We start from the raw sequence: 144179 nt of genomic DNA on the forward strand, positions 1-144179 counted from the left end.
AACCCTTTTTCAAAGCTTAATTTTGGCTCTACATCCATTCCTGGGAGTTTCTTTTCAGAATGTATCGACTCTCTGAAGATTGTAAAAAATTATGCTGTTTCTCCTTTGTTAATAATTATATAATTATAACCTAATGTGCCGTTTTTCCACGGCTTTTTTTTATATTTTTCAGGCAGCCGGAACTACTACAGTAGTTCAGACTACTACTAGAACTACTACTACTCCTCTTTCTAGCCACTTCAAAATGCAGGGAAGAGTAAATAAAACCACTATATCTGTCAATAATATAAGCTTAAAATCAGGAAGTATACTTAAGCTGTCTGGGTTTTCACAAACAAACTTGAAAAGCGTTCGTGGTGACTAATTATGTTTAGACTAATTAAACTTTGTGCACATTGGTCAAAGCAACCCTTAAAAACAAAAGAATGTTGATATTATCATTATTTACAAAGGAATTTTAGCTTTAATTCTAAAAAAAATGGAATTGTCCAATCTTCTTTGATGTTTTCTGTCTTTTAAACAGAGCCACCAGACGCTCCTCCAAGTGACACTGGGCTGTTTTATTGCGCCATCTTTGTCATAGGCCCCACTCTTTCCTGCTTCCCCAAGAAAAATTCTTAAACTACATACGACCTTTTGGAGAACCCGTTACTAGGAGCTATGGGATGCATCTGGTATTTTTTATGGGGGGGGGGTCCTGGGTCTTAGATACCGCTTTTTAAGATGTGGATTTTTTTTTCAGAGTGCTCTCTTAATTGTCTGAAGGATTATTAATGTTGTTTGTGTTAGCGCTGCTTATCATTGAGTGTATCTGATCCATAAGTTTAATATTCTCTGTGAAAGCCTTTAGAATTCTATGCTTATCAAATCCTGCGATTTTGATGTTTCAGCGGAAGATGACAGTTTTTGCTATTATTTAAAGAAAGATTTTTGAAATCTATGGATTATCACCGAAAAAGGCAAATTTTCAGTTTGTCTAAACTATTCTTAAAAAAAAGTCCTAATAACATCATGAATTTGGGTCGGTGAATGAATGGATCTGAGATTAATTAATTCAATCAAATAAGTAGATGTCCTTTCGGTGCAAGTTAGAGCTCCAGACTTGTCACAGAATCGTATTCTCAAAGGGAAAGTAAACCTTAAAAAAATGTCTTCTTAAGTTTTGTTATGAAAATGTTTATTTCCATCAGTGGTATTCTTGACTGTTAGCCTAAAACCTACTTAACTAACCCACTCGACTGTTCGTCTGGACGACTTAGCTATGACGGCGTGTCAAAGAACTTCGGCAATGGGGCTCACAGCAAATTTCTGAAATTACATGGTAATCTAATAAAATATAATGCCTGTGAATTAATTCTGTCTTCGTTATAGTAAAGGCAATTAGTATGAGTATTTAGCACTAACTTAGGTGCTGTAGATTTCGCATAAAAAGACAAGTCAGAGGGGGTTCAAGATCTTCCCTGCAAATATGAAAGTAATTTGAGTTTCTTAAAAATATAGTTTCTTACATAAGAGCGAAATGTACGGATATGTGACGTGTGGCAGTCTTTGCGAATTGGGTTTGGTGTTTTCTGGCAAATGTTTGGATTAAAAAACAAATTTCAGGCGTGGAGGATGTTAAGAACTTGGAATATCCCCCTGACGTATTTTATGAACCTGCCCTTCCTTGTGCCTGACAGAATATCATACGTGTTTAATATCTTTGGCAATTGGCCAGTGGAATTAGAAGGGGGCTCGTTTTTAGAAATATTCCACTTATTTTCTTTTTTCTTCGTGAGAGTTATACACAAGCCACACAATAGATTATACCTGTTGATAAGAGAAAAAAACTGAGATTTATCAGTTGAATGTGTTTTTTCTTGATTTTTTACATCGCCCTTGTGCTATAGAAGTAGGAAATTTTAAATGAAAACAAATTGCCCTTACAAATCCATGTCAACCAGGAGCGTAACTTTCTTTGGGGCAGTAGGGGGCAGCTGCCCCTCCCATACCTCAGTTTGCCCCTTCATGACTCCAGTTTGCCCCACCAGCTGAAATTTAGTTTTTCCAAAAATCTTGTAAAAACTAAGATAACCCTGCTTTATTCAAGCATCCACAGAAATGCGTCAGTTTTCTTTAGTATGGTATATTTTTACCTTTATGGTATTATATAGCTATTTATTCAGTTTTCATTGTCATTTTCAAATGATTTGGGAAAATTGCTTTCAACTTCCCCCCCCCCTCTCCCTAGGATTTTGACGAAGCTACACCACTGATGGTCACACCAATTCGTTTCCAAGTATTGCACAATCTTACTGTGTCTTTCACCAGATTTGTCATTTAGAGAAAAAGGCCACTGTTCCAAATTTACATCTTATGTAATTCACAAAAACTTTCAAAGAAGTCTTCACTCCAATTGATGCTTGAAAAGTTGAACATAAGTATATTCATCAAATCAGGTACGAGATACACTTTTGGCCCTTTTGTTCAATAGTGTGGCTAGAAGACAAGGGGGACGGCTGTCCCCTGGCGCAGCTGCTGATGGGATGTCCATGGACGTCTTTTTTCGGCAATACTATGATCTGCTTGTATTGTGGTAGTGATGTTGAGGAGGGCGAAACCTCAGGTGCTATAAACCCTACCTACGCCTTCGCTGTGGTTGTGTTTAAATTGTATCTTATAGCGTCGTTAGTCCAATACAAATTTAGTTGATTTAGATAGATGGGAATTGAGTATTTTGAAACTAAAATCATATCTATAACTTATTCTGTACGAAATGTAGCCTTTTTTATGGGGGAGGGGGTCTTCTTTGAAAACGAATCTGTTAAACCTCAGTATCAGGAATTGTTTCGTTTTTTACTAATTTTGATAGATTTTTTATTTGTGTGAGGTCCTCGGATTGCTGTCTTTCCTGTCAGAATCTGAATTTATGTTACCTTAGTTTATCACATACGAACATAAATTTATCTAAAATGTGGATTATATTTTAATCCGCACTATCTGGAAGACTCATTCTTGTGAATTTTCTGCTATGGTTAATTTAACAAATAGCTATACAGAAAGCTGATTGATTTCAGTTTAACAGGCTATTTTTTTTATTTAAGGTTAAAATTAATCTTTTGGGGAATATGAAAGTCCTTGTAATAGCTGATTGGTCTTCCTATTGGAGGCTGTGTTCCTTATAAATGATTGAATCTTTGTTCGAAGCGGCTGTATGATAAAAGATTCAAGGCCGCCTATACAATTTCAGGAATGAAAGAGATGCATGGTCCTCTTAACACGTGTAAAACTCACTAAAAAACGAATATGCTGATGAATATACAGCTTATGTTGTCAATGTACATAATTCAATTTTAGATCTTTTGAAATTTAAGTATTTGTACATTTGTCCTACCTACTTCACTCCAATACGTTATTTTAATTATAGTCATTTTTTCCGCATGTTAAACAATCAAACTTTCTGTTGTGTTGTTTAGAAATATGAAAGCATTAATATGTGTTGAACAAGTATGTTGGTACAGAAAAGAGCGGTCCCTTCCTAGACTAAGGACCGCCCAAAAAAGTGTCGCTTACAATCTCTCCAGAAAAAGTTCTCTGGTAGCCCCACCTCTTCCTCTGTCTAAGGGGCGAACCTATAACGATGATGGATGGGAGCTTTTTACTTTTGTGAACTAACAATGGTCAAATCTTCTGTAGATGTGTTCTTTCACATGCAATTTTAAAAACAAAATTACTTTTGTGTAAAAATTGAGGGCAGAAATTTCTCCGTATTCATATTTTGTCTCATTTATTGGTATGCAATGTGAGAGATTTGTTATAAGTTTTATGAAATATAGACTGATACTCTGAAATAGATAGAAATTACAAATAAAAAAAAAATCAAAGACGATTCTATTACGCTGTTGCCAAAAATTTCTAAAACGAAAGTGAAGGACGCAGCCAGAATTCCATTTCATAACAGATTTCACCTCATTTTTCCCTAAGGGAGTGCCAACATAAAGGAAAGGTATTTATTTTGCCATTATTTAATCAAAAACTATATATTCATCCATAATTCCACATTTCGGGGAAGAAATCAGCTTCCCAAGATCACTGATATATGTTTGATATATCACTGCTAATTACGATATATTTTATCTTTTGTCAGTGAAGGTTTATAGATCTGAAGAATTTATATTGTACTTGAAGGTTTTATATTTGCTTGTCGACTTTTTACTTTGTTGGAAATGTTTGACCTATTTTAAACGTTTATGTCAGGATTCCTTAGAATATCTATTTACTACAATAACAAATTAACATTTATAACTTCTTAAAAAATCTCTTTAGAGTGTGATAATACCAATTTATAGTTGTGCCTTGCCCCTCGTTTTTTGTTGAACTATTCTTGTTTTGTTGTTAATTAATAAATACAGATAGAAATAATCTTTTTGTTTCATTGTTCTTATGTGTTAGCCTTTGTTGGTGTAATGTCGATGAAGAATGCAAGTTTTACACTTTGTTTCCATGAAAAAGGACTGAATTCAGTTTACAACCATAATTATGCATAAGGTAAATGGGAGTGCTCCCCTTAAGAATCTCTATCTAATAAATATTTAAAAATGTTGAATTCAAGATGGATTTTCAATGTTTTTACCATCCTAGATTAAACTAATCTTCGATTTCATTCCTCTTGTGGTTTAACCTTAAATTCTGGCCTTTTTCTGGCATAACCGTCGATGAGAAATCGAAATTTTACAGTCCGAGTATCCATAAAAAAGAATTGAGTTTACTTTAAAACCATAATTGTGCACAGGGCATATGGGGAATTCTCCCCTTAAGGATTTCTATCAAATGAATGTTTAAAAGTCTTTGGTTCCAGATGAATTTTCAGTGTTTTTTTTTTTTTTTCATCCTAGATAAAACTAATCTTCGATTTCACTCGTCTTGTGGCGTAGCCTTAAATTCTGGCATAACCAGAATTTTATATGAAAACACGGAGGGGCTAGTGATACCTGGAGCTTTGTTTTTACCCCATGTTATTGGGAATATTTCTCGTTTTTCTATAATAGTAGCTAGCATAGTGGTTTAATCGGTATCAAGAAAAATAGCCTAGTGAGTTGTGTGGCAGTGAAGATTCAGATTCATTTATTCAAAAATTCATATTCATCAAAATCTTCAACTTACCCAAATGGAGAGACAAGCTTGACTACTGGGCAAGACATATAAACAAAAATTAACAATCCTCATTGATACAGAACAAACAAAAAATGAGCCACTATTTTATCAATAAAAAAAAATACAAAAAAAAAAAAAAAGTATCTTTAATGAGAGTATTTCAGGTGGAGTAAGTGGAGTGAGGCCAAAATAAAATATAAAATAAAAAAAATTACCAACCGTTCTTGCAAGCAGATTCCATTATATAACTTTTTAATCGTCTCTTGAAAGATCCTTTTGGTAACTCAACAAATTTATTTAATGAATATTTGTTGGCTATTGATGGGATCATATACCGAAGGTTGAAACGGGATCTTTCATTTTTCACCAGAGGTAGTTTATATGGGCTAACACATCTAGTTATCAGTGAATATTGATGTTTGGACAGTAAATTCTGGTCAAAAATGTAAATTCTGTAAAGTAAATATTGTAAAAAATGTAAAGTAAATTCTGGTGACAAAATGTTTTTACTGAAGATTACGAATAGAGTAGGATTAACATAGGAATAAATGTGTCAGTCTGAAGCAAGAATGAGCAGTACCACTAATTCACCACTATTCCTCCGGTTTGAATAATTTCCGACTGATGTCCAATGTTGCCGCCATGGCACAAAAAAAAATGCTAAAAACTGTTTCTCCCGTATATGGAATATCAATAAAGTAGATGCTTCAAACTATAGACAGGATTGGAATTAAAAGATTTGCCTCTCTAGTTTCTTTAGGATGATTTAATTTTTTTCTTTTTTGGACCGGGGGGAGGGCTGTTGCCAACAGTTCTATTAAAATGTTATCTCTAGTGGTAAATGGTGAGTAAAAAAAATTTGTTCAAATTTTTTAAAGCATGTTTTCAATTACTGAAACCATAGGAGGAATGAGTCCCATTTAAGAAAAAGATTGTTTTAAATTGAAATTTATATGTAAAATAGAGAAACAATACTAAAGTAAATAGAACATCTTAAATCTTAAGTTAAAATTCCTTCTGACAGGCAGGGCTATCTTTGGAGTCCCAAGGGTATCTTTAGATTTTCGAGGCATTGACGACTGTTATTACCAGAACGATACAGTTCTCCCGTTTTTAATGCTAATTAGAGGTCCTGGCACAATGTGGAATATTTGGAAAATCTAAAATTTCTGGTTCAGTTTTGTTGTATTCACTAGTCAACTTTTAATCTTTTAGGGATGTAAACGAAAGAAAAGGGGTTTGTGTAAAACACGTGTCTGTTCGAAACAGACATTATGCTACTTATTGAAAAAAAAGTCGGTAAAAATGACCATCAAGTCGGTAAAATCTCTTGCCCCCCCCCCAAACATTTTGCTAGTAATGATACTGCATATAATTACCATTGTCTACTCGGTATGCATTGATGATGCTAAAACATTCCCAAAAATTTTATTGTAGTTCTCAAGAAGCTGTGTTTTCCCCAAATTACACATCGATGTGGCCAGGCACGAAAAGATGATTTCTTTTCTTTTTTTTTAGGGGGGTGGGCGTCAATCTAAAAATATGAAACAGGATTAATTATAAGAAAACTTATACAAAAGCGCATACAAATTTCAATATTCCAGATGGTGTGGATACAAAGTTATTTTAGGGCTTGGAAATATTCCATTTTCTGTACCTGTTCTGTTAAATTTACTGTTTTTAACATAAACTAGGTAGGATGAAACTGAATACAAAGCTTGATGCCTTTATTTAAGTTTTTCATAATATAATAATTGTTTCTGGGGGAAATTACATTTTGATCTCATAGATGTCATAGTAATCAAAAGTTTAAAAATCTGATTCTAAAAAGAAGTGGCTAGTGAGAAAAAATAGTCATTTATAGCTGATTAAGGGATGGTAATCATTGTTTTCATTAGTGTTAATAGTAAAATGTCATTATGAAAAAATATTGTAAAAACAATTAAAGAGCCAATAACCCCTCAAAAATATAATAGTTTTGCAGTGAGTTTTTGCTGTGCTTGGCTCATTTTAGAAATTTCTGCAGATATGTTTTCAAATGACATTTTATTCTTATATGCTAGATTTTCGACAAAGGAAAAGAAAATCTTACGAAAAACAAATTACACATTTCTTCTTTTAAAAGCTTCTCTGAAATATTTGACTTAGTGTTATTTCATTTTCAAAACCCCGGCCCAATTGGAGCATTTAGAATAGCCTGTTATGTGTATATTAAGCTATAATGTCCAACGTTAGAGCTGACATTATTCAAAGCTGTTTGACTCAAGTCCCTCTAGCAGCATGCAATTTAACATACACTAGCACCATCTAAGGTTAAAAATATTCTTATACCGATATATTTTTCAAATATGTTGAAAAATGTTGAATATGTTGAATATTTCGGTATATATGTATATACCGAAAAAGCATCAAACAACAAGCATTAGATTATCGGCGGTTTCACGTGAGAATATAGGGATTAAAAACTGCAATTACTTCCAACTTATTTTTACAATTTTAACTAACGTTTCATATCTTGTCTGTGCCAAATGACATTTTAGTTATAGGTAGATATAAAAATAGCCCTTCAAAATCAGTAAGTTACATAAGAGAAGCATTTGCATGCATTGGCCTGTATCTGAATAATGATAAATGCGAGTTTCTTCAGTTTCCCTCACTCTCACTCCTCTCTACCTCTTTGTAAAAAGTTTTCTGTCAATTATGTGTTATCTTTTCGGTGGCTAAGTATTAACATTACTATTAATTTATGTTCTTTCCATTCACGGTTAGTTTCCGACTCAAGGCAAAAGATAAGGATTGATTTCTCATAGATTGTTGGCAACGGAGAAATCTGTACACAAGGTTTATTCCATTTTTGTGACTATTCTATTTTCTCTGTTCGTATTCATTATTTCTGGTTCTGCAAATTTTTGCTTTCTCTTCCGCCTTGGTACCGTAATTAGATGGTATTACATAGATTTGGAATAAAGGATGTTTTAGAATAAACGCAATTGGTATTCTACTGCCTAAATACCCATAGATTAGCAAAGGCTGTTCAAATTACTATCAAGATCGAGTTTAAGTATCTCATTTTGCTTCCGAAAATTTTAATTTGGAGAAAATATATGGTTTTATTATCGACCATAGATACCCATAGATCAGCAAAGGCTCTTCAAGTTACTATCAAGATCAAATTTAACTACCTAATTTTGCTTTCAAAAATTTTAGTTTGGAAAAAATATATGATTTTATTATCGACCATACATACCCATAGATCAGCAAAGGCTATTCAAGTTGCTATCAAAATCGAATTTAACTATCTCAATTTGCATTCAAAAATTTTAATTTGGAAGCAAAATGTGGTTTTATTACTGAATATCAGTGAGTTGATCGGATTCTGTTCCAGTCGAAATCCTCTTTTAATTTAGCAGAATGGATAGTCTTTGGAAAACCCCTGTCGTTGAAAAACAGGTTATCAGCTTTTACGCCGAATATTGTAGCCCCATCTATCTAAAACGAAAATTAAAAACCCTCGGTTATGGCCAAAGAGCTTATATTAATAAAACTCCAAATGTTAGCAAACCCGAGATGAATTAGATATATCACGGTCATTTGGAATAGTCTTCGAACCATATTTTTGCTTTGTTAATTTGACGTTTTCTTCCAGGAAAAAAAACTCCTTAAATGGCAAAACGCGAATAATAAATGGCCTGCAAGGATTCTTGTACTTGAAAAAAGAATAATATAAATCATAAAATTTGTGTGGGTCTAGCAGCCCTTTTTACAGGTTGGAGCACCAATTCCCATGTTTGTCTACATTTAAATTATTGTTTCAAATAGTGAAACATATAAATCGCATGTTTTATGTTCTAGAGGGCATAGATATGCAATCCATTTGGGTTTCAACTCCAAACGAGGTTTTTTTTTATCTCAGCCATTATTATTTGAAATGAAACTTGGAAGTTTCTTGGCAAGCATGCAGACAAAAATGTTCAGAGGGCTGAATTGACGTTTAATTTGATGTTTTTCGCAAGTTAGAAGAACATCAAAAATTGTCGCAATAGATGGAAATTATACGAAGGGGGAACGGATCAGAAAACTCTTCCCGCTGCACGACTTCCAAGGAGTTCCCTGTCTTCGAATATCAATCTAAAGTATTTCCTAAAACATACTTTTCATCTTGGATCTGCCTCAGCCTTCCTTAATTACTTTCATTATGAAGGGCTATTCAATAACTTCAGTAATTGTTCCGGATAAATACTATTATTGTCAGTATCTATTAATTATTCAATTGTTAGTCAGTAATTCTTCAATTACTTCCATTATGAACAGTTTGTGTACATAGTTTACAACTGATAAGTATTTTTTTGACAAATTCAATTGGTATACAAAAATTAATATAAAATCTGAACAGAATGTTGAAATAATCGTCAAATTTGAAGCCTATATTATATTTGATTCGAGTTTAGTACAGTAACGCTTTTACTAAAATTTATCCGATAGTTCTTAAGATAAATCTCATACAATTAAAAGAAAATTCAAACAGAATATTTAGATACAAAACTGCCGTCATATTCTCTTTCATACCAGTGGCGTAATTTTGTAAAAATCCTAGGGGAGGGACAAAGTTGGAGCCAATTATCAAGTCAAGTGATAATAAGAGTGGAAATAAAAGATCCATATAGTGCCTTAAGTCAAAAATATACTAAATAAAACTGACCCGTTTCTGTGGATGCTTGCATTATGCAGGTTTAATTTTGACAAGATTTTTTGAATAAACTAAATTTTACCTTGGGGAAGGGGGCAAACTGGGGTCCGAGATGGATGCCCCCCTGCACCATAGCATACTACGCCTCGGTGTCACATCTGCCAAAAAGTAAAGCCAGACTTAAGGGCAGGATACATGTAGCTTTTTTCCGCACTGAATTCTGAAGAAAGTGGCCGTGATTCAAGCTTGAATTGTATTCCAGTTTTCGGTGCCGATTTACAAAAACGGCACCGATTTTCGTCGTGATGATAATAAAAAAAGTTTAAAAAATTTTCTTCCTGGAATGTTTCAATCCTCAATTGTTTCCTTCTCTTCAGCAGAAAATCAAAAGAACTAAGTTGAGATCAATTATGCAACTATTGACAAGCTGCAGTTCACCGGGTAAATTTATAGCAAACAGTATAACTGGCTTTTGTATAAAGTGAATATACCACTTGATCCCTTTTTTTATGCTCTTTACGAATATAATAATCGCTTCTACCGGAAATTTTAATTTTACCACTTTTTAACCTAGCCTAACCTAACCCGACATAACCTAACCTTGTTAGAAATAATTTTAGCACTGTGAAAATGTAGCATTATTTTTTCAATGGAAAAGATGGCGCTGAGAAAACGTAGTATTATTTTGCGGAAAATGAACAATAAGTCATACTCTAATTGAAAATTCGTCAGTTTGAAGAGCTCAAAAAGTGCTTAAATTTGAATTTGCGATTGAAGTGATTATTATATTCGTAAAGAACATGAAAAAAGGCATCAAGAGGTATGTTCACTTTATTGGTAGGTCAGTTTTATGAACTATCATAATTTTTTGAAAATTTGTCATTTTTAAGAGCTAAAAAAGTGCTTAGATCTAAATTTCCGGTAGAAGCGATTATTATATTCGTAAAAAGCATAAAAAAAAGGCATCAAGTGGTATATTCACTTTATACGAAAGCCAGTTATACTGTTTGCTATAAATTTACCGTTCACCGTTGCTGTCCATGATGTTTAGTTCTGAAAATCTGGCGCAAACGGCATGATTTTTATGCCGTTATCGTTTGCCCACTAAGATGCTGAAATTAGTGCCGTAAAAAGTTACTTGCATAACTTTTTACACACTATAGTTATGACAAAAAATACCAACTTTTGTTTAATCATCAGCTAACAATAATTTTTCAGGCATAATAGACCTAATTCTCAAAGCTATACGCAATAAAAACTGTATATCCGATTTTTCGTCTTAAAAATTCACGTAAAGTTATATTCTGACAAAAGTAATTTGAGTTTTTCTTACTTCGTATGATTTATTTTTGTTGGTCTTGCTTGTGAATTATCAAGGGCTCAGATACTAAGGAGCATGTTTACAGGGGCATAGCTCCAGCATTTTTATTTGGGGGGGGGGGGGGCAAGAGGGATCCATATCCAGATAGTCAAGGGGCAAGGGCTACATAATAATTTTTTCTCCAAATTATTCGGGGGCAACTGCCCCTCCTGAAACGACGCCCCTGTATGCTTACATATATATATGGTTGTCATATATTCTCGCATGGATGTTGAGCACTTGTGAAATGTGTATGGTTTCTTTGTTTTAGACCAATAGTTATTTATTTTGCAAGCCACCTACAGTTAAGGTTAAAAAAAAAAAAAAAAACTTTTGCAACTTTACTGGCGGCAAAGATTCAGAGCGCCGGTGGTGAGAATTTGCAAAATATGGCGTTCTCAGACTTTGGCGTAAAAATCGTATTTTAGTAGTAAATTTCTGTCTTTTCAGGAATCAAAAATCTAAACAGGAAATCCAGGTTAGATCGTTGCTGCTTTTAAACTCGTTAATGTCTAACTAGATTGTTTGCTAAAGCTTTCTAAAAAGTAACTCCGAAAACGTTCGAAAAGAATGAACTTCATGAAATGCAAGTAAACGGGTTCGAAAGGATTAACTTCTCAGAAACATGAAAATACGAAAGGCATTAAGGGACATTTCCAAAATGCTCAGGAGAAGCAAAAATTATTATGGAAAATATGTCTCCATATCTCTCAAGCTCCAATCATGCTATTTGGACCATGTCATGGTGGAAGTCATAATTCGTCACAGTGGAAGTTGTGCAGTTAACGCTTTTTGCTCTGTAAAATGTCAAAATTTGGCTATAACGCGTTTTGAGTGGATGATTAATTGAGAATATCTCGAGAAAGAAAAGGTATAAGTGTATTCTGGTTAAACTGATCGATAGGGGTGTCTGATTTTAGTAGAACCGATGTATAACTAATTATGACAGATGTGTCCCATAACATCTTTCATATTTCTACAGCCGAAAAGGCATATGATACAGATGTCTACTTGTCCTATCTTACTATGTTTAAAAAGGGTCGAGTATCCGGGATTCTTTAGGCTAATTGTGCTGAGGTCAATGCGTACAAGAAGCCTGAAACCTGAGGACAGGCTAGCAGAAGCATCAAATCTATTGGTACCATAAAGTCATGTCAGTTCGCCGTCCGTATTACACACGTTTTGTCTGTGGTGATAAGGCTCCCAATATGAATCTAGACAACAAATAAACCAAATCCCAACTTTTAAAGACGGGTCAAATTACGTATAGAATTAAGGTTCGACAGAAATTATTCGAACAGGTTTAATATGAAAAGTGTTTTAAATAAGCATGGGTTTCAATATACAAGTTTTCGACATTGTGTAAGCTGATGGCGCAACATTTTTTTTTTCATAGGAACCTTGCTAATTGTAGGCATTCATGGAAAATATGAAAAATAGAATATTTTGTGGTTCAGTATTTAGAATAGCCATTCTTTCAACTTCCCTAGTATCGTCCGAATGCTCATGAGGAAACAACAGTAACTGTGATACGCAAATGCTTGGAAAGAAATGATCAAGTTTTTTTTACAACAAGGTACATTAAGGTTAGTGGATAGACACTATATTTTTCTTTGAAACAGATGGAACCGTAAATATGTATAAAGAAGCATTTCCGTTGTAGCAAAGGACACATCATTTTCATCACCAGTCAAGGTATTGAGTTCCTGCACTTTCCTTAGGATCATAGCACTTATTAAATTACCAGGTCAAACATTGATATCAATATGTTGATGCAATTAAAACTGACTGACTGCCATCATTCTTTTTAGACGTGTGGTGGTTGTTTACCCGAACGGGTATACCAGGGACATGTCTATTCTTTTTGCACGTGGCAAACCTGAACTCGAAAGCTCAACGCAGAGTTGAGCTTTCGAGACACTGTCAGAGACTTTATTTATATCCAGAATTGTCGGTTTCGTCAAATTGTTCTTTTTCCAATAATGCCTCTTAGAATAAACATCCTATCAATGGGGTAGTATTCGTTCTGAAATCCTCCCAATCTTTCATTTATAACATTAAGAGTTTTCAGTCAGTTTTCTAGTCAAGAATCTAGTATGTATTTACCAAATGAACTACATATGGAAAACATTTCAAAACATGTACTATGTAGCACATGGAGGTATTATTTGCTTTTTATTTTATTTCATTTACTTTAAGGGTTACACAAGGGTAAATCAGACAATCTACATATTTATACCCAACAGCCCTCGACATTACGGAACATTTTTTGCTTACCTTTTTGAAACCATAGCAAGATAAGAGCGAAATGTTTGCACATCATCTTCGTTGCCATATAGCTGTGCTTTAGGTAGTGTCCACATTCAGGTTCTAGATATTTACAAATACAAAGGAAGTAGCATTTTGAGGCAACAATTCGTTGAGGGACTTCTGCTTTTCATTAAGAAAAAGTTAATAATGAAAGTGATGTACGTCAGCAGCAAAGAGGGCTGAACTAAAATCATGACGAGGAGACATTTCAATCCGTCAGAAATGTAGGAAAGAGCTGTTGGGTCAATAGGATGTTTTTCGTCGTCTACCTTATGGCGTGGATTTGGCTTCCAGTTATTTTCGTCTCTCAATGCACATGAAAAAGCCATACGGGACAATAACGACGATTTGTCAATGCTAAAAACTTCCGAGACAGGAATTCTTCTGAGCCTGCGACAACCTACAAGAGGTTTTCTAATATCGCGAAACCATAAATGTATCTCACACAAGCCATATCCACAATAGGCATAATTTTAATTGCGTATCTACACGGGTAGGACCCCTAGAGTTGAGATTCAAAATTTTTTTTTTGAGGAGTCAAGGCATACAAAGTGCTTATTTTTGGCCATTCTAAGGGTGGAACCTTATATCTATGCCTAAAACATCCTATTTAAAAAAAAACAACAAAAAAACAAGCAAATAAACACGCACCCGTGATCGGACTTCTGGCAAAAAATACAAAATTCCACATTTTTATAGATAGGCGCTTGAAAACTCTACAGTGGGGTTCTCTGATACGCTGAATGTGATGGTGTGATTTTCGTTAAAATACTGTGACGTTTAAGGGGTATTTCCCCCTATTTTTCAAAATAAGACAAATTTTCTCAGGCTTTTGATGGGTAAGACTAAAATTGATGAAACTCACATATTTAAAATCAGCATAAAAATACGATTCTTTTGATGTATCTATTAGTATTAAAATCCCGTTTTTAGAGTTTTGGCTACTATTGAGCCGGGTCGCTACACTTACTCCAACAAAGAAAACCCAAAACTTAAGTGTTAAAATATGTGATGAAACTTATTATTAACCTGATTTTAATTACTCTACTTCAGAGGAGGCCGTCACATGAATCTTCTGGCTACACTAACTTGTCCATTGCTACTACTAACTACATCATGAACACAGTAACCGACTAGTAGCACTTGCGAAGGAGAAGAGAGAGAAAAAAAATCATTAGGCTTTAGTATAAAGCTCCAATAAGATAAATTGCGAGAATAATTTGAAATCATTTTGTAATTTGAATGGTAACTTCACAAAAATCAAATAAAAGGAAACAACACTCTCCGTATCTGACAAAAGTCGATTATTCGTACCCCGAGTCTCACTTTTTTAGCTTTGGAAGCAAAACTTAACAGATAAACATACAAAGATAGAAAACAAATATACAGTTAGCAAACTCTGCCACAAACTAAAAAGTCTACCTGTGATTTTGTCCCCTGCCAAATGAAGTAAAAGAAAAGAAGAAACTTGAGAAAGTAAAAAAAGTAAATCAATCACTCATACTTTTAGAAAACGTAAGAGCAAAGAAACATGAAAACATAAAGAAAAGATGCATTTCAGTTTTTAAAAAAGTTTCCGAAAAGTCCACCACCTTATTGCACAATTTACTTATCTATGGAGTATCCAAGATCTTGTAACTGATGCCAAAATGCTTGAAACATATTCAAATATTTTTCTAATGCAGGTTTAAGTAGTGAAATCGGTTTGTCCGATAAGCAATAGTTAAAACAGATACAAATACATAGACAGAAACCGTACCTACACCAAGTAAACTCTAAAACTTAGGGTCTTGAAATAATTTCTAAATATAACGTAATTATGTTCCGTGCCCAATGAAGAAAATAAGGAAATAGGCAAATCATTTATAGTCTTTAAATAAAGATTAAAAATAAGGCAACGTCTGCAATCCTAGGTTTTTTATGAAGATTGCTTTACAAAATTATTTCAGAATTTATTCTCTTTAGTATTCATGACTGTGATTCAAGATTTGCTGCGTATGACAAAGGATTGCATGATATTGTATATCACTGATGATTGCATGACAAAAAATCTGACAAAATTCTGTTTAAATCATAATCTATCTTTAAGATACTATTTATAAGGTAAATTCAGCTGCACATTTTATTTTGTCAGCAGGCCATTTTTGTTTTATATAAGATGATTTTCTAGATCTTTAGCTAAATTAAAATTGGGGACGAAAAAAACTTTTCAATTAAAATCAGATGAGGGGTTAAATCAGGTACTGTAATTAGTCCCAGATTGTTTTCTACTGTTGTCTAATTTTGCTTAAGGCTAGTTCATACTAACACTTTGCCAACATCAGAATTCAAGAATTCAGTCTGCTTAAATACCCAATATTAGTCAATACTAACGTACTATGGCTGGTCTCCAAAGTATGGAAACCAGCCAATAATATAATTTTCTATCGTAATTAGAAAGATGCTAGCTAATCAGAAGCTTCTCAACAGAATTCCAATCGGCCAACATCATCTATTGGATGTCAACTAAATTTAGCTTTGGATACAAGCCAAATTTTTATTCTGGATGGTTTTGACATTAAAGAAACAAAAATTAGTGCTAGGTTCAACTGTAAATTTATTGCCTGAATATATTACAGAAGAACTATTGCAATATGCGCGAACGGGTTGACAGCCATTAACTAGAAAGAAGCCATTAACATATTGCAGATAGCATGGAAGGAACGTCACATAAAATCTCGCAAAAACGCATGCTATCTCTCGTCCACTATAAATTAGCAAGTCTAGGTCTGAACCACGGTTTGTACAGATCTTATTGTATGTGAGTCATTATTGGTGTTATTCTGAGGTAATGTACAGAAGGTCTCAGACAGAAGTTCTAGCATCACCTTTAGAAAAATTTGGATGATTTGTAATAACATTTATACCTCCGATAGTACTATTAGTTCCATTTCACCCAAAATATTACTCAGGTTTTAAATATGGATTAATCACTAAGTAAATGTGGAAGTAAATGGGACAAGTCCCGATTAGAATTGATATGTAAATATTAACTTTTAAAGGAAAGGTTAAGGTCACTGTCAGAAAATAGCTCATTCGTGCGAGTTGCGTCTCAACAACAACCGTTACAAACGAGCTACGTAACTCGTCTACACAATAAGCATTCAGAGAATCTATGACATACACTTAAAGTAAGTGATGACAGGGGGGTCGAATTTCCCTTCAACAGCCAGTTTTCACTTTACGAGAAGAAAAGAATGCCTTCGTCAGGCGAATATTAGGTTCGCTTCTGTTTTGGAATAGATTTTAAAAAATCCTTCTTTCAGCAGCAGAATTTTAAAAAAAATAAATACAATCTCTATTTATGGATATGTCAGGATGACTTTTTAGAATTCTTTTTAAAATAGTTATTGAAAGAATTAATTTTCGACGCACTTAGGGTAACTACTGACAAGAGAGAAATTTGCCACCGACAACCAGATTTCCTTTCACGCAAAGAAAAATAGTGTCTTCATGCAGGCAAATATTCGATTGACTTCCGTTTCAGATCAGAGTTAAAATTCGTTTTTCGGATAGGCATATTTTTTTTTTAATAAATGCAATCTTTATTTATGGATAGGTGAAATATGTTTCTGGGATTCATTTTAGATAGATATTCTAGAGGATCAGTCTATTTTCGAAAAGTTTTCTACGAAGATTTGAATTTGGCATCACAGCCATAATCATTTCTTCACCGGCACGGCCAAAGCCACGTGCGACACCGTCACACTTCTCAGATGATTGCCTAAAACCGTTTGCTAATTTCTTCTCAAAGGAATAGTCAGGAGGGTTATTTTTATCCAGTAAAAATTTGATTCTCCTGACCTAGACTGCCCTGCTGATTAAAAAAGAAGGCTTCGCGAATAATTTCGGCAATTATCCAGGAAATGCAAAGCTGTTGGATACGATCTTTAGACGTGACACCGGCAACTTAGCGATATTTCTGTACCGTTTTCGCTTGGCATTAATATAAATTGCTTTTTATAATAAATAGTTTCTAACCTTTGTAGTTTATCAATAAGCATCAATAAAAACCATTCAACTCGCGGCAGTAAAAATTAAGTAACTCTTATATGCAATAAATCATTAAAAAACAACTTTAGCATTAAACAGATTATCCTTCCTGTCCAAAATCTTCAGTAAACTTCTGTAGTTTTTTCAAGTCTTCTTCATTGACGGTAGCTTTCGAAGTTCCTAATGATTTCACCATATCCCTCTGAAACAGTGAAAAATAGAACAAAGTTCAAATAAGTTAAATACATGGCTTCTCAAAACTAATTAGAACAAGCAAACAAAGGAAAGGGAACAAGTCTCTAAAGTTTCAGGTGAAACTATATCATATAATAGAAGAAGGGCGGGCAAGCCATTTGGCACTGATTTAGGGAGATCAAGGGTTGGAGCTTTGAGGAGAGAAAAGTAATTTTTGCGGTGGGTTATGAAGTAAGTACAAGGAGAGGGGGCAATCCATTTGGCAAAGGCAATAACTGTCGTTTTTAAGGACAGTTTGATTTCAAACATTTCTGAATAACAGAGTTTTGATAACTTCTCAGGGGTCTCATCTAGAGCCTGAGACTTTCTCAGTCTCTGAAGGCCCTTTGGACACCAGATACCATCAAGAAATAAAACACGAGCCAACAGTAGGATACAGAAGTTTTAGCTAAGGGAGACTCAGAAATTAAATTAAGCGGTAGGCTAGTACAGTACTGTCACAGGAATTAGGACTTCGATAGGAATTATACCGGGACTAGAAAATGGATGCGCTAAATATTCAGGCGTTTGTGTTGATCAAGACACTCACCCAAAAGCCAAATTCAGAAGTTTCAGATAATGGAGACTCAGATTTTAAATAAAGCGGTTGATTAGGACAGTTTTACCACGAGGACTTTGCTAGGAAGTATACTGAGACTAGAAAATAGATACGCTAAATATTTAGATGTTTATGTTGATGAGAATACACCGTTTAAACATTGTTAAGAAATAATTGATCTGAAAATTCCAAGAAAACTTGGAATGATGAAGAAGCTGGAGCATTTTTTTCGCACAGAAATTCTTCAAAGTTTGTATTTCCGTTTATTCAGTCGGAACACAGTACTGTTCATTAATTTGGATGTCAAATTTAAAAATATAGAGAACTGTTCTTGATTAAACTGAGCAGGAGAGCCTCACATCTGATACAAAAAGTCGATTCATCATTGTCATTTAGCAACCTTCTAGCGCTGTCTTGTTAAATTTTTATTTATTAACTTTGTATTTTTCTTTTTACGGGCATACTGCCTTGCGAAACTATTTTAGCAGGTGGAAACGCACCAAGGAAGATCAGCAGAAAAGTACGAGTTGATTTCACGTTTACTTTTTGTATCGACTATTCGGTCTGATTTCTTGACTGGTGTCGCATGCATCCAGTTGTAGTTTTCACTTCCTGAGGATTTTTGACCGAAGTTAACACTGACCATTTAAAACAGATTTCTATTATTATCTCAGAATATTTATTAGACATTAGAGAGTGCGATGGATCTCGATACCATCTTCTAGTGAATAGGTGAATATTTCGCTAAAGTAAATGTGATTAAGCGATTTTATTTAATGAGGTCAAATGAATCCCACACGGAGGAGGGAGCAGAAGCACTTAGTGTTTTATTATTTTTTTTTCCAACTTTGTATTTTCTCAATAGGATTATGATTAGAGACAAAACGTTGCAATTAATTGGACTCTTCACTCTTTTTTTCAGTTAGTTTTGTTTTCTCGGTTTCTAAAATAATTTTTGATTCATCTAACAAAAAAAAATCAGTTTACTTATTTATTTTTTGACAGGATCATTTTAAGTTGATATGATTCCAATTCTTTATGCCCATTAATTACTCCTTATTTTCTATATTTATGAGGGAATAAAAGTACAATAACAATGAGAGAGCTGTGAATACAATGATTTAGTGTTATAATGATCTGAATTATAACCTCCTGTCTGTGCAGGATTTCGACTCTTGTTCATAGAAGAGCATCACCAAGTGCTGAAAACCATGTTGTGACCAAAATGGACCCAGGATTGCACAAAGCCTCCATTCATACTGGAAGTCCCAGGGACTTCTTGCTGTCCGAATCTAAGCCGGGTTAAGCACTTCGATGTAGACTTGTTCAAACGGACTGTATGAATGTAGACTTCGATGTAGACTATCAAACAACTGTTTGACACCAGTTTGATAGATTATGAGCAAGAGTTCGATTCTGTTTAATACTAGCTTTGGCAAAGGTCTTATCCTTGTATGGTATAGCAGACAAATACATTAAAGTGATTAGTGCTATGTACGAATATAACACTGCTGCGGTTAAGGTAGGAAATGAGGTTAGCAGGTGGTTTTGTATTAAGTCAGGAGTTGAACAGGGTTGAATTCTATCCCCCTTTATAGGAGCATAGGAAAGGCAATGGGAGACCACAGAATCAAATGGGGAGGAAAAACTCTCCTGGAATTAGATTATACTGATGATTTAAGCATCCTAGACGAAAGTGTGAGCGAAATGAATGAACTTTCAGAGATTTTGCGAGTTCAGGGTGCTAAAGTAAGTTTGAAAATTAACGTTAAGAAGACAAAGTCACTAAGGATAGGGATATGTGAAGATGAAAAGGTGACGTTGGGTAACGAAAAGATTGATCAGGTGGGCAGCTTCACTTACCTTGGTAGTATTATTAGTAAAGACGGTGGGAGCAGCGAAAATGTTAAAAGTAGAATAGCCAAGGCTCAGGGTGTTTTTTCACAGTTAAAACAAAGTTTGAAAGAATAAGAAGATAATTCTTCAAACAAAGATTAGAATATTGGAAGCTACAGTGATGACAGTGGTTAAATATGGCTCTGAAGCATGGGCGCTCCGAAAGGCGGACGAAAATTTGCTAGATGTTTTCCAAAGAAATCGCCTACGGATTGTTCAGGGTACCCGGCTGAATGACCGTACTTCAAACAGTAGGCACTACGAAAAACGTGGTTCAATCCTGGTTTCTAGGGCTATACTGAAAGAAAGGTTGAGATGGCTAGGGCACGTTCTGCGGATAAAGAGTGACAGATTGCCAAAGATTGTCCTTTTCAGCCAACCATCTAGGGCTAGGTGGAAAGCAGGTCGTCCTTGTCTGGGGTAGGAGGATGTCATGAAGAAAGATTTAAATGAGATGGGAGCTTCCTGCGAAGGTGTAAAGAGGAAGGCTTTGTATAGATTGGGACGGAGGAGGAGCGTGCGTAGCTGTGTTGGCCTCCGGCGGCTTGGTGCTCCGGTGAGCTGTTAGTAGTGGTAGTACTGAATTGAAGAGGACAAATCACAAAATGTTTAATCCCCACCAGGAGGTAAGCAAGGTTAGGTTCTATCTCTTTGGATCATTTTGATGGACTTTGTCCTAAGGATCACAACAAAGGGAGAGCATGAACTCAAATGGGAGAGCAAGAAATCAAATAGGAAGGTAAAACTCTCCTAGACTTAGATTATGCTTCTGATTCAGATATCCTAGATGAAAATGTTAGCAAAATTAAGGATTTGAGAGTTCGGGATGCAAGAATAGGCCAAGAAGAGAATGTTAAGAATTCACTTAGACTAGGAATAAATCAAGGTGAAGAAGTGATGTTGGGTGATGACAAGATCGATTAAGTGGATAGCTTTACTTACCTAGGTGGTATTATTAGTAAAGGGGGATGGATGCAGTTACGATGTCAAAAACAGAAACACCAAGGCCCAAGGTGTTTTTTTTTTAACGGCTCAAAACAGTTTTGAAGAATGGGAAGATGAGTCTACAAACCAAGATCAGAATATTGGTAGCTACAGTGATGACGATTATCAGGTATGGTTCTGGAAAGAGGGCGCTTCGGGAGACGGAAGAGGATTTGTAAAATGCTTTCCGGAACAATTGTCTACGGCTTTGGCTTTATGTTGCAGTGAGTTGCTAGTGGTAGTAGTAGTAGCGAAAAATAGTAATTCGGTTTTTAGTGATCAAAACCAAAACTGTGGATTGAAAAAAGATTATTCATATCAGATCTTTGTAAAATCTGTAAAACGGAAAAAAAAGGCAAGCTCATTCTTCGACATAAAATAGGATCCTGAAATTCTTATGTAAGATTCATATATTATATATCTATTCCAAGGATCAGAACATTTTTAGAAAGAGCAGATCCGGCATGCACCTGGGTTGAAGGCATTTTGGCTTGTAATCCTCCCAAAATCTCTTTTCTGCAACTTTCAAAAATACTTCAATAGGAGGTATACCAATTGGGGGGGGGGGAGCTAGCGCAATCTTGCACATTATTACTATTGTTTATTCCTCGGTTTTCATTTTATTGTTTCTAGTTTTCAGTTTCTAAGGCGAAATTTTTTTCGCTGACTATTATTATATCCACATATACACACATATATTTAACTAGGCCAATGGGAAGACGACCTCGAAAAACTAGGCATAGACAATTATAAAATAACAAATAACATAAAGTGCAAATAGTCATAGCCTTTAGGGAATATGGCCAATATGTTCTAATTACATCTAATAAACATGACGACTGTCTTACAGAAAAAGTTCCCTATTTTTGCATTATTTTTTCGCTGAAGTTAGAAGTTTCCTCTTTCTCTCTCTTCTCAGGCAGTGCAATAGCGCTGCCTAAGTAAAGAACGATGTCAGTACAATATGTTATTATTTTTTTTGGTTTTAGACCAAGGCACTTCGTATCGAAGGAATTGTCGTAGAAACTCAAAAAAGGGATAATTCGATTGGAAATTGAAGGGGCTAGTGCTCTTTTTAATAGTCAAAAGTGATTGGAAGGCAACTAACTCCCCTCCCACACCTACCATTGCCCCAAACACATCCAATCAAAATTTTGAGATAGTCAATTTGTACAATGTAGTTGAAAGATCCGAAAATTATGTCTTTGAGGATGACAACCCCCCCCTCTCATAGCCCTTAGGGCAAAGGTTGTAAGTTATACCCTGGAGGCATATAAGGTTTTTTTTTATAGAAATTGTTGTCGTAGAAACTTCAAAAAAGCCTCATTCGATTAAAAATTGAGAGGAGGGCGAATTCCCCTTCCCCCTTCCTTTCCCCAAACACTTCCGATCAACATTTTGATATAGCCATTTTGTTCAACGTAGTTGAAGGGTCTGGAAATTATGTCTTTGAGGGTGAGAACCCCCCACAGCCCTCAGGGCTAAAGTTGTGAGTTATGCCCTGGGGCCATATAAAGTTTTCATAGAAAGCGTTGCGTAGAAACTTCAAAAAGAGCTCGTTTGATTGAAAATTGAGAGGGCTAGAGCCCTTTTTAATGGTCGAAAGTGATCGAAGGGAGAATCCCCCCCCAGACCCATCATTTCCCCTAAGACTTCCGATCAACATTTTGATATAGTCATTTTGTTCAACGTAGCTGAAAGGTTTGGAAATTATGTCTTTGAGGATGAGCCCCCCCCACAGCCCTCAGGACAAGGGTCGTAAGTTATGCCCTTGTGGCATTTAAGGTTTTTATTGAAAGCATTGTCTTAGAAACTTCAAAAAGGGCACATTCAATTGGAAATTGACAGGACTAGTGCCCTTTTTATTAGTCGAAAGTGACCGGAGGCAAATGACCCCTCCCCACACGCCCATCATTTCCCCAAACAATTCCCATCAAAATTTTGAGAGAGCCATTCTGTTCGAAGTACTTGAAAGGTCCGGAAATTATGCCTTTGAGGATAAAAAAATCTCCTCAGTCCTCCGGGCAAGAGTTACAGGTTATGCCCTGGGGGCATATAAGGTTTTTATAGAAAGCGTGGTCATATAAACTTCGGAGGAGGTTCACTAGAATGGTAATCAGAAGCTCTACTGCTCTTTTATAGAGTCAAAGTAATCGGAGGGAAGCTACCCCCCCTCACAAACACACACGTCGTATTGTCCCGAAATGCATCTAATAGAAATTTTCAGATAGCCATTTATTCAAAATAGTCTAAATATCATATAACAAGGCTTTGGGTAAAAAAAATCCAGAGCCTAGGACAGGGGCTGAAAGTTATGCTCAGTGGGTATTTAAGGTTTTTATGGAAGGGATAGTTGTATAAACTTTAGAGGAGGCTCACTTGGTTAAAAATTCTAGTTCTAGCTCCCTTTTAATAGTCAAAAGTAATGGATGGCAGCAAGCCCCCCCCCCACATTCGCCTCTTCACCAAATGAATCTGATTAAAATTGTTAGATAGCAATTTTGCTCAAAATAGTCCAAAAACTAAGACAATAGCACAAGGGTTGACCCCCCCAATGCCCTACGGGTAGAGTTGTAAGTCATGGCCTGGGGTCATATCAGGTTTTTATGGAATGGATGGTGGCATATACTTTAGATGGGAATCACTTGATTTGAAATTGAAAGTTACAGTACCTTTTTTAATAGTCAAAAGTGATTCGAAAGCAACCAGCCCCCCGACGTCTATTATTCCCCCAAAGACTTCCAATCAAAATTTGGAGATATCAATTTTGTTCACTGTAGTTGAAGAGTCCGGAAATTGTGTCTTTGAAGAAGACAACTCCACCCCCACAGCTCTACGGGCAAGGGTTGTAAGTCATGCCCCTGAGACACATAAGTTTTTTTTTATAGAAAGGGTGGTTGTATATACTTCCGAGGGGACTCCTGGATTGGTAATCTGAATTTCTAGTTACCTTTTCAAGTGCTAAAGTGATCAGAAGGCAGTTACGGCCCCCCTCAATACGTCGGGTTTTCCAGAAATACATGGTATAAAAAATTTTAAGACAGTCATTTTATTCCAAACATTCCAAAGATCATACAGCAAGGCTTTTGAAGCTGAACGAGTCTAGAGACGAGGGTTTTAAGTTATGCCTCGGGGCATTTAAGTTTTTTATGGAAGGGATGGTGAACATATAATAATGTTTCTAGGGGTGACACAACCCCCCTAGCACCCCGGGGATAGGGTTGTAAGTTATGCCATGAGAGCATACAAAGTTTTTATGGAATGGGCGGTCGCATAAACTTCAGATGGGGCTAATTTGATTTGAAATTGGAAGTTATAATGCCTTTTTTAAGAGTCAAAGTGATTTGGGAGCAGCCAGCCTCCCTCCAGGCTCATCATTTCCCTTAGTACCCACAGTCAAAATTTGGGGCTAACAATTTTATTCATCGTATTTGAAGGTTTCAGAATTTATGTCTGTGAGGAAGACAACCCCGCTACCCTCCCCCTACAGCTCTCAGGGAAAGACTTATTGGATTGGTAATCAGAAGTTCTATTGCCCTTTTTAAGAGTTAAAGTGGTCAGAGCCTAGCTCTCTTGCCTTCCAAGCACTTTTGAATCTTAAGAGGGCACTAGAACTTTTGACTTTTAATCACATTAGCTCCTTTAAAATATCAATGATATTACCAGCTATGATAGAGCAACACTGCCTATATCCTTATATGTTCTAATGAATTCAAGTGAATGTGGATTGTCAGTTTAATGTACATATGCTTATATTTATTCCTTAAGATCTTAATTAATTTTAGATTCCTTAAAGTTATAAAAATGAAAATAATTAAGAGAATTTTTCCGTAAAGTGCAAATTTCATTCTGGCCTCTAGAAAGCATAGGGGTTTTGAACCCTACTCATGTTAATTTCTCCTCGTTTTGAGTTCGACTCGGTTATTTATTGTAATTTCTGTTCATTTTGAGTTTCATTTATTTATTGATGCTGACTTGTGGTAGTTGTATGCTTAGTAGATTATTTAATTTCATTTTCGTTAATCTTTGGTTCAATGGGGTTTTTTACATTTTTTTTGAAAAAAAAAACTTATTCTGTAGAAAGTTTTTTTAACTAATAAAAAAAAAAAAAAAAACACAAAAAAAACTTCAATCAAGCCTGTGTATACATATATAAAAAACAGGTTAGTACCATAGTAACAGGTGGTTCTAGCAGCTTGTCACCTGGAACGTCCATCCATGACATTTCAATGGCTCCTGGATCACCAGGTGAACAAGGTGCCAACATGTCATGATCAATCTGATTGGGATCCTTCCTAGACGGGCCGCTGACCTTTTTGAAATGCGTTGCCGTTTGAACGCGTCGTACAGGCTGCATCAAAGCGTCACGAACCAATTGACTAATATCAGAGCCAGAATACCTGAAAAGAAATATCCATTTTCATAACAAGTAAAAGCTTTGGCCGAAAGTGTACAGAAAAAAAATAGCATTAAAACATCAGACTTCGACATTTAAGACCCGTTATTTCTGTTTTATATATTTTACCATCTTTGTTTATCTCCAATCAAATGCGTAGAAATATTCCTGCTTCTTGGAATTCGTTCCTTTTTTTACCTTAAACAAGCGTTTCTTCGTGCATTATTACTATATTCTATTATTTAACAATAAAAAATTTCTAGGGAACGACTGCCACAAGCCAATACAACCAAATTCTTGTTCTAGGTCTAGCAGTGTCACGCCAATATATGAAGCGGAAGTATAATTAGAGTAAAAGAGAAGCAAGAATATAACAAACGTTGTTCATAAAAAAAAGATTTTCGGGCCCCATTGTCAGTCAAAACAGTGTTTTTTTTTCAATTTTTTTTTCTTACGCACTAGTCTTCTGTTTTTTTTTACGCATTGGGGTCCATTTAACCCAAGGGTCGATGTTTCAAGCCAATCAAAAGTACCCATTTTTGAGTCTTGTTCAGGGGACCGTGCCCCCAGCCTTTTTTTGGAACACTAGGGCCATACAATTTAGGCTTAAAGTTTTTATTCTTCGGATTACCGAACCCTTCCTCTCCATAAAAAAAAAAAAAATATTCCATGAAAGAGGAATATTTCTACGCATTTGATAGGAGATAAAGAAGGATGGATAAATATACAAAACAGAAATAATGGGTCACACATATCAAAATTTGACATTTTAAAAATTATTTTTTATTCTTTTCTTTCGGTTCTTCAAAATTTTGAAATGTTTGGTTTCAATTTATTTTATTTACATAAACTATTTTTTTTTAAGTTCTTGGGTATGATTTTTCCTTTTTTATTTCATTCACCCTTTCCGAAACACCAATCGGTAATTTCGTAGTTTATTCTACAATCATATATCCTTTAGTATCTTCTAATTTTGTTCTTTATCTCATCTTTTTTTGTTCAATAACTTCAACTTTTTTTTACATATATTATTAGTTTACGGTAAAAAAGGAGAAATTTATCCTCCAAACAACTAGGTTACATTCATGACTTTTGTTAATTTACATTTATGACAAGTTACATTCTACTCATATAAATTATTCATATAAAGAACAAACCATGAGGAATCTGGCAGCTGAGTCACTCAAATATGAAATCATATCCCTTTATCAGATTTCTCCCTTTTGGACAAGGCGAAAGCTAGGCCGACTAATATCCAGGGGGAAGGGTTACCGGGTTGGATCCCCTCCATCCCCAAAAATTTTGTCCGACTCGTAAAAGCAAAAATGCATGTAAACAAATTTTGCATGTTTTTTAAAGTTCTTTTTGTAGCTATCAGAAAAGAGAACAATAGAAAAAGAAAAGAAGAAAAAATTACTTAGAAATCAAAAACAAAATTACCAAATGAGTGACATTCACTAGCTGACTCAGTCCGAGTATTCCAGGCAGTCAGGGGATTGAATAAAATATTTCTAATATGAAATAATAATATAGTAAATATTACTAAAAAATAATGTAAATTATCTGGGTAAATTATATCTAATATAAAATAATAGCATAAATATTTGTAGTTTATTAATATAAAATATATGTATAGTTATTTCATAATATTTAATCCTTCTCTTTAAACCACACCAGAAAAATGTTCTCCGTTCATCCTTCCAATTCTCCTCAAAAACACAGAAGACACTCAGTTATGATTGGCAGTACTATCTCAGGGGAAGAAGCATCCAATGTCATAACAGCATCAATAGCATATGCTATTAATTTAACTATCCAGAATTTGAAACGTGAATCTTTTATAAATAATCAAGCTCAAAGTTCAAACTGTTTTTCTTACTAGATTAATTAAAAAAACTTTTTCCATAAAATAAGTTTTTCAAAGCAAAGTAAAGAACTCAATTAAACCAAAAATGAACGAAAATGGAATCGAATAATCTACCCAGCGTATGACTACCACAAATCAGTATCGATAAATAATTGAAACCCAAAATGAACAGAAATTACAATAAATAACCGAATCAAACTCAAAACGAGCAGAAATTAACATGAGTAGGGCTCCAAACCCCTATGTCTTCAAAATGCCAGAACGTAATTTGCACTTTACTGAAATTTTTTTTTAATGTTTCCACTTTTATAACTTCAATAAATCAAATACTATTAATATTTTAAGGAATAATTATATGTATATTAAACTAAAAACTTCAAAAAGAAAATTTACAATTTCATTTGTGTTTTTTTCCGTAAACTGCATATGCTCTGGCCTTATGAAAGCAAAGGGGATTTGACCCGTACTCATGTTAATTTCTGCTCCTTTTGAGTTTCATTCGTTTATTTATTGTAATTTCTGTTCGCTTTGGGTTTCATTTATTCATCAATGCTGATTTATGGTAGTCATCTTAATACTCTTAATCTTACAAGTAGTTGCGATAGAAGTCGTAATTGGAGCGATAGTAATAGTGGTAGTAGAACTAGTAAATGTTGCAGTAGCATTAGTATTAGTAGTAGTGTGCACATATTGCGTAAGGGTCAACTGATCTTCCCCTTTAAGTATTCTCTGGGAGTTCCAATTCAATACAGAAATCAAATAATAAAAACGCTATTTGACATTTTAAATGCACATAGTGTCTTGTTAGTTCGAATTTGCCATTAATATTCTTTAAAATTTTACCTTCATAAATATAGCCTTAATAGTACTATTATCACAGTAGTTCCGGTGGTTGTAGAAGAAGTGGCAGTGTTAGTGTTGCATTAGTAGTAGTAGTAGCAGTAATATTAATAGCGGTAATAGCAAGTGCATATTGCCTTTTGGTCAGTTGAACATCGCTTTCATGATGCCCCGGAAGTTTCACCTTGACACGTTAACCCGTTCCAAAAATATTGTTGATGTGCGCTTTTGACATTCTTTTGACGCCCTCTTCACCCTAATACTCTAAGCCTTACAACTTGTTGCTATTGAAGTAGTAGTTGGAGTAGTTAAGTAGCAGTAGTAGCATAAGTAAAAGTAGCAGTGATATTAGTGTTAGTAGTAACATTCATATATTGCCTTTTTGTCAATTGATCTTCCCCTTTAAGTATTCTCCGAAAGTTTCAACATAATACCCAAATCAATTCTTGAGATGCGCCCTTTTGACAGTCTGTATGCGCATAATGTGTTTAGATTTAATCCAAATTCCCCCATAATATTCTGTCAAATTTTCACCTTCATAGATGTAGCCTTAATTGTACTAGTATCATAGTAGTAGTAGTAATAGTAGTAGAACAGTAGTAGCAGTAATAGTATATAATTATTAGCAGCAACAGTAGTAGCAGCAGTATTTAATAGCAGTAGTAGCAGGTACATTTTACCTTTTGGTCAATTGAACATCCCACTCATGATGCCCCTGAAGTTTCCTCTTGATATGATAAGCCGTCCCAAAAATAATGCCGATACGCTCGTATCAGCAATCTGTATACACATAGTATGTTTTGATTTAATTCAACTTTCACCTCAACGTTTCCTCAGATATTTTTTTTTCAATATCCTTAGCCTTAAAATACTCGCTACAGAAGTAGCAGTTTCAATGATAGTGGTGGTAGTAGTAGCGTGCAAATATTGTCGTTTTGGTCAATTGATCATCTCCCTTGTCATTTCCTGAAAATCCAAAATTAATTGCAAATTCAAGAGAATTTGAGACAAAATATAAAGTATATAGAAAGCATGCAAACTTTAAAATTTTTAGGTTTCGGACCTAACCAAACAGTCTTCCCAAAATATTTCCAACTTATATAAAATAAGGATTTAGACTAATTTTACAAAGTCGTAAAATAGCCAAAGTCCAATTTGCCATGGCTTGATGGCAACTTGATTTTAATTAAAAAATCAAAAATTCAAACATCAATTTAATTGAAAAATTTTGAGCTTCTAAGTTGCTCAGAAATAGACTTTGCTTAGGATTGGTTCCGGTGATTTCATTCCTTGTACGACAGTTGGTGGGGAATCGTGCCTCTAAAATTTCTTTCGGTGATAGCCCCACTTCTAGCGAAAAAAATTTGGAAACGCATGCTAGCTCCGTGTCACCAAGGGCTATGCTAAGGCAAAGAGCCGTCAAAAGCGGTTCATGAGACCCCCATCTTCCCCCGGGGACAGAGGATCTAAATTCTGAGGATTGCTGGTCTAAGGAATTTTATATAGAGTTGTAGTAGATGGCAAGCAAAAAAGATACTTTAAACAATATGAAAGAAAAACTAAGAAAGGGAGGTAAAAACTGTTAAAAATTATTGCAAAGGAAATACTTTTAGGGATACGGATGCCTGTTTCTCCACTCAAGGGTTTTTCGACCCAGATTTGTTTTTTCAAGCAATATGTGATTTTATGTTTATTGTCTCGTAATCTGGGTTTAAGTAATATATATATATATATATATATATATATATATATATATATATATCTATATATATAAAAATAAGTTGTCTGTCTGTGGATGGATGGATGGATGTGTCAGGTGACGTCACCTGAAAAAACTGGATTAGGTGACGTCAAAACTGAAAAAACTAAAAAAAGGCAAAAACTACAAAAAAAAAATAAAAACTAATAAAAAAAATAAAAAAGCTAAAAAACTAAAAAAACTATAAAGGTAAAAACCAATAAAAAACTAAAAAAAAAACTGAAAAAACTAAAAAAAGGCAAAAACTACAAAAAAAAACTAAAAACTAATAAAAAAAGTAAAAAAGCTAAAAAACTAAAAAAACTAAAAAAACTAAAAAAAGGTAAAAAACTAAAAAAAATAAAAAATAAAAAAAAACTAAAAAAAAGGAAAAAACTGAAAAATAAGCTAAAATAAAGGTAAAAACCAATAAAAAACTAAAAAAAAAAGGAAAAAACTAATAAATGACGACACTCAAAGAGAAAGCGACCAGGAAAAAAGGAATGTTCGATTAGCAATCAACAAAGCACCGGGACACAGGGAGTATAAATGACGACCAGGACATAAGTAAAAAAAAAAAACTATCTATATATATAAAAATAAGTTGTCTGTGGATCTGTGGATCGTGGATCAGGTGACGTCACCTGAAAAAACTGGATCAGGTGACGTCAAAACTGAAAAAACTAAAAAAAGGCAAAAACTACAAAAAAAACTAAAAACTAATAAAAAAAATAAAAAAGCTAAAAAACTAAAAAAACTAAAAAAAGGCAAAAACTACAAAAAAAACTAAAAACTAATAAAAAAGCTAAAAAACTAAAAAAACTAAAAAAAAGGCAAAAACTACAAAAAAACTAAAAACTAATAAAAAAAAATAAAAAAGCTAAAAAACTAAAAAAAACTAAAAAAAGGTAAAAAACTAAAAAATAAATAACGACCGGGACACAGGGACACAACTACAACGGGGACACCGGGGGAAACAGGGGGATATAAATGACGACCGGGACAAAAAAACTAAAAAGAAATAAAAACTAAAAACTAATAAAAAAAACTAAAAAATCTAAAAATCTAAATAAGCTAAAAAAGAAAAAAAAAGGAAAAAAATAAAGGAGAAAAACAAAACTAAAAAACGAATGTATATACAGACCGGGACACCGGGATACAAATGATGACCGGGACCCGGGACACAGGGAATATAAATGACGACCGGGACACAGGGACACAACTACAACGGGGACACCGGGGGAAACAGGGGGATAACCTGACAATCTATTTATATGCAAAGACAATGGGACAGCAAAGAATGTTGTATATTCGCAAGTTTTACGTAGTTAAAACCATATATATATATATATATCTATATTCACAGGTGGGACATAGGGACACAACTACAATGGCGCGTAACTATTATGGCGCGTAACGACTTACGCGCGCGGGGGGGCTTGGGGGGGGCGCGAAGCGCCCCCACCAACTAGGTGTTGGGGTGGCGCGAAGCGCCACCCCAACAGCTAGTATATATATATATATATATATTATGATTTATTGTCTTCATTATGATTATTTCCGCTATTAAAAAAAGAAACAGTAATAAAAAAAAATAAAAAAATCTACCCAGAGCTGTTTGAAGGAGAAAAGTTACATTATGATTGGCCCATTGATTCTAGGGGACCCAGAGGTGTTGTTTGCTGCTTACGTATTAAATCGGCAATGAGCAATCAAGTGTCCGTCATTAACAATCTGTTCTACGTACCCTTGACTAGCTTATGCCATACTCCAGTGGCACATGTATCGTCGATGGAGAACAACTGTTTTAGACTAGGCTGTCTTTCTACCAGTTACCAGTTTTAGTTTTTATATGAACCAAATTCACAAATAATTTTTCTTTTTAATATTATGCGATCATATTTATATCTTTACTATCCATTGTTTTGGCTCCCTCCGCTTACTCGTATCTTCGACCATCGGAGATGGCCCAGTTTGCACAACCATTTACACAAACGTAATTTTTTCATGACGCAATGTTTCATTTTTTTAATTTATGTACATAGACTTACACTCTTGGCTTCAGGACTATTTGAAGAATATTTAAACTTTATAGCTCAAATTGTTCGCTACTAGATCACTGAATGCGCATATAGACAGAAACTTAAATTTATATGCACATTATATAAATTCAATTGTCTGTTCGTTGGTTCAGTTTCTTCGCTGACTTGCGGCTAGAAATTTGAAATATTTTGCTAGAAAATCCTGTAATTAGAAGAATGCAAATTTATATATACAATTCAAAAACAAAAATTAGAAGTATAACACATTGACATAAATAGCTTTTTTTAAATATTTTCGCGTATTTTAGAAAGAGAATACAATAATGATTTTATATTTAGAAGTATTTAGTATTTTAGAAAGAGAATATAACAATGAAACAAGTCGAGTGAAGCAAGAGCATCTGCGAAGGCCGAACACCCGAACGAGCTGAGGGAGGTGACACTTAGGATAGTATATATACGAGTATGTAATTAACGTCTTACGTGGGACTTACTTGTCTTAATAAAATAATATAGATTGGAGGAGGCTCTAAAACAAGCTAATAACAGATAATAGCAACAAAATACCCCTCGGATCGTTTGCCAAGCTCTCTAAAGTCCTCCTGAGTCAAAGTATTCGGAGTGTTTCCCAAATGTATTTTAAAAATTCGAGTTCGGGCATTTTCCTCTGGCAACGGAATGTAGATTCTTTTCTCAAATCTTCGTCGTATTGCAGAGTCTAGTACCCAGGGAATGTTTGTGGCTCCAAGAAGTAGAACTCCCTCCATATCGGTACCAACACCTATAAAAATAGAAAAGATACATAAGTATGTGTCTGATCATAGTATGTGTCCTAAGTGTCTGATCATAAGATCAGACACTTAGGAGTTTCCAACTTGAAGCTTTTCCTCCTCCCGGCCTCCCCCCCAGAAAAAAAATATTCTGTAAGACAACTTCTTGAAATAAATTCTGCACTGTTCACAAAGAAGGGGCAAAAAAATTAGTTGAAGATTTTAAAAATCATCAGGTAAACTAAAACAAATTTAAACGTTTAACAAGTAAAAAAAGAATAATAAAAAATAAAATAAATCCAAGCATTAACAAGGATCCTCTGAATAGTTCGATTTTCAAATCGATTAGCTTTATGAACGAGCAACGGTGAAATATGAAATTAAATATTTTTACTTAGCTATTTGATCACAGAAAACCTGTTTGAAGACGTCTTAGTGTGGAGTAACTCAAATTGTCAATTATTTGTGTTTGTTCACATACCATTTAGTCTGTTAACTTTTGGGGTACTAATCCGTAATCTTAACATATAGAATTGAGTCAATCAAAGCTTTTATTAAAAAAAGTATTTAATCAATTTGGTTTCAGAGTGGTTGTTGTAAGACAAGAAGACTTTACCCTCAGAGAAGCTTCCATTCACTAGATTTTTCATCCCCGAACAATCAAAAGTGAAGTTATCGGGTGCAAGCTACGAGATTATTAACCAGACTTTCCAGAGGCGTCGCTGGATTCTTCAGCCCCCAGGCACAAAGCAGGTTTTTCCTTACCATCTAACCCCCTAGACCTATGTAAATGTCATTAAAAAAAATGTTCCTTAAATTGTCTAAACTGAAACACAGTACACCCCTTTAAGAGGGTTGCCAGCTCCTCGCTCGGTTTCGACTGATCTTCAGCACTAATTACGAAAAAACACTTGTTTCTAGACTGTGTGATTTAAAGAATGTGTATTTTAGAATTATAGAATTTATAGTATTATATTGAAATTATTATAGAAATATGAAATCAAATATTTTTACTCAAATATTTTACTCAAATTTAATAAAAATACTATTATAGAGAATTATAGTATTATAGAATTTAAATAACCATTTATCATACTGTTTTATACCAATTTGCCTGTGCCTCATCCGGTGTTGACCGAAACTATAAATAGAACCTTTAAATGTGTAGTTACTCAAGTCACAAGAACAAACACTCCTTATACCATATATACGTTATATACTATATACATATATACTATATCATATAAACCATATATACATTACTCTTAGAATAATGCGTAGAGTATAAATCCTTTCTGATTTACAAAACTACGTAAAACGTTCGTAGTTAATTTCAACTCTAACGATTTCAATTTAATTAACTTAAAAAATATTTTAAAATAAAAGTTTTCCACAGAAATTTAAAACAGCAGAGATTACGGTGAATGAATAAAGAAACCTGAAACTAACAAATTAGAATAGATAATCGCATCAAACAAAACAGTGGCGGTTCTGACATTTCTTGTGCGAGGGGCAAAATCTTAATTAGCACCCCCCTTCCTGTCTCCCACTGAATTTTCAGGCGAAGTTTTAACAAAATTCTCATTTATTAACAAAATTATTTTCATTTTATCAACTAATTAATAAGTTATTTTTTAATTTATTATTTAAATTATTTTGTTATTATTAATTATTTTGATTATTACTATTTAATTAATATGAATTTTTTTCTTACTTTATTAATTAGTTAATTATTTATTAATTATTCTGGCTTATTAATTGCATCTTCTACTTTATTTTAATAAAAATAAAATTCCTAAAATTACAAAATGATTTTAACGGTTAGATTTTTCATTTGAAATTTTGTGCCCCTAAAATTTCTGCACCCAGGGCAAGTGCCCCCTCTGTCCAACCTCCTAAAACCACTAGACACAAAAATATCAGATACTCCTATGGACGACCAGCTCAAATCTAAAAAGTACAGAAATCAACTGAAACTTAAAACAAACATAAATTAGAAACAACTAGAGTGGAGCCCCCCCCCCCCCTAAACACTCTAAAGGCCAGAGCCGCATTTTCGCTTACCAAATACGACATGCATTTCAAACAGAATAGTCTTGTTTTTTAGAACACCAACAACAACAAAGGACAGAAATTACGATACTAATAAAAACTATAGGAAAGAAAAATCAAATTCTTAGAATACTTACAACTGAAACTTTAGATTTAATTTATTATTTCAAAAGGCCACTTTCTTTGTCAAAAATTTCCTTTTGATTTTATCTCATTCAAACAGATGAACAATTGCTGCCTAAAGGAAATTTTCAAGTGAATTTAAACACATTTGAAATGAACGTGTTTAAAAGGAAGAAAGTATGGATAGAACGTGCTCCATATCAGAGTAATTAAACTAAGCTGTTTGTTTAAGGTATAATAATATTAATTCCTGGAGATCGCACCAATTTTCGATTTGCCAATGTTAAGAAAATGTGTCTTTGGCAGACCAGGTAACTGTCTACCAGGCATTGTCTTATTAGTATTCTACAAGCTTAAGCATCTTTTTGACATTTTTTTCCTCAGACACCATATTCTGATAACCTGGGTGCACACAGTGTCTTTTGATTTACTTCGTTACTTCCTCCTCAATAGATTTTGAGTTCCATAGGGGCTTATAGTACAAAAACTTTTAGGTGGATCGAGAAGACAATCTTTGGTCTCCTCATCCTTCCCTAAAAAAATATGACTTTCTTTTGCCCACTCCCGACACTCTCAAAGATTCACCTCGATACCCCGAGCCGTCCCCAAAGATATTACAAATACTATTTGACACCCTAGATATAGATATAGACATGTATCTTCTTCCGCAAATCAAAATTGGAGACTCACTGGGTTCCCCAATAATTCCTGGAAGTCTTAAATGGATCTCCCGAGACGTTCCCGATATTACTAATGCACTTTTTTAATAAGCCAGACGTTCATAGTCTTTCGATTTAAATAGCTACTTCACTATTAATATATTCTAGTCTCACAGTGGTTTACAGTGCCAAAACTTTTAAGCGGATTTGAGATAACTTTTCTATCCTCTTTCTCCTCCTATACCTCCTCCACCAGTCAAAAATTTAGGTCAACGTACGTACCCTTCCAACACTCTCTGAAAGCTTCAATTTGATCCCAAAAGTCGTCCCCGAAATATTATAGAAAACGCTGTTTTGATAACTGAGCTGTACAGAGAAACTTTGGATTTATCTCTCTACATAACAGTGAAGAGATTCTAAGTCCCGTAAGGAGTTACAGTGCACATATGTTCATGCAGATCGGCGAAAAATCAATTTTTCGCCGATCTGCATGATCTGCAGATCCTGCAACCCTTGTCTAGTTATACCAATGAGACAGCCCCAGACGAAAGTTCACCGCTCAAAACAAATTTTTAAGCAAGAGATTTTAGGACGAAAGGTCACCAGGTAATATAATAATAAATTTGCGAGTGCGCAACCCTGTCTCAATTGGATGTACATCCACTAGGCAAGTACGTAAATAGGTAGGAGAGGGTGGGTGGTCATGTCCCCTTATAAATTTCATATTTTTGATGTGTTTTTAGGGCGTTTCGAAACGTATTTTAAGACAGAGACTTAAAAACTAGGTTATTTTAGGAGGAACAAACAACAGATAATATAGATAATAAATTTTAGAGTTTTATTATAATTTTATTTGAGTTTTGTTTTCTTTTTTCATAAGGGGAAGGAATTTCGGTACTTGCGTATTATACGCCACTCAATCAAGTTTACGCTGTGAACAAATCGAGTATACATCAGTTCTCGAGAACAAATCGGTTTCTTACAGCTTAGCGTGAGACAAGACAAAGACAAGGGACATAATAGATGGGAAATATATAACGTGGGCTATATATTTGCGCAAGACTGGGGGGGGGGTAAAATATTTGGACAGTTTGAAGACAGAAAACAATTCTTACTTCATAATATGCAGAATACCAAGCACATTTTGCATGCAGACCTAATATACTTTACCCCCTCCCCCCTAATATGCAAATATATAGCCCAACTTTGTTTCTAAAGTAACGAAGAAACTAACAAAGAAACCGGTTTGTTCTCGAGTTTTACACAGCGTAAACTTGAGTGAGAGGCGTATAATGCACAGGTACAGGAATTTTTCATGAAGAGAGAGCCGGATTTCCGGTATTATGTACAAACGATCAGAAATAATAATAAAAAAAAACAAGTGTTTTTTCAACTGAAAGTAAGGAGCAGCATCAAAATTTAAAACGAACAGAAATTATTACGTATATGAAAGGAGTTGTCCCCTCCACAAGACCCTGCTCTTTACGCTTAAGTCTTGACCTTTTCTCCTAATTCTTTAAAACGATTTCTGAAACACAACGGCCGCTTGATTAGAATAATTAGCTTTTTTTAAATTCTATAAAAAAACAAATTTAGCGTAAAGACTGAAGTCTTGAGGAGGAGACAAAGTCTTTTATATGCGTAAAAATTTCTATTCGTTTTAAGCTTTGATGGTGCTCCTCACTTTCAGTTGAAAAACTTATTTTTTTTTCTTAATTATTTACAGATAGTATTTGTTAATGGGAAAATACGGAAGAATTCTTTCAAAGAAAAGTAAAGAGTCTCATTAAGCCAAAAATGAGCAGAAATAAAGTCAAATAATCTTCTAAGTAAAAACTATAGAGTCTAATAGAAAAAAAAAACGCAACAAAAAGATATAAAATATTTTTTCTATGAAAAAGACTATGTCAATAAAAAACAAACAGAAATTAATTTAAAAAACTTTTCCAACAAAACAACTTTGTCGAAGAATAGTAAAGAGCTCCATTAAGCCAAAAATGAGTAGAAACAAATTGAAATGACTTTCCAAACCTAAAACTACCACAAATCACCATCAACAAATGAATGCTCCGCCAAAACTGAAACGAAAGTTTCAGGAGGTTTGCTAAGTTTCAGAGCCTTGTCTATTGACTTATGATGCTCAATAAACCGTTCAACAAACTGTTGGTGGGTTCAGCCAATGTAAAAATGTGCATAGGAAAAAGGAATACTGTACACATTACTCGGCAATACCTCGCTTTTTACGCTAAAGTTCAAATTTTGTTCCAATTCTCTAAGAATGACCCCTGGATCACGAAGGCCGTTCAATTAGAATAAATAGCTCTTTTGAAAGTATTAAAAAACTTTAGCGTAAAGAGCGAGGTATTGACGAGGGGGCGCACCCCCTCATATACGTAATAATTTCTAATCGTTTTATGTTTTAATGTTGCTCCTTGCTTTCAGTTGATAAAACCTGTTTTTTTTATTTAATTTCTGATCGTTTTTTGAATAATGCTGGGGAATTCGGTGCCCCCATGATTGAAAATTCTCTTCTATGGAAAATTCCTCCATGTAAAGATGTTTGCGCAACCCTCTCCACCAACCCCCCTCCCGCCAGAAACCCCCCCTGAAAAAGTCTATATGCTTCCCAATAAACAATACTTTCAAATAACCAATAAAAAAGGGGTAAAATTCATAACTTGCAGCCCTCCCCCCATGGACTGTGGGGGATTAAGTCGTCCTCAAAGACATAGTTACAAGATTTTTCGACTATGCTGAACATAATGGCTGTCCTGGCCGAGTGGGTTGGTGCGGTGGATTCGGGATCCCTTGTCTGAGAGGACGCGGGTTCGAATCCCAGTGTACCCAATTCTTCAGTTTGGGACGGGGGTAAGTGGCGTGACTCTGTAAGCTTAGCCAGAGTTGACCCAGCTCTAAATGGGTACCTGGAGAAATCTGGGGAAGGTAAACAGGAAGGGTGTGCGAAAGCACATGATGGCTGGCCCCCAACCCCCCATTGCACTTCCTGGCTGAAGGGCCAAGAAACGGAGATCAGCACCGCCGGTACGGACTGTAAAGTCTAATGCCGTATCCTTTACCTTTTTTAAATGGCTATCTCAAAATTTTGATCCGGTGGCTTTGAAAAAATAGGCACTGGAGGGGGCCTAGTTACTCTCCAATTTCTTGGTCACTTATAAAAGGCAATCTGATGGTGTGATTTTCATTAAGATTTTATAACTTTTAGAGGGTGTTCCCATTTTTTTGAAAATAAGGCAAATTTTCTCAGGCTCATAACTTTTGATGAGTAGGACTATACTTGATGAAACATATATATTTTAAAATCAGCATAAAAATCCGATTCTTTAGATGTATATATTGGTGTCAAAATTCCGTTTTTTAGAGTTTTGGTCACTTTTTAGCCGGGTCACTCCTTAATTACAGTTCATTACCACGAACTGTTTGATTATCATTTATTGTGTATTTTAAACATTCAGTTTTTCAAGTATCCCACTACATTCAAATTTCAGAGTCACGTGGATTATCGCAAGAGCCCGAATAAGTCCAAAGCTACTTGCCTTGCATCTGGACCAGAAATTCAGTTTTTATTCGTCTAGCTGATTCAGATTCCGTTTCTGATCTTGAAGAACAAAGTGAATCAATCTCATCAATAAAAATTATCGCCGGTTTATGCTGTCGTGCCAAGTCAAATAAATTCCGAACTAACTTCTCCGATTCTCCCAGCCATTTGGATACCAAATCAGATGAGCTGACAGAGAAAAACGTAGAGTTGTTTGCTTCCGTAGCTACGGCTTTGGCTAGATACGATTTACCAGTACCTGGAGGCTAAAGAAAAAAAAATAATGATATAAGTGGGCTTACTATAAACCACTTCCGCCTTAAATCGCAATGAAGCTTTTAAGATCAAATAGCATCAAGCCAATCTCGGGCGAAGGGGAGGTGAGTTAGCACCATATCTGAGCGTGGATCTATTTAGTTAGGATTTATATATTTTACAATTTTTTAATTAGCATTCATATAATTGATGTGAAATCTTTTTTTTTCTTTTCCTCGATAACCTTCTGATTATAATTTTTATAAATTTTTCCTTGAAACATTCGTAGGGCTAGAATATTCAGTTTTTTTTTCTGGCGTGTCAAAAAATTTATTATTTCTTATTTTAATTGTCAAATACTAATTTGTATATTTTCCTAACTGACATTTGAAGTTGAAAGAATTAACTTTTTAACGTTTATTAAGTAAACTTAACTGCCATTTCTCAGATTTAAACAATCTAAGCTCTATGAAAAAAAAAAAAAAAAAAAAACAAGAGCTAAGCGCTCACGACGAGGCTCATGTGCTAAGCACTTGTGACGAGGTCGGAAAAGCCAAGAGCCAAGAGCTCATATGGCATGAGCTCTAGCAAAATTCTAGGAATCAACAAATTGATTTAAAAGGAAAATCAGAGGCTTTATGCCGGTCGGGATTTAAAGTAAGAGCTCTGACACACAAGGTCCTTTTAAATATCAAAGTCATTAAGATCCGATCCCCCACACGTAAGTTAAAAATACATCATTTTTTCTAATTTTTCCTCTCCCTTCAGCCCCCCAGATGGTCGAATCGGGGAAAACGACTTTATCAAGTCCATTTGTGCAGGTCCCTGACACGCCTACCAATTTTCATCGTCCTAGCACCTCCAGAAGCACCAAACTCGCCAAAGCACTGGGCCTCCCTAACTCCCCCAAAGATAGCGGATCCAGTCCGGTTACGGTAATCACGTATCTACGACATTTGCTTAATCTACCCACCAAGTTTCATCCCGATCCCTCTAATCTAAGCGTTTTCAAGATTTCTGGTTTCCCCCTCCAACTCCCCCCAATGTCACAAGATCTGGTCAGGATTTAAAGTGAGAGCTTTGAGATATGAGTTACTTCTAAATATCAAATTTCATTAAGATCCGGTCACCTGTTCTTAAGTTAAAAATACCTCAATTTTTCTAATTTTTCCGAATTAACATACCCCCCCCCAACTCCCCCAAAGAGAGCGGATCCGTTCCAATTATGTCAATGACGTATCTAGAACTCGTGCTTATTCTTCCCATCAAGTTTCATCCCGATCTCTCCGCTTTAAGTGATTTCCAAGATTTCCTCTTTCCAAGATTTGTTTCCCCCTCCAGCCCCCTATCCCCTGGATCCGATTCAAAATGAAAATTGAGCGCCTGAGACATAAGATATTTCTATATATCAAGTTTCATCAAGATCCGATCACCCATTCGTAAGATAAAGAAACCTAAATTTTCACGTTTTCCAAGATTTCCAGTTCCCCCTCCAACTCCCCTCAATGTCACCAGATCTGGTCGTAATTTGAAGTAAGCACTATGAAGCACAAGATCCTTGTAAATATCCAATTTCATTGAGATCTGATCATCCGTTTGCAAGTTACAAATGCCTCATATTTTCTAATTTTTCTCAATTAACCCCCCCCCCCCAACTCCCCAAAGAGAGCGGATCCGGTTGTGTCAGTCAAGTATCTTGAACTTTCGTTTATTATTCCCACCAAATTTCATCCTGATCTCTCCTCTCTAAGCGTTTTCCAAGATTTCCGGTTCCCACAATGACACTGGATCCGGTCAAGAATTAAAATAAGAGATCTGAGTTACGAGGTCCTTCTAAATATGAAATTTCATTAAGATCCGATCACTCTTTCGTAAGTTAAAAATACTTCATTTTTTCTAATTTTTCCGAATTAACAGTCCCCCCGCTCCCTCCCAGATGGCCGAATCCGGGAGACGACTATTTTTAATTTAATTTGGTCTGGTACCTAATACGCCTGCCGAATTTCATCGTCTTAGCTTATCGGGAAGTGCCTAAACTAGACAAACCAGGACAGACAGACCGACTGACAGAATTCGTCATCGCTTCATGTCGCTTGGTTAATACCAAGTGCCATTAAAAAAAACGAAAAAAAAAGATAAAAAACAAATCGTTTATCGAAGTTGTTATCCACTGGTTAATTTTCAGAACAGCTCAAAAACAAATGGTCAGACTTGTTGGGTCTTAGGCAGATAAGCAGAATGGATAGCTATTCCGAATGCTTTTTCATTTCCTCAAAATGTACACGTATGATTTAAAGCATATCAATGTTGCACATTTGGGCCGCATAAAATTGCACCACCTAAAACTATTTTTATATAATTAAAAATATTTTGGAATAAGAAGTAACAAAGATGCCCATTTCTAAAAAAAAAAACATAAAAACTAAATCAGAGCAATAAAACACAAAGTATACGGTAACTCACAGACAAAGTTTCTTGCCCCAGGGGGACATATCACCTTTCCTCCATCTGATTTCTCAATACAAAATCCATAATTATGATATAAGCCATCAACTTCTTCTATTTTCAAAGACTTACTTCAGAAGGTTGTTTCTGCTTACGTACCTGCCTAAACATCGATATTATTCCCTAATGGAACAAGAAGTAGACAAACACAAGAAAAGCTAAAGAAGCTGATATGTCCGCCATCTGTTTCTGTTATTATCTTTCACGGTTCCCTCAGTGAGAAGCTTGAATCTACACTTTTTTTTTGCTGTGTAGGCGATATAAACTGGAAAGATAAGAGGCAATATTGTAATTTGCAGGCAGTTCCCCCGCTAATGATCCCTGATATACACTTATCTTTCCAGTAGTAGATAAGACTTAAACGCTAATTTAGATAAAAGAAAAATACAAGCTTTCGTATTATAAGAAAGAAAGAAAAAAGAAACCAAAATGTCCTGTGTATTCGTTGTCTTGACAGATACTAAAATACCTCAATGTAATAGTAGTAGTATTATCGGATCAACGACGCTTCTTGACTGGTAAGGACCTTACGTCGGCCCTGAAACGTGTTTCTACAACTGGGTTCAAACTCTAGGGTCCCATATTACCAAGCTGAGATCAATCCTCTGCTCCACCATAGGATAAATACCTCAATATGAATAACTCTAAGCATTATTTTAACTATTTCTATATGGAAAACGTAATCAAGTTTGTATGCAAAAAGGAAAAATTATAAAAAACAGCATTCAAATACCCGAAAAAAGACAGCCTTTCCATATGTAAAAATCCCAAATTCAATCAACAATCCCCTCCAACAATCGTGAAACTCAATAAGGGTTAGCAAACTCAATAAGGTAAAGTCAAAAATACAGTGAAAAATGGGGGAAACAAGGGAAACGAAAAAAGGGTACAGGTATATAAATCGATCTGTTTATACAATTTTTTTTTGGGGGGGGTGAGTGGGCGAGGGGTGAATTAAAAAAAACAACTTTGAATTTAAAACTACGTGAATTATATACGAATATGTTGGAAAAAATAAGCAGAAATCTTTCCATTTTTACCATTAGTTTTAGTTGACCAAAATATTTATTATATGACACAATATCTATATCCATTTCTTCAGTGTTAAATAATAGGCCTAGAAATAGTGATTAAACGCTACAAGAATTCCCGTTGATGACGTAAAATATTTGAAAACCTGATTTGTAGAAGCATTAGCTTGTGACGCGACTTAAATAACAAAAACAAACTGAAGTTCCGCTTTACAGTCTTTATCTTCAGCAAATAAGCCAGAGATAAGAGAATCCATGAGTAAAGCTAATTTAAAGTTTATCGCGGTTACAAAAATTTACCCATTTTTCTGTTAATTTAAACACAATGAAGAGCTACAAAAGAAACTGCTTCCATTATTGCCCCGTAAATCCCATCCCGTTTGGTGCAAACTAAATGTAAATTTTTTTTCTATATTCATATATTCATGTACATAGAAGTAACAGACATAACCAATTACGTACACAAGATTTTCTTCCAGAGAGGGAAAAAAATATTTTACTTGACAACTTGAAATGTGGTATCAAGAGATTAAGTAAAATCTAAGATTTCAGAGGGTGGTGAGACTCCCTCCCTCTCTACGCATGTCCCTGTACATAAGGATAATTTACATAAATAGAAGATAGATAGCTTTCTCAATTTTGACACAAAAGTTGCCTATTTTTGACCCTTACAGTTCAATTAATTTATTTAATAAAATAAAATCTAACTTTAATTCAACAATATACATCAAAAACGAAAGAGTAATACACAAAAAAAAAAAAAAAGGACGGATATTATAGCCCCAAAAGATGAGCTTTTGGCCAAAAATGGATGATCAAACATGGACAGAGAAAGGCTTGTCAGCTTTAATTACTTAATGGTTCACTATGATATTTATTTTAGTGTTAAGAGTTAATAGGCTAAATCTGCTATACAAGCTTATCATTCCATCCTAGTGTTACTATCTTTCCTAAGAAACTAGTTGGCAGTGTGAATTTCTAAAAGGAAACCCGTTCCAGCTGCGGGTCTTGTCGTTCGTCTAGTGGTGTTTTTTCCCCATAAATAACTCTAATAACATGAGGTTTACATAATGAGGGTAACATAATAACATGAAGTTTATCCCCAATAATAACTATATGGAAAACTATGAATAGACAAATAAAAACCCAGATGCGATAAATTACTTCGTCTCAGTGCCTCCACTATCGCCGGATTTTTCAGGATTCATCTCCCCCCAAGACAAGAAAATTGTATTTTCTGAAATCTCCCCGAAAATTAACGTTTGCGATGGCACGAAGGTTAACAGGGAAAATAATTTGTTAGTTTCAATTAACGCTAATTTTCAAAATTTCGGCGAACCCATTGTTTCCTGAAAAATCCAGACAAACCTCTGAAATCTCCCCAAAAATCGACTTTCGTAAATGTATGAGCGTTAACAGGGAGAATGATTCATTGGTTTTTGTAAACGCTAATTTTCCAGGCGATTTCGGTGAGCCCAATTTTTCAGGGACAATTCAGAGGAACATCTGCAATCTCTGCAACAATAAAACGTTCGTACATACACAAATATTAACAGGGAAACTAATTTGTTAATTTTTGTAAACACTAATTTTCGAAATTTCGGTGAACCCAATGTCTCCGAGAGAATTCGGAGGAACCTCAAAAAGTTTTGGGATAGTGGAAGCACGGCCATGTGTAGAGGATCAAAGAGGTTTTTTGGGGTACTGCAGATGACCTTTCGATAGTTCAAGAGACTCAATTCGCTTTATCACTTATACTGATTTTGTTTCCCTCAAAATGTTGATTTGCATGGAAATCAAGAGAAAAGCACAAGTTATCCTGTGCTTGCCGAGCCGAGAAATATCCAACGAAATTCAACAGAACCGTCACATCATACACAATTTTTAGGAAAAAGTCTTTAAAGAATTCAATTTGAATAGAACCTTTCAGTTCCAACAGATAGCTTCGGTTTCGACAGAACGATCGCTATCATTCACAATTCTTTACGAGAGAACCGTTCAGTTCTAACACAGTGCTTCGGTTTTATCAGAGCCGTCACTATCATGCCCAATTCTTGGAAGAAAATCTTCAAAAAGTCCATTTCCAGCAGAACTGTCATTATCATACAGATAGAATCTCCAAAGAACTCAGTTTCAACAGATCCTTTCAGTTTTAACAAAACCGATCAGTTCCAACAGAACTGTCACCATCATGCATAATTCTTTGAAGAAAATCTTCAAGGGATTCAGTTCCAACAGAACTGTCACTATTATTCACAATCCTTTGATGAAAATCTTCGAAGAATTCACTTTCAATAGAACTGTCACCATCATGCACAGTTGTTTGAAGAAAATCTTCAAGGAATTCAGTTCCAGCAGAACTGTCACTATCATCCACAGTTCTCTGAAGAAAATCTTCAAAGAATTCAGTTCCAACAGAACCGTCACTATCATTCACAATTCTTTGAAGAAAATCTTCGAAAAATTCATTTCCAGCAGACCCGTTCAGTTCCAGAAGACCCGTTCAGTTCCAACAGAGAGCTTCAGTTCTAGAAGAGCCGTCACTATAATGCACATTTCTTTGACAAACATACAGTAAATATCTTAAGACGAATTAACACGAAAAACATCCAATAACTTGCATTCTTATTTGACTGTTATTATCTCCCTTTTCAATTAGATAGATCTCGAGAGCGTGTAAGCAAATTTTCTTAGAGCATTTGAAGACATACATATGACCTCTTCCTTGGGAGGGGACTCATATTCATCAACAGAGAAGAAAAAAAGACGATTTCGAGAGGATTACAAGAAAATCTGGAGAAACCTTTGATAATTTGAGAGCTCTGGATCAAGAAGCCTTCTCTGCATTCGTGTTAGAGGTATATTATACAGCCCTCTTCCTCTTATTGCACTTGTATTTGATTTATTCTATGGAATTATTGTTCCGCCTTGTAAGATATTATATTCCGGTCTAATTGTTACTTAAGGGATATACACAGAAATTCAGAATGTGAAAAGGTTGAACATCCTAACCTTGAAATTATGACGTTACATGGGGGTTACCGTCTTTGGAGTTGTTAAAGCATGGCCAAACTCACTTCAGTTACGAAGACAAAGTGCAGCAATTTAATACAGAGGGAAGTAAAAATAAACACAAATATATACAAAATGTATATAATTGTATTTTTTGTGCTCTGTCTTTCTCTGTTTATTATCAGACAGGTTATTAATATTAAAATTCATTCATAAATTGAAACCCAGGACTGCATATCTAACACACACAATAGAGCCCCGAATACACGGAATGCGCAATGTACCCGACTCCAACCTGGAATGCTCAATCTACCCAGAGAATTTAGGTTTGACTCCAACCGATAGCAGAGTTTCATGCTATGTCCATTATCTATACTGGTCACAAATAACCAAAAACAAAACAATTGATAAAATAAATAAATTTTAACCTCAATCATTAAAAACTTCCCAGGCGGTAGTGTTTCAACCTACTCTCGCTCTTGAATCTATTCCTTGTTGAAACCAGTTAGAAACAATTTCCTATTGACTTGTTCAAAACTAAGCACATTGTTAGCTTGAATTATTTTGCATTTATTGTGCTGGTTGCTAAAAAATCTCTTGAAACTTCCCCCTCCGCTATTATTTAGCTAAGGGAGTTCCCTTTCTTCAATCCTAGGAAGTCATTGTAGCGTTTTTATTAAAGGAGCCATCAACGCCCTGGCTGACCCCAACTTTACTATAAGCTAAAAAAAGCTAAAAAAAAGCCTGACTTAGCCAATCAAAATTCAAGTGATGATCGATACCTTCACTACATTGCAGAAGGCCAAACTATTTCACAAGGTTCTTACTCAATCTAGTACGAGAATAAGAAGAAGAAAAAAGAGGATTGTGGAAGAACGGTCATGGGTTTTCTATCTAGACAATACACCGACTCATTTGTTTTTTTTTCTGTCAGCATTCAGTCTTTTTTCTCATGAACTTGCACGATACGAATTTATCTGTTTCCAGGGATAAGATCTGTCTGAAAAAAACAAACATGATTTTCAAAGATGGAAAAGAGAAAATAATAATTATTTATGTTTTACCCAGTCACAAACAAACAAAAAAGTGGAGTACAAATAAAAAAAAACATTTAACACAAAACACAAGGCAAATAAACAAACACAAACAATTGAACATAAAACAATTCTGCAAAAGAAATATTTCGTGGAAACACAAACGATTAAACACAAAAATGCAAGCATTGTGATAGAGCTCATAGAAGAAGATCTTCAACACTGTTTTCTAAGTGGAAGATTCACAACGAGAGGTATATATTGAAGGTGTTAATAATCTCTATTCTAGTAAGGCTTTTAAGCATAAAGATATAACAGCAAAAGAAAATGAATCCTTTACTTTTCTCTCTCTTTTTCTGCATCCTTTATTTATTTTTTTAACTCCCAACAGCGTGATGAAATCGGCGGATTTATCTTCCAACTGAAAGCACCCGAGAAGTGAGAAGCAGTCATTTTTACGCTTTGGATGAAAGAAAGTTTTTTACTCACACCAAACAAGAGGATTCCTTTCCAAGGTGTTCGTTTCCCAGTAAAAAGATGAGGAAATTTAATAGGCAAAATGACAGCTTCCTTTAAAGCTTCTTTGGCCATTTCTAGGCCAGCAACATCGTCCCATTTGACATTAGGTTTTTCCATTACTATGGCACCTTCAAGCTTCGCCAGCATCTTCTTTTTCTCTGGGTCGTCGGAGTCGCTCTCATCATCTTCCTCATCTTTGGATGACTTCCTATTGCAAATAATTTATTTTGGTTTTTTTCTAAAATAGCTTTAAAGTTTATTGTCTCTTTAAAGGATAAATAAACTTGATAAATAAAAAAGGAGAAAGTTCAGTAAGAAAATTTAAATCGATTCAAAAAAAAACTACGAAAAGCAAAATACAAAAGTTTGTTGAACAGTATCAAATATACAAAAGCATGTAACGAATGGATTAAATTCGTGCATTTACATGGTTTTCAATGATTACAAGAATAAACTAAAAATAAAAGTGCATATGGAGTCAAAAAAAGTTAAAAGAGGTGTTAAATATTAACAATACAAACAAAAGACGTATAGGGGGGAGGGCAATGGGGACCTCTTGACGTTTCTATATTGGAAGGTGGCACCTTAATGGATTTACCTGTATGCAGGAAACAAGCTCTTTCGCACAAAGCAGACGAAAAGAAATCGTCAGCCACCCCTTTTCGAATTGCTTTGTTTTGTGTTTATTTTCCTCAGCTAGAAAAAAAAAGAAAAAAAGGGAAGCGTCAGGATATCTGTTCCTTGCGCTACACAGAGCATTGCTCAGCATGCGATTTTTCTTCATTTACTTGAAAGAATCTTAAGTAGAGTAAGAGATATGTCACTCTGATTTGTAATGATGCCAATATAGATATCGCATTCAGATTGACAAGGTAATACCAGGAACTTCAGCGTGTGAAGAAGCCAGGAGAGAGGGCCATGGCGAAGAGATATTCAAGAAACATAAAGAGAGAATAACACCAAGAAAATCAAATACTACCAAACTTGCCACAAACAACTTACTGCAACACCCAGCCACCTTAGATCAACACACATGCAAAAGGCTCCTCCCTCACTTAGGACATCTCAATTAAGATTAGATGATAAAGTAATAACGTAGAGTTTAAGAGAGACCTAGTCCAAGTGAGGGCAAAGGGGTTTGAAAAGATAGAGAACTATTCAAAAAATTAAAAGTGAGAACTGGGGATTTTATTTTGATTACCTTTCTTGTTGAAGGAAACTTCACAGGAAATCTCATTAAGAATTTTGATTATGGATCAATATCTGACTAAATTTCTTTAGACCGTGGGCGGAGGAGGACCTAAAACTGCAAAGAAGTATATTTTCAGACCCGAGGTTTCCTAAAATCCTTCGGATCAGTTTTTGGATTCTTTTATTTTCGTTTTTTTTTCTTTAGAAAGAGTTTTGTCTTTTTTTTCTTTGTTTAAAAAAAAGAAATATCTTATCGTCTATGAAATTATCAAATGTAAAAATAATGTTCAATTCTTTTAAGCGATAAAGCTTAAAGAATAGATTATAAAAGAAACAAAAGCAAGTATTTGTGTTGTGTATGTCATACATAGAAAAACTTGGACAGAAATATGCAATGGCTGGTCAAGGGGCGGTTGTAGTCACTTACATTTTCGCTAATCTATAACGAAAAAAGGCCTTTAAAATCAACTTTTGCCTAGGAATCTGTAAAACTATAAAAAAAAATCTTACCACGAACCCAGGCCCAAATGGTACCTCTTGGCAGCCCGAAATATATTCAAATGAGTTGAAAGCAACATGAAGAAAGTGCAGTATGACAAATGAATTTTCACAACAAACGTAAGTCATAAATCCCGCCCCAGAGAAACAGAACTTTTCGGTTGAGCCCAATTCACTGAGGACTCCCCAAAAAGCCTTAAGGCTCTGATGTTGGAACTCACCATTTTGGAACCGCTGAACTAGAGACTATACATATTATAAAGAATGGGTTATATAGCCTCCCCCCCCCAGCTATATGAAGAGTCCCCTTCTGTTTTATTATGCCTACCCAAAATAATCCGTTCTAGCGGAGTGGTTAGCACTAAAGACTTGAAATTTTGAGGTGAGGGGTTCGAATCCTGGTGTCCCTGGTTATTTGGTTTAAAACGGGGTTAATTACGAAACCCTGCCCAGCGTTGCTAGAGTCGACCCAGCTCTAAATGGGTAACTGGAACCATTGAATCAGGAAATTGGCATCTGCGCAACGCCGGTCATTGTTGAGCAAGTGAAAAAGTTACCCAAAATAGCACATGCAGAATGTCTCAAACTGCAAATAAGTCTAGTATTAGGTCGTAAAAGCTGAAGTTAGCTAAGAGAATGCATTTACTTTCCATTACTGGTTGCCTCGCCAGCTTTTACAGGTTGTTTCTTTTTCTTCTTCAGAAATTCTTTAAGCTTTTCAGCTCGTTCTAGGTAAGTTTTTACTTTGGCCCTTATAGTGTCTTTGGCCTTGTCACTTTGAGCTTCATCTGAAAATAGAAAATGAAGTTTAGAAACAAATATACATCAATATACACAGCAAATATTCGAGGGGGAGGCTATTTGTGGGATGGGGTCTGATTCGTACAAATTGCGTTGTTAGGATATAATATCCGAATTTTCATGATTTTATCAGGTTCCACTAATGGGAATAGGCCTTGAGATAGTTCTTTTGAGGATCACCTATCTCCAATCATGGAGGTCTGAACATCAGTGGGAACAAAGCATTACAAGTATTTTTATTTTCTCATAAGTAGGAACTTGACGACCTCTATGGGAGCATATCGAAATGAATATGTAAAAAGAAGTAAAAAGGATGCTCGGAATTTTTTCCTGGGGGAAGAACACTGTTTCCTTTCGCTTTTTAAAAGCCTTGGGCCCGCAGAGATTAGAACCCGGGTCCCCAGACACAGTCAAGTACTTCTTTGTTTTTCATGAGAGACGGGACAGGCAACGGAGACCAATGAATACTACTTAGTATTTTCTCAACAAAACACATTTCAAAATTTTAGAAAAAATACAAAATGCAATATTTTAGAAGCAGGAAATTTCTATTTTCCTATAGAAATTGAAGCATGTACTATGTTCTGATGCCCTTTGCTCAAGTTTGCACCATCCGTCTGAGCGAAGGACCTAAAAAGATTACAGGCACAAGCAGATGATACAACTAGTGGATAATGGTGAATCCAGCCATTTGATTTAATGCATGCAGAGGCCTCTACGAACTTACCCCTTTCTACAGGAAAAATACCATGTGACAATGTTTCTTCCTAATTTTGAGCAGTAAATAACCTACTAGCTATTAGGAAATTAAAACATACAAAAATAAGATGAAATTGGTGAACGCATTATGTTTACCCCCAAAATAAAGGAGTTAACCCCTCGATCCTCACTCTTCACGTTGAATTTTAACTTGCACACTCATTAAAAACCTAACAGATCCCTATAAATATACGTAAATGATTGTTAGTTTGTAATTATTTTTATTTACCTACCGCATTACCTTTGAAATAGCATTACGGTGAAATAAAAATTTAAACCTTTTCAGAATTATTTACAAGGCTATTTATCAGAAGAAATATGTCAAGTTAAAAATTGCTTACAGGTCTATTTATCAGAGGAATCATGGCAAATTAGGATATGTAAAAATTACATGTGAAAGTTTTCGCTACAGCGTAAATAAAAATTTAATTCAACAAGCGTGGCACGGAGGTGGGGTGAGATGGCAGCAGTTAACTTCATCAATGCGATCGTTTATGTTTGTTATACTATTACTCTTAAATTTTATACGGATTCTTGTTTTTATCTGTAATATCATAAGTCTTCTATAAGGTATGCAAATTAGACACGCGCGTAGCAACTTGGTTTTGGTTGGGTGCCAATTTGGCGGTGACAGAGATTTGAGAAAACACAAAAATAGAAGGATTTCACATAAAATAAAATGAATTAGAAAAATTTCAAATATCCTGGATTTTTGGGGGGCACTAGCCTACCACCTCCCCTCTCCCACTGCATACATGGTTAGTGTAAATACTAAAACGAAAACACAGATTATAATCGGATAAAAAACAGTTTTTTGAAATGAAAGTAAAAAGCGACGTTCAAACTTGAAACGAACAGATATGATTCTACATGTGAGGAGAGAGAGAGCTCCTTAAATCACACACTCCTTACATAAAAGTTTAGCTTATGTTTCCCTGCTTACAATCAATATATGTAACCTGCTGAAACATAGCATAAAAACAAGATGGTGTAAGGGGATTTGGCAAATAATAATTTCTGTTAGTTTTAGAATTCTACCATTGCTCTTTACCTTCATTAGAAAAGATTTTTTACTTAATTTATGCTAGTAGCACACTTAATTTTTCATATTATACTCGGACATAAGCAAGTCACAGAGGTGAGTCACCACCTTCACCACTGTTCATTATTAAATAAAAAAACAAGTTTTTTTTAACTGAAAGTAAGGAGCAAAATTAAAACTTAAAACGAACAGAAATTACTTCGTATATGAAAGGGGCTGCTTCCTCACCAACGCCCCGCTCTTTACGCTAAAGTTTTTTACTGTTTTAAAAAGAAGAGTTGAGAGAAAGAGTCAAACTTTAGCGTAAAGAGCGGGGCGTTGGTGAGGAAGCAGCCCCTTTCATATACGAAGTAATTTCTGTTCGTTTTAAGTTTTATTTTTGCTTCTTACTTTCAGTTAAAAAAACTTGTTTTTTTATTACATTTCTGAACGTTTTTCAATCAATTCATGTTTTGATTTTGGCTCTCCGTAGAGGAATAATTAAAACGAAATTTGCATATTTTTTTTTTGCTAAATGGCTTTCTCATAATTTTGATCGAGTGATTTTGAGCAAAAAGAGTGGGGGATGAAGCCTAGTTGCCCTCCGATTTTTCGGTTAATTAAGATAAAGGCAACTAGAACTTTTAATTTTTTACGAATCTTTTTTTTAGTAGAAGATATACGTAACTTATAAATTAGCTTACGTAAAGAAGTTTTGTATTCTCATGTTTTTATTATATATATGAGGGGGTTCGCCCCCTCGTCAGTACCTCGCTCTTTACACTAAAGCTTAAATTCATTAAGAATGACCCCTGAATCACAAAAGCCGTAGAATAAATAGTTGAAATTACTAAAAATACTTTAGCGTAAAGAGCGGGGTATTAGGAGGAGGTGAGCCCCTCATATGCGTAATAATTTCTGTTCGTTTTAAGTTTTAATGCTGCTTTTTACTTCCAGCTGAAAAAAAACTTTTTCAAATTTATTTTTTCATTGTTTTTTTTTTAAATAATGCTAGTAAATCCTGCGCTCCCTTCATGGAAATTTTCTTCCACCATGACAAATTCCTCGATGGAAAGTTCCCCCAGCCTATCCCCCTATTCTCAACCCCTCCCCCTAACCAAAAAATCCTACTGAAAACGCCTGCACACTTCCCAATAACCATTACTATATGTAAGCACTGGTCAAAGTTTGTAACTTGTAGCCCCTCCCACGGGGACTGTGGGGGAGTAAGTCGTCCCAAAAGACATAGTTATAAGGTTTTTCGACTATGCTGAATAAAATGGCTATCTCAGAATTTTGATCCGTTGACTTTGGGAAAATAATTAGCGTGGGAGGGGGCCTAGGTGCCCTCCAATTTTTTTGGTCACTTAAAAAGGGCACTAGAACTGTTCATTTCCGTTAGAATGAGCCCTCTCGCAACATTCTAGGATAACTGGGTCGATACGATCACCCCTTAAAAAAACAAACAAAAAAAAAACAAAAAAAAAAAACAGGCATCCATGATCTGCCTTCTGGCAAAAAATACAAAATTCCACATTTTTGTAGATAGGAGCTTGAAACTTCTACAGTAGGGTTCTCTGACACGCTGAATCTGATGGTGTGATTTTCGTTAAGATTCTATGACTTTTAGGGGGTGTTTCCCCCTATTTTCTAAAATAACGCAAACTTTCTCAGGCTCGTAACTTTTGATGGGTAAGACTAAACTTTATGAAACTTATATATTCAAAATCAGCATTAAAATGCAATTCTTTTGATGTAGCTATTGGTATCAAAATTCCATTTTTTAGAGTTTTGATTACTATTGAGCCGGGTCGCTCCTTACTACAGTTCGTTACCACGAACTGTTTGATGCTAAAGTTCAACTATTGCATAAACCTTATTCAAGAATGATAGTCAATGCTCAAAAAGAATATTCCTTCAAAATATCTCTTTTTGAAAGGCCGAAACAAATTTTCAACTACTAGTTTTTAATTATCTGAAAGGAAGAGTCTCCAGATCAATCTTTTTCTTAGATGGAGCCCCTCACATTTTCACCTCTGTGCATTTGAGCACAGAACGTAATATCTTATGTCAACACTCTAAATATTTCCTCAATAAGATGGAAACTGTTTCGCAAAAGCACCCGTATTGCATGCTGGTCCCAAACAGATTCTCAAATAAAGGGAGGCTAGAGTGTAAGCCTACACTCCAAGTTCAAAGAGCCTATATAAAATTTAGATAGTACAGGACTAAAACTTGAGGTTTCACCACCCATGAAAAGATCCACCAGCATCCCCCCTAATGTTACGAGTCAACTCGTGAACATGCTTGCATCTTTTCAATGCTTTGAAATCGATTGACTACCACAAAATTGTTGGTCGGTAGGATTTTACCTCTATTTACGCCAAAATGGTTGTTTTGGAGCGCAAACAACAACAACTATAGGACAAGATCATTGTTGTCACCCAAAAACTATTCTGTTCCATTCAACTAAAAAAAGAAGAAGGTTTCGTGCGGAAGTAAAGAACTGACTTTTGACATTTTCTAATATTCGCTAAATTCTAAAAACTAGTGCTTTGCTGAAATAAAAACCGGCCCCCCACCCGCCAAAAAAAAAGAAGTTCTCCTAGGTGCAGAAAATTCCATAAGTAACCTGCTGAAAATAAAAGATTAATTTATAAGCTTCTCAACAGTCTTTCACCTAGTACGATACCATTAAATTTTAGTATACAGTTATAATTCCGAAAATATTAGAAACATGGCAGTTGATATGTTTATGTTGAAAGTTTTTTTTTAATTTAATTTTTGCTTTTTTTTTTTTAAGTAAACGCTAAACCTTACAAACTAATCCATTATAATGTGATGCAAATAAAATTATATATTTGGAGTTATTGGATGAATTGCCAAGATTCAATCCTTGAAAAAGTTCGAAAACAAACATTCGTTACATTTGCCCTATATGGCATTCACATTAATCGTGCAGAAAAGCCAAGAGAGCATTTTTCCCTATGAGATATAACAATTTAAATCAACAGATTCTTGCAGTACCTTTCTCTACTATAATATGTAAGCATGTACCCTATATCTAACCATACCATATTACCACAGTATATAAGTAGGCTAAAAAGTGATTCTAACTTTCGCTCAAAACTACATTTATAGCAACATTTTAAATTTTTAGAAAAGCAAGAGTGTTGTTTAAGTGCCACGACTTAGTTGCAGCTCCGCTTTAGCTGCAGATAATCCATGGCTAGTTTAAGCCATGCACTAGTTTAAGCATTGCATGTAACATACATCATAAAAAGATTGTTTTTTATTTGATATCATAAAATACTCAGTTCACCTCACCATCACTTGACTTACTTGACTTGTATCTCATCCGGCCTCTGTGGCTGTATTAGGGCTTCTTCTCTTCCCACTATTCGTGGAATATTGCGACAGTATTTGGTTCCATCTATTGCTAGACGCAGGAGAGATTGGGGGGGGGGGGGGGGTCCGGCCATTGAAGTTGTCGTACCATCTTTTGCAGGATCAGCCACGAGGTCATGCGCCATGTACCCATCCTTCAAATGTGATTTTTTTGAATATGACCATGCCAGCGGAGTTGGTGACTTCAAAATCGGTCCATGACAGTGTAGGAGCAGTGGAGGAGTTTACGGAGGTCTTCATCGGATGCTCGGTCAATGTAGGTGATCCCTGCTATGCGACGGAGACATTTTGTTTCAAATGCGGAGATTCGACGTTCGTCATCAGGTTTAATTGACCAAGTTTCACTTACGTACATAGCAATAGAGATTATGAGAGAGATAAAAAGTCGGACCTTCAGTGATTTTGATAATAATTTACACTTCCAAATTGATGATACGCTATAGAAGCTGCTGGTTGCAAGGCCCAGTCTACACCTAATCAATCTTGATCAATCGTTATTAGAGGTTAAAAGACTGCCGAGGTAGACGAAAGATTCCGCGCTATCAGTTTGTTCTCCTTTTATGGTTAGCTGGCTCTGGGTGCAGAGTCTTTGGATACCCGCGGCACTTTCATTTTTACTGTGTTGACAACCATCCCAAGGGTCTCGGTTGCTGACACTATCTCGTATGTGTCTGTTTGGAGGAAATGCTCATGACTATTTAATTTTACGATGTCGTCTGGGTACGCTAATTTGTCCTTCAATGGATGCACCGTCTGTGGTTTTAACGAGTGATAAAGCTGCATTTGGAAACAGATTAAACAGATGAGGGGATAGGAGGCAGCCCAGGAGAACACGTGCTGACGTCTAGAAATGTTCTGTCAATCCCTCAAGCGTCTGAGCATGGCTAAACAAATTGAAATACATAACTTTGATCAAAGTTAACATGTTTTTTCGTTACACCAAATTAAATCGAAGGCCTGTTTAAAGTCAATAGAAAGTAAGAGCAGTTCTTTCTCAATTTCTATATATTTCTCCATCAGTTGTCGAGTGGAAATATACGATCTATAGTAGATCGATTTCTTCGGAAGCCGGCCTGATATTCCACTAAAGTGAGGTCTGTCAGGGATTTTAGGCAGTCAAGTAGGATTTTTGTGAGAATCTTCGCAGGTTGGCTCCTCATGCTAATTGGTCTGTAGTTATTACAGTCGTCTTTTTTGCCCTGTTGTAAAGTGGGACAATCATGGCTTTCGCCCAGGATCTGGGAAAGTGGCCCGTTTCCCAGATGCCCATTGTGACTTAATGATAGATGTCTACCAGTTGGTACTCAAAGACATAATAACAAGCTATTAAACATGTCTACAAACTCAGATGCAAAAAGTTCCAAATATTAGAAAGGGGAGTGGAAAAAACATTTCAAGGTAGGGGTTATCACGTAATTGTTTTAGGAGTGGCAGAAAAACTATTTTCCTTGAATATTTTTTTGGGTTGTTTTTTGGAGGTGGAAAGGTTCTAAGATTGGTCCAAAGGAATGCCCCTGAAAATTTGGGCTTACTAGCTTACCAATTGCTGGGTTGCATAGCCCATCCTCTGTCAGAAAAAATCTTGATAAAAAAAAAACTACTACTATTACAACTATATTACAAACATGATTTGGCTAAAGAATACCTATTTGAGAAGGCTTGCAATGGAGTGTGGCTCCATAAGACAGTTTAAAAAGCAAATTCTGCACAGTAAAAAAATGAAAGAAAAAATAGTATCTTCACTTACATTTTATAGAATGAATAAAATATTCAATTCCTAGCTCATATAGGCGAAGGGCTTCTTCAAAATTAGAAGCCTTGTCTTCTTCTGCAGCTTTCTGAACCAGATCGATTGCTTTCTGCAAATAAATGAGTTAATTAAAATAAAAGCATGTAAATGAGGAGAATTAGCAAAAATAGCAACAAAAAACTTTTAAGTTTTTGTTACTTTTAGGTCCAGAGGAAATAAGAAAAAATTCTTTTAGGACCAAAGATCTGTATTTATAAACGTACTAGCAGGTTTTCCATAAGCTGCCAGACAAAATAGTACTATCCAAAATATTTCTGTTTACCCATAAGCTATGCAAGCAGGTGATCGTGTCTATGCCCAGTTCAGATACTACAAACTTTGGCCGAGCAAAATAAAGAGAGCAATACTTGTTAAGGACGGTAACTACAACTATGAAGTTCATTGTTACGGCACTGTGAAATTAAGGTCATAAAATCAGGAAATTTGGCCTTACAAGCATAAGCATGCCGATGCCCTGAAGGATAGAAGGAAAAATGTACAGAAGGCGGAAAAATTAGATGTGGATGATACAGACAGATTTCCTGGTCTGTCTGCTTCAGTTTCATCAATGCAGAGTGAATTAATAGCCTGGAAGGTGGGACTAAGGATGAAATCAGGAAATGGGTACAGGACGAGTTTTCTCGAATCGAAACTGTATTTCCTTCACAGTTTAAAGATCATTTTTTGGACACTATTACTCAGTCCGTGTACAAAGCCATCAATTTGTGGTTCCAGCTGCGGTTCAAAGTAACCGAGATAAGTCTTATACAGAAATATACTATATGTACTTACATACTATATGTAATTAGTTTATTGGGTATAAATTGTGTTTGTTTTTATTGATGTCTTTTAGTTTTACTGCGGATGATGAACACTGTTAGTGTATATGTGTTCGAAATATCCAGTTAAAGAATTTTATATCTATTCAATGCGATTAAAAGGTTTCATCCCTATTTTGAACTGTGATACTTTCGTCTTGCACAATTTTTTTTCTGTCCATTCATTCACAACAGTAAAACAGTCCATGATATTATCAGAGATGTCTGACCACTTCCCTGTTAGTGCTTTTTTTGTCGCCCAAATTTCTCCTGATCAGCACAAATCTTCAGAAAAGAACAAAGATAGACGACTAAAAGTGATAGATTTTCAGTCATTACACAAACTCATTGATAATCATGATTGGAGTTCTGTTTTTGGATGAGATAACGTAAACGAAGCATTTTCGTTTTTTTTTATATATATCAAATCTCTCTGCTACTCTGAATCCCCCAAAACTGGGTAATGTCAACATTCAAAAGCGTTTGAAATTCCTTTTTCTCTGCTTGGATTTAATTAGCTTTGCGCGTCAGCTTTTTCAGTCTTATCCAAGCTTTTATGGTCAAAATTAAAGTTAGGTGAAACTTGGTCATAAATATCAGAAATTTGTTAAAAGCCTAACCTAACTTGTTATCATCAAACCTTGCATAAAACTTAAAAAGTTGACTGGCAACACTGATTAAATACAAGGAGAAAAAAAAAGATATTTTGGACATTCACAGTAACATCCCTACTAACAAACTAAGTAAATTCGTTTTGAGTTACACATAAGAGATATTTACAGAAATTTGGCCCATGGATTTCTGATGGGATTATTTTGTCAATAAGTGTAAAAATAAAAAGTATAAAACATAACTATCAGTAAAACAGAGGATTCGTTTCAAGATTATCGTTCATACAAATCTCATTATCATTTTTAACAAGGTAGAAAGGAACTTGCTGAAAAAAAAAACAATCTGTTAGCATGACATCAGAGGTTTTTAAGGTTCTTGAAACAATAATCAATTTCACAGTTATTACAGATCTTGGGGCAAATAATCTCTTGCAGATCTCACAGCATGGCTTTTATTCTGGAGGATATGTTGACACCAATGTTTGTCAAAAGCAACTTGCAATTACATTATGTGCAGTCAAGGTTGAAGGCTTGAAGAAAAATCCTTGCTTTGGATGCTCAATTTTCTTTTTCTGCAATTTCAATGTGTTGTTATTTGATGACTCTGGTAATGTCTGGTAATTATTTGATGTCTTTTTTCCAGTAATTAGTCTGGTAATTATTTGATGTCTTTTTTCCTGTTTTGGACCCTACATTATTTAATATAAGACAAGATATATATTATTTTAAAATTATATATAAAACACTTTGTAGCACCTGGTAAGAAAGCCCCAAAGGGTTTGTTGGCAGCAGGTGGGAGTCTTCTCTACTCTACATAGTACTAAATCTATATATATATATATATATATATATATATATATATATATATATATATATATATATATATATATATATATATATATATATATTATATATATATATATAATTATTTGTCTATATTATTTTTTCTATTGTTCGGTAAATGACGACTTATACTTATTGACGACATGACTGCCTGTCCATGGATTATTCTTTAAGGTTGATTGTGTGTGGCTATGCTGTTTGACCTATGTGATTGTATGGATGAGTAGGGTTAAGGCCTCATTCAAGTGCTGGTCTATATTAATCACTAATTTAGGAAAACAGTCTTCCTTTTCTCCTTCTGTCTCTCTTTTTTTTTTTTTTTTTTTTTTTTTTTTTTTTTTTTTTTTTGTGTTTGTGCTGTAGCATTGGTGATTTCTCTTTTCATGATATATAAATAAGTTGTTTGTTTGTGTGTCGACTGACGTCATGTTTGTCGACTGAAGTCATTATAAGGATTGAGCTGTATGTTGTCATGAAGTTGTTTGTCGACTGACGTCATGTTTGTCGACTGACGAAATTACAGACCGGGACACAAATGATGACCGGGACACCGGGACACAGGGATTATAAATGACGACCGGGACACTCAAAGAGAAATTACAGACTGGGACACCGGGACACAAATAACGACCAGGACACAGGGAATATAAATGACGACCGGGACACAACTACAACGGGGACGCCGGGGGACACAGGGGGGATATATAAATGACGACCGGGACACAGGGAATGTTCGATTAGCAATCACCATCAACAAAGCTCAAGGGCAATCATTAGAATAATGAGGTATAGATCTGAATACAGATTGTTTTTCCCATGGACAATTATATTTTGCATGCTCAAGAGTCGGTAAACCTAACAATCTATTTATATGCACAGACAATGGGACAGCAAAGAATGTTGTATATTCGCAAATTTTACGTAGTTAAAAACATATATATATCTATCTATATTCACAGGTGGGACACAGGGACACAACTACAATGGCGCGTAACTAATATGGCGCGAAAAAAGCTAAAAAAAGAAAAAACCTAAAAAGAAAAAAACTTAAAAAGAGGAAAAAATAAAAAAGGTAAAAAAATAAAAAGAAAAAACACCGGGACACAAATGACAACCGGGACACAGGGAATATAAAAGACTACCGATACACTCAAAGAGAAATTACAGACCGGGACACCAGGACCTAAAAAGAAAAAAACTTAAAAAAAGAAAAAAAATAAAAAAGATAAAAAACTTACAAAGAAAAAAACACCGGGACAGAAATGACGACCGGGACACAGGGAATATAAATGACGACCGGGACACAGGGGCACAACTACAACGGGTACGCCGGGGGCACACGGAGATATATAAATGACGACGGCGACACAGGGAATGTTCAATTAGCAATCACCGTCAACAAAGCTCAAGTGCAATCATTAGAATCATGAGGTATAGATCTGAATACGGATTGATTTTTCCATGGACAATTATATATTGCATGTTCAAGAGTCGGTAAACCTGACAATCTATTTATATGCACAGACAATGGGACAGCGAAGAATGTTGTATATTCGCAAATTTTACGTGGTTAAAAACATATATATATCTATCTATATTCACAGGTGGGACACAGGGACACAACTACAATGGCGCGTAACTAATATAGCGCGTAACGACTTACGCGCGGGGGGGGGGGCTTGGGGGGTGGCGCGAAGCACCCCCACCAACTATGTGTTGGGGCAGCGCCACCCCAACAGCTAGTACAAATATATAAACACATACATATACATTCAAACATAATATTCTTTTGCAAGGATAATGTTTTTGAAATATCAAAAAGTTGATTCGTAGTGTAAAGTTCAGGACACAAAATTCATGGCTATGTATCATGGCTATGGATATCACAATTAAAGGAGAAAAAATTTTCAGAAGAAGCGGGAAAAATATTATTGATAAATTTGTATGTGGAAATACTAACTTGGTAATCTCTTGTTTTTGAAATATCAAAAAGTTGATTCTTAGTGTAAAGCTCAGGATACAAAATTACTAGCCCATACAGAGCAACTGTAACAAATGTATTGGTAAAAAAAATAGCAAAATAGACCAATCAAAGAATTTTCTGGGATACTAGGTTTTTAACTTGGCAAAGCACACCCAGAGATCTGGACAGCTTTGAAGCTATAATATTTGAATGTGTTTTTCATGATAGATTTTCCTCAATCATAAAACCCAAATATTTTGTTACCTTTACTCTTTTTATTTGATTTCGGTTTATTATTAATTCTAAATTAAGTTTTAATAATATATATCTGAGAAAATAAGATGTAATTAGTTTTAGTATAATTTAATGTCAAAATTATTGAAATCTGCCCACTTAATAAACTTGGTCATTGCCTTTATCATTTTATTAAAAAGTAGATCAGCTGATGGAGCAGCTACATGTAAAAGAGTATTGTCTGCAAATAGGATTATACCAGCTTCTGACAAATAGCACTCAATCCAATCTATAAAAGTTAAAAATAGAAGAGGAAACAGTATCGAACCCTGGGGTACTCTGCAAGTTATTGCACTATTCACAGAAGTAAAACACCCATTCACCACAATTTACTTCTGATCACTTAAATAAGATTCAAACCAAGACAAACTCTGTCCAGTTACACTAATTTTTTCCAGCTCAAGTAATAATTGTTTATGGTCAATTGTGTCAAAAGCGTTCTTCAAATCCAGGAATAAAGCACCTGGAATCAGACCTGCTTCAAACAATGTATTTACCCTGTCAACAAGTTTAATAGTTGCTATTTCTATGGAATTATTTTTTCTATAACCAAACTGAGCATTCATAAGAATTTTATTATTTTCAATGTAATCAGTTAGCCTGGATCCAATTACCTTTTCATATATTTTTGAACAGAAAGGGAGGATAGAAATGGGTCTTTATTTGAAGGTTTGTCTCTCTTACCTCCTTTGTGCAAAGGTATTATTTTAGCAAACTTCAAAACTTCCGTGAAAATTCCTTTTTCCATAGATTTATTAATCAAATTGCATAAAACTGGTGCAATAACTTCATCAATGATGTTCTTTCCACTGTCAGCTGTAACTTAATGCTCTAAGCTGATGACCTGAATCTTCTTGGACCAGCCTTGTCCTGTGAAAATCATGCCTTTCTACAAAATAATCTTGGACTACTTGGTCAATGGGATGAGGCTTGACTTCTTAAATTCAATGTTGCCAAGTGCCATGTCATTCACTTTGGCAAAATGAATCCTTGTTGCTCCTTTCCTTCCCTTCCTTATGCTTTGGTCAAAGGACTTCACTTGTCTGTTATGACCTCTTCTTCCTTTTGGCAAACAGGCCTCCAAAAATGTTTTCACCACGAGGTTCCAATTCCAGAATTTGTATGAGGGTATATCCTTCTTTGTCATCTTCTCCTCCCTTCTGTTTGGTTTGTGGAAAGTGCGAGTACTTGAGCTGCCTGTCCCCAGCAGTTGAAGGCCTAGAGGGCGGCTGGTACCAATACGGCTGTTCCTACTCACTCTTGCTCTCTTCTGCACAGTAGATCAACATTAATAAACTAGCTCATTTTCCATTGTCTTTTTCAGGTGAAAATGTAATAGAATCACAAGGTAACTTTGATATCCTTTAGAAACTCCAAAATCTCTCAGAAAATCAGAGTTGTAGAACTCTTTGATAACGAATTTTTAAAGTGTAGTGCTGCTACAGTAGACTGCAAGCCTTGGTCTCTTATCTTAGCTAAAAGCTATCTTCTTTTTGGAAAAAAGTCCTGACAATAAAATAGAATACGTTGGAGAGATTCTTCCCACTGGTAGCAAAACCCACACAATGGGCTTTGTGACTGCTTGGCTCTATATTTTTCTTTATTAAATAAACTGACCCAGCTCGGATTCAAAAATATATAGTGCTGGCCAATCTAGATTGAAATGGGGAAGAAAGCTGTGGAGATAATTTGGTCCAAATATGATTGATTTTGCTCCTCATTACATCCCTTATTGTTTTTTGGTTAGACTCTGGATATTTGCTATCTGCTGCCCACTGTGCAGTCTCATCTGCGACCTCATTTCCTTTGATTCCACAGTGGCTTGGTATGTGCTGGAACTTAACTTCTATTCCTTGTCTGGAAAGTTGTAGAAGGGAATTCCTAATTGCTGATAAATCACAGTCAGGGGCTTCCCAATTTATTTTTAAGACCTGCTGGAGCGCAAATTTTGAGTCACTAAAAATAACCACCTTTTTATGTGTGGGAGGGACTGCAGGAGAGTATTTGGAGCCATTTCAATGGTTTTCAGTTCTGCTGATAGGACTGAGCTGAAGAAAGTCTGAGGAGCAGCTTCAAATTGAAATCTGGTATGAATATGCCTGCATCTGTCTTCCCTTCTCTTAGCAATCCATCTGTATATACTTCAAGGTAATCTAGGTAATTCATTTGTTTACATCTTAAAATAGCTGAATTATGAACTGTTGTGGAAGGTTATCCTTACTATTAGGGATCTGCTCAAGAACGACTTGAGGGGCAACCATTCTCCAAGGGGAAAAAATCTGGCATAAGTAGAGAATTAGATACAGTCCCACTTCTCCAATTCAAGATAGTTTCTTTGAACAGCCTAACTCCAGAGGGTAGTTTTTCAGATATACTTCTTAGGTCTTCGAAAAGTGTGGAAGTGACAATGTGTTTATGGCCAGAAGCTTAGATCTTCGTGAAGTAGTTTGTTGATAGAATCTTCATTCTCTGTTCTATTTTTTGGACCCCAGCAATTCCCCTCAGGGTGTCAACTGGAGTACGGCTGAGAAGACCAAAGGCTATCCTAATAGCTGAATTCTGGAGGGTTTCAAGTATTCTAAGGTGCTTTTGTGATGTTGTACCATAAGTCTGGATTCCATATTCAATGACCCTTGTACATACAATTTATAAAATTCCATCAGAGTTTTTGAGGAGGATCCCCAAGAGGTTCCTGCCATTTGCTTCATTAGAACCAGTCTTTTCAAAAAAGAGGTTTTGATGGCTTCCAAATGTGTTTTCCATGTCAACCTTTGGTCAAAATGGACTCCCAGGATATTCGCTGAAGTTGCAACTTCTAGAGTTCTTCCACTTATCCTGATCTCTGGATTGGTGAGGGTATTTCTTTTTCTATGGAAAACCATAGCCTTGGTTTTTTTGGTGGAAAATGGGACTCCATGATCCTTGGAATACTGGTGAATTTCTTCAAGAGTTATCTGTGCCGATTTTGAGGCTTCTCCTATGCTGGGGCTTTTGTGGCATGTTAGTAGGTCATCAGCAAAAATGCCTCTAATATCAATGGTAGTGGAGATTTTAAGGTCAGATATAAATATAAGGAAAAGAAGAGTGTTTAAAATTGCTCCCTGTGGAAGGCCACGTTTTATTAATCAAGGGGATAAAAGTTCCTTCCCTACTCTTATGTAGAAAGTTCGCCCTTCTAAATAACTTTCAACAAAAAGGCTCATTTTTTGTGGAAATCCAAACTTTAGTATTTTTGAAGTCATCTTTTTATGGCATACATTATTGTAAGCTCCTTCAAAATCATACAAGACTGCCACAGATATTTTTCCTTCTTCAAATCCTGTTTTTATACATATTTTCTAATCTGACTATATCATCTAGTGTGCTGTGATGTTTCCTGAAGCCTGTCTGCTCAGCTTGAATCAACTCGTTCTTTTCCATGAACTGCTCCAGTCTTTTGCAGACCAATTTCTCTAATAATTTTCCCATGCAGGGTAATATAGGAATAGGTTGGTAGGACTTAGGGTTGTTGCTCGGCTTCTGCATTTTGAGGAATGCTTTTATGCTGGTGGGTTTCCATATCTGTGGGAAAGTACTAGAAAGCCACACTGGTTAACTACAATTAAAATTCTTGTTCTGAATTCTTCAGGGCTTTTTATTAACCACAGGTTGTCTACCTTGTCAATTCCAGGTGTTGAAGGAATTTTCAAATTCTGAATAACCACATTTAATTCATATTTTGTAAAGGGTTTCAGTAATTCATCTTTATAAGGCAAAGATTTGGCTTGTTGTCCTTCTCTATGCACTTTGGAGTTGGAAACTTCAGGGGGGGGGGTACTCAAAAGCATCTGCTAGGGCCTCAGCCTTTTCTTTTTCAGTTTGCAAGCTGAACACTTCCTTTTCCATAGGGTAACCTTGTTCCTGACTTTTGATTCAATTGCCATTCATGCAGGCTATAAAGTTTGAATTTTCGTTGGAGGTAGCTTTGGGTCATGGTTAGATGAGAAATTGGACCATGCTGTCTTCTTTGCTTCTCCTATTATTCTCTTAACAATAGCCTCTGCCTTCCTGAGAATTATAAGACCTTCAATTGGAAGGAGACCTATTCTGTTTCCTTAGCACCACTCTCTTTTGTCTGACTGCCACCTTGCAATGCTTGTTCCACAAGGGGTTTGGTGGATGGTTTTCTATTGCCTTTCTGAATCCTTTGGTCTTGGGTATAGAAAAGTCAGCTGCTTTCAGAATGGTACTGTTAAGCAGGGTGGCAGCTTCTTCTGGATTCTGACATGCATCTACTTCAATGTAACTATGTATCCCCAGAAAATTCTGGAACCATGGCCAATTTGCTTTTCTGTTTAGGAATCAAGGGGAAACTTCTTCTAAAATACTATCTATCCCATAAAGGAACATTAATACCCCATAGTGGTCTGTGAACAATTTATCAATTCTTTCAATAGTAATAGTATCTCCTAAGGAGCTGCTTCCAATCTTGATATCTATATTGGAAATGGTTTTACTTCTTGGGCAAGAATATGTGTTTTAAATTCTTTGGGGAATATACCATTAAATTTCCCCCCTCTTCGATAATTTTTTCTATGCTCTTCCCTGTTTAATTTGGCTTTTTATCACTCCAAAGTTTGCTATGACAGTTATAATCCCCAACAATTAATACCTTATCTTGTGAAGTAACGAGCTTTTCAATATTATTCAAGATGTCTAAATTTCCATCTGGGTTATAATAAGAGTATATTTTTTATTCTTTTTCCATCTTTCCTTTCTGCAAGTATACCAACAACATCATTATCTTGGATGAGATTAATATTAATAAGGCTACTATGTTTAAGGTCTTCTCTAATAAGAACAGCAACACCTCCTCCTCTTCTTAAAGAGTTCCTATCTTTCCTGTATATTTTATACTCTTGTATTTGCAATCTTTTGGCTTCATTTAGATTTGCTTCTTCCAGGCAGATTATATCCACTCTTCCTTTATTAATAAATTGTGTCAGTTGAGCTATTTTCTTTTATTTGATGAAATTGTGCTCCATTGAAGAACTACGAGGTTTTTTAGACTTTGAATCTTTGACAGCATGGGTTATTGACTGTCATCTTGTTGGGGCTTGGAAGTGGCAGGGTGATTGCTTAATTGGTCATTATTCTGAGCCATTTGGCTAGTGGGGTCCCTGAAACTTTCTTTATTGCTTCTGGATGGGATTGATTCCAAGTTTCTTGCTCTTGAGGTCATCTCTTCGAATATATTATTTGCAGAGGTGGAAATGTCAGGGCCAAAGAACATTTGAATAACTTCCATTTTCAAGAGAGCTTTCACTGATTCCTGAAAGTTGCTACTTTTGATAAGTTCCATTACAGCAATTGCTGTCATCATTCCTTCTAATCTTTCTTTTGTCTCTCTCACCAAGGCACCTAATCTTGCATTCTGGGAGTAATTTTGATGATGAGTAACTGGAGAAATTCCTGGTAGGGTTGTTGTTCTGGATGTTCCAGTAACTGAGGTTGAATTAGGGGTTGATGCTACTGATGCATAAAAAGTTTGATTTTGGATTTATGTGGCTGAACTTCCACTCTGACAGATTTGTGTTGCTTTTTGGATCAAGGTTGTAGGTTTAGGTGTGGGTCTGTTAGTGGTAGGGCTTTGAGGTGTTAGCATATGTTTTTGCTGTTTTTTTTTTATTGGCCCTGTAGGACTAGGTAAGAGGGGCCACAAGATTGGGTCTTGAATGGGGGGTAAAGAGGTTGGCATTTTAAAGCTGCTGTAGGGCCAGGAAGGGGAGTTCTTTCATCATTGCTGCTGCTAGTCCAATGGGAATCTGCTGGGCCTCTCCTACCCTTAAAATTTGACAACGTTTTACATATACTTTGCAATTAGTAGTTTCTATTGGTTTATGTGCTCCTTTGCAGTTTTTGCAAAAAGCTGATTTTGTGCAGCTTGTTTCAGCATGATCTCATGCAAAAATATTCAGTGGCTAAACATCTATTTTCTGTATGTTCAAATAGAAAATATTTTTTGCATTGCATTGGTTTTTCTTTGTATATCTTTATTGGCTTCTGATTTCCATCACAAAAACTTCTTGTGGAAGGGTCTGGTGCTTAAGGGTTAATACAACTGACTTACTTTCAAACATCTGGTTTGCTAATTTCGTTTTTAGTCTTGTCACCTCTAGGACTTCAAAGCTATGCATCAATATGGTTATTATTACATTTATTTGGATCAAACATTTTAAATTATTAGTTTATTGACTTACCTACAAGGACCTTTTTTGAAAATATCAATGATCCTATTTTGGTATGTATATCTTTTCAGTGTTTCAGTTTTATTCACATATTAAAAGAAAGCTGATTTTCTTCTTGTTCTAAAAATGTAACTTTTATTGCTTGATAAAAGGCAGCATTATATAAATTAAAAATATTTAATACAATTTTGTCTCTTTAATTGCATGTCAAAACAGAGACCATATTTTTAATTTGTGCTGACAAATTATTGTTGAAAATTTCACCAAGAAGGCATGGCTTTTGTTACCACCCTCACATTATATTTTTTTTGTATAAAATAGGGCAGGGCAAAAACCCATTTCTATTTTTCCAAAATTCCTTAGAAAAGTGGTCTTTTCCAAAAAGAGGTCCTTTACCCAATTTCTCTGAACTGATTCTAGAGTTTATTGATCTGATTTATTAATTGAGTTGGCAATCCACAGTGGCTGGTGTTTACCTCTACCCCCCAATGGTTTGTAGGTCTCTAATTGCTTTTGATATATAAGAAAGGGGTAAATTTTTTGCAGTTCATATAATTGACTTACCAATAAAGTGAACATACCACACCAGGCCTTTTTGGTAAATGTTTAGTTTAGAGCATTTAGAAATGCTAATTCTAGAAGCATACCAATTTCTGGTTGACCCTCCTCCTCCATGGGGCAAACTAAAAATACATATAGTGGGCTTGCTTACAGGTAACACTACCTAGAGAGCAAAGCTGTATCCTATGTTTATTTAATAAGCCTTGTTTGAGTTTCTTTTTCTTCTTTTTTTGAGTTTTATCACTCTTTGTTGAATAAATATAGAATAGACCTTGCCCTGCCACCTGCAGGGCTTATGGACTAATAGGCTTTACTCTATAAGTAATGTTACCTGTAAGCAAGTCCACTTTACACATTTTTAATCCTGTTGGAGGAGGATTTTAGAAAGCTAAAAATGGATGTGCTTCTCTAATAATGACAAAGAAACAATATTTGATCATCAGAATCTTGCTATATGCAGTAATATGCACTTCAGGGCACTTGGAACAAAAGTAAATATTTACCACTTTTTGTCATGTTCTTCATAAATATAATAAATGCTTTTTAATGCAAATTCTAATTTGAGCACTTTTTGACCAAACCTAAACTAACCTTATTATAAATTATTTTGGCACTGAGAGAATGCAGCATTATTTTGTTGAAAACAATCATGAAACAACACTGAGAAATCATAGGATTAATTTGTTGAAAACAACAGTAAAATTCTCTAGTTAATTGACTTCTTGCTATCTCTGAAAAGGGTTTAGGTTAGGAAAATGTAACTTTCAGGGATGGGTCTACAAGCTAAAGTATGTCCCAAGAAGGTATTTTGAAGCAACTACCTTCTCCCTCTAGAGGGCCCTGACCTTTGATGACCTTTAAAAATATGCATGTTATAAAAGTGAAACCTTGCAAAATAGATCTTTTGCTTAATTGAAGCAAAACAAAATTGTTTTCAGTTTCATAACTTTGCTCAGTTCCATTTTAAAAGGTTTTAAAAATATGCAAATATATTTCCTAAATTTTGAAAAAAAAACATTGATATGGCTCAAAATTCTACTCAAATAACAGGAATTGTATTTTCAGAACTAAAGGCAGAGAAAAAGCAGCTAGTATCTTAAAATTAAGGTAAAATGTTGCTTTGTCAAATTTTCAACAGGTATTGACCTGTCACGTAGGCAATTTTCAGGGCCCTCTAGAGGGAGAAGGAGCAGAGGTGGGTACTTTAAAAAGCCTTCCTGGGACATACTTTAGCCTGTAGACCCATCCCTGAAAGTTTCATTTTCCTAACCTAACCCCTTTCCAAGATTGCAAGAAGTCAATTAACTAGAATTTTACCAAAACAACTAATAACTCATACTTCAATTGAAAATTTGTCATTTTTAAAAGTGCAATTAGTACAAGCTCAAAAATTTGCAGTAGAAGCAATTATAATATTTAAAGAATGTAAAAAAAGGCATCAAGTGGTATTTTCACTTTATTGGTAAGTAAATTATATGAACTGTGAAATGTTTACCAAGTAAGGACTTGAACTCTGAATTTCTGATCCAAAGAGCACCCTACAAAGTTTCTGTAGCCATGAGGTGGAGGTAGAGATGAGGGAGGGAAAGTCTCCCTCCTATACAGAATAAATTCTGCTATCTTTTGCCTCTCCCTCCAACAAAAATCTTGGTTATAGCCCTGGGGGTTATACCCTAATTTCTACTTCTATCCTCTTGATGGCTCAATGAGAGCTGTGGGTTTCAGCTTTAAAATCCACCCTTTGAGGTATCTCCCTCCCTCTCAAACTACAAAACAATCAGAGAACCCCATTGTAGAAGTTCAAGTTCCTTTTTAAGTTTTGTGATTTACCTATTACTAACAGATAGTATTGGCTATTGGGAAACATATGCATATTTGGGGGGGGGATTTTTTTGCAGGGAGATGGTGTCTGGGGGTATTTTCAGCGGAGAGCAAATTTTGGGGAATAATGCTTTCAGCAAGGATGTATTTTCCAGAGGTAAAAAATAGTTCGGCTTGATTTTCAGTAAAATACAATGAAACTACCTTTAGATAGTCAGCCATTTACGAGTAATGTTGGGTGGTAAAATTCTTCAATAGTAGTAATGGATTTGGTAGAAGTTCTTCAGTTTCTTCTCTGGATGCGACACAAATTTAGAGCTCAATTGGTGTTACAGCCATCTTGAATTGTGAAAGCAAAACTGTCGTATCCTCAATTTTTAAAATTCCAAGAAACATACAGTTGAAAAATCGGTTTTTATGGAGCTCAACATACAGTATATAGAAAACGAATGAAACGCCAATTTAAAGCTGCTAGAAAGGGAGAACTGTTGATTGAATTTTGGTTCTGTTGGATGAAATTCACTTAGGAATTATTTTATAAGAGAGCATAGAATAAAAACACTTTTTATTGATATTGTTAAAATTAAAAAAAAAATATGTTTCAAAGAGCAGATACAGACGGTAAAAAAATAGTAACAGGCCAGGGACGGATCCAGAGATGGCGAGAGGCGGGCTTTGAGTCCCTCCTAACTTTTTTTTCTATCGCCCTTATTTGTTTTTTTCTCTCTTTTTCACTACTTTTTTAAATAAATTTGTCCATTTAGTCAATTATTGAGCCCTCACCCCAGATAATACTCTATGTCCACTTTTGTAACAGGACTGTTCAGAAGGGAAACTAACACAAACCTATTTTTTATTATGATTTGGGGTTGGAGAATTCGTTAGAAGTTCATTGGTTTGGTCCCTACTTGGGCTGATTATGCTTTATATAGCGTTTTTATTTAGTGAAGAGCATTACCCCTTGGATTTATCATAAAATTAAATTTGTTCCACATTGCTAAGGGCCTTTATGACTTTTTCATTTAACAAAACTATTTTTTTATCGCCCTGATTTTAAGATTCCGTCTTCAAGGTCATATAATGAGAATAAGGTTCCTATACATGTTAAATAGTGTAGTACTGTCATCAGGCAGATGAGGAATTTCACATAACCTGTCACTTGTCACAGGCAGAGGAGAAACACAAATAGGCAGAAGAGATTCTAAGGAGTCAAATATTTTTTGGGGGGACTTCCCCATATATGTTCGTGTAGTAGTTCATTTAAGAGCACCTTTTCTCTGATTCAAGGCAAATACATCTTAGCACGTTTAAAAGTCTTGGATTTAATTTAGTTCCCAAATAAAGTTTTTCTGACAAATTAAAAATTACAACGCGGGCGATAGCCCTGGTTTGCTGATTATGCCCTATATATAGTTTTTATATAGTGTAGAACATTTCCACGTAGTTTTTCATAAAATTAAATTTGTTCCCAATTGTTAAAGGTCTTTGTGACTTTCTTATATAACAAAACTATTGTTCCCACTGCCCCGATCTTAAAATTGCATTTTCAAGGTCACAGATTAAGAACAAGGTTCCTATTCATGTCAAAAAGTGTAGTGCAATCATCACGAAGCTGAAACATTTCAAATGAGCTGTTAATTGTCACAAGTCGGAGCAGAAAAAAAATTAGCCCAGAGGAGAGGAGATTTTAAGGAGTAAAATACTTTTTAGGGGGCTACTCCATATATACATGTTTATGTTTTATAAAGGAAAAAAATGAAAATTTTGTAGTCCCTTAAATTCATAATATCTCTTGCCGCTACTTAGCGTGCTCAGTCACTTGAAAGACAAAAATTGATAATCCTTAATCTGATGTTTTAAAAAGATGCAATGAAATACGCTGGAAATTATAGCACAGGGGTGAAATGACCATGGGAATGACAAATTACGGCTAATGAGGTGAGATGGATCTAAAAGGGAATATATAAGAAATCAAGTTTTTTACCTTAAAGTAAGGAACAATATTGTAACTTCCATTTGCTCCACAGCTAGTCGGGCACTGGAAAATCATAGAGAGCCAATTAAAGGTTCAGTTCAAAGGAAGTTGCTAAATCTAGTATCTTTTTTAAGTACTAAAAACAATTTTTAAACGAAAATCAATTTTTTATGAAAAACTGTATTTTCGTATGCAAGAAGACGATTGTCCTCGTAACCGTAGGTTATAGTCATAAATGAAGTAAGAAGTAAAATCTATATTATGATTACAATAAATTTAGCACCGTCAGTATATAACGATGTCATGTCGTAGGCATTAAGTTGTGAAAAATAGAAAAGAAGAAAAAAAAATAGAAAAAAGAGAGGGAAAACTTTGAAAGGAATATTTCTTAATAAGAATTATCGTTGGTAACATGGTCGGGGCTCAATCGTTTCTCTACACCAAGCTAAAAAAAACCTGCAGTCCTGGCTTGATTTTAGTGAAGTGTATATGCCACTTTCTTCATTTCCATGTCTCAACTGCAGCAAAAGTCCTGCCAACAAACCTCAAGCTCCCGATCAGAGAAACGCACAACTGGTTTTCAAGCAGCCATTTCAGGATATAAACAAAGCTATTATTTGATAAATACTGGAGATAAGGAGCCAAAAAGGGTGGCACATTCATCAGCTACATGATTACTTTTCTGTGATGTTGCAACAGAGCGGATTCTAGACCAATGGTTAGGATTGAAATCTCATTTCAAACGAGTTTCCTTGATGGAACAGCGCAGCCGGTACACTAGCTCTGATGTATGAAAATGATAAAAATTATTTGTCTGTGACCTTTCTTTTACTTGTCATAAAAGAGTTCATGCAAATGAACTTGATGTTTCAGCAGACTTCAGCAGACCCTGCAAAACTTATAAAGACTCCGACGCATTTATAACTATACTTTTACGCAAAGTAGTTGGAAGTTCATTAAAGACGTACATGTCTGAACTGCTTGAAATAGAATTAATAGTCTAAAAGAAGCGAACTTCCGAAAATGCCATTATTGGGACAAATTTCCGTCGAAAGCTAAACACATCCCAAGTTGGTGGAGAACAGAAGGAAGAATTAAAGAAACGGTGCTATGATTGTGTTAAAAAACCTTACGAGAAGGCTTAAAAAAGACTTCCATACCATTTTACTTTGCTTTCAACTATGCATCTTCTTTTCCTAGAAAACTGTCTCGGCCAAAGTAGATGTGACTTCGACCAACTGCCTGTTTTTCGTTTGGTCGCTGGTCCAAATGGGAATTTAAGAAAAATGGAAGACTTGAAGATTTTTGGCGAAGGCTTCTGCTAGTAAAATGGTTCACTGTTGCAGGTAAAGACACTTCCATGTTAATTGAACAACTCTAGGTCACCGCATACCATTACAAAAATGCTGCTGGCAAGTTTCGATTTAGAGAGCTTCCTTCTACTGTATTTGATCTTCTTACTCTTTCAGTATGAATCGCTTTCGTGAAGGGCACGTTCAGTGTCATGAATTGTGTAAAAAAAGCTAGAAACAGAATGGGTTTCCATTTGATTCCGTCCATCTTACTTATTTTAAGATGTTTTTTTCTGGGGAAGGAATGTATTGTAAAACCTTTGTTCTATCAAAATCTATATTTTATATGTTTAATAGTTCGATGTATAAATTTGAGGAAAGGAACGACTTTTTGAGGCCTTGGATCAAATCTTTGACATTTCCTAAGCCCTTTTGACATTTCCTAGGATTACACCTATTTTAATCTTGAGCAAAAATATACCTTTCTGTAATTTCGGTTTCAGGCTGATTTTTTTTTTACTTCTTGGTTTTGAACGTAATGGATAAGGATTGAATACCTAATAATGCACAATAATTAAGTATATAGGCCTCATGGACTAAACAGGCTGATAGAGTAAAACTGACGCTTAATTGAATAAAATTACCAACACCCCCGCTTGTGCAGTCATAAATTGACTAGCGCTTTACTGAATGCAAAAAAAGGGAATGAAGGCTATTTGCTCACTGCTAGAAAAAAAACAGCAATTTAGAAGGAAGTCACTATTATCCATTATCGCCCTTGAGCTTAGGGATCATATTTATCTGCTAAATTCACCAGTGGTATATTATAGTTTGGAACCAATATATATATATATATATATATATATATATATATACAGCACAGAGGTAAATTTTCTGTTTGTTACTATGTATTCTCTATTGATTGTATAACACTGTTTTCAGCCAAATTTTGGTACGCATGCAATATACCGAGTGTGTAATGAATAATTCGCTCTTTTCTTTTATGCATATTTTGCTTTCAGTAAAGTACTAGTCAATTTTACGTCAAGGGTGGTAATTTTAGAATGGTGCTAGTCAAGTATACGTGCAGGGGTGGTAATTTTGTTCGTTGACTAGACCCTTATTTTCTTTTGACCTATACTAATATGTAGTTTATCTGATATGGCGATTGTGTTTTATCCTCATTTTATCCATAATAGCGCTACAACAGGGCATAATAGGGTTATAATAGCGTTCGCTATTTTTGGACTTGTGTGGGCTCTTTTTGGGCTAGTGATTGCGTGGGTCTGGGTTATGCGTTCTGCCAAATATCCGGCAACTAAAGTCCTCTCAGATATAAAAAATTCTCGATATATTTATCTATCAGGATAAGCTACCAATATTTTTTTAGTTAGTACCGAAGGTTTTCTTGGAGGAGGGGGGTGCATTTTTCCACAATAAATCCATTTTATAGTTCATTTTAGGTTTTGATAGGGTGTAAGACTAAGAGACGAGTCGTACTTAAGAAAACATGTTAAGACAAAAATTCTTACTCCATAATAGCCTATGCAAAATATTACTAGTTAACACATTTGCAGCAGAAGAACCTTTATATTCACTTCTTTCCCTGTATTTCCAGTTTTGCCACATTTCTAAATATTGGTTTCCATTCCCTAAGTCTTGAAAACCATTTACAAACAAATGCCAAAACACCATCCAAATTAACCAAATCTAACTTAACCTAACATAATGCATCACTACTCATCTAATTGTATGTTTTTTTTAGAAATAATTTGATGACACTGATGGTGTTTAATTACATATATAGAGTATTTGAAAACAGAAAAATGCAACATAATTTATGTTTGTTTTTCAGAATTTTGGCGAGGAACTGTAGGCTACAACAATGAAATAAGTGAAGATAAAAGTGTCTCTTCTTGAAAATATGTTAAATAGGATTATTTTGTATATTATGAAGTAAGAATTGTTTTCTTAACATGTTCCTTATGCATAGCTATTCTCATAGGCTTATACCTTTAATAGAGCTAAAAATTATGCTTATTAAATAAACTATGATAATAACAGCCAGCTAAATATTGATCAGTTCATATTACTACAAATAAAATGAGCATGCCCCTAGGTACTATTTTTTATGTTCTTTCTGAATATAATAATTTCTTTTTTCACAAAATTCAATCTCAAACAAATTTTTTTCATAAAGTTCCATTTTGTAAGGTTGTATAATTTGCAAACATTGATTTGTCAAGGTGAAGTTGAATAACAGATGTTCAAAACAAATCTGCCATGTTTCTTCTTACTCAGTTAGGCTGCTTAAAAACAACAGTTTCACCTATATATAAAAAAATATCAAAGTTGAAAAAACACATGGCAGATAGGCTAGAAAAATTGAAAAATTATTTTGCATTTTTTATGCAGCTGAATTTTGACAAATCAATGCTTGCATATTATATAACTTTAACAAAATGGATTTTACAAAATAGCAAGTTTGAAACCAATGTTTTAACCCTTTTTATACCAAAAAATATAGAAAGAAATTATAAGTTTTAAGTGGGCAAAAAAGGCTTAAAACTGAGTTTGCAAGAAAAACAATTATTATATACAGAAAGAGCATAAAAATGACATCTAGTGGTATGTTTACTTTATTTGTATGTCAATAATATGAACTGTTCAATACTGTAATAGCTTTAGATTTGTTGACCACAGGGCAAGCTGGTACTTGAGTGAGTAGGCAAGGCTATATAGTTTCTTTAAATGTTGGACAAGTTAAGGAGGCATATTAGCCTAGACCTATATTGAAAGGATGAGCTTGGTAAATTTTCAGTTTTCAACTTAGTTCACCTAGGATGAAAATGAATACAAGAACTTTTAAAAAGAGCCTGAAACACCTCAGAAATGACATCACAGCAAAACTGAGATCATTTTTTAGAAATTTGTGACTTTTCACAAATTACTGCAAATTCATTTTTGTAATAGCATTTTACTATTAAGACAGTAAAATTTTAGTTTAGTTCCTTTTTTCTATCTTGGAAAGGGCTTAGGTTGGAGCAATGAAACTGTTAAGGATCATCTGCAGACTAAAGTATATCCCAGGAAAGGATTTTCAAGTATTTACCTCTACTCCTTCTCTCTCTAGAGGACTGTGACTTTTGATGACCTTTAAAATTCTTTATGTTATGAAAGTGAAACCCTGCCAAACAGCTTATGTTTAAATAAAGTACACAATTTTGTGTTCTTTTTTAGTTTAAAAACAGTTTTTAAACTGTTTTCAGCTTCACAACTTTGCTCAATCCCAGTTGGTTGATTGGATTAATGATGCATTTGAAGCTGGTCTTATACCTGCAGCTGTGTTTTTGGATATGAGAAAAGCATTTGATATGGTGGACCACTTGGGGCCTATTCAAGCTCTTGACTCGATTGGGGTGAAGGATTCAAGCCTTGAGTGGTTTTCATCATATCTACATGACTGGTATCAGATAGTACAGAATAGATCATTTTTATCTTCAAAAAAGAAAATAGAGTACAGGGTCCCACAAGGGTCAATCCTGTGACCCCTCCTATTCATCATTTTTATTGATCAAATGAAGCATTACCTGTTGGAGGCTGGTGTCATCTTGTTTGCAGATGACATTTTGCTCTTTCTAGCTGCACCTTAGCTTGATGTTTCATATAATAAAATTCATGATGCTGTCTCTGAATTTCTAACCTTTTCTCAACAAAATTTGTTAACCCTAAACTTTTGTAAAGCTTTTTTCATGATAATCTTTAGACTTTCATCAAGTGGTTGCAATGATCAAATCATCATTCAAGGAAAAGTGATAAAAAGAGTAGCAACAACAAAATATCTGGGGTTTTTAATTGATGAAAACCAGTCATGGAAAAACCATTCAAATGCTATAGCTGAAAAATTAAGGAGAGGTCTTGGGGTGATGCAAAGAATTAAAAATCTAGTCCCCAAAAAATTCTAAAAATGATTTATTTTTCTATATTTTGTCCATATATTAGCTATGGATGCTCTATATAGGCAAGTAATTTTGTAACATGTTTCAAAGAACTACAAAAACTTCAGAATAGAGCTGTAAAATTATTATCGGAATTTTTTGATTCTGATGAAGTTCCTGCTCATGAGCATTTTAAAAAGAATAAGTTAATGGATGTATCCAAAATTCAAGATTACCAAGTCGTAATTTTCTAGTATAAATATTTGAATTGCCTGCTCACCCCTGCTTTTGAAAATATTTGTGCTTTTAATAGAGACCATCATGATCATAATACAAGAAAAGCTGATAACTTTAACCCATGAGTTTAGGAGTACTACTCAGGCATCTTTTGTGATTTGCCATTATGGTCCCCATGTTTGGAATATTTTCCCCAAGGGTGTAAAAAATGTGCCTAGTCTTCCAGCTTCAAATCATGGGTAAAGAAGTTTCTTTTATCTCATGAGTGATTTTGATGTAAGGCCTGTTCCAGGTTGTCATTCTATTCAAGCCATTTCCCTGATTTATTTGCTGTTAATTTTTTTCCATTAATTTTTTTCTGTCTTCTTCTTGTCTTTTCCTCTTCCTCTTTCTTTCCTTTCTTCCTTCATCAGTTGAGTTTCTTTTGTATTGAGTAGCGTGAAATGAACGTGGTTTTAATTAGCTGAGGGTGATAACCTTGCTTGCCCTTCCAAGCTTATTGCCTTTCTTGGCAGGCAAATGGCAAATAGTGTTTATTTTCTTTTCTTAATAAATGTATATCTCATATCTCAAAGATCTTTTAAGGCTTTGATTTCTAGACAGCAATGCAAATGATCTTTCCAACAGCTGGTTCAATTCTTCTTCTATACCTGCCTGGTTTATATTGTCTAGGGTCAGTCCTATGAGCTTGCAATTATCTGTATACAGTGTCAAAGGATCTTTCAAGTAGGTTATACAATAATTGATATACATGCTCAATAATGCAAGACCCAAAATGGTCCCATGAGGTATTCTACTCTTGAGTGGTTGCAATTTGCAAAGGACAACATTGCTGTTGTAGCTGCACATCATCACTCTCTGAGTCCTGTCAGTAGAAAAAAACTTCTATGAAATCTATGATATTTGTGTGTACTTCATATGCCTTTAATTTCAGAGCTAGTAGTTGGTATTGAACTTTGTCAAAGGGTTTGGCTTGGTCAAGCAATATTACATCCACAAGTAGACAATCATCTAAGAGTCTAGTCAAAAAGTCATATGACTCAATTAGGTAGGTATCAATTGAATATCCTTTTTGAAAGCTATGTTGGCTTTTGCTAAGCAGCTGTTGTTTTTTTTTTTAGGTGGGAAACCAGTGTTTTGTTTATAATTTCCTCAAGTACTTTGCATCCAGCAATGTAAGACTTGTTGGCAGATAATAACAAGGACCTTGCCTTCTTGTATGTCAGCTTACTATTAGCATGCCTATAATCATTCAGAAGTAAAGAATATCTTAAACATTGTTGCAATGTGTTCAGCTAATTTTTTTTTAACAGTCTTGGGCATATATTGCCTGGTTCAGTAGCTCTGTAAGCATCAGGCTTTTAAGCCTATTTTTGATGTCTTTTATATATATATATATATATATATATATATATATATATATATATATATATATATATATATATATATATATATATATATATATATATCTATATATATATATATATATATATATATATATATATATATATATATATATATATATATATATATATATATATATGGCATGGCCATTTGTTCTGAGATTAATTGCTCTGGCAAAGGGGGGGGGGTGAGCTCTGGACTGGGCAGAGAAATTTAAGTCAGAGCTGGAAAGCTGTTTTACCATCTTCACTCATTAGGTCTGGAATATCTTGTTTTGACAGGTTAACTGCTGAAACATGGTACCAAAACCTCTTTTTGGCTTAATTTAGGGGCAGCAGCAGTTGCTTCTTCATGGTCCCTCACAACCTTCCAAGTCAAAATTCTTAGTATTTTTCTATGTTTCTTAAACATGCCACAATGGTTATCATGTTTACCCTTTACATACTTGGTCCATGGTCTTTTCTTTTTCCTTGTTGCTCTTTTTGCTTCTTTTGGCGTGTATGGAACTGTTTTAGGCAGCAATGATCAATATTTGTAGTTGTTTTTCTTTTCAGTACCTTAAATGATTTTCTTAAACCTTTCCCAGCTTTTTTCAACATTCCTACTTTCAACTGCATCTTCCCATTTGACCCTGGATAGGTCCTACCTTATCTGCTCATTAATTAAACATTTTTTTCACAAAAGAAGTTTTTCAAAGTAAAGTAAAGGCCTTATTAAACTTCTGATCAGAACAAATAAGAACCTATAATAATTCAAACTCAAAGCAGCCAAAAATTACTATTAAAGAATAAATGAAACCCAAAACAAACAGAAATTAATAAACAATCATAGCCAAAAACATACAACAGATACTAATATAAATGAATAAATAAGTGTTAAAACAAGTAAAACTTAAATTGAATATGCAAATCAAATTAGATAATGGAGGGCCAGGGGTCAGCTCCCATGAGTTTTGGAATAGCATTTTTTTTTATATTCTTTGAAGGGGGAGAGGGGGGCATGAAGGGCAAGGGGCCACCTCCCATAAGTTTTGGAATAATAAATTGTTTTTTTGTTGTTTTTTTGGGAGGAAGAGGGGATGGGCCATGGAGGGCCAGCAGTCAGATCCCATAAGTTTTGGAATGAAATATGATTAATAATTGTTTTCTTTGGGGGGAGGGGGCATGGAGGGTCACGGGTCAACACCTGTAAGTTTTGGAATTATATATAGTTAAATATTTTTGGGGGAGGGGGGTCAGCTTCCATAAGCCTTAGAACCGAATATCAATAATTTTTTTTTTTGGGGGGGGGGATTAGGCAACAAAGGGCCAGGTGTCAGCTCCCATATGTTTAGAATAAAATATTGTTGATATATTTTAGTGGGGGGATTGGCTCTGAAGGGTCAGGCATCAGCTCCCATAAGTTTGGAGTAAAATATTTTTTTTAATCTTTTTTTTTTGGGGGGGGGTCTGTCCATGGAGAGCCAGGGGTCAGCTCCCATAAGTCTGGAACAAACTTTGTTAATTTTGGGGGGATCAGGCCAGGGATCAGCTCCCAAAAGTCTTGGAATCAAATATTGTTAATGGTTTTTTTGGGGAGGTGGGATTGGACCCTGGAGGGCCATGGATCCGCTCTCATAAGGTTTGGAATAAAATATTGTTAATATTTGTTTTAATGGTGATGGGCCAGGGGTTCAGCTCCCATATGTTTAGAATGAATCTTTGTTAATCTTGCTTTTTGGGCAGGGGGAGGGGCTCTAGATGGCTATGGGTCAGTTCCCCTAAGTTTGGAATAAAATATTGCTAACATTTTTTGGGAGGGGTCTGTCAATGGAGGGCCAGGGGTCAGCTCTCATAATTTTGGAATAAAATATTATTGGTATTTATATAGGGTGGAATTTAGGGTGGGGGTTTGCTCCCGCAAGTTTTGGAATAAAATATTGCTACTTTTTTTGGGGGGAGGAGGTCAAGCCAGAGGACCAGGGGTCAACTCCCATAAGCTTAGGAATGAAATATTTTTATTTTTTTGTTGGGCGGTTTAGGTCTGGAGGGCCATGGGTCAGCTCGCAGAAGTTTTTAAATACAATATTGTTAATAGTTTTCTTTTTAAGGGAGGTGGGTTGGGACATGGAGGGCCAGGGGTCGGCTCCCTAAAGTTGTGAAATTAAATATTGTTATTTTTTTCCTTAGGGGAGATAGGCCATGGAGGGTCAGTTGTTAGCTCCCATAAGTTTTGAAATAAAACTTTGTTAATAAGCTGATCATTATTTTTACTGGTGACATCACTGTACATGTGTTCAAAATATTTAGAGTTTTTATGATTGTTCTTTCACTGACTCTTAAAAGGATTAATCGCTATTTGAACTGTTATTTATAAGTTTTGAAATACAATATGATCAAAAAATTTCCTCCTTTTTATCGGGGGGGGGGGGTCAGGCCAGTTAGGTCCATGGGTCAGCTACCTTAAATTTTGAATAAAAATAATTAATAAATCTTTCATAAATTTTTTCGGGGGGATCGGGTCATGGAGTACAAGGGGACATGGAGTACAAGGGGTCAGCTCCCATAGGTTTCGGAATAAGATATTGTTAATAAATGTTTTTTTGGGGGGTCTGGCCCTGTAGAGCCAGGGGTAGGGTCCCTTAAGTTTTGGAATAAAATATCATGAATAACTTTTTTTCTTTTTGTTGGGGGCGGGGGGGGGGTCAGGCCATTTAGGTTCTATTTTAGGCCATTTAGCTCCCATAGGTTTCGGAATAAGATATTTTTAATAAGTTTTTTGTTTTTTTTGGGGGGGGGGTTTCGCCCATGTAGGTCCAGGGGTGAGCTCCGTCAAGTTTTAGAAGAAAATATCATGAACGAATTTTTTTGGGGGATTGGGCCATGGAGGACCAGGGGTCAGCTCCCATAGGTTTTGGGGTAAAATAATACTGCTAATAAGTTTTTTTTGGGGGGATCAGGCCATGGAGGGCCAGGGATCAGCTGTCACAAGTTTTGGAATCAAACATCGTTTATGATTTTTTTGCGGGAGGTTGGATCGGACCTTGGAGGACCAGGGTCCACTCCCATAAGGTTTGGAATAAAATATCGTCAATAATTTTTTTAGGGGTAATAAGGCCAGGGGGTCAGCTCCCTTATCTTTTGAATAAACCATTGTTAATCTTCTTTTTTTGGACAGGGGGAAGGAGTGGGCCCTGGAGGACCAGGGGTAAGTTCCTATTAGTTTGGAATAAGATATTGCTAAAAAAAAATTGGAAGGAATCTGCCAATGGAGGGCCAGAGGTTAGCTCTCATAATTTTTGGGATACAGTAGGATATCATTAATATTTTTGGGGGGATTAGGCCATGGAGGGTCAGGAACAGCTCTCATAATTTTAGGATTAAATATTGTTGATATTTTTTGGTGGGAGTGGGGCATTTAGTGTGGGGGATCTAACCTTGTTATGGCACTTGGTATTAACCAAGTGACATATAGCAATCGCAAATTCTGTTGGTCTGTCGGTCCCAGTTTTGTTACTTTAGGCACTTCCAGGTAAGCTAGGACGATGAAATTTGGCATTCGTATCAGGGACCAGAACAGATTAAATTAGAAATAGTCGTTTTCCCGATTTGACCATCTGGGGAGGAGTGGGGGGGGGGCGTTAATTCGGAAAAAATAGAAAAATTGAAGTATTTTTAACTTACGAACGGTTGATCAGATCTTAATGAAATTTGATGTCTGGAAGGATATCGTGTCTCAGAGTTTCTACTTTAAATCCCGTCCGGATCTGGTCACATTGGGGGGAGGGGGGGTTGGGAGGGGGAAGCCTAAAATCTTGGAAAACACTTAGAGTAGAGGGATCGGGATGAAACTTAGTGGGAAAAGTAAGCACAAGTCCTAGATACATGATTGACATACCCGGAACGGATCCGCTCTCTTTGGGGTAGTTAGGGGGGGGGGTTAATTCTGAAAAATTAGAAAAAATGCGGCATTTTTAACTTACGAACGGGTGATCGGGTCTCAATGAAATTTGATATCTAGAAGGATATCGTTTCTCAGAGCTCTTACTTTAAATCCCAACCGGATCTGGTGACTTTGGGGGGGGGGGTTGAGAGGGGAAACCTAAAACTTGGAAAACACTTAGAGTGGAGGGATCGGGATGAAACTTGGTGGGAAAAATAAGCACAAGCCCTAGATACATGATTGACATAACTGGAACGGATCCAATCTCTTTGGGGTAGTTGGGGGGGGGGGGTATTTCTGAAAAATTAGAAAAAATGAGGTATTTTTAACTTATGAACGGGTGATCGGATCTCAATGAAATTTAATATTTAGAAGGATATCGTGTCTCAAAGCTCTTATTTTAAATTCCGACCGGATCTGGTGACATTGGGAGGAGTTTGGGGTGGGGGAACCTAAAATCATGGAAAACGCTTAGATTGGAGGGATCGGGATGAAACTTGGTGGAAAAAATAAGCAGAAGTGTTAGATACGTGATTTACATAATTGGAACGGATCCGCTCTATTGGGGGGGGGGTAATTCTGAAAAATTAGAAAAAATTACGTATTTTTAACTTGCGAAGGAGTGATTGGATCTTCATGAAACTACATATTTAGAAGAACTCGTAACTCAGATCTCTTATTTTAAATCTCAACCGGATCCAGCGTAATAGGGGGGGGGGCAGGGGGGGACCTGAAATCTTAGAGAATACTTAAAGCGGTGAGATCAGGATGAAACTGGATGGGAAGAATAAAAACCTGTCTAAGATACGTAACTGATATAACCGGATCGGATCTGCTCTCTTTGTTGGAGTTGGGGGGGGGGGTAATTTTGAAAATTGAGGTATTTGTAACTTACGAAAGGGTGACCAGGTCTTAATGAAATTTGATATTTAGAAGGATCTTGTGCTTTAAAGCTCTAATTTTAAATTCCAACCAGATCCTGTGACGTTGGGGGGAGTTGGAGAGGGAAACCAGAATTCTTGGAAAACGGGAAAATTGGGGTATTTTTATCTTACGAATAGATGATCGGATCTTAATGAAATTTGATATTTAGAAGGAATCCATGTCTCAGAGCTCTTATTTCAAATCCCGACCAGATCTTTGACATTGGGGGAGTTTGAGGGGGAAATCTTGGAAAACACTTGGAGTGGAGGAATCGGGACGAAGCTTGCTGGATATAATGAGCAAGTGTCCTTGATACGTGATTGACAGAATCGTACTCGATTCGCTTTCTTTGGGGGAGTTGGAGGCAGGGGTTCAGTGCTTTGGCGAGTCAGGTGCTTCTGGACGTGCTAGGACGATGAAAATCGGTAGGCGTGTCAGGGACCTGCACAAATTGACTTGTTAAAGTCGTTTTCCCAGATTCGACCATCTGGGGGGCTAAAGGGAGAGGAAAAATTAGGTATTTATAATTTACGAACAGGTGGTCGGATCTTAATGAAATTTGACATTTAGAAGGATATCTTGTCTCAAAGATTTTTTTTTTTTAATCATGACCGGATCCGGTAATATTGGGGGGAGTTGGAGGGGAAACCTAAAATCTTGGAAAACCCTTAGAATTGAGGGATCTGGATGAAACTTTATGGGGAAAATAAACACAAGTCCTAGATACGTGATTGACGTAAATGGAACGAATCCACTCTCTTTGGGGGAGTGGGGGGGGGGGTTAATTCTGAAAAATTATAAAAAATGAGGTATTTTTAACTTACGAAGGAGTGATCGCATTGTTTGGTAAATGACGACTTATACTTATTGACGACATGACTGCCTGTCCATGGATTATTCTTTATGGTTGATTGTGTTTGGCTATGCTGTTTGACCTATGTGATTGTATGGATGAGTAGGGTTAAGGCCTCATTCAAGTGCTGGTCTATATTAATCACTAATTTAGGAAAACAGTCTTCCTTTTCTCCTTCTGTCTTTTTTTTTTTATATATATATGTGTTTGTGCTGTTGCATTGGTGATTTCTCTTTTCATGATATATATATATATATATATATATATATATATATATATATATATATATATATATATATATATATATATATATATATATGTGTATATATATATATATGTATATATATATATATATATATATATATATATATATATATATATATATATATATATATATATATATATATATATATATATATATATATATATATATATATATATATATATAGAAGGACCTCGTAACTCAGATCTCTTATTTTAAATCCCGACCATATCATGTGTCATTGGGAGGGAGTTGTGGTGGGGAAACCGGAAATCTTGGAAAAGACTTAGAGTGGAGAGATCAGGATGAAACTTGGTGGGAACAATAAGCACAAGTCCAATAACGGGGCTGATATAACTGTACCCGATTCGCTCTGTTTGGGGGAGTTAGTTCGGAAAAATTGGAAAAAAATGAGGTATTTGTAACTTACTAACGAGTGATCGGATCTTAATGAAATTTGATGTTTAGAAGGATCTTGTGCCTCAGAGCTCTTATTCTAAATCTCGACCAGATCCAGTGACATTGGGGGGAGTTGAAGAGGAAACCGGAAGTCTCGGAAAACGTGAAAATTGAGGCATCTTTATCTTACGAATGGGCGATCAGGTCTTAATGAAATTTGATATATAGAAATATTTTATGTCTCAGATGCTCCATTTTCAATTCGAATCGGATCCGGGGACATAGGGAGTTGGAAGGAGAAACAGAAATCTTGGAAACCAGAAATCTTGGAAAAGGCTTGGAGTGGAGGGATCGGGATGAAACTTGATGGGAAGAATAAGCACAAGTTCTAGATACGTGATTGACATAATTGGAACGGATCCGCGCTCTTTGGGGGAGATGGTGGGGTGTTAATTCAGAAAAATTAGAAAATTGAGGTATTTTTAACTTAAGAATGGGTGACCGGATCTTAATGAAATTTGATATTTAGAAGGAACTCATGTCTCAGAGCTGTTATTTTAAATCCCGACCAGATTTGGTGATATTTGGGGGAGTTGGAGGGGGGAACTGGAAATCTTGGAAAACGCTTAGAGTGGAGAGATCGGGATGAAACTTGGTGGGTAGAATAAGCAAATGTCCTAGATACTTGATTGACGTAACTGGACTGGATCCGCTCTCTTTGGGGGAGTTAGGGGGGTCCAGTGCTTTGGCGAGTTTGGTGCTTCTGGAGGTGCTAGGACGATGAAAATTGGCAGGCGTGTCAGGGACTTGCACAAATGGACTTGATAAAGTCGTTTTCCCCGATTCAACCATCTGGGGGGCTGAAGGGAGAGGAAAAATTAGAAAAAACGAGGTATTTTTAACTTACGAGTGGGTGATCAGATCTTAATGAATTTTGATATTTAGAAAGACCTCGTGTCTCAGATTTTAAATCCCGACCGGCATTAAGCCTCTGATTTTCCTTTTAAATCCATCTATTGATTTTTAGAATTTTGCTTGAGCTCTTGGCTCTTCCGGCCTCGTCACAAGTGCCATATGAGCTCCTAGTTCTTGTTTTTTTTTGGGGGGGGGCAGGCGGTCAGGTGCTGGAGGGCCAGGGGTCAGCTTCCATAAGTTTTGGAATACTATATTGTAGAATACTATATTGAATAATACTATTATTTCTTATCCACTTACAAAAGGGAAAAAGTGGAGTACAAGGAGAAAAACAAAGAACTACAAATAACACAAAGAACACACAAAAAAAAAAACAAATAACACAAATATAAGAAAAAAATATAACAAATTTAGCAAAAGAGGCGGATAAGATGATTGTTAGGACCAAGACAGATTGGCGCTTCATCAATTAAATTTGAACTTAGTTTTTCCAATGAAAGAACAATATCCGTTGCCTGATATTCACTAATTAACCTTCGGTTCCGAAATGATCGTGGTAAATAAAGTAGGAACTTTAAATACCGATAGTAATCCGTCTTGACCCTCTTTACCGTCTTGTCACCTTTATTCGAAAGCGTAAAAAAACCAGCATAAAATAACACAGAATGGTCGCAGAAACTCGAGTACAGCTTTGTAAGTGCTTGTCGCCGGAAATGTCCACGATTTTCAATAATTTTAGAATACACCAGTTAAAGCTTAAATTGAATATCCCTAATCATCTGAAAACGAAAAGAACTTAAAGAATTGCTAACAGAAATCCCAAGCCATCGAAAAGAAGTAACTTGTGGTACGGAAAAAGAAATGCAATCCAAAGGATGAGATGAACTAACCGCATTAAATATAAGAAATTCACATTTATCTACATTTAGCAATAATCCAATTCTTGCAAATGCATCAGCAACGGATCGGACAGAACGCGCTAAACCGGTCTCAGTTCGGCTAATAAGAAGCAAGTCGTCAGCATAAGCTAAGTATGATACGTCTGTGAATCCTGTAAAACAAGAACTACGTATACCAGACAAAACATTTTCAATAGAAGCATTAAAGATATGAGGAGAGAGAACTCCTCCCTGTCTCACTCCACACTTGACTGGTATATGTCCGAAAAATCACCATTTCCTGACTTTAATCTTAAATAAGAATTTGAATACCAAAACTTCAAAACCAGAATCACAGACGCATTCACACCAAGCTGACTAAGAGCATACCAAGCCTGAGCATGGCAAACACTATCGAATGCTCTAGATATATCAAGGGTGCAAAAATAAAGACTATAATTATTCCGAGTGGCTTCCTTAATAAGCTGCGCTAAAACACGATGAGCATGTTGACAGCTCAGACCTGACCGGAAGCCGAACTGGTTAGCCTCATAATTAACAAATTCATCGATATGTGGGAGTAGAACATACTCAAATAATTTACTTAGAGTACAGGCGACGGTAATTGGCCTGTACGAGTTACACGAATTTAGATATTTTCCTTTCTTTAATATAGTAGTAACACTTCCACATAAAAATGAATCAGGAACAATAGACCTTGAAAGGCACATCTGAAATAATAACTGAAGATGCGACAGGAGTTCAGCTGACCTCGGATCAAGATGAGCGGCACAACTACCATCAAGGTCACAAGACTTTGACTTCAACCGTCGAAGAGATTTCATAATATTAGCTTTATCAATAGGCATAATATGTCTTTGGCTCACACTATTAGGAAGAACTTTCGCCACTAAAGCAGTAAAACGGCTATGAACATCATAATTAATAGCGGAAAAGATGCATGTATAATGTTTAATCCACGACAATCTTGGAATAATATCACTAAAAGAAGATTCTTCGAGTTTCGGCACATTCAGAACATTTTGCCACTGTTTACCATTTGTCGGAAATTCAGCGCCCGAAAACCGAACTGCACGAAGATGACGCTTATAAACTGGTTTTGTTCTCTGCTTGATGCTAAAAACTTGACCACTTGAAGGTCTACCGCAAGCAATCCACATTTTCAACCAAAACTTGGCTTGGTTCTTCACTTTCTTAAGTTCCGGATCACACTTCCAAAAGGTCTTACGGGTGTTAAGTCGCACGCGAGTCAACGGAACAGCTATTGCTTCAGCTTGTTTAATTGAAGAAACGATATTTCTGTAGTAAGAGTTTAACTTACCACGAGCATCACTTACAAAATAACCAGCGCCAAGAAGACGATAAGGGACCGAAATAGTGGATAGCAGAGTAGCGAGAGTCGAAAAATAGAGCGACCAATTTGCATTATCCCAATCACGTTTGCAAATCCATTTTTTAGGCTTAGCAGGAGCACTGAAGCTGATTGTAGAGCTAATAGATAGATCTAAATTAAGAGGGAGATGGTCATAGTCTCTTTCCTCATCATCGACATGAACATCAGAGGTATGAAGAAGGGGCGAACACACACAATGGTCCAAATCAGAAACTGCTCCACTATTATGGATATATGAGAAGCTGCAATCTTTATTTATAGTCCTATGCGCGGCTGGTAGAGCATTTAGTAGGGTCTCAGATCGACTGGATGATATGTGAATGTTGCAATTTAGATCACCGGCAAGAAGCCATGAATAGCCAAGAGATTCAATTCCGCTAATTAGACCTTGTAGCTTATCACAAGACTTGGCAAAACTCGAGAACGATTGTACCGACTTTTTATCATGCGGCAGGTAAGCATTAATTAAGACAGAGTCACCAAGTCTTACAGCTAGAACATGCTCAGATGAGTGGTAGCACACCGGTGATAAATCTGCAAGATTCCATCTGATATAACACGCGAGGCCACCAGAAGGAATACCCCGAGTCCGTATAGCATTGGTACTAAAAACAATGTAATCACGATTCCTTTGTAAAAAGTTCACGCTGCAGGCAGGAAGCAAGTGTTTTTGTAGGAGAAGGACATCAAAACGGCTTAACTTTTCCTCCAGACTTGGCACTTTGTCTTTAGTCCCGTTAATGTTAAACGAGCACACCGAAATTTTGCGACAGTTCATTTATGAAGGCGCCCTGTAATGGTCTTAACAAGAGCCTGGAGACGAGGACAGCGAAAACCAAATGCCACATGATCATCACCGCAATTTGCGCATTTTCTCGGATCCGTACATGGGGTGTCTGTGTAATTTTCATGAGGACCAGAGCATCTAGCACATTTATAGCAGGTACTAGGACAGTTAGCAATTAGATGTTCAGGAGACTGACATTTGTTACAGCGTCTCGGGATTTTTTTAAATTCATAGACACGGATCAGTTCATATTCAATTTTCAACCCCAATCTAAGAGCCGAAATAAGAGACCCTTGATCACTAAAGGCAATCTTGACACACTGGGAATATCCAATCCGGGTGGCTTCAGCAACTCCAGAACAGTTCTTGAACAAAGATAAATCAAACGAGTCGCCAAATCTTGTGCGATTCCGTAGAACTTCCTTTCCAGAAACTTCACATCTGATCCACGCAAGACTGATCGGGCTGAATCACAAAAGCCGCTTGCTGCAACGCTGTCAATATTCACAGTTATTCTGTCTCTAGAGGCGCGAATATTCTCAACACATTCATTTCCGGCAATTTTATCAATCACAGCTTTTCGTTTCGATGGATTGTCAAGATCACGCGGTGTCTTCGTGATAACGATTGTCGCTTGATTCGTTACAACTGGAATTGAAGCATCACCGTCCCCTGGTAATCCTGGGAACTGGAGATCATAAGCAGTCACCTTATCTTTAATTTGCAGCAGGGTCTGATGAAGAGTATTAATTTTTTCCGAGAGCCTAGAATAGGCTACTGCAGGCAAACACGGAAACTCTGTGGGGGAACGTATCACAGAAACAGGAATGATAGGAAAAGGCTCAGTTTTCATTTTCTGAAACTGTTCAAGCATGTCCTTCAGGTGATTCATTAGAGCATTTGGTCCCCTGCGTTTAGGACAAGCATCCGTAATCGACAGCTTTTCCCACAGCAGCTTCTTCCTCATCGTAATATCAGCCAGCTCAAAAAAGTCAACAGCTGATTTCAAAATAACTACGTCTTCTACTCCTCTCTCCAAGTTGTACTGAAGAAAGTTCAGAACGGGGGAAAAAACTAAACATTCCGAAGGTTCAAGATCGAAGTCCATTTTCCTTGCACATTCGTCAATCAAAACCAGTAATGAAGGAACCTAGGAACAAGGGAAGTGTAAGGACCCCCTCAACCATTCCCCGCAATTTACGGGTAACTTAATACCGGCGGGTACAATACGTCGCTTGCGGGAGGTTCCTTCCCCTCTTCTGCTTGTTCCCAGTACACTTCTCAATGATATGAAATAAAAAATTATCTATGGTCACTGAAACTCTTATTTAGGGAGGGACTGGGTCATGGAGGATCAGGGGTCAGCTCTAATAGGTATTGGAATAAAATATCATGATTTTTTTTAGGGGGGGCGGGTCATGGACCAGCTCCCACAAGTTTTGAAATAAATTATTGTTAATAAGTTGTTTTTTAGAGGATGGGGGTAGGACCAGGGTTGGGATCAAATACCGGTAATAAACATTTTATTTTTTATGGGGGAGGGGGCTATGGATGGGTCAGCTTTCTTAACTTTTGTAAAAATTATTGTTAGCAAGTTTTTGTCAAGTGAGGGGGATGAGAGCTTATCTGGTCTTTGAACTATTTTAAAACCCCTTTTTATAAATATCTTATATACTCCTGGGGCTCCGGGGGGGGGGGGGTGGTGGTGTTGATGCTGCAACTTTTTATTTGATCTTTGAACTGTGCTAACAAAATTGCTATCTTAAAATTTTTATTGGAAGCATTTGGGAATAAAAAACAACTAACCGTGTTTTTTTTTGTTCCCAACACGTTTTTCTGCGTTGATACATTACTGCTATGATAGCTACCCTTTTGTAGACTCAACACTTTGAAAGTGAGCTCACTCTACTACAGCCTCTGCCTCCTGCCATATGAGAAAATGTATTCCTTAAATTATGAAGCGCAATAATTTTAAATAATACAGGTTTTTTTTTCTGTATGGTTAGAGGAATTGCAAATCTAAAAAGTTAGTGAAAATATTGGCTAGTTATTACACAAACTCTCTCATTTTACTTTTGCTTTTTTTCATGATTTTTGATGCTTTCAAGTGCCTGAACCTAGACTTCATTTTATTGCATGCCTGTGTTTAATGTATGTGAGGGACTGATAGATAATAAATGCTAATAATTGCTAGGGTATCAAGTCCCATCCATTTTGAAGAAAATAGTCTAATAGTTGTCTAATAATAGTACTAGTCTAATGATAGAGGGAAGGGACAACGAACTTCTAAAGGGGGACCTGTCCCTCTACTCCACCTATGACCAAGCCAAGAATCATTTATAAAATGCATAAATGAAAAAAAAAAATATTTAGAAAATTGATTTAAGGATGCGTTAGTAGTGGTTTCATTAAAATTTATACATGTGTGAATGTATAAAAAGTAGATTTGACAAGATGCAATTCGTCTTTCCTATACAAGTGCAAAAAGGAGTATGTTGCCAAGATTAACAGCATATCATTATGTAACAGTTTCTTCAAACCTGGCTTAAAAAGGAAACCACAAATATATTTTGTCTGGGTGCTAAGCAAATTTAAAGCTAAATAACTTCTAAAGTACTTAAAATTGGCAAACATGTTAGAGAGCGAGGTCAATACATATTGAGGTTCCACCACCTTTCCTGGGCCTCTCATCAGGATTTGTGTAGAAACAAGGAAAGGGGTAAAAGAGAATCCAACAAACACCAATCCTTATTTAGAATATAAAAAAAATTATGTCATATAAAGACGAACTTCTTGGGTGTTTCGTCCCCCCTCCAATGGAAAAATCCTTCGATAATCTCAATTACTGTTGTATGGATTTATCCATGCAACGCAATTCCCATTGTTGCTCAGAGGAAACAAAACCACCAAGTTGTTTTGGCTCTTTTAAGCGATTGTCTGGTTTTAAAAACATATCTTGCTTTCAGAACTTTTACAAGAAAGTGGCAGTGCTGAATAAATACCGTTCATTGTATTTTCTAAACCTTTGTTTTCAGTTTTTAGTTTGGATAGTATAATGAGAAACTATTCAAAGGAGAGTTGGATGGTTTAGCTAGTAAAAGGGGAACTAAAGAGGAACAGTGGTACCAGTTCACGAAAATATGAGGGGGGGGGGTTGAAATTATATATTTGAATGAAGATGCAAAATATGCCAAATTGTGTGTTAGCCAGTTGTTCTCCCCCCTTCCCTCAACAATTTTGCCCATGAAGAGCAAAACCATTTTCTTTAATGACACTGTAAAAAAACGTAATCTACCAATTGTCTTCTCAAATTTTAGGTACAAGATATGCGAAAGAAATGGAGAAGATGCTAAGAGGTCTTATTATATTATCTTGGAATTACAAGGTTCGAAGATTAGGCAATTGCCTATTTAACGGCAGCTGCAATGCGTCACGTTTCTCATTGAGGGAGCTCTCTACATCTAGATCAAATAGAGAAAGACTTGGTGACGAATTTGCTACTCCCTTTAAGGATATCTCTGATCTTCTGTCTCCTGCTCAGGTACAACCTTTCAAGTTCTTTTTTTATATTTTATTGTTTTTTTTTATTTAGCAATTAAAATTAAAATGCAAATCTGTCACAAGCAGCCTTTTAAGATGTAACCACAGAGGAAAAGAAACATAGTTATTTTTGTATAACCTATGTTCTAATTGCGTCGGTTTTTGAAATGTGACGCCAGTGTTTTTTTTAGCCAATCCCATCATTCCTTAATCATAAGTCAGTAAGGGGAGTAGAATGAACCCGCTATCTTAATTTAACCTTAGTTCTGTCAGTGTCACCTAGGGCATCAAGGAAGATGCTTACGTCATTCTTCATGTTTTTTACATTTTTATCAAATAAAAAAGCTTAAAGGCTATCCTAACCTCGAAGTATTGAGTTCCCACTGAGGGAAACCTTTTTGAGAAGGAACTCATCTCGTAGAATAGTTGGAAATGTACTATTCTTTTCTTTTTGCTTTCTCCCCTAGGGAAATTCAACTGTCCCTCTCCCCCTGAGAATGGGATCCAAGTGCGCTTGTTATGTTATTGCTATTAAGAAAACAACATATATAACCCAAACGCAAGGAGTAAGAACAACAAAAATAAAGATAATTCCATAAGCGAAGGCAGAAAAAAGGTTTGCTCTGCTTCACAACAGAGAAAGAATAGCCTGTAAATGAATCATGGAGTTGAACGCCTTTGAAATGTCGATCACAAACACATAAACATTCTTTGGTACTCACGAGCTATACCGACCACACTGGTGGTCTTGATCTCTTTTTTCTGTGTACAACCGGTTTTTCTGTTTGCATTCCGAGATAAATATCTTAGCCTGGATGAGATAAACCACTATGCAGGTATCTAAAAATAAGTTGTCTGTCTGTGTGTCTGTCTGTGGATCATGTGACGTCATGTTTCTGTGTTGACTGACGTCATGAAATTAGTTGTCGTCATTTTTGTTTTGACGGTGACGTCATTCAAGATATTTAAGACATATGTTCACGTAGAAATCTATTAATGTTTAAGTTTACAATGACTGATGAACTTACCATGGCAAAAGCCGATGAAGATGCTCAAAGAGTCTATGCCAAAAAACTTGCTGCTGATAGAGAAAGTCAGAAAAGAAAGCGTGCCGAGGAATCAAAAGAACAGCAAGGAAACAGGCTTGAGGCTGATAGAGAAAGAAAGAACAGAAAGCGTGCCGAGGAATCAAAAGAACAGCAAGGAAACAGGCTTGAGGCTGATAGAGAAAGAAAGAACAGAAAGCGTGCCGAGGAATCAAAAGAACAGCAAGGAAACAGGCTTGAGGCTGATAGAGAAAAAAAGAACAGAAAGCGTGCCGAGGAACTACCAGAGCAACGCGGAAGCAGACTTGCTGCTAAAAGAGAAAGTGAAAAAAGAAGGCGTGCCGAGGAATTACAAGAACAGCAAGAAATCAGGCTTGCTGCTGATAGAGAAAGTAAGAAAAGAAAGCGTGCCGAGGAATCACAAGAACAGCAAGAAATTAGGCTTGCTGCTGATAGAGAAAGTAAGAAAAGAAAGCGTGCCGAGGAATCAGAGCAACCTGAGAGTTATCGCCTGGCATTCAGGTACAACCCAGTCGATGATTATAGCTTGAGTAGATGTGTTCAAATCGGGACAATGTCTAAAATTTGTCCCTATTGCAAGGCCTTGAAATTCAATGGTGAAACAATGGGAATGTGTTGCGCCTCAGGAAAAGTTAAACTTCCTCTATTGGCTGCACCACCAGAGCCATTGAAGACGAATGAATGCTTGCCTGAAAAATTCTAATTTATGGGCACACGTAAAAATATTAAAATTAACTACAAATATGCGTGTCCGATTGCAAAACGATGACTCTGGTCAAACATTTTCAGATCAATTGCTGACAATTGGAAACGGAAAGCTCCCAGTAGACTCAATTTCAGGACGTATACAACTACCTGCTGATTTCTGTAATTTAGTGACGTCCAAAAATGAATTGATTGAAAAAGTATTTCCGAATATTCTAAAAAATTATAAAAATAATAAATGGCTAAGTGAAAGAGTGATTCTCGCACCCAAAAATATAGACGTCCACGAAATCAACAATATTGTTTTGACCAAGATTCGAGACCAGGCAGTCCTTTACAAGTCAGTCGACACAGTTTTGGAACCAAATGAAGCGGTTAATTATCCATCTGAATTTTTAAATTCCATAGATCCTTCAGGGTTTCCACCACACGTGCTACAACTAAAAATAGGCGTACCAATAATACTTTTAAGAAATATCAACCCACCAAAGCTTTGCAATGGCACGCGACTTGCCGTAAAAAAAACAATGGAAAACCTAATAGAGGCCACAATCTTGACAGGGCCTTATGAGGGTGAGGCTGTTCTTATTCCTCGCATTCCCAAGATTTCAACGGATCTGCTTTTTCAATTTAAAAGATTGCAATTCCCAATTCGATTAGTATTTGCAATCACCATTAACAAAGCTCAAGGTCAATCATTAGAAAAATATGGTATAGATCTTAATACTGATTGTTTTTCCCATGGACAATTGTACGTTGCATGTTCGAGGGTCGGTAAACCTGACAATGTATTTATATGCAGCGACAATTGGACAGCGAAGAATGTTGTATATTTTGTATTGCATGTTTGTTTGTTTGTAAAAAGAGCGTTTGCATATGACGTCATTATTAGTACATACGGCTTTGTATATGCACAGACAATGGGAAAGCCAAGAATGTTGTTTATTAGCAATTTTTACGTAGTTTGAAACACATATATAAATCTATCTATATTCACAGGTGGGACACAGGGACACAACTACAATGGCGCATAACTAATATGGCGCGTAACGACTTACGCGCGCGGGGGGGCTTGGGGGGGCGCGAAGCGCCCCACCAACTAGGTGTTGGGGTGGCGCGAAGCGCCACCCCAACAGCTAGTATTCTAATAAATATTCTTGTTAGGTTAAGTATTTGATATAATGCATTCTGGGCACCCTGCTTTCCATAATTCTCTGTTGCAGTTTCCATAATTTAGTTTCTAAGTATTATATTTTCATCATATTTTGTACATTTCGTCAGGATTAACCTATATTCATTTCTTGAGTGTTGTCAGTATGACTGGTAAGTACTTTATTCTTTCTTCAGCATCTGATAGCGATCTAAAATAGCCAAAAGTTTCATATGCGTTTTGGACGCTCAAGCCTTGGTGGAATCTAAGCTGGTTGTCTCCATGGTCGAACCTTCTGTTAATTTCTTGGAAAATCGGCTTTTCAAAAGGCTTACTAATAGTGTAGCAAACGGTAATTGGTCTGTGCAATCCACAAAACTTCCGAGTGTTTGCCCTTCTTTAAGGCACAGGTAATAACACCTTCCAAAAGGGCAGCTGGAACATGTTGCTGAGCAATAATGCTATTGATAAATATGATATCAGAAGTTGGGTAGTAGATAAGAGGTGCTCAGGTTGTACTCCATCGTATCTTGGGGTTTAACCACCTGGTTTTATTGCGCGAATTTAGGTCTGCATAGTTGAAGCTGTAATAATGACAGAGGAATCAGCGTCAGGAATATGATGTATTTTGATTTTGTTGTGGCATAACATAATTCCGTTTTAAATTTACCATAGTGCAAGCAGTATGAAACAATATAATATAGCAGAAATTAATAAATTTATATTATATAGATACATATTACATTATAAGCACATACACAGCAGAAATTTATAAGCTATAATGACTATGTAAATTCACCAACGAGTTGGCTCTTTTATCCTTTTTTCTTTTTTTAAGAAATTCGTATAAATGGTATAGTCCTTAATGGTAAATTTCAAGATACAATAGACATACTATGGTAATATTCAACAAATGATTTTATCACTTGACATTTGGATGGTAATCACCAATCCTATTTATGTACAATAGCTCCTGGGCACACTTCTTGGTATTTGTTGAGGATTAGACATACAATCAGTATGACGATACAAATAATATCATTTATGCTCCAAGTGGTATCATTAACTTGATCTTGTATTCATTCCAGGCAACCGAAATATTATTTACATACAATAGGTCCTTGTTACACACCTTGGTATCAGTTGATAATCGGACATACGATCAGTATGACGATACAAATATTGATATTTATTCTCCAAACAGCATTGTTTCTACATCCTGTATTCTTTTAAGGCAACCACAGTATTATTTACGGATAATAGGTCCTTGGCACACACCTTTGTATGCGTTAATGATCAGACATACGATCTGTACAACGATACAAATTACACCATTTAGGATCTAAATGGTATCATTAACTTGATCGTATGTTATTTCCAGGCAACAGAAATATTAAGAGCCAACGAAGTGTCAAGGATACTAACGCGTCCTGGTGCTGTGAAAACGGTTGAATGGAATCAATTAGGATCCAATACCCCCATTGAAGATACTCTAGCTGTGGCTCATTGTAAACCTTCAAAGGGTGAATTCTTTGTCCTTTTTTTCTTTTTACAGATAGATAAGGAAAAAATAGTTAAAAGAAGGGGGTCAAGAATGGATTTTTTTTAAGGCTAGCGAACTTACTTGACGAAACAAACGGATATATATGGAGGAAATCCGCTTCCCTTATTCAGCGCTATAAGAGAAAGTTGCAACGAAACACTCTCACATTTTTGAACGAAATAAATCGGTTGAAAACAAACAACGTGTGAACCAAACAGAAGAAACAATTAAAAACCAAAATTTGACGAATGAAAAAACCTAAAAACCAAACAACATGGGAAAATAAACATCAGATAAAATTAAAATGAACAGCATTAACAATATCGAAAACTAGAAAAAATGAATACAAGAGCGAGCCACTCCCCAGTGTCTACGATTAACAACCCGGGAAAATCAACATCAGATAAAATTAAAATCAACAGCATTAATAATCTTAAAAACTAGAAAAAAACGAATTCAAGAGCGAGCCACTCCCCAATGTCTACGATTAACAAGAACAATGTTCACGGTTAATACGAGATAAGTGACGTCAGATAAGTAATTTTTTTTTCGTCTAGTAGTTTCGTTGGCCTAAAAGAACCATTCTCGGCCTTCTTATTTGTTATTGGTAATGACAGGCTTATGCCATTTACGAAATTTTCTTTCGAAAAATCAGGGTTTATAATTGTGATGTAGAACTTTATACAATTCTGAAAAAGGCTTATTCTAGCTTTGCCTCTTACTCAGACTATCTGTCTTGGCTTGTTTTCCAATTAGCCATGGCTTTTAAATTTTTTCATCACTTGATTTTAATTCAAGTTGCCAAATTGAAAATCAAGTTTCCATCAAGTCAGGGCTAATTGGAGAAAAAGACAAGACAGACCATCTGAGTGAGAGTTAAAGCTGGTATAAGCCTTTTTCAGAATTATATAAAAGGGATGTCATTTCACTTTTTGATAAATAGTCTATCACCTTTCCACCCTAGAGCAGAACTAAGGCAGATAGTCATGGAATAAGGATGATACAAATAGTCAGATTCGGTAGTCAACAAGTGTTAAACGTTTTCTCTTTTTTCACTTATAAATTTTTATAAATTCGACCGTTGTTTTCTTTTGTAATTTTTTTAAGTAGACGTAATTAAAATGCACAGGTCCTGAAACCTACGCTAGTATTTATTAAAAAAGAGAGAGAATAACTTCGAAAATAATGCTAAAACAGATGAATTGTATGAACTGTATAAGAAATCCACTGTGATGATTTGATTATTAAGAGGAACGTAAAATTTGAAAAATCTTACAAATCTTCAGATAAATCACTAAATCGGGAAAAAATCTTTGAAGCAAGAACCAAATAGTATTCCTCAAAAGACAAGCTAAGTACAATTAATACTTGAAGTTACTAAATATGCAAATAATCATGTATATTGTGTCTTGAATTGGTAGAAATGAGAAATCAATTCTATCTCAGGATCTTTCTCAGACTTCGCCAATGATGTACCAGAGCCTGAAGCAGTTTATGTAGCATGCAACTTTTTACCTTCAAAATGTACATGATTTTTTTAAGTTAGATGGTGAAGATGTTGCATACTTTTGGTTTGCCCATTTAAAACATAACCTGAAGCAATTTATGTTGCATGCAAGCTCTTACCTTGAAAAATATACAAAATTTTTTATGCTAGATGGTCAAGCTGTAGTTCATTTTTGGTTTGTCCATCTATAACCTAACCTGAAGTGATTTACGATGCATGCAACCTTTTACCTTTAACCTTTTTAAATTAGACCAGATTAAATTAGAAATAGTCGTTTCTCCGATTCGACCATCTGGGGGGGGGGGGGGAGTAGGGGGACGGTTAATTCGGAAAAATTAGAAAAAATGAGGTATTTTTGACTTACGAACGGGGGATCGGATCTTAATGAAATTTAATATTCAGAAGGATATCGCTCTCAGAGCTTTTATTTTAAATCCCGACCGGATCCGGTGTCATTGGGGGGAATTGGAGGGAGAAACCTAAAATCGTGGAAAACGCTTAGAGTGGAGGGATCGGGATGAAACTTGGTGGGAAAAATAAGAACAAGTCCTAGATACGTGATTGACATAACCGGAACGGATCCGCTCTCTTTGGGGGAGTTTTTAATTCTGAAAAATTTGAAAAAATAATTCGGATCTCAATGAAATTTCATATTTAGAAAGATCTCGTAACTATCTCTTATTTTAAATCCAGGGAAAATTCGAAAAAAAAAAAAAATAATGTATTTGTAACTTACGAATGGGTGATCAGATCTTAATGAAATTTGATATTTAGAAGGATCTAGTGCTTCAGAGCTCTCATTTTAAATCCTGACCAGATCCGGTGACATTGAGGGGAAACCAGAAATCTTGGAAAACGTGAAAATTGAGGCATCTTTATCTTACGACTGGGTGATCGGACCTTAATGAAACTTGATATATAAAAAGATCTTTTGTTCCAGATGCTCCATTTTCAATTCCAATCGGTTCCGTGGACTTAGGAGGCTAGAGGAGGGAAACAGAGATCTTAGAAACTGGAAATCTTGGAAAACGCCTAGAGTGGAGAGGTCGGGATGAAACTTGATGGGAAGAATAAGCACAAGTTCTAGATACGTGATTGACATAACTGGAACGGATCCGTTCTCTTTGGAGGATTTGGGGGAGGGGGGATTTCCAGTGCTTTGGCGACTTCAATGCTTCTGGACGTGCTAGGACGATGAAAATTGGTAGGCGTGTTAGGGACCTGCACAAATTGACTTGATAACAGTCGTTTCCCTGATTCGACCATCTGGGGGGCTAAAGGGAGAGGAAAAATTGAAAAAAAGTGAGGTATTTTGTGTGAGGTAATTTGAGCTCACAAAAAGTGAGGTAATTTGATATTTAGAAGGACCCTGTGTCTCAGAGCTCTTATTTTAAATCCCGACCATATCCGGTGATATTAGGGGGATTTGGAGAGGGGAACGGGAAATCTTGGAAAACGCTTAGAATTGAGTGATCGGGATGAAACTTGGTGGGAAGAATAAGCACAAGTCCTAGATACGTGATTGACATAACCGGAATGAATCTGCTCTTTTTGGGAGAGCTGGGGGAGGGGTGTTAATTCGGAAAAATTAGAAAAATTGAGGTATTTTTAAATTACGAACGGGTGACCGGATCTTAATGAAATTTAATATTTAGAAGGAACTCATGTCTCATAGATCAGTTAAAATCCCGACCAAATCTGATGACATTAGGGGGAGTTGGAGGGGGAAACTGAAAATCTTGGAAAACGCTTAAAGTGGAGAGATCGGGATGAACGTTGGTGGTTAGAATAAGCAAATGTCGTAGATACGTGATTGACGTAACCAGACTGGATCCGCTCTCTTTGAGGGAGTTAGGGAGGTCCAGTGCTTTGGCGATTTAGGTGCTTCTGGACGTTCTAGGACGATGAAAATTGGTTGGCGTGTCAGGGACCTGCACAAATGGACTTGATAAAGTCGTTTTCCCCGATTCGACAATCTGGGGGGCTGAAGGGAGAGGAAAAATTAGAAAAAGTTATGTATTTTTAACTTACGATTGGGTGATCGGATCTTAATCAGTTTTGATATTTAGAAGGACCTCGTGTCTAAGAGCTCTTATTTTAACTCCCGACCGGCATTAAGACTCTGATTTTCCTTTTAAATCAATTTATTGGTCCTTAGAATTTTGCTAGAGCCAATTCCATATGAGCTCTTGGCTCTTCCGACCTCGTCACAAGTGCCATATGAGCTCTTAGCTCTCGGTTTTACGTTAGATGGTCAAGCTGTAGTACATTTTTGATTTGCCCATTTATAGCCTAACATGAAGCAATCTATGCTGCATGCAACCTTTTACCTTGAAAGATGTACAAGATCTTTTTTGACGTCAAGCTGTTGCCCAATCTCAGCCAAGGCATGTGCAAAATCAGTTGGGCTTGGGTCCTGTTTTGCTAAAGGTTGTGATTTTTACTTTATGTCCATGATTTTCCACAATGTTAAATGACTCGCTTGTTGCTTTCCAAATTCTTCCCCCAGCCCTAAATATCTTGCTCTTGTAAAAGAAAAAAAACACTGCGTGACTTTTCGTCCCTTCCTACCAAAGATAAAAGTCTGTATATGCCCTTTGTTTTTGGCAAAAGACCGTCCCAAAATTTAGTATAATTTACAGTTTAGGTTGTGCTGCCGGGAGTATGGAAGACTTATCAAATTTTGAATTCAATCCTTATTTTGAATTTAAAATAAAATGGGTTCTCATACAAAAAAAGGGAAAAAATAGTTAAAATACCCAAGTTTCTATTCAGAAAAAAAAATTGGGAGATAGAGAAGCTTTGATTGTATTTTAGAATTCACTGTAGAAAACTCACTGTAGCTTTGTGGAGAAACAGTATGATGATCGAACATTTGTAGATACATTGATTTTGTCGTTTTTTGTAATATTTCCTTTAAAAGGTCTCATTAATATATCAAATATATGCCTTTCCATATTATTCTTTTCGCTTAAAGCTGGACTAGAGCATTCTTGCACAGCTTTTTTCATTGTATATTCTAATATTAATAAGGCTCACTTTTTTTGGAGGGGGCTCCATGCTTAGCTATCTTTCTGACTTTTGCACATTCCAAGATTGCCATTTTTGTTGAAAGAAAACTCCTCGTAAAAAAGTTTACTCAGAAGTGTGAAGGCCGTTTTCGGTGGACAGCTTGCAGTGGGAAACCGTTGCTGATTGTACTCAATCACTAGAGGAATCACTCCGATAAATATTCCTTCCTGCAAGTTCCTGGTGAAAGCAAACGGTACGAACGGGGTTGTAACGTAGTACCCTCATTGCCTCAGCTCAGATAGGGATTACAATGGGAACTTCCTCAGAGGGAGGGTAAAGCATGAAACTGTAGGAACTTACATAGCTGTAACGTCAAAACGCTTTTGAAAAGAGTGATGTCCTGAGATTTGATTAATTCAGCGCTTGGTCGAACTAAAAAACCAACAAGTGAGAACTTTTGACCAACACCAGAAGTTGATGCCCTTCTTTCCTCTTTCTTTATTTCTTCCTTTTTTCTGCTGCCATTCAAAATATTCATAATATCCATCAAAATATCCATTCATAAATAAGGATTTAAAGGAAATGGGAACTTCCTGGGAGGGTGTAAAGAGGGAGGCTTTAAATAGATTAGGTTGGAGGAGGAGCGTGCGTAGCTGTGTTGGCCTCAGGCGGCTTGGTGCTGCAGTGAGTTATTAGTAGTAGTAGTAGTATTCAAAATATTGTTGAATAGCATACATACCCCTCCCCCCACATCGACTATTAAAGGTTATAATCTGTTGTGGGACAAATTGAGCATCAAAAATTAATATACATTCCTTGCAAAAAACTACTTTTGACGTAGATGTACCGTATATGGTTATGAGCCCTTCTGTGTTGATTGGTGGTATTAATGTGAAAAAAAGTATTTCAAATTATTTATAGAACCAAATAACTTTCAGCCTAAATTGCATAGAACTTATTTATGTAATAAAGCTTGCAATATATTATATGCCTATTTTCACTAAGATACTTAGCCTGGGAGTACGTGCTACTAAAAAATGAAGACCTGATATCCTGAATACTCTCAGCTACCTTTTCGGGATATTTCTCCCTAATGTTTCTTTTAAAGTGATTCGTAAAAAATGTTTCTATCCTCTTACCTTGTCTCCTGTTTCCTTTAATCAGCAACTCTTGTCAATACTTTCTGAACTTGTATTGTGTGATAAAAAGATAATGTTATTTGATTTCCTTTTGAATATACTGTATTGTGTATATTACTTTTAGCGAATGTGATTTTAGCCAAGTTTATAATAGTGTGTTTATTTCCAGGTATGCTTTTTGGTGTGTTTGATGGGCATGGAGGTCCTTCCTGTGCTCAAGTACTTGCAAAACGGATTTTCCCTTATATTGCAACTGCACTGACCCACAGTAGAAAGCTGCGGAGCTTTTTCAGTCAAGAACATTCAAAGGACATTAGAAATGAGTTTCTGGAAGATGTCGCGGATACTGTAGATTTGGTACCAGAGCTTCATGAGCTCTATACTCTTAGCTTGCTGAAATATGTTGCTGAAAAAAGGAAGGATGATTCAACATTGCTGGAAGCTATTGAGTTTGATGGCACAAGTGTTGTAAATTCTACTATTGGAGGCGATGAGATAAATGATATTGCTGCATCGTTAGAAGAGGCATTCCTAAGGCTGGATGACGATTTAAGCAAAGAGGCCTTAGCATCAAGAAAAGATCAGAACGTTGCTCTTGCCACAATGACTGTTGCTATGTCTGGTGCTGTGAGTAGCGTGGCTCACGTTCATAATAATATTCTTTCTGTTGCTAATGTTGGTGATTGCCAAGCTGTTCTAGGTACACTAGGGGAAGACGGTAGATGGATGACAACCAAATTGTCTTCTGAGCATACAGTTGAGAACTCAAAAGAGCTTAACCGACTCTTTTCTGAGCACCCTCCCAAAGAAAAAGATTCGATTATTGTTATGGATCGACTTCTTGGTCAGTTAATGCCTTTGCGTGCCTTTGGTGACTTTCGATTTAAATGGGAAAAAGCAGTGATACAAGAACATGCTGTACCTCATTTCAGCAAGAAAGCTGTACCTCCTAACTACTGCACGCCTCCTTATTTGACAGCCCGACCGGAGATAATGCAACGTCATCTTTCTAACAATGATAAGTTCCTTATTTTGGCAACAGATGGTCTTTGGGACCAACTGACACCTTCACAGGCCGTAAAGCTAGTTGGGGAGCATATGCTGGGGCATGAAGCCCTTGGACCTCTTATTTTACCTCCTACTGACGTTTCACTAGGTGTAGTGCATGATCTCTTGCTTAAGCGAAGAGAAAACTTGTCTAAACGCCCAGAAGATATGAACGTTGCCACTCATTTATTACGCCATGCTTTAGCAGGCACTGCCACAGGTCTTGACCATGATAGGTTGGCACAGCTTCTAACTATGCCTGAAGACATAGTTCGACACTTCAGGGATGACATATCAATCATAGTTGTATATTTTGACTCAGAGTATCTCCTGAAGTACCCCTTTCATGCTGAGATGGCAGCAGAATTAGCTTAAACCTTCCATTCCTCAGCTACAAAATGGATTGCAAGTGATAACCTCCCATTTATATGTGATAGCTATACCTTTGTCAGCTTAAAAAGCGTAGAAGTATTGTATGCAAACGATGTTGGGTTCTTGAGGATGCGCACTCCTTATTTCTCACCTGAGTGATGGTTTCAAAATGCTGAGATTGCGGTGGAACTATGTTGAAGCTCTTATCTGCTATGGAATGAATTACAAGCAATAACATACAATTTATGTGTTATAGTTGTATGTTATTTAATGTAAAAAGTGTAGGTGTCGTATGTAAATGTTGTTGCGTTTTTATGGATTTGTGCTTGTTATTGCCTACCTGAGTAATGGGTTCAAAAATATCTTCTGTATAAATGAGCTGTTTAGTTATCGAAAAAGATGACAAAATAATTTGAATTTGCAAGCAAATAAATACCTCTTAAATGTACATTAAATACCTCTTACAATATATCTTTTCTCAAAATTGAATATTTCATCCATTTTTTAAGTTAATAGAGGTCCAAGAAAATATTTATAAGTTTTCAACGAGTTATTTACAATTTGGACGTTGAGGAAAATTGGCGCCTGTGTTTCCAAAAGTATTCTGTTGCAAGACATGAACTTTCGTGTAAAGACTAAAAATGCGTTTCCAAGGTTTTTTTTAGCCTACTCAATCAACAGAAACTTTATAATACTGTACACAAAAAAAATCATGTTTTTAAGTTAGTCAATAGGCAATAGTCAACTATTGAATATAGAAACCAGGTTCATCGCTGTGTTTATCTTAGTAGCTGGTGTTTCCCCTTTGAAGGGGACTAAAGCAATGTGTTGAATCCTTAAACCCTTAAAAAGGGTTGTTTCTCTACCTAGTAATTGATAATAGACGAAGCATCTGAGGAATCCCGTGGAATTTTAAGCCCCATTTGTAGAAGCGGCTTCCATACATTCCACTCATACAAAAGTCAAGATTATCTTAAATGCCTGAATGTAATTTTACTGGTTATTCAAGTCTAGTAAAATGCGGTCTTTGGATTCTAAAGGACTGTTTGAACAAAAAGAAATTTTAAGCATCAAAGATGCGGTGAGGATTATTGATAAAAATATTTTCTTGCTATTCCATTTTCCTATCTATTTTTATGAGTGAGATTTGATTTTATAGTCTTGTGAAGCAAGCAAAATTTATTTATTAATTTAATTGATTCTAAATGATCATATTAATTTATCATTATCATTTTAATTTATTAATTAATGATCATTAACAATTTATTGGTTAAATCAATGAATTGATAAGCTGATTGATTAAGTTGGTTTAACCACGGAATGAAATAAAAATGTTGGGTCTACTCATGAAGGCTAAGAAACTCAGTTCGACGAAAATGTGACGTAATCTCTTTTGTGTTGCAGCAACTAAAATATAACCCAAATCACCAACAATCTGTCCGCACTAGGTGGTGGTATTTTTCGTTATACATAAATTGACCCACTGACAGCGTTATTTGTAGAATAAAAAAGGCCGATTCTTTTTTCGAGTCGCGGAAATAATCGTCGTTCCTAGTCGAATAAGCTTAGTTCTTTAATGTAGATTCGTAATTCTAGTTGAATCTGTATTGATGATGAAACGTCCGTAATTCAATTTTTTTACGTTATTTAAAAATTTGTGGTTTTAGTTCTGTCGTTTTGATATAAAAAAAGGCGTATCAAGCTCAATATACGTAAAAAGGGATGTATCGTGTGGCATTATGTCCGAATACAGATTTAAGAAAGAGAGAGTTAGTTATATTTTACCCTTGTACCTCGGAATCATCGTCTCTTTCTGTACTCCTGAAACGTGAAGGAATACATTTTTTTACTGGGGGTTTTTCCAAGGAGGAATTTTCCGTAGGGAGGGAAGTCTCCAGGGGGTTAACTTGTCAGGGGAGATTTTACAATGGAGGAATTTGCCAGAATTCCTATGCAAAATTCTTTTTATATGTCTTGCTTTTCTCTTTCTTTGCCAGCTTTTAGAGCTATAGAGTATCAAGCTATAGCTATAGAAGTGGTATTTAAGGCGTTATTCTTCTCAGCTTAGCTTTGGAATGCTCTCTGCTATACCTCCCCACAAAGAGGGTCTTTCCTAAGGATTCATAGTACATGCTATCCCAAACTACCCCTCCCTTTCATATGAAATAAATCCTTCTCATTCCCCGGAAGTTTGGTTGTGTGAATCAATACTGTCGTCTACAATTATATTTAAAATTAGAAAATAAAACAGACTAAGGTAGAGGATGTGGCTGCCCAAACGTTCAATGTGGGAAAAAAAGAATTTTTTATAGGAGGAGGCTATGGCCTTGTGGATTGGTATTCTTGACAAAATCATGCCTTTCGAATCTGAGAGCAACGGGAGAAAAAGAGATCGCGTTCGTTTCTCTGAATGAGATCCATGATGAATTAATATTTCCGTTAATGAGAAGTCCTTGTGCAAAGTTATGCTTTAATTCTATAAATAGCAAAGAAGTACGAGAAAATAGGAGGGATGATATGTATAACCGTAAAACGAACGAAATCTTGCTCAACAGTTTATAATTAATAGTTATATATTTTTAGTGTATACTCAATCTTATTGCATAATGAAAGATCTAAAATCTCCTGTATGTTGTTAATTTTTGCTCAGAATCAAAACTTGCTGTCGTATGGGAATCAAAATGTTGGTTGTTTGCACTTTAAGTATTATTCATGTTTGTTTGTGTGTATTCGTAATTTAACCCCGCAATGACTTTGTTGTACGACAATAGCTAATTGGGCATTCAGAAAATATCTCGCTCCGCTCTTTCTAATTAATAGTCAGCTTTTTTTGTCAACAAGGTGGGCAGCCGTTTTCTGGAACTCTAAAGGAGTTGTATTGACCTATTATATAGACGATCTGAGGAAATTGAGAGCAGACATAGCTAAAAAGTGTTCAGGGAGGCTCTGTTGCGGAATCCTCTTCCATCGTGACAACTCCGCAGCGCATTTTTCACGTGTTAGAAATGAAGGCTGAGAAAATTTTGGAGGAAATTGCTGCGACTCCCATCATATAGTCCGTATCTAGCCCCATCTGACCATTTTTTATGCTAAAAATTCAAAGAACAGTTGAAATTTCTGCATCAGAGGGTGGAGGTGGGGTGGGTCATGGGCCTCATAGACTCACTTTTTGTGTCATCACACACCTCCATCGTTGAATCCTCTTTGGTCATGACAAAGTCCCAACAGAAGAAGGCTCATGACAAAAGAAGGCGGAGAAAATTTTGATGTGAATTGCTGTTACATCTGTCTTATAGCCCGGATCTACCCCATCTGACGGTTTTTTATTCCTAAAACGCAAATAACAGTTGAAAGGCGTCCATTCCAGTAGGACTAATGAACCAAAATACGCACCAAAAACATGGCTAATAAAGGAATTTCCAGATTTCTTCAAAACGGTCTATAAGAATGAAAGCACCGTCTATATAAGTGGATTGACTTTGATGGAGATAAGGTTGAAAATGTGCTACCGAAAGTACTAGTTGTAATAGAAAACAATAATAAAAAAAAACTATAAAGTTCCGCGTATTTTTCTGACCCCCCTTGTGAAATGCTAAGTAAATGCTAGTAATGCTAAATGCTAAGCGTACAAAAAGCCATAAAGCTAAGGTTTAGCTATTACAAGTTGGCTAATGTGCTTTTCATGTGTACAATCCGAATCGTAACTAGGTATAGTCCAGAGCCCGTAATAGTGTATCATTATTGATTATTTTTGTTCCGCCTTAAGGTTGTGTTTTTTGGAGTATGAAATATGTTTTTTTTTATGTCATACTTTTGCTAGGGGAGAGGAAAATGAGTATTCATCCGACCATATACCCGAAGGATCCACTTTCTCCCATATGTGTTGGTGGTCAGTGCTATTTTAGTTAAGTAGGAATATTTGTTTCCTTTGATACATGTTTAGTGTGATTAAGTGAATGTTCAGTGACAACAGTGTCCATAATTAGATGATCATTAGTATTTATTTGTTATAATAGGATTATCATTTGGTATATATATATATATATATCAACGATCAGATCAACTCAGCCTTATATTGAGGTGTCTTTTTTTTGTTATGTTATTAAGTGAGTCAAGGAAGTGGGTGATCGGTTCTCAAAACTGAATTAAAATGAGCCGTTTTTCAGATTTTGTCTAAAAAAATTAAAAAATTTTGCCCTAGGCAGATTTGAGGACTACATCTCTCCATAAGATATAAGTGTAAGCGATCACATAGTGATCACTTACACTTTTCTGGGGAAATAGTTGAATTAAATAAAGTTTATTACTAATTGCTAAGATTTTTCTTATTTTAAACTGGCTCCGAAAAATTTTTGAGACATTAATAATGAATTTATGTAGATAAATGGCCACATTTTGGAATAGGATATTAATAGGTTTTTTGTAATTCATATGATTAATTCTAAATTTGTGCTTCTTTCTTTCCGTATTTTGGAAAAAAAATTCTTTTTGGACTTCGGCCATTATTATTGTATAAACGCCTAAGGTGAAAGTGTTTAAACGCCTTTCAGCTGAGATTTATTTCATGAGTCTATGACGCAATCTTTATAGAAACTTCTGAATCTCATAAAATAGGGTAAGATCTCATTGAACACGATTCCAAGTTGGCCTGGACCGCTTAATTTTAAAGCTACTTCCCTATTTTGACATGTATGCTTTCTGCATATAAAAAAATGGAAAATTTATAGTTTTTAGCTGTAATTTTATAACTACTGTTTTGTATTTACATCGGCTGCAGTAATCCGAACTGTATTGTGAGAAAATTTTGTCAAACTGAAATTCACACCAAATTCCCTTAAACTAAATGCGTTAAGTCAATTGTTCCATTTCTTTTACCTGACTGTCATTTCGCTTTCAAAGGGCTACTCTTTTACCTGGTTATTATTTGACTCTAATGGGGCTTGGAGCTTTCGAATTTTTCCAAAATGTATTATTTCTATCTTATATTCTTTCACTGGCAATAAAGCTTGAAACTAAGGCTTTCAATAAAAGAACTGTTTTTTTTTCTGTGTCATGATGACCCAAGAAAATAACCCTTGTTAAAAAAAAATAACTCGGGTTAGGAAATACAGAATTATGTTGTTATGTTAGCGTAGTTTATGTTGGCATACCCCTTTAAAATTGGTGTCTTTTAACGCTTTTTGAATTTCTGGAGCTAACTTATCTTGATTTTCTGAATAACGTTTGCTGCATCGTATTTTGGAAAGTTGATTTGTTTTTGCTGGTAAATAAATTTGAAGATTATATTATTTTTTTTCCAACCATTTATATGTATTATCAAATTCGCCAGAAAACGGGATATTATGCACTTGCTATTGCATGTGGAAATTTTGGCAAAAATTAATTTATGGAGCCCTCCAAAGTCAGGTTTTCAAGTTTGCTTCGAATGGCATTGTCTTTAGGAACTCTCTTCGAATGGCTCAATCTTTAGAACTTATTTTAGAGATGTCATCAAAAAGAATATCCTTTGTTTTTTTTAATAGGAATTCTCGCACATATTATATCAAATTATTTTAAAATGTCTGCTTTCTTATTTAATGTCTGCTACATAGACGTGAATAAATACTAATTTCCATAGGGGCTTATAAAGCGAAAATGTAGACGAATCTGACCCAACATTTTTAGCCAAATCCCCCCCCCCCCATTTTACCTGTAAATTTCAACTGCATAGAATAAACGGACTAGAACTCTCAACTTTCAATCTAATGAGGACAGTCCGAAGTTTCTACGACAATGAGGTTGAAGTGTGAATTAGGAAGGGGCAGTCCCGCTACTGATACGGAAGAAATTCTTTTGGGGCGGAATGTTACTCTTTACTTTCATAATAACAGAAATATTCTCAGAAATCATAAGGGAATAGATATCAGATTCAAATTTGATGCGTTTCTTAAAGATATTTCCCCCCCCCCTCTCAAACAAAAATCCTGGTTACGACCCCAGGGATTATACATAATTTGTCCCTCACCCTCCCCTCATCGCCCCCTTAGAACTAATTCTGTATTTGTATGATGGCTCAATGAGATCTGGGATTTTTTGGCATTAAAATGCACCCTTTGAGGTACCTCCCTTCCTCCCTAACTACAAAACAATCAGAGAGGCTCATTGCAGAATTTTAAATGCCTTTTTAAGTTTTGTAATTTGTCCATTGCTTACAGATATTATTTAATATTGGTAAACATGCGGACATTTTTCGCGGAACAGTTTTCCGCAGGGGAAATTTTCAGACAGGAGAAAGTTCTTGCGAGTAATTTCCCTTTAGCGTGGATCAAATTGTCTGGCAAGAATTATCTGTGGAAAAATGTGGGCAATGTCCTCAAGGGTGCTGCAAGGTGACACCTCCCTTCTTATTACACACAAATGACTTTAGCGTTTATTTTAATAATTTATTTAACTGAAGAGATTTGTTTCATAATGCAGTGGTCTATTATTAAGGAGAGGTGGTAGATATTGGTATAGGGAAGGGGGTAAGATGCCTAAAGGAGTACGTTTCAATGGCCTAATTTTCTAAGCCTCTGAGCCTTCAGATGAAACTAAAAGATTGTTTGGAACTTGTTATCTAATTCTTCTTAGTTCCCATGTATACTTTCAGTTTGCACTTTTATTATTGGCGCCAAGTTGGGAGGAACTAGTAGTGTCCGAGTAGTGATCAAGTTGATTTAGGTTGTAGCTGATGAAATTGTGCACAAAAATTAAGTTGCGTTTTTTTTTTCTAAATTTTTAAGATATCTATGGCGTTTAAATTCCCTCTTTTCACTTTTCTAAACAGTTCTCAACTAAACTAAAAAAAAACACAACTCAAATTTGGAGAACCTTATTTTCTGGGGGGGGGGGTAAACGTCCACAACCCTTTAGTTTTAACTCTGCTCTCTCTATAAGATCACCAAAGTCTTTCCTGAGATTTTGCGGGCGCCCTATTGGGCGATTATTCCCAAGAAATTTAAGATGTAAGTTTGAAACCCATAAAAAAAACAAGAACTAAGAGCTCATATGGCACTTGTGACGAGGCCAGAAGAGCCAAGAGCCAGAAGATCATATGGTATGAGCTCTAACAAAATTATAAGAATCAATAGATTGACTTAAAAGGAAAGTCAGAGGCTTAATGCCGGTTGGGATTTAAAATAAGAGCTCTGAGTCATGATGTCCTTCTAAATGTCAAAATTCATTAAGATCAGATCACCCACTCGTATGTTATAAATACCTCATTTTTCCTAATTTTCCCTTTCCCTTCAGCACCCCCCCCCAGATGGTCGAATCAGGGAAAACGACTTTATCAAGTCAATTTGTGCAGCTCCCTGACACGCCTGCCAATTTTCATCGTCCTAGCACGTCCAGAAACACCAAACTCGCCAAAGCACTGAACCCCACCCCCTAACTCCCCCAAAGAGAGTGAATCTAGTACGGTTACGGCAATCACGTATCTACGACATTTGCTTATTCTACCCACCAAGCTTCATCCCGATTCCTCCACTCTAAGCGTTTTCCAAGATTTCTGTTTCCCCCTATGTCCCCGGATCCGATTCGAGTCGAAAATGGAGCATCTGAGACATAAGATCCTTCTATATATCAAATATCCGATCACCTATTCGTAAGATAAAGATACCCCAATTTTCACGTTTTCCAAGCATTCCGGTTTCCCCCTCCAACACCTCCCCCCCTCAATGTCACAGGATCTGGTCGGAATTTAAAGTAAGAGCTCTAAAGCCCAAGATCCTTCTAAATATCAGATTTCATTAAGATCTGATCATCCGTTGGTAATTTACAAATACCTCATTTTTTCTAATTTTTCCGAATTATTCCCCCCACCCAACTCCACCAAAGAGAGCAGATCCGTTCCGGTTATGTCAGTCACGTATCTTGGACTTGTTTTTATTCTTCCCACCCAGTTTCAGCCTGATCTCCCCGCTTTAATTATTTTCCAAGATTTCCGCCCCCCCACCCCCAATGACGCTGGATCCGGTCAGGATTTAAAATAAGAGATCTGAGTTACGAGGTCCTTCTAAATATGAAGGTTCATGAAGATCTGATCACTCCTTCGTAAGTTAAAAATATGTCATTTTTTCTAATTTTTCAGAATTACCCCCCTCCCCAACTCCCCCAAATAGAGCGTATCTGTTCCGATTATGTCGATCACGTATCTAGGACTTCTGATTATTTTTCCACCAAGTTTCATCCCGATCCCTCCACTCTAAGCGTTTTCTAAGATTTTAGCCCCCCCTCCCAAACTTCCCAGATTCGGTCGGGATTTAAGATAAGAGCTTTGAGACATGATATCGTTCTAAATATCAAATTTCATTGAGATCCGATCACTCGTTCGTAAGTTAAAAATACCTCTTTTTTTCTAATTTTTCAGAATTAACCCCCCCCCCAGCTTCCCGACACACAGCAGATCCGTTCCGGTTATGTCAATCACGTATCTAGGACTTCTAATTATTTTTCCCACAAAGTTTCATCCCGATCCCTCCACTCTAAGCGTTTTCCAAGATTGTAGGTCTCCCTCCTCCAACTCCCCCCAATGTCACCGGATCTGGTCAGGATTTAAAATAAGAGCTCTGAGACACGATATCCTTCCAGACATCAAATTTCATTAAGATCCCATCACCTGTTCGTAAGTTAAAAACACATCATTTTTTCCGAATTAACGGGCCCCCCACTCCCCCCAGCTTGTCAAATCGGGGAAACGACTATTTCTAATTTGATCTGGTCCGGTCACTGATACGCCTGCCACATTTCGTCGTCCTAGCTTACCTGGAAATGCCTAAAGTAGCCAAACCGGGTAGACCGACAGAATTTGCGACAACAACTTCTACCCAATGTTTGGATGCCCGTGCCTCTAAACTAAATTCGTTTTTGGGCATGGAAGTTTCCTTGGTCCGGGAACTTCCGAATATAAGTTTCAAGCCGTTCGGTAGAAAAGTTTTCGCCCTTGTTCATGTCTAAGGGTCCCCTTAACTCAGAAACTTGTGGGTGTAGAGTTCAAATCGTTTGAAAAAAAGGTATTGACTCTTTTCTCGGCCTCGTTTTCGGGGATTCTTTTTTCTATTTTTCGTTCTGCATTTAGGTTGCCTTAGACGAGTGACTTAATAATTGAAGTTTCAAGCAGATCAAGAATAATTGTTGGCCATTCTTGGGATCCTGTGCCCCATAACAACTTTTTGTACAGTAGGTTCCTCTCGGTCCATAGTCTTAGGGTTGTAAGTTTCAAATGGATTGCAAGTAAAAGATTGTTTGACCCATTTCCAGGTCCCCTAATATCTTACCCTCCTCCAACTATTCTTCTTAGCCCACGGAGCGATCCCTGAACATTTCGAGCCAAACAGACACCCAAAACCTTCATGCCTCTTTTTTCTATTATTAAATCTATCTGTAAACAATTGGAATAACTTAAGGTCCGTTTTCCGAAGGCCGTGGGGTCCGTTTCATAACCCAGAGGCATATTTATTGCACCTTTCGATAATTTTGTACAGAACGGGTATAAAAAAATTTGTATCTCGTATCACAGGTAGCAAAAAAAGGCACGAGAGAGGACTAGTTGCCTTCAATTAATTTTAGACTCAAAAGGAACAATAGAACTTTTTTTCTTTTGAAAAAGCCCACTCCCAAGTTTCCATCTTTGGAAAAAACGACCAGTCCTTCGATACAACGGGGCCTGAGGAGAAAACAGTATATGGTTCTTGCTTAATTTTCTTGGTGCTTAACTTGCTTGATTTTAGGCGGGAGTGCTTATGTGGGAGGATCTTTCCATGGAGAAGGTTTTGTGGGAGAAGGGAATTTACCATGGAGGGGGATATGGAATTCCCGGCATTAGTTAAAAAACTATTAGAAATTAAATAGAAACAAGTTTTTCAACTACAGCGTTGACCTTGACAGCAGTACCTATAGTTCATAAGATTTTTTTTTTTTTTTTTATTGAATAAATTTGATAAAAATTGATCGTTTCTTGTTAAAACCAAGGGCTAAACCAAACAATTTTGTCGTTAAAACTAATTCTGATCTAGTCAAAAGTAATTTGGATATGTCAATATTATACACAAATACCCAGCACATAATTTTTTTTGCAAACATTAGTTTTTTGACATCTCACCTACTCAATGACTTTTATACCCCCTCCCCACTTTCTCAATTTGGGATCGTGTACCTACGACGAACACACAAGGGGTAACGAAAAAAGCGTAATGTTGTTGCAGAAATTCTTATGTTTCAAAATTACGAAAAAATTTGAAAAGCGCTTTCTAACGACACAAGTTTCATTCAGAATTGATTGGGCAATCTTGCCTTAGTCTGTATAGCTTAGATAAGAAATCCGAATAAACGGTAGAAAACTATAAAACCCAACACTTACTTTTCAGGAATTATTAGAAAACCATTTAACTTCTTCTAATTGTGCCAAAGATGGAAATATTTAGATTTAATGGAACTTGTGTCGTAAGAAAGCGCAATTTATTTTTGAATGGAGCAGAAGTTTCCTTTTAAAGTTTAGGAAGGGACAATCCCTAAAAATATTCTAGTATACCGCTTGAAAAACATCAAAGGACAGCTCAACAGAAATTTCATTGAATGATTTGACAGCTTTGGAATTTTCTGGTAGTGCTAATTGCCTTGATTGAAATCTGTGCGGACAAAGGATGCACATTGTTTATGATGTTCAAACATTGGTTTGACAGCGTTTTTTTTCAACAATTAGTGAGAAATTATAGACTTCTTATCTTTTAAAACTAGACTCTCGTTAGCTTTTTGACACATTTAGAATCCCCGATCAATTTTACCAAAATTGTGTCTGAAGCTCCCCTTGGGTGCTGGGGAAACTTTCTAATTGACTCTTTGTCTTTAGTAGTAGACGCTGAGTCTTGCAATATGACATTTTTGGTATCGAGCGTCCTTAAATCACAATCCTAACATAAACATCTGACGGAAAAGAGCTCTTCTGTACATTTTCTTTTTAATTAATCAATGGGAGTCTTGAGGAAGTCTAAAAAATCTATTTTGAATTCTAAATTGCTTTTGGTTTATATTTGGAATTTTCTATGCTAATATTAGCATTTTCAGGCCTAAAAAGATCCTATGAATGCAAAACGCTGCGATTGTGTTCTATCATGGAAAGATAATTCAATAAAGGCCAAACTAGCCTACACCAAAGTTCTTATGACCATTTGGTTCATTACGATTACATGTGAAATAGAAAAAAAAGGAATACACAAATACTTTCAGAACTGAACTATAGCAAGGAAATCACTACCTTCCCAAGGAAACTTACAGACAGAAAAATTTACCCGAAAAGTTTCTTCACGTGATCAGACGACGTTTTTCACGGGTTATGTTCTGGCTTGAGACTACTGTTGAAGGATTTTTTTTATTATTATTATTTTTTTTGCACAAGACTATTCTTATTTACAATGACAAATTCTATTTTGTTTACTTGTATTTTAATCTTTTACTTACATCTTAAGGGACGTGCCTGTTAAATGGTTACAAGGGTTAACAGGTTAACCAAAATTAACAGAAATGAAATTTGGAGGACGTTAAAGGGAGATTCATGCAACAATGAAACATCAGGAATTTACGGTTTAAATAATTTTTATTTAGCCCGACAGCCATTCCTACGTACATGTAGATAACTTCGAAGACCACACTGCCTTTCCATGACGAAAGTAAAACAGTTCAAAATAGGGATGATACCTTTTTATTGACAGTGAAATATAAAATTATTTAACTGGATATTTCGAACACTTATACAGTGTTCATCATCAGCAGTAAAACTAATAGACATGAATAAAAATAAACAAAATTTATACCTAATAAACTAATTACATATAGTTTATTGCTCTTATTTTTTTCAATGCAACAGCCGAGGCAAATCTCTTTGACCTTTTCGGTTCCGGTTCATTAGAATTAACTGACATATTACGTGGACAGAGGTCATAGCTCTTAGCTGAGGTGATATTTACTTTATTTGACCTCAGTAAATTATCATAAATTGATTTCAATCCAAATTCACCTGTATCTCTGTTTATGGAATTATTCTTGAATATAATTTTTTTTAATTTCGATTGTTTCCCTGAAAGTTTGCTTTAAACCTTGGTCCCTAGAAATCAAAGAAACATTTTCAAACAAAATAAAATGATTTGGAAAATTAAAGATATGCTCCGAGAGGGCCGACGTGAAATCTTCAGGTTTGGTATTTTGCTTTAAAGACGATGAAATGGAATTATGATGTTGTAGCAATATCGTTTTTAAATTCTGGTTAGTACGTCCCACATAAGAGCTTCCACAAGTACATGGAATTTTATAAACCCCACTTTGTTGCTCTACGGAAGTCCGATCCTTTCCAGAATTAAAAAAAAAAAAAACTAGCCAAAGTATTACTACCTCTTAAAGCTACCTTTAAACCATTATTTTGTAAAATTCTTTTAAGTTTTTCACTCAAACCTGGAACATATGGTAGAGAACAAAAAATATCTTTTTTTTCTGTTGTTTCCAGAATATCGTCAGAACATTCTAGAAATTTTTCCTTCTTTTCGAAAAAGTCTGGTCAATTAACCAACCCGGATAATGGTTACTACAACAATAATTCCTCCTCAATGAATTTTGGAGAACAAATTCTAAAAATGCGGTCAGTTAAAGATATGATTAAACCAATTTTTACTTGGCGAGCATGACCGGAGAAAAACGACAAAAATCTTTTATTGTTAGTAGGTTTTCTGTAAATCATAAAATCCAGACTATTTTCATTTTTTAAAAGAAGGACGTCCAGAAAAGGAAGTTTATTATCCTCTTCTAATTCTATTGTAAATTTTAAATCCCCTCCCCAAAAATTAAGATGTTCTAAAAAACTTTTTAATTCCTCCACCCCATAATTCCATACTGAAATTATGTCATCCATATATCTCCCCCAAAATTTATGTTTTAAAAAATATGAATCTAACGCTATTGTTTCAATATTTTCTACAAAACAATTTGCTAATAAAGGACTTAAAGGGGCCCCCATGGGTAAACCATTTACTTGTTCGAAAAAACCCCCTCTGAATTGAAAAAAATAAAGTATACTAGAATATTTTTAGGGAGTGTCCTTTCCTAAACTTTAAAAGGAAACTACTGCTCCATTCAAAAAAAATTGCGCTTTCTTACGACACAAGTTTCATTAAATCTAAATATTTCCATCTTTGGCACAATTAGAAGAAGTTAAATGGTTTTCTAATAATTCCTGAAAAGTAAGTGTTGGGTTTTATAGTTTTCTACCGTTTATTCGGATTTCTTAAAAACTAATGTCTGCAAAAAAAAATTATGTGCTGGGTGTTTGTGTATAATATTGACATATCCAAATTACTTTTGACTAGATCAGAATTAGTTTTAACGACAAACTTGTTTGGTTTAGCCCTTGGTTTTAACAAGAAACGATTAATTTTTATCAAATTTATTCAATAAAATAAAAAAAAAATATTATGAACTATAGGTACTGCTGTCAGGGTCAACGCTATAGTTGGAAATCTTGTTTTTATTTAATTTCTAATAGTTTTTTAACTAATGCCGGGAATTCCATATCCCCCTCCATGGTAAATTCCCTTCTCCCACAAAACCTCCTCAATGGAAAGATCCTCCCACATAAGAACTCCCGCCTAAAATCAAGCAAGTTAAGCACCAAGAAAATTAAGCAAGAACCATGTGCTGTTTTCTCCTCAGGCCCCGTTGTATCGAAGGACTGGTCGTTTTTTCCAAAGGTGGAAACTTGGGAGTGGGCTTTTTCAAAAGAAAAAAAGTTCTATTGTTCCTTTTGAGTCTAAAATTAATTGAAGGCAACTAGTCCTCTCTCGTGCCTTTTTTTGCTACCTGTGATACGAGATACAAATTTTTTTATACCCGTTCTGTACAAAATTATCGAAAGGTGCAATAAATATGCCTCTGGTTATGAAACGGACTTCACGGCCTTCGGAAAACGGACCTTAAGTTATTCCAATTGTTTACAGATAGATTTTATAATAGAAAAAGGAGGCATGAAGGTTTTGGGCGTCTGTTTGGCTCGAAATGTTCAGGGATCGCTCCGTGGGCTAAGAAGAATAGTTGGAGAAGGGTAAGATATTAGGGGACCCGGAAATGGGTCAAACAATCTTTTACTTGCCATCCATTTGAAACTTACAACCCTAAGACTATGGACTGAGAGGAACCTACTGTACAAAAAGTTGTTTTGGGGCACGGGACCCCGAGAACGGCCAACAAATATTCTTGATCTGTTTGAAACTTCAATTATTAAGTCACTCGTCAAAGGGAACCTAAATCCAGAACGAAAAATAGAAAAAAGAATCCCCGAAAACGAGGCCGAGCAAAGAGTCAATACCTTTTTTTCAAACGATTTGAACTCTACACCCACAAGTTTCTGAGTTAAGGGGACACTTAGACATGAACAAGGGCGAAAACTTTTCTTCCAAACGGCTTGAAACTTATATTCGGAAGTTCCCGGACCAAGGGAACTTCCATGCCCAAAAACGAATTTAGCTTAGAGGCACGGGCATCCAAACATTGGGTAGAAGTTGTTGTCGCAAATTCTGTCGTTCTACTCGGTTTTGCTACTTTAGGCATTTCCAGGTAACCTAGGACGATGAAATGTGGCAGGCGTATCAGTGACCGGACCAGATCAAATTAGAAATAGTCGATTTCCTGATTTGACCAGCTGGGGGGAGTGGGGGGCCCGTTAATTCGGAAAAAATGAAGTGTTTTTAACTTACGAACAGGTAATGGGATCTTAATGAAATTTGATGTTTGGAAGGATATCGTGTCTCAGAGCTCTTATTTTAAATCCTGACCAGATCCGGTGACATTGGAGGGAGTTGGAGGAGGGAGACCTAAAATCTTGGAAAACGCTTAGAGTGGAGGGATCGGGATGAACCTTGGTGGGAAAAATAAATAGAAGTCCTAGATACGTGATTGACATAACTGGAACGGATCTGCTGTGTGTCAGGAAGTTGGGGAGGGGAGGTTAATTCTGAAAAATTAGAAAAAATGAGGTATTTTCAACTTACGAACGGGTGATCGGATCTCAATGAAATTTGATATTTAGAACGATATCATGTCTCAAAGCTCTTATCTTAAATCCCGACCGAATCTGGGAAGTTTGGGAGGGGGGGGCTAAAATCTTAGAAAACGCTTAGAGTGGAGGGATCGGGATGAAACTTGGTGGAAAAATAATCAGAAGTCCTAGATACGTGATTGACATTAATCGGAACGGATACGCTCTGTTTTGGGGAGTTGAGGGAGGGGGGGGGGTAATTCTGAAAAATTGGAAAAAATGACATATTTTTAACTTACGAAGGAGTGATCAGATCTTCATGAAACTTCATATTTAGAAGGACCTCGTAACTCAGATCTCTTATTTTAAACCCTGACCGGATCCAGCGTCATTGGGGGTGGGGGCGGAAATCTTGGAAAATACTTAAAGCGGGGAGATCAGGATGAAACTGGATGGGAAGAATAAAAACAAGTCCAAGATACGTGACTGACATAACCAGAACGGATCTGCTCTCTTTGGTGGAGTTGGGTGGGGGGAATAATTCGGAAAAATTAGAAAAAATGAGGTATTTTTAAATTACCAACGGATGATCAGATCTTAATGAAATCTGATATTTAGAAGGATCTTGGGCTTTAGAACTCTTACTTTAAATTCCGACTAGATCCTGTGACATTGAGGGGGGGAGGTATTGGAGGGGGAAACCGGAATGCTTGGAAAACGTGAAAATTGGGGTATCTTTATCTTATGAATAGGTGATCGAATCTTTGATATATAGAAGGATCTTATATCTCAGATGCTCCATTTTCGACTCGAATCGGATCCGGGGACATAGGGGGGAAACAGAAATCTTGGAAAACGCTTAGAGTGGAGGAATCGGGATGAAGCTTGGTGGGTAGAATAAGCAAATGTCGTAGATACATGATTGACGTAACCGTACTAGATTCACTCTCTTTGGGGGAGTTAGGGGGTGGGGTTCAGTGCTTTGGCGAGTTTGGTGTTTCTGGACGTGCTAGGACGATGAAAATTGGTAGGCGCATCAGGGGGCTGCACAAATTGACTTGATAAAGTCGTTTCCCCCGATTCGACCATCTTGGGGCTGAAGGGAGAGGAAAAATTAGAAAAATTGAGGTATTTTTAACTTACGAGTTGGCGATCGGGTCTTAATGAATTTTAATATTTAGAAGGACCTCGTGACTCAGAGCTCTTATTTTAAATCCCGACCGATATTAAGCCTCTGATTTTCCTTTTAAAACAATCTCTTGATTCTTAGAAATCTGCAAGAGCTCATACCATATGAGCTCTTGGCTCTTTCGACCTCGTCACAAATGCCATATGAGCTCTTAGCTCTTGTTTTTATTATTATTCACACTGAAGACGGTCAAGCGGAGTTTCTGACCGAAATATTTACATAGATTCTTCGTTTTTTTTTCACTGGCTCTAGTTATCCTCGTTTCTCTCTACTTTACGTTGCATTCATCTTGTCATGATTAGCCAATGTGGTCTCAGAAATTATTTAGGACATGATTCAGACCAATATATCCGAATTTTGCAAGTAGATCTAGACAAACTCAATATTTTAGAAGAAGTTGGGAACCTAAAAAGCCAATTACCCAACGTACCTGCAGGCCCCAAACATACCGTCTATTAATTACTGGAACCGAATATTTGTCTTTCATAGATTCACAGGCTATGTGGGAAGAAAAATGTGAGTAGTGCTCCTGTGTCTCACTGTTGCAAGTATTTAAGAGGATCCCAAGACCAAGCGGCTTCAAGTTTCTGACATAATTTTTCCAAGATTGGTCATCAAACTGCAAACTAAATGGACTGGTTATGTCATGAGTCAAGTCAAGGACTTCCACTTGTGTTCCATATTCTGTCCCTAAACATATAAGTCATTAAGGTTAGGAAATCACTTGAATTTTAAATCCACAATGACGCTTCTAACTTTGATGAGCTACCATTCTGTCAATAAGTCAATAAAAAAGGAAGTTAAAAGCTCATTAACATTTTTTCGGGCATACAAATTAAAAATGAAAATCCCCAATAACAATCTTTAAAGACTCACTAATGGTAGTTCGAGTCTCTACAATTTAAGAAAAATATACATACCAAATGAAATAAAACATTCAAATTGGATAATTCAATTACACCTGTACAGCTATTTACGCCAATAAAATTACGCCAATAAATTGATATTTACGCCAATAAATTTATATTTACGCCAATAAATTTGTTTTCCAACACACGGTTGAAGTTTTTGCTCAACCATTCTTTAGAAATTCAAGCCAGAATATTTACTTTGCGGTTACTAGCGTGTCAAAATATGTACTAGGTAATTTTGCAGGTTACTATGTAATATATGTTATTATTTACGACCAATGAAATTATTAGAACTGATTAATAGAGGTTACAAGAATAGTAATATATTAGAATATTAATTCAATCTATTTATCAACATTTTAATAAAATGTTATCAATAAATCATAAGTAAACAATAATTTAGACATTTACACAGCCATTGATTGGGACAGTTCTAAGCCAAATTACAAATTGTAAAAACTGTCATGTACATTTTAAGAAGAAGCATTTTTTAATTATGCCATTGAATTTTTGGGAATATTGTATTTTTCCTGAATATTAAATTACTATTTCTAGAAGTCCTAAAGAGTATGCCACAACAATTCGTTTGTAGAAGGGCAAAGTATCTAGATTACGTGTTAAAATAAGCTTAGTTCTCCAGTTTAAAGTTGTTATTCTATTTTTTTGCACGGCAAAGCTGCTGATATTCTCGTATTTTGATCAACGCCGTTATTAGAGTACTAACAATGATTAGAGTAGTTATAGGTACATAAATATAATTGTCTTTTTATTGTTTTTTTTCAAAAGTTTGGTTTTCAACTGTAAAATATAAAATTAAATTAATAGTTTTCGTCTCGGAGACAAAAACTTTTTTTTATTATTACTTTGTTCAAAACCAAGATAAAAATCTTGAGAAAACAACGAAAATCTCTTCATTGTTGGGACAGAAATAATCTAAAACCTAACCATTAAAAAGATTTAGGCATTATTATTATTATTTATTGGAGAACCTGTCATACAAAGAAAGGAAAAGACGGAGCAGTAAACGAAATATAAAAATAAAAAAGAATAAACATACACTAAACACAAGAACAAAAAAAAAAAAAAAACACACACACACATACAACAAATACCTCTTGACTGCTGACGTCGTCCTCGTCCAGTACCGACGACCAACGGTGGTTCAACTTCGTCAAAAGGGAATTATAAGCATGAATTTGCTTTTCCACAGCTATAATGGGGTCAGAAATACTACATTTCCTAACCCGATAAGAGTTGCGGGTCCAAGGTGGAAAATGTAAAAAATATTTTGTGAACAGGAAAAACTTGTGAACAGGCTGGAAAAACTTTTATGAACAGGCTAAAGTATGACTCTTTGCCACAATTCTGCTTTTTAAAACAATTAAAAGCTTTAGCTTAAAGAGCGAGGGATTGCGGAGGGGACAACCCATTTCATATAAGGAATAATTTCTGTTCGTTTTAAGTTTGAATGTCGCTCCTTACTTTCGGTTAAAAAAACTAGTTTTTTTATGTAATGTCTAACAGCACCAGTATTTTATTTGCATCAGTTAGCGGGCTTCTCATGAGCAGCTGGAACGGAACATTAGTTTTGTGTACGACAGAATTAGTAACTTTTTCGAAAAGATCACCTTGGAGGTTTTTCCAATCCCTGTAAAATTGGGCCTGAGGCTGATGTGGTTGTGGGTTGGGCGCAGACTGAGCAGAAAGACAAGAAAAAGATGCAGATATTGAAGGTGGTCTGAAAGTTGGAAGTCAGTAACGACATGAACAGGTGACACTTGAAGATTTACAGAAGAAACTACATGGTCAAGATTCGACACGTTACTTGAATAGTGTGTGTCAGTGTAATCGAGATTTTTTGGCAAGAACTTAAGCCAATCGAAAATCAAATCAAAAAAACCAGACAAAGCAGAAGTACACAATAACGAGGCATCAGTTAAATTACAGTTAAAATATCCTATAATAACACAACACTTATCTAGCTGGCAAATCTGTGAAACCCAAGACCTTAGTTTCTCAGAAGCAAAAATAAATAAAAAGTTACGACCAGTCATTGCGGTAATCTGTCGGGATATTGATGTTTACAATGACATACTCAACACGGAGAGCAAGAAAAAGAAATCACTTTAATCAAAAATACTCGACTGGCGCGAGATGCTAGCAAGCATCTCAATACCACCCGAGGAGGGGGGGGGGTACTGGAAGCGGATCGTTTAGCGGGCACCAGGTAGCTAGCAAAATTATTGTAATTTTTCAGAAGGCCTAATCTATGACTCGTCAAAACATGTTCTTGCAAGCACAATGCGTCACAATTCGAAAGCAAACCTTTAATCACACAAAGTTTGTCTAAAAGTCCACCATTAATTTTTCACGAAAGTACAGTCTGCGCAGTAGTAGACAGATCCATATCATACCGTGGACTTTGCTAGTTGACTGTTATTATTGGGACACTTTACAATGTAACACGTATGGCCGACAACTTTACATTCTAGACCGAACATTTTTTTCTGGATACAGAGAGGTTCTGTTAGAGGTGTGATCGCATGATCCACAGCGAGAGCAGAGGGCCTTATTGGAGCACTGTGAGACCAAATGCCCCGTTTTATGACACGAGAAACAACGCTCTAGGATATTTACACCTTGAACACTTGGGACATCCCGCACTGTGAAACTTTCACGCATTTTGGTACAAAAGATTTGATTTGATTCTTATCGTGTTTGGACGGTATACCTTTCAGGACCCTTATAAACAGTGGGGATTTCACACTCACCGTGATACCTGAAGTAATGTTCTTAGCATTCTCGGCAATTTTGTTCGCTGTAAGCTTGACTTAAGAACAAGTTTCTATTCCGAGGCCAATTTTTCAAGTTCAGTTATTTCACTTGAAGGCCCCCAGGGCAAAGTTTATCGATAAAGTCCTTACTAGCACTAGGTGAGGCCAGGTTTGCAGGACATTTCTTTAGTACAAGAGCAAACGTAGGAGCTGGGGCAGGGTTAGCTGTTACGTTGGTATCAATTCTAGCTGGCCAAACAGGGACCGAATACCTCACATTCTCTAAAAAGCTGTTAATTTTTTGAGAAGGTTCATTAGCTTTTAAGACTAAAGTAGCCAAGACTGCCTCCCCGATTGTTGGGGTTTCAGAAGACGAGAAGATCACAAAAGTGGGAATAGGTAGAATATCCTTTGCCACCTGATTTAGCTCTTTACATGTGTCAAATATATTATCTTCATCCTTCACATGTTTCACAAAACGGAATATTCAGCTCCTTATACAAAAGCTCTTTAGCACAGATAAAAGTAACGTGATAATAAAAACCTCACAGCTCTTCCGACAATCAGATCAATTTTCGCACCATCAAGCATGGATCTGGTGACAAAGTTCAGCGCCGGATTTAATACAACCTTCCCATTTTGATTGGACATTGTACAATCTAATTATCATAGCCAGGGACAGTCCAGTATTCCATCAAAACTAACTGCATTCAGTGGAAGCGCAAAATCCAAAATCGGAGCCAGGGGCAGTCCAGTATTTCTTTATGGTTCAAATTTCAGTCAACACAGAATGCATGGTAGAGATAGATGTGAGCACTGTTTATTATCCTTGCAAAAATATCAACACAAGTAAGTGAATATCAAGCATGGATCTGGCAACAAAGTTCAGCAACGAATTTAAATAATCTTCCTATTTCGATCGCTCATTGCTCAATATAAATATCATAGCCAGGGACAGTCCAGCATTCCAATCAAAACAAACAGCATTCACCGGATGTGCAAAATCCATAATCAGAGCCAGGGACAGTCCAATTTCAGTCAACACAGATCGCACGGTAGAGATAGATGTGAGGGCTGTCTATTATCCTTGCAAAAATATCACCATAAGTAAGCTAGGCACAACAATTACTCATATAGATGGTACACTATGTCTATCTAATAGGTCACCACTCCTTTAGAAAGAAAGTCTTGCAACCTATAGGTTTTGGACATTCACTATGGAAATAACGGTTCAATATATGTATAAATTACCTTTGATAATATCTTTTATCCTTGAAAGAATATCAACACAAGTAAGCTAGGCACAACAATTATTCATTTAGATGGCGTATATAGATGGTGTGTTTGAGTTTGACCCAGTTTAGCATACTAACCCTAAAGTATGCTGAAGTTTTTCTCTATACACTGTATCATCCTGGTAAAATTAAGGACATAATCCACAAAACCAACAAGCGTCAAGGTTGTTGTGACCTCAATACACGAGGATACACATTTTGATCGACCGTCAAGACACCGTTGGCAAATAGAGCACACGAGGTATAAGCACCTTGACGCGTACCTTCATAAAGAGAAACAAAACTATCCAGATCAATCTGTAGACCACTGAGACAAGTGAGTATGTTTCGTGGAGCATGTGTTAGATTAGACGAATTTGTAAACAGTAAAAAGTTCTTCAAGGTGCAAATAACAGAAGCATGAGCGCCTCTTTTTGCGGCATGAAAGAGCATGGCTCCGTGTACCAATGAGTCGGATCGTTTCGACTCATTGTATTCAGCCTAGTATCGTTTGCAGCTAGAACGAGACTTTCTCGAACCAGTTAAGCTTCCATCAAGACATGATCTACAGTACCAAGTACATCAGCGTACCCTATTTTATTCGGAAAACCAAAAAAGCATGGACGAACGCTATAGTTTATTTTCCGTTTATTAACAAAAAGGAGCAAATGAAGTTTAAGAGCGTGATTAGGATAGTTATAGGCCTAAATACCGAAAACTGAATGTTAGATTTGCCTTTTTTGGGATGGGAGTGACATCAATAGTGCAAAAAGACAACTGAATTGTAAAAGTATAAAAAATCCTCCGCATAAGCAGGTCTAGGTGCAACACAGAGCAAATGGGCTCCATGGATTACATGTAGTGCACTGGTATAATCTATACTAAACAAATCTTTTTGTTTCAGCTTTGAGACTGCCGTTAGTATGTCTTGCATTGTAACAGCGTAATAAGACTCCGGATACCTAAAGAGAAATTCATCGAGTTCAGGTTCAACTTTAGACTAAAATTGGATCTCATGCTGGGAATTCATTTGAAAAATGCGACTTTCACTCAGAAAGGGGGCTATTAGATGCCTTAGGAGTATTCAAAGATGTAACGTTAGGGGGAGCAAACGATTTTCAAAGGGAATCAGCTGAAACGGAAACTCTAAACGAGTATCAATCAACAATGCCTGCACGAAGGCATTTCCGATATATAATTCGTAGTCCGCTTGCTATTACCCGTAGATCTCAATTTTCTATTCGGCATCTAGGACCCCATGCATGGAATTGTTTACCTACGACTTTGAGAAACATGGATAATTTTCTTGAATCTTGGCGGGAATTAAAGCTATTTCGTCTTAATATTTATGGTTTTGAAAGTTGAGTGGACCTCAAGTGCAGCCAAGATGTTGGTTTTGTTTTAGGCGATACTGGTCACGTGGTTTTAGTTTCTTTTTGTTGTGTTTTTTTAAGTTAATTCCATATCGATTGAATTGCAGGGTAATTGATTTTTTTTCTTGTTTTCTTTTCTTTTTCCTTTTCCTTTTCTTTTCTTTTTGATTTTCTTTTTCGTATTGTTTTTATTTGTATGTGTATTGGGGTTGTAAGCCCAAACAAGCTTTGCTTCGGGCCATTTGCTTGTTTTATTTTGTGTTTTATATTAATAAACCCATCTTTCTCTCTCAAGATGACGAGCTAGCTCACTTGTGAAAAGCTTTTTTTAGGAAGCCGGATTTAATTCAAAACACCCGAACTATGACGGCCTTTATCTTTCCAAATAGAAAGCCAAAGCTTCGCAGGGGAACACGCTTCAAAGAGTTTTGCACTTTTTATCGATCGGGTAATTGAGTGCCGATGCAGATTTTTCAAACTGGGACTGCAGCTTTTCCTGCGAATCTTAGAGATTGGCCTATCTTAGAACAATAAAAATCAAAAGCAATCTCACTTTTTATCAACAGGGCAAGATTTCCGAAGAAGCTGGAAAGGGATACGAATTATTTACAAAATAGAATTAAGAACTTCTTGATATAGAAGAAATCTTCTGGATGATTCATAAATCATCATATTCGACCTTTTCAAGTTTCTGAACACAATTACTATATCACAAATTTTATACAATTTCAAGGGGTTGAGGGGAGAGGGTAACAGAAAACAACAAGGGTGACAAGCTGGTTGCCCTCCAATCATTTTCGGCCTTGAAAGATGGACTAACATTTTTAATTTCTATTCAAATGAGCCCCTACCAATTTTTTGTATCCGCACATTTTTGGGCCTAATTCAGACCATACCGTAAAGTGTTATCACTAGTTGAGAAGAAAACAAAGATATGAAAAATTATGCAAAACCTTCACAGTTGTATGCTTTTTTTTATCGATCGGGGAATTGAGCGTAAATGCAGGTTTTTTGAACTGGGACTGCAGCTTTTCTGCAAATCTTAAATATTCGCAGATCTTAGAACAATAAAAATCAAAAGCAATCTTAATTTTATCAACAGGGCAAGATTTCTGAAGAAGCTGGAAATGGATATAAATTGTTTACAATATAGAATCAAGAACTTCTGTATATAGGAGGAAATTAATTTTATCCAAATCCATCTTTTAAAACCATTTGATCTTGGGCGTTTCTGGGTTCATTGATGCATGAGTTAATTCCAGTTTGTAAGACTTAGCTAGGAAAAGGTGGTTTGATAACTGCTAATTAGATATTACAGAAACATGAAAAATTTGGGAATCAGCCAAAATAGCCACGGTCTAGATTTGCTTTATGAGATGAGGCATAAATCATCATATTCGACCTTCTCAAGTTTCTGAACACAATTTCAATCTCAAAAATTTTGTACAATATTAAGGGGGCTGAAGGGAGAGGGTAACAGAAAACAACCCGAGTGACAGGCTAGTTTTCCTCCAATCATTTTTGGCCTTGAAAGAAGAACTAAAATTTCCAATTTCTACTCAAGTGAGCCCCTATCAGTTTTCTGTATCCATACTCTTTTGGGCCTTTTTCAGACCATACCGTAAGATGTCATCACTAGTTGAGAAGGAAACCTAGATATAAAAAAATATACAAAACCTAACCTATTTGGAGGATGCAGTGTACCACATTGCTCAAATTCAGGCAATGTCAAAACACTTCATTTAAGCTTAAAAAGCGGGGGGGGGGGTCTGTAGATGTCACATAAAAAGGATCATTTATTAGAACAGCAGTTATATTACAATATTGCTAGTAGCGAAAATATATCAAATTCCACATCTCTTTTTCCACATGTCTTTAGCATATATTAGGAAAAACTCGACATTAACGAAATTTCCCTTTGAACGTGATTCATTGATAGTAATTCATGGTTGTTTAAAGAGTAAACTATCGGAAGGACTTTATTCCCGCTTGGCTTAGGTTTCAGAATGGCTCTTAATTTTCCTTTGAAAATCGTCTCTTTCGGATTTTTTAAATTAATTGAAAAAAAGAAATATCATTATGTTTAAAATATAGGAATAGCAAAGTCTGGTAATGGCTGGTAATGGAATGGTAAAGGAGCGAGAAAAAGCTTACCTTGCTTATGCCTTTTCTTTCTTTCATTTTCACGATCATGCCTACCAGTCGTTAAAAAGAATATTTTTTCTGCAGTTGGATTCGACCAGGAAAGTATACCCTTTTTATCTAGGCAGCATAGAGCAGTTACTCGACCTAAAGTATGGAGCAGATTCTGTGTCCTGAAAGGGGAGGGACCCCTACCTCTGAAATTTCTCATGCAGTATTTCTTCAGTTCATTTGGCAAATAATGTCAAATGTGGATGTGGGCTCACTGCTGCAGCCTCAAAGGGGTCGTCAGTAAACTGAAATTGAATAGATAAAGTTTCTCCATTTATTAAACATCTACAAATAGAGGAGGTCCTCAAATCAAGCAGAAATAATGTTTAAGACCAGATTTAAATTGAACTAAAACCACGAGAAGGAGTAAAGAGTGTAGTTACTAACAAAATGGGATGGACGAGGAACATATGCTGCTGTGTTTGCTTCAGACAGCTAGGTGCTGGGAGGAGTTGAAATAAAAGTAGTATGAAAAAAATATATGTCAAGATGGCAGACAAACAACTGTTCGACCTTTGACAACTTTAATTGCCAGCAGCAAGGTAAAAATTGAAGAGCCCCCACCCCCTGCTGGACCTTCACCCAGCCTCTGAAATAAAATTTCACTATTTCTACTGATGATGGGGTGCAAAAACAAAAATTGGGGCAAAAAATCAAAAAAGAACTTGCCAGGTCCGAGGGAATAAAAAAATCCCTATCAGGTAGGGAAAGGAGCTAAAACACGACAAAACTGCGCTCAAGAAAAAAAGGAAATTTTTCCGTGAGGAGACGAGTAATCCTTTGTCTCCTCTGGGCATGTATATTTGTGTCAAAATTCATCTCTAAATAACTTTAAAAAAAATTGCTCTTTAAGAGTTTCGATACTGTGAGAGAAAATCGAGAAAACTTACTGTCAGAAAAATAGCATACACAGATATCAAAATTTTACATGGAAAAAACTAGTTTGAAAAAAAAAAATTATATCTCAAAAGGCAGAAAATATACCATAGTTATTGACTCCCTAAGAGCCCCGCTCAAACTGATTAGCCCTGCAAATAATTTTTTTTTCAAGCAAAATATGAATCACTTGACATCTTCCCTTTCTGTAGCTAGTAAACCATGAGTATTTTGAGAAGAAAACTGAAGTATTGAAAATAAGTGAAGAGTGGAGAGATTGATTCGCCTTTGAACTGTGAGGACACAAACCTGATTTTACTTTGAATTTAACTGGATTGCACAACAAGTGAAATTGTGTAAAATACTGTGTTCACAACAGTCACTGCAACCCTGCTGGGGAGCCGTTTTGTTGTGGATTGAGGGGGGGGGGGGGAAAGGGTTTTATGGATTGGGTGGATCAGATTTTCTTCCGAAATCTATGCAGAGTTTCTCTCAACTTTTTACCGGAGTTTGCATTTTAAACTTTGTCAGCAGCTCTTCATACAACATTTCTGCCTGCTTTGAAACTATCATTAGAGCTCTTTTCTGAACTGTTTCAAGCCTGGCACTTTGCTCACATATCAGCCAAATCGCCACACGGGATCTGCATATTCCAGAATTGGGCGAATAAAAGATCTAAATATTCGGAGGAGGTGATCTGGAGGGGTGCTGTTTTTCGAAATAAGCTTGAGCATCAGCAGCCCAGCATTACCCCTTTTTACTAGACTAGTTGTGCTTGCTTACCATTTTAAATCACTGGTAATAATAACTCCCAAGAGTTTAATCTTACTACTTTAAGAGAATCATAGATAGTTGGTAGGAAATATGGTTCAGAAGAATTTAAAAATTAAATAGTTAAAATAAAAGACTTATTGTCATTTACTGTCATATTTCAAACGGAATCTTTAGTTTTCACTTTATGAATTAAAATTTGACCTTTGGTACATTTATTTGTTTCAAAAATTTCTCCAGGGATAAGGTCATCAACATATTTCCAACGGTCTTCACAATCATTAGCAATATCATTAATCATAACTAGAAAAAGTAAAGGACCCAGGATGGTACCTTGAGGTGCACCGCAAAAAAATGGCTCAGGTTCAGAGAAAGAAAGACTTCCTATATTTTAAAATTTGGAGTCTATTTATTAAAAAACTCTGAATGATTTTCATAACAGCAGGGTTCAATCTAAAATCATTAAAAGCTTAGAAATTAATATTTTATGATAAATAAAATCGAAACCCTTTTTAAAATCAATTATAAAGTGTAGCCATTTACCAGGCTCGTCAAAATGCTTGAAAATAAAATGTAAAAGACTGACTAGATAATAGGATGCTGATTTATTCTTTCAGTTATCGTACTGATGAGGATCAATGAGGGGTTCAACTTCAGCTTTTAGCCAATTTGCTACAAAGCTTTCGTACATTTTGCTGAGCAAGGGGGTCAAAGTGATTGACCCCCTTGTCTATCACACTATCAACATTAAGTTCTGTATTTTTTTTAGGGATTGGAATAACATATCCCAATTTCTATATCTGTGGGAAAACTGAAGAAGTTGAAACGCAATTAAAAATTTGTAGAAATATTTTCTATTAAAATTGAGATTGGCATGAGGCTTGCTGTGAGGAAAATTATCCTATCAGTAGTTTAAAAGCATCCAAGTGGGTCGTATGAGGATTTCACATAAAGTTTCCAAAGTCTTCTAATCATGGTTCAGAGGTCAGAGCAAGAATTCTTTTCAAAATTAAAGAGATTTTGATTCTAATCTTTTATCTACACGTAGTTTTAATATAGATTCTTGAAATTCTTTGGTTTCTAATAACCTTTCTCCCACTGTAACAATTCCTACCAGGATCACGGATCACTCTGCTACCGTGATTGACTGTGTGTTTGTCTCTTCAAGGATTATCCAAAAGGTGTTTTCTAGCATTGAAGTGAATTTGCCATCTGATCATTTTCCGGTAGTACTTAGTTTAGATTTACAAGTGCCACGCTAAAAAAAAGCAAAATAAAATTGTCCGAGAAATAACTTTTCCGCTGAAGAAACTCAGATAGAGACCAAATATGTCAAAAAAACATTGGCCTGAGAAGAGATAGTTAACACTCTTGAACAGCGTCACAGTACGTGTCAAGATTATCTGAGATCTTCAAAGGAGGAAGAGAACATTAACTTTAAACAGCTTCGGAATATGACGAACTCGGTGAAAAGGAAAAAAAGAATCAGTTTTACTCGGCACTTTTTGAGGAAAATAAAGCAGATCCGAGAACTTGGAAAGTTATCATTTAACTGGTTAGCGGGCCTCGGAGAACTCAAGACCCTCGAATTGGAATCGAAGGAGCTGTTATAGAGGATAAACAGGAGTTGTTTGACAAGTTTGGCGATTATTTTACTAACATTGGAACAAAAATACAAGCGAAAACTAGAAATTCCCAAGCTCTTGTGAAAAGCAGCTCCTTTGCTGATGAGCGGGGTGAGGGAATGAAAATGGAATTCCTTCCCTGTGATTCAGCTGGATTAACAAATATCCTCAGCTCGATTGGATCCAACAGTGCCGGGTTAGATGATGTTAACCTGATGACAATTCGATCAAATCTGCTGTACATTCTTCCTGTGCTAGTGCAAAAATTAAATTTATCAATGGAGAAGGGATTATTTGCTAAATTTTAGGAAACAGTAAAGATTCTCCCTCTCTACAAAGCAGGCACTGAAAGGGATATATCGAACTTGAATTCAATTTCTTTTTTCCCTGTGTTTTCGGAAGTTTATGAAAAAGATATCCATGGAAGGCTTTACGATCGCCTCACGAGCCTGCATGCATTGTATGATAGTCAGTTCAGATTCAACTTTCAGAGAAGGGCTATTCGACTTTACATGATGTACGAAATCTATAGAAAATGTTAATTCAGCTTTGGAAAGAGTGAGCATTGTATTAGTATTTTAATCGATTTAAAAAAAGCGTTTCATACTGTTTATTTTAGTATTTTATTGGAGAGATTAAGGAATTTGGATGTAAAAGGGGGATACCTGGATTGGTTTAGTTCGTATTTAAATGGTAGGGTTAGCGAGGGCAATCAAGAAGAGAAGTTTTCTAAGTTTTTTCCTGTTTCCTTTGGAGTTCCTCGGGGTTCTGTTTTAGGACCCCTGTTGTATTTAGTGTACGTCAACAGTATGAGGTTCTGGTGCGTCTATGACATTTTTTGCCAACAATACAACACTTTTAGCGGCAGCAAAGTTTCTTGAAGAATTAGTCCAGAAAGCAAACAGAGCTATGGTTGAGTGAGTTTGCAGGCACTAGCTTACTTAGCATTACTCGGCAAAGAGCAGCTATATTCTGTTTAACCGGGCTTGTGCATCTCCGAATCTTCCCAGTGAAATAGCAATTAATGTTTTTTTTACTAAAGCGGGTTGAAGAAGCGCGGTACCCAGTATTCATTCTCAATCAGAACCTCAGCTAAGAAGACACGCTAATGTGGTTGTGTGTAAGGTAGCACTTGACCTTGTGATTTTTAGACATTTTCAAAACTGTTTTTACCTTCTCATATTTTAGTTCTTTTATAATCATTCTTTGATAGCGCCTCATATTAATTAAGGATACATGATTTGGGTTAGTAATTTTGCGTGAAGTTTTAAACGAATGCAGATTCATTAAAATAAAGCATTGCGGTTAATTGGTAAGTAAAATATAGGATTTTTAAATACAGAGTCGATTTTTTAGGAAATTATGGATATTGAATGTGGGTCAGATTAGATATTTTTAGATTTGTAATTTTGTGTTTCAGAGCTTGAATGGTTTTGCGCCCAGTGTTATTAATATTTTTCTTTTTCGTTTAATCTCATTTAATCACAGCTATGATACGAGAAATGCTGAGGACCTGGTAACTGAGCCAAGAAGTACGGTTCGTTCTAGTCACGTGGCTAGGCACTCAGGCCTGGTGGTTTGGGATACTTTTCCAGACTCCATTTGAGTAGCAAAAAGCCGCAATTTCAAAACCTGTTGAATAAGCATCTCCTTGGGGTGGTTGGTGAGTTCAAGGCGAGAAGACGAGAGAGGACAAATTACGTAGTTTTGGTTTTTCTTCTGTTATTACTATTATTCATATAATAAATAATATTATTAATATATTCGTTTTTTATATTCTTATATTTTTAACATTATTGTTCAGTAATTATTATTAAGATCTCTATTTTTATTGTTCTTTATTTGTCTTTATTTCAGTGATGATTTGGTTAGTTGTAATAATGTAAAAAATGTATACTAGTTGCGTTTTTCAAGCATATTTGTGATTTGTTTGTAACCGGTCGTCAAGCCGGCATGAATCATTTTTAGTAAAGTAGTTGAACCCCGAATCTTGAAATTATTTTTTTTTATATTTAGATTAACTGTACATATTGTGTATGAGAAAAAAAGAGTGAGAAAGCTAGCTGAAGATGGAATTTTGAGTTTTTGAATGGGTATTGTGGTCATTTCAGCTCATCAGATTCAGTAAATAGTAGTGATTATTTTATATTCTTTAAAAATAAGATGAATGGACATTGTAAAAGTGGGGTATTGTTATATGTATGTACAAGAATATATATATATATATATATATATATATATATATATATATATATATATATATATATATATATATATATATATATATATATATATATATATATATATATATATATATATATATAGAGAGAGAGAGAGAGAGAGAGAGAGGGAAGGAGAGGGAGGGGGAGAGAGATTGGCTGAATACAATGTTAGAGTTAAGCCTATTTAAATATGATTACTATTTTTCATAGCACATGTCAGTGATTGAATCTCTCCCTGATTGAGATACTTCAATTTTAAGATTCTTTGTCAAAGATTGGACAGTAGCCTATTTTCCAAATCTAGACTAGAGCTACAAATTTGCAATTACAATTAGCCCTCAAATATCAACTGTCTGTGTATTTAAAATAGTTACCATTGAATATGGGTGGAAAATGGGTTGAATCAAATACGGTTCGTTCTAGTCACGTGGCTAGGCACTCAGGCCTGGTGGTTTGGAATACTTTTCCAGACTCCATTTGAGTAGCAAGTAGCAAAAAGTCCTCAAATCAAGTAGAAAGAATGTTTAAGACGAGATTTAAATTGAACTAAAACCACGAGAAGGAGTAAAGAGTGTAGTTACTAACAAAATGGGATGGATGAGGAACATATGCTGCTGTGTTTGCTTCAGACAGCTAGGTGCTGGGAGGAGTTGAAATAAAAGTAGTATGAAAAGAAATATGTCAAGATGGCAGAAAAACAACTGTTCGACCTTTGAGAGCTTTAATTGCCAGCAGCAAGGTAAAAATTGAAGAGCCCCCACCCCCTGCTGGACCTTCACCCAGCCTTTGAAATAAAATTTCACTATTTCTACTGATGATGGGGTGTAAAAACAAAAATTGTTTTTAAAAATCAAAAAAGAACTTGCCAGGTCCGAGGGAATAAAAAAAATCCCTATCAGGGAGGGAAAGGAGCTAAAACTCGACAAAACTGCGCTCAAGAAAAAAAAAGGAAATTTTTCCATGAGGAGACGAGTAATCCTTTGTCTCCTCTGGGCATGTATATTTGTGTCAAAATTCATCTCTAAGTAACTTTAAAGAAAAAATTGTTCTTTAAGAGTTTCGATACTGTGAGAGAAAATCGAGAAAACTTACTGTCAGAAAAATAGCATACACAGATATCAAAATTTTACAAGGAGAAAACTAGTTTAAAAAAAAATTATATTTCAAAAGGCAGAAAATATACCATAGTTATTGACTCCCTAAGAGCCCCGCTCAAACTGATTAGCCCTGCAAATAATTTTTTTTTTTCAAGCAAAATATGAATCACTTGACATCTTCCCTTTCTGTAGCTAGTAAACCATGAGTATTTTGAGAAGAAAACTAAAGTATTGAAAATAAGTGAAGAGTGGAGAGATTGATTCGCCTTTGAACTGTGAGGACACAAACCTGATTTTACTTTGAATTTAACTGGATTGCACAACAAGTGAAATTGTGTAAAATACTGTGTTCACAACAGGCACTGCAACCCTGCGGAGGAGCCGTTTTGTTGTGGATTGAGGGGGGGGAAGGGATTTGTGGATTGGGAAGATCAGATTTTCTTCCGAAATCTATGCAGAGTTTCTCTTAACTTTTTACAAGAGTTTGCATTTTAAACTTTGTCAGCAGCTCTTCATACAACATTTCTGCCTGCTTCGAAACTATCATTAGAGCTCTTTTCTGAACTGTTTCAAGCCTGGCACTTTGCTCAAACATCAGCCAAATCGCCACACGGGAGCTGCATATTCCAGAATTGGGCGAATAAAAGATCTAAATATTCGGAGGAGGTGATCTGGAGGGGCGCTGTTTTTCGAAATAAGCTTGAGCATCAGCAGCCCAGCATTACCCCTTTTTACTAGACTAGTTGTGCTTGCTTCCCATTTTAAATCACTTGTAATAATACCTCCCAAGAGTTTAATCTTACTACTTTAAGAGAATCATAGATAGTTGGTAGGAAATATGGTTCAGAAGAATTTAAAAATTAAATAGTTAAAATAAAAGACTTACTGTCATGTACTGTCATATTTCAAACGGAATCTTTAGTTTTCACGTTATGAATTAAAATTTGACCTTTGGTACATTCATTTGTTTCACAAATTTCTCCAAGGATAAGGTCATCAACATATTTCCAACGGTCTTCACGATCATTAGCAATATCATTAATCATAAATAGAAAAAGTAAAGGACCCAGGATGGTACCTTGAGGTGCACCGCAAAAAAATGGCTCAGGTTCAGAGAAAGAAAGACTTCCTATATTTTAAAATTTGGAGTCTATTTATTAAAAAACTCTGAATGATTTTCATAACAGCAGGGTTCAATCTAAAATCATTAAAAGCTTAGAAATTAATATGTTATGATAAATAAGATCGAAACCCTTTTTAAAATCAATTATTAAGTTTAGCCATTTACCAGGCTCGTCAACATGCTTAAAAATAAAATGTAAAAGACTGACTAGATAATGGGATGCTGATTTATTCTTTCAGTTATCGTACTGATGAGGATCAATGAGGGGTTCAACTTCAGCTTTCAGCCAATTTGCTACAAAGCTTTCGTAGCAGCTTTCATTGCCCGAGAAGTTATTTCTCGGGCAATTTTATTTTACTTTTTTTTAGCGTGGCACTTGTAAATCTAAACTAAGTACTACCAGAAAATGATCAGATGGCAAATTCACTTCATGCTAGAAAACACCTTTTGGATAATCCTTGAAGAGACAAACACACAGTCAATCACGGTAGCAGAGTGATCCGTGATCCTGGTAGAAATTGTTACAGTGGGAGAAAGGCTATTAGAAACCATAGAATTTCACGAATCTATATTAAAACTACGTGTAGATAAAAGATTAGAATCAAAATCTCTTTAATTTTGAAAAGAATTCTTGCTCTGACCTCTGAACCATCATTAGAAGACTTTGGAAACTTTATGTGAAATCCTCATACGACACACTTGGATGCTTATAAACTACTGATAGGATAATTTTCCTCACAGCAAGCCTCATGCCAATCTCAGTTTTAATCGAAAATATTTCTACAAATTTTTAATTGCGTTTCAACTTCTTCAGTTTTCCCACAGATATGGAAAATGGGATATGTTATTCCAATCCCTAAAAAAGATACTGAACTTAATGTTGATAGCGTGATAGACAAGGGGGTCAATCACTTTGACCCCCTTGCTCAGCAAAATGTACGAAAGCTTTGTAGCAAATTGGCTAAAAGCTGAAGTTGAACCCCTCATTGATCCTCATCAGTACGATAACTGAAAGAATAAATCAGCATCCCATTATCTAGTCAGTCTTTTACATTTTACTTTTAAGCATGTTGACGAGCCTGGTAAATGGCTAAACTTAATAATTGATTTTAAAAAGGGTTTCGATCTTATTTATCATAACATATTAATTTCTAAGCTTTTAATGATTTTAGATTGAACCCTGCTGTTATGAAAATCATTCAGAGTTTTTTAATAAATAGACTCCAAATTTTAAAATATAGGAAGTCTTTCTTTCTCTGAACCTGAGCCATTTTTTTGCGGTGCACCTCAAGGTACCATCCTGGGTCCTTTACTTTTTCTATTTATGATTAATTATATTGCTAATGATTGTGAAGACCTTGGAAATATGTTGATGACCTTATCCTTGGAGAAATTTGTGAGACAAATGAATGTACCAAAGGTCAAATTTTAATTCATAACGTGAAAACTAAAGATTCCGTTTGAAATATGACAGTAAATGACAGTAAGTCTTTTATTTTAACTATTTAATTTTTAAGTTCTTCTGAACCATATTTCCTACTAACTATCTATGATTCTCTTAAAGTAGTAAGATTAAACTCTTGGGAGTTATTATTACCAGTGATTTAAAATGGGAAGCAAGCACAACTAGTCTAGTAAAAAGGGGTCATGCTGGGCTGCTGATGCTCAAGCTTATTTCGAAAAACAGCACCCCTCCAGATCACCTCCTCCGAATATTTAGATCTTTTATTCGCCCAATTCTGGAATATGCAGCCCCCGTGTGGTGATTTGGCTGATGTGTGAGCAAAGTGCCAGGCTTGAAACAGTTCAGAAAAGAGCTCTAATGATAGTTTCGAAGCAGGCAGAAATGTTGTATGAAGAGCTGCTGACAAAGTTTAAAATGCAAACTCCGGTAAAAAGTTAAGAGAAACTCTGCATAGATTTCGGAAGAAAATCTGATCCACCCAATCCACAAAACCCTTCCCCCCCTCAATCCACAACAAAACGGCTCTCTCGCAGGGTTGCAGTGCCTGTTGTGAACACAGTATTTTACACAATTTCACTTGTTGTGCAATCCAGTTAAATTCAAAGTAAAATCAGGTTTGTGTCCTCACAGTTCAAAGGCGAATCAATCTCTCCACTCTTCACTTATTTTCAATACTTTAGTTTTCTTCTCAAAATACTCATGGTTTACTAGCTACAGAAAGGGAAGATGTCAAGTGATTCATATTTTGCTTGAAAAAAAATTATTTGCAGGGCTAATCAGTTTGAGCGGGGCTCTTAGGGAGTCAATAACTATGGTATATTTTCTGCCTTTTGAGATATAATTTTTTTTTTAAACTAGTTTTCTCCTTGTAAAATTTTGATATCTGTGTATGCTATTTTTCTGACAGTAAGTTTTCTCGATTTTCTCTCACAGTATCGAAACTCTTAAAGAACAATTTTTTCTTTAAAGTTACTTAGAGATGAATTTTGACACAAATATACATGCCCAGAGGAGACAAAGGATTACTCGTCTCCTCACGGAAAAATTTCCTTTTTTTTCTTGAGCGCAGTTTTGTCGAGTTTTAGCTCCTTTCCCTCCCTGATAGGGATTTTTTTTTTATTCCCTTGGACCTGGCAAGTTCTTTTTTGATTTTTTAAAACAATTTTTGTTTTTAGACCCCATCATCAGTAGAAATAGTGAAATTTTATTTCAGAGGCTGGGTGAAGGTCCAGCAGGGGGTGGGGACTCTTCAATTTTTACCTTGCTGCTGGCAATTAAAGCTCTCAAAGGTCGAACAGTTGTTTTTCTGCCATCTTGACATATTTTTTTTCATACTACTTTTATTTCAACTCCTCCCAGCACCTAGCTGTCTGAAGCAAACACAGCAGCATATGTTCCTCATCCATCCCATTTTGTTAGTAACTACACTTTGTTAGTAACTAGTAACTTTACTCCTTCTCGTGGTTTTAGTTCAATTTAAATCTCGTCTTAAACATTCTTTCTACTTGATTTGAGGACTTTTTGCTACTTGCTACTCAAATGGAGTCTGGAAAAGTATTCCAAACCACCAGGCCTGAGTGCCTAGCCACGTTACTAGAACGAACCGTATTTGATTCAACCCATTTTCCACCCATATTCAATGGTAACTATTTTAAATACACAGACAGTTGATATTTGAGGGCTAATTGTAATTGCAAATTTGTAGCTCTAGTGTAGATTTGGAAAATAGGCTACTGTCCAATCTTGGACAAAGAATCTTAAAATTGAAGTATCTCAATCAGGGAGAGATTCAATCACTGACATGTGCTATGAAAAAGAGTAATCATATTTAAATAGGCTTAACTCTAAGATTGTATTCAGCCAATCTCTCTCCCCCTCCTTCTCCTTCCCTCTCTCTCTCTCTCTCTCTCTCTATATATATATATATATATATATATATATATATATATATATATATATATATATATATATATATTCTTGTACATACATATAACAATACCCCACTTTTACAATGTCCATTCATCTTATTTTTAAAGAATATAAAATAATCACTACTATTTACTGAATCTGATGAGCTGAAATGACCACAATACCCATTCAAAAACTCAAAATTCCATCTTCAGCTAGCTTTCTTACTCTTTTTTTCTCATACACAATATGTACAGTTAATCTAAAAATAAAAAAAAATAATTTCAAGATTCGGGGTTCAACTACTTTACTAAAAATGATTCATGCCGGCTTGACGACCGGTTACAAACAAATCACAAATATGCTTGAAAAACGCAACTAGTATACATTTTTTACATTATTACAACTAACCAAATCATCACTGAAATAAAGACAAATAAAGAACAATAAAAAAAGAAATCTTAATAATAATTACTGAACAATAATGTTAAAAATATAAGAATATAAAAAACGAATATATTAATAATATTATTTATTATATGAATAATAATAATAACAGAAGAAAAACCAAAACTACGTAATTTGTCCTCTCTCGTCTTCTCGCCTTGAACTCACCAACCGCCCCAAGGAGATGCTTATTCAACAGGTTTTGAAATTGCGGCTTTTTGCTACTCAAATGGAGTCTGGAAAAGTATCCCAAACCACCAGGCCTGAGTGCCTAGCCACGTGACTAGAACGAACCGTACTTCTTGGCTCAGTTACCAGGTCCTCAGTATTTCTCGTATCATAGCTGTGATTAAATGAGTTTAAACGAAAAATAAAAATATTAATAACACTGGGCACGAAACCCATTCAAACTCTGAAACACAAAATTACAAATCTAAAATATCTAATCTGACCCACATTCAATATCCATAATTTCCTAAAAAATCGACTCTGTATTTAAAAATACTATATTATACTTACCAATTAACCGCAATCCTTTATTTTAATGAATCTGCATTCGTTTAAAACTTCACGCAAAATTACTAACCCAAATCATGTATCCTTAATTAATATGAGGCGCTATCAAAGAATGATGTAAAAGAACTAAAATATGAGAAGGTAAAAACAGTTTTGAAAATGTCTAAAAATCACAAGGTCAAGTGCTACCTTACACACAACCACATTAGCGTGTCTTCTTAGCTGAGGTTTTGATTGAGAATGAATACTGGGTACCGCGCTTCTTCAACCCGCTTTAGTAAAAAAACATTAATTGCTATTTCACTGGGTGCATATTCAAAAATTATTTATTTTAAAATTTCAGTATCTATGAGGTAACTGAAATTTTAAATCTCAACAGCTGGGATACCGATGATACTTACATAATCCCTATTTATTATAAATAACTAGCTGTTGGTGTGGCGCTTCGTGCCACACCACCACCTAGTTGGTGGGGGCGCTTCGCCCCCCAAGCCCCCCGCGCGTGTAAGTCGTTACGTGCCATATTAGTTTTGCGCCATTGTAGTTGTGTCCCTGTGTCCCACCTATGACTATAGATAGATATATATATGTTAACTACGTAAAACTTGCGAATATGCAATATTCTTCGCTGTCCCATTGTCTGTGCATATAAATAGATTGTCAGGTTTACCGACTCTTGAACATGCAACATATAATTGTCCATGGGAAAAAAAAATCCATATTCAGATCTATACCGCATTTTTCTAATGATTGCCCTTGGGCTTTGTTGATGATAATTGCTAATCGAATATTCCCTGTGTCCCCGTCGTTATTTATATATCCCCCATTGTGCCCTTCCGGCGTCCCGTTGTAGTTGTGTCCCTGTGTCCTGGTCGTCATTTATATTCCCTGTGTTCCGGTCGTCATTAGTGTCCCGGTGTCTCGGTCTGTAATTTCTCTTTGAGTGTCCCAGTCGTCATTTATATTCCCTGCATCCCTCTTGTCATTTGTGTCCCGGTCTGTAATTTTTCTTTGAGCGTCCCGGTCGTCATTTATATTCCTTGTATCCCGGTGTCCCGGTCTGTAACATACGGCAATAGATCAATTGTGTTGTAACTTTGTTCACGATCCCATTCTACACATGTAGAAATAGAATCAGTACGATTAGGTGAAGGCATTTCCAAATTCTTGAGAAGTTTGTTTGCAATAGATAAGCACAAATCTTCAATCATAACTAAAGTGCAGTTATAAATTTCTGTTGTAAAGTCCATGGTCATATCTGACCTTTCTAGCCGTATTCGGTGGAGTATATTCTCGGCCATTTGCGATTTTTATTTCTCCCATAACTCTGTAAGAGATGAAGGAGGGCAACTTTTGCCGGAAGACACGGGCCGTAAGGTCATGTCTATGAACCGGGCGATTGTCCAGGATGTAAAAGCTGTTGTATCTAATCCCAAGATGGATTATATATAAATCTAATAAATGACGAATCATTAATCTATAGGCATAATATTTCATTGCGCTGCATTTCTTATCCATTTCTTTGTTAGTGGCTGGATTTATCAATTTAACATTAAAGTGATAGCCGTCAGCTCCATCCCAAAAAATGATAGGATATTGTAGGGCATCGTAGCATCGATGGGTTTAATAAAAACTTCTCTTTGAAACGCCTTCTTATAGACTTATAATGACGTCATATACAAAGCCTTTGACGTCATATACAAATCACCGACCATAACGATTGCCACTTCGTTGATAGTTGCGTATCAGTAGGCATCAGTTCGATTGCTGTTTTGAACAGAAGCACTAAATTATTATTTATGTGGAAAAGATGTTGCAACTGGGAAACGATAATCCTTTCAACGTCGTTTTTTTTTATCATCGGTATCACTTTAAAGTTGTTTGAAAAAAGCTAAAAAATAGGTAAAAACCAAAAAAAAAACTAAAAAGAAAAAAAGGAAAAAAAAACTTATTTCATCATATACCAATTCAAAAACGAATTTATATACAGACCGGGACACAGGGAATATAAATGACGACCGGGACACTCAAAGAGAAATTACAGACTGGGACACCGGAACACAAATGACGACTGGGACGTGTGTGTTGACTGACGTCATGTTTGTGTGTCGACTGACGTCATGTTTGTCGACTATAAATGACGACTGGGACACAGGGACACAAGCGCTTCTATACAAGATCAAAACAGGATTTTTTTTTACATTGTTATAATGTAGATTTGTAAATATACTTGTATAAAATGCAATACCTTTTTCAAAGGTTTAAAAAAAACTGGATTTGTCAATCATATTTGAACCAAAGTTTTTTGTCTGAATATAGTTAAGAAGGAATTCTTACCTTAGACCTTAGTTCCTCCAGAGCCATCGGTGGTGCATAGGGCGTCGACAGAGCCTCTCCATTCGTCTCGCATTGATGCTGCAGCGATGACGTCTTCCCATTCAGGTATTAGTGAGGTACCGGCCGTCCTCAGATCTCGGTCATATGTTCGTCTCAATGTATTTGTGGGGCGGCCTCTCTTTCTTCTACCGTCTGGCTTTAATTCATAGGTTGTTCGAGGAAGGCGGCTCTCTTCCATACAAAGAACGTGTCCCTGGTATTTCCACCACCTTCTTTTCAGCAACTCAATGACTGGAGGTTGACCTGTTTTTCTGCGTATTTCTGAATTTGTAATTTTTTGTTGCCAGCTTGTATTCAACATTCTTCTGAGAACATATTTTCAAATGCAAGGATCCTTTTTTCAAGCTGGGTGTTTATTTCCCAACATTCACTTGCGTAAAGGAGAATTGAGAGTACATTGCTGCTGAACAGTCGAAGCTTCAGTGGCATTGAATATTTATTACTTCTCCAAATAGGCTTCAATCTATTGAAGGCACCAGTAGCTTGTCCAATTCTACGTTCAAT

General features: G+C 35.9%; 3 protein-coding genes across 4 annotated transcripts in view; 2 read left to right on the forward strand and 1 right to left on the reverse strand.

Moving 5' to 3' along the window:
• Positions 1-4401, forward strand: part of LOC136031826 (adenylate cyclase type 9-like) — a 39718-nt gene extending 35317 nt beyond the window's left edge. Inside the window, exon 7 of the mRNA XM_065711652.1 lies at positions 1-4401. This exon is cut by the window's left edge and continues 2823 nt beyond it. The gene's annotated coding sequence lies outside the window, so the exon portion shown is untranslated.
• Positions 4402-14706: 10305 nt separating this feature from the next.
• On the reverse strand, positions 14707-70549 carry LOC136031828 (vacuolar protein sorting-associated protein 4-like). Its single transcript, XM_065711656.1, has 8 exons — positions 70404-70549; positions 57020-57131; positions 49930-50071; positions 47565-47802; positions 39237-39504; positions 32646-32859; positions 25367-25595; positions 14707-17724 (listed from the first exon to the last, which is right to left on the reverse strand). The coding sequence occupies exons 1-8, from the start codon at positions 70419-70421 to the stop codon at positions 17623-17625; spliced, it is 1323 nt and encodes a 440-aa protein (XP_065567728.1). The 5' UTR covers positions 70422-70549; the 3' UTR covers positions 14707-17622.
• A 4261-nt stretch (positions 70550-74810) lies between these two features.
• LOC136031827 (pyruvate dehydrogenase [acetyl-transferring]-phosphatase 1, mitochondrial-like) lies at positions 74811-109768 on the forward strand. 2 transcript variants are annotated; one of them, XM_065711654.1, is made up of 5 exons: positions 74825-74855; positions 78576-78689; positions 92716-92939; positions 97242-97383; positions 103231-109768. In XM_065711654.1, the coding sequence occupies exons 2-5, from the start codon at positions 78677-78679 to the stop codon at positions 104481-104483; spliced, it is 1632 nt and encodes a 543-aa protein (XP_065567726.1). In that variant the 5' UTR covers positions 74825-74855; positions 78576-78676; the 3' UTR covers positions 104484-109768. The 2 variants fall into 2 exon arrangements, with proteins under 2 accessions (XP_065567727.1, XP_065567726.1); XM_065711655.1 differs by lacking the exon at positions 78576-78689 and having other exon boundaries at positions 74811-74855.
• The last annotated feature ends 34411 nt before the right edge of the window (positions 109769-144179 follow it).

The sequence above is a fragment of the Artemia franciscana genome, chromosome 10, assembly GCF_032884065.1.
Source record: "Artemia franciscana chromosome 10, ASM3288406v1, whole genome shotgun sequence".
NCBI classification, from domain to species: Eukaryota; Metazoa; Arthropoda; class Branchiopoda; order Anostraca; family Artemiidae; genus Artemia; species Artemia franciscana.

Excerpts from the sequence above, each read along its gene's own strand:
- LOC136031828 (XM_065711656.1), bottom strand. Across the intron at positions 50,072-57,019 it reads TTTTATTCATTCTATAAAAT|ATGAAGCTCAAAGTGACAAG; the intron begins GTAAGTGAAGAT and ends TTCTATTTTCAG. Across the intron at positions 25,596-32,645 it reads CTTGGCAAACGATCCGAGGG|GTATTCTGGCTCTGATATTA; the intron begins GTATTTTGTTGC and ends ATTTCTTTTCAG.
- LOC136031827 (XM_065711654.1), top strand. Across the intron at positions 92,940-97,241 it reads ATCTTCTGTCTCCTGCTCAG|GCAACAGAAATATTAAGAGC; the intron begins GTACAACCTTTC and ends TGTTATTTCCAG. Across the intron at positions 97,384-103,230 it reads TCATTGTAAACCTTCAAAGG|GTATGCTTTTTGGTGTGTTT; the intron begins GTGAATTCTTTG and ends GTTTATTTCCAG.